Raw genomic sequence first — 121,896 nt, forward strand, 5'->3', positions numbered from 1 at the left:
TTCCCTTGCTTTCATTTTCCTTATCTATAAAATACCTGGGGACTGACGTCTCCAACTGTAAGTGTTTTCCTGGATGAAGTTATTTTGCTGATCCAATGTGACGGCCCTGGTTTCACATTTCCCAGGACTGCTCAGATTCAAATATGCTGGCCCACGCTCACAATAGCATCTATAAACTTGGCAGGCCTTGGGTCCAAAGTTTTAGTTTTTAAAATGTCATTCCCCTAGCTTTGCAAGGTCATCTCTTGTTATTCTCCATAGCGTTCCTCTGGCCTAGACAAGTCAGTGGCCTCAAGGGCTCTGAACAAACCTAAATGCTTTTATCTTCTATGCTGTGGCTCCGAGCCATTGAGCCTGCTGAAAAGCAGCCCTTGGTCCCCTATACCACCCAACAGCTTCAACTCTCAAATTAAAGCCCTTCTTATCCAGAAGGCTTCATTGACTAACTACAGCTAACAATGGCCACGCCGTCTGTCCGTCTGTCCGTGGTGAGAAGCTCAGTAGCCATGTCCTTGGTCCCAGTGGTCTTTGGCAATCTACCTATCTATTTTAAAATTCCAACCATACCTTCAAGAGTGCTCTATTCAGTAAATTTACAGTATACATATGTGCATTATTGTAGGCTTTTTTTTTTCATTCAGCATTGTATCATAGATGTTTTCTTTCATTGTTTCATAGTCTTCACAAGGTGTTACTGAATACCTTGGGACTCTATTGACTCTTTCCCTAATGTTGCATAATTGAATGTTTGGTATTTCAGTGTTATAAATATCTCAATACATATAGCTTTTTGAATATTTTGCATTATTTTCCTCATTCACTCGGATGTGCTGTTACCGTAAGACAAACCTTTTTATGGCATCGTGTGGTTCAGCAATCCTTGCATGTATCTCTAGCTGACTCTGGCACCTACCTACAACAGTTGTCTCCGACCTCCTTCTCTGCTGCTCCGCCTCCACTTCATCCCCATGGCCCTCACACTGAGCAGAAGGCCCTGCCCAGAGCACTACATCACTTTGTCTCCAAAATCCCTGCCTCTTCCACTCATCCCGAATTCAGTGTTTCTCAGACTGCAGGTGCACTGGAATCACCTGCAGGCTTGTTGAAGTACAGATTGCTGAGCCCCGGATGCTGTACACGTGCATTTCTAACAAGTTCCTGGTTTACCGATGCTGCTGGACAAGGGTTCACACTTGGTGAACACTTGCTCTCATTCTTTTCGCTGACGTCAGAGGAAATGGATTAGCTTCTCTAACTTGTACCCACCCCACTACCTGTCCTCTGGACCTCCTTCCCATTTTCTCTGGGACCGAGCTCCTACGCTTAACTGCTTTTGCCTACTGCTTCAGTATCTGTGCCATTGAAACCCCTTTCTCTGTCCGTAAACATCCTCCCATCACTGCTAAGTGAATAATAACCTTTCTCGTACCAGCATTGCCCAGTTCTACCAACACACGTCTCTCCTCCCGCTGCAAATTTTTCTGCCCTTCAACTTGTGATCCTCCCTTGCAGCTTCTACTTCCTAACCATGCATTTCCTTTTTAATTCCCAGAAATTTCCCACACTGCTCTACTGAAACTGTCTGAGAATTCTTCTCAAATTCCATAGGCTTTTTTATTATGTTCCAATATCAGTTAACAGTCAGTCATTGACTTTTAACTGTGTTCCAAGCATTGTGCTAAGCACGACAAATAGAGTTTAAATATATATAATCTCACGTGAAGGTTATCCTTATATCAATCCTATGTAGTAGGTATTATTTTACAGGTTAAAAAAAAACTAGGCTCAGAGAGGTTTAATAATTTGCCCAACAGCTCAAATGAAGGAACCAAAATCTGGCTCTGATTCCATGTATCACGTGTTTAAACATTATTCTAGAACACATGTCAGACTCCCTGAGCACCTATTAAAATACCAATTCCTGGCCCAAGTGCCAGAGGTTCCAAACCAGGTGTGGCTGAGGCCTAGGAATCTGAATTCTTAACAATCCCTCTGAGTGATTCTGATTCACACATTTTGAGAAACAGTCCCTTTGTGTTGACATAATTGGCTACTTCCTTTCTTTAAACATTTCCCTCAGTTGCTATGCTACAACATTTTTTTTTCTGATTCTGTCAGCTCTCTGGGTCTGTTGTTCTCCATCTCCTTCCCCATCTCCTGCCCATATCGATGCCCCTAGACACTGCCCTTCATATTCTCCTCCCTCTGCTATCTTTCCCCATGAGCCCATCTACTTGCAGCACTCCAATTTGGGCAGATGGTTCCCAACCTTGCCCTTCCGGTGCCAACTTCCTGCTGAGAGTCACAGAGCAGCATGAAATGATTTTGGAACAGTGATGAACTACAGCCCAGGCCCTGGACAAAACTGTGAGGCACATGACGTTGATCCTGGTACCCCATGGACCACAACACCCTTGGTCTTTCCTCTTGCTTATAAGATCCCTGTGTGTTGCAGCTCTCTAGTCAAATCAGTTCAGGAAAAGTGCTGATCATTTTACACAGTCACACTAATGTGTTAATTCTCCCACTCATTTGCATTTTTAAAGCCTTTTATCTCTTTTTGTGGTTTCAACTAATGTTCACATGTTGAAGACATTTCAGGCTTCACTTAGCAGATGGGGGAATTTAGAGAGAAACTGGGACCCAAGAGGAAGGAGGGTGAGCAGGTGTGGGAGGGGCCCTTCTCTTTCTCTTGAAATTTTGTGAAGCTTAGACTCAAAAGCAGCCAGCAACACTACTGGGAGGGCAGGACTTGGACGTACTTGTCTCCTGCACACCCCGGGCAGGGATAAGCAATAACTGCAGCTGCTGCAGACCTGTCCCCAGAAGCGACCGGGTGAGGACAGACTGTGGAGTTGGCTGCTGGCTGGCGTCCTGCCATCCCACCCCCATCCCCCACTCAGAATGGTTGGCTCCTCTTCATCTTTCAAGTCTCAGCTTAAACATTCTCTTCCGAGCAGTGGGTTCTGACCACCCTACTACATAGGCTTTTCTTGGTGACTCTCTGTGTTGGCAGTTGTTTTCCTTCATTGCATTGATCTCACTTTGTGATTATTGTATTTATTTCCTTGTTCTTCCTATCCCCATGTGGACAGCAAGACTCAAGAGGACAGAGAACAGTCTGCATCGATCCCCACTGTGCACACAGCACAATGCCTTCTCCTATAGATACTAAGTATTTGCAGCAGGAATGACTAAGCCGCTGCCCTTGCACCACCTAGCACGCAACGAATAGTCCTTGAGCTGAACCACCCGCCCCAGTGCGGAAAGCCTTGAGGCAATTGGAAAACAGCTGGTTCGCCTCGCTGCTGAGACTGGGTAAGGGAGTGCCCTTGGATGGCATCCGAAAAAGTTACGGAAGACTTTGAAATAGGCATAAAAGATAACTAGGTGTTCTGTTTAGCACCCTTCTGAGTTATCAAAACTTTCAGTGTCTTTGAGCCACTTTTAAACTCGTATAAAACTGATAGCAACACAAATGATTCTTGTTAATAGAGATGCAAGTGAATTTTGTCTGGTGGAGGTACAATTGATTATTACCCTGTGGCTATTAACCAGTTTTGAACATACTTGTAAATTCCTTTTCGCTTTCCTGATTGCCTATATGTTGTATTTAAATTCTCCTTTGAACTGGTGGTAACCTCTCTCTGGTTCCCTCATTAATTAGTTAAATAAAGTCTCCGATATGTGTTAGTTTTATATTTGTATGAGCCACAATTTTAGCCTTTTAAAAATTACCTTTTTAAATTGGACTGTTAATCAAAATCAAGAACTTTTGTGCATCAAAGAGTACTATCAAGAAAAATGAAAAAAACAACCTATAAAATGGGAGAAAATATTTGCAAATCATATATCTGATAAGAGATTAATATCTAGAATCTATTAAGAACTAAAACTCAACAACAAAAGAAGAACTCAATTAAAAAACAGGCAAAGGACTTGAATAGACAGTTCTCCAAAGAAGATATAAAAGTGGTTAATAAGCACAGGAAAAGATGCACTACATCACTAGTTATTAGGGAAATCAAATCAAAACAACAATGAGATACCACTTCACACCTACTAGAATGGCCATAATTTTTAAAAAATCCAAAGAATGGAAAATAACAAGTGTTGGTGAAGATGTAGAAAAAGTAGGAATGTAAAATGGTGGCTGCTGTGGAAAACAATTCGGTGGTTTCTCAAAAGATTAAACATAGAATTGCCATATGACCCAGCAATTATCCTCGTAGGTATGTATCAAAAGAATTGAAAGCAGGGACTCCAATAGATACTTGTACGCCCATGCTCATAGCATCATTATTCACAACAACCAAAGGTAGAAATAACCCAAGTGTCTGTCAATAGATGAAGGGATGAGCAAATGTGGTATATATACAATGAATATTATTCAGCCTCTAAAAGGATATAAGCTGGGACACATCAGCATCCAGATGACCCTCTGAGCCCTGGGAACGGCTGAGAGTGTAGGTAGACAAGGACACGCACACCCAGCTCTGCAGAACACCAGGAGCCTGAGAAGGAGTAGACACTGAGGAAAGGAAATTGAGTGTGGTGCCGGGGAAGCCAAGGAAGACGAGTGACCTTAGTCCAGATGTCCAGCAACTCACTGTCCAGTGACTTGGGATCACTGCGGCTGCTACTTCATTCTCGTCACGTGAGAGAGCAGCGTCCAATAGACTAATACTTCTGGTCATAAAGAGAGTATTTTCAACAACACACTGTACTGTCAGAAATTGTGCTAAATAGTATAGGATGCAGAAGGACATTGTCAACTAAGAAACAAAGCCGGACTTAGGAGAAATTTTATTCAAAAAGATTATTGCAAGAGGGAAAAGGAGTATTGCAACAGGGAAAACCTGCAAGTGTCTCAAGGGTCAGACAAAGGTTTTCTTTTATAGAGAGGAGGTATGAACAAGGCCAGAAAGAACCAAATGTGGGGAAATGAAATGAAAGGGTGGCATGATCAGATAGTAGATCAGAGATTATTTTATGCGGAGGCCAGTTTGTTTGCAGGAGGGACTGTATGCTGGCTCAGGCTTGGGGGGTGGGCAAAGTTCAGGGGCTTGGAAAAAAGGAAGAAGCTTAGCCAAAGTATGGTTAACAAACATGTTGCTCCAATTCATCAGTGGGGTGATGAACAGTACAGCTCATCATTTGTAAAGCAAAGAATGGGAATTTGGAGGGTCTGTGTCTAGCTTTGTCATAGGTTAAACATGAGACATCTGAGTCATATATAAGTCATACAGGAAAGAGTGGTTCTTCGCAGTAAGCCCTTTTTTTAGAACACAAAAACAGGGACATTCCTTTAGTCATCACTATTTTCCAGGAGCAAAGGGCTCAGGTAAGATTCAACATTGTCAGTGTGCTGTGGGAGTCAGTACCCCCCCACTCCTGCCCCCAGTCTACGTGACACCCTGGTCTTCTCAGCCAGTATAGGTATTTCTGCCCAGGAGCTTATAGACCACTTCTTGCTTCAGCCCAGGCCGCGACACCCCCCAAGACACCTTTCTTGAGTGTTTATTTAAGGCTTTGATTCTTCTCTTGAAGGAATCTTCACGCCTGATTTGCCAGGAGCCTGTCTTATCGCCAAGAGATACATCCAAGCCAGCCTCATAACCTTTGCTTCCAAACCACCGCCTCCAAAGCGCAGCCCGGAGGCCAATGGACTCCTGTGGACTTCTGCATCCTCTGGGTTTGAATTCAGCTCACGGAAGTGTTTTCTTCCAAGTGGTGTTTTGGTTTGATTTTTAAATTTGAATTAGATGCCAATATTAAAAATCAGAATAGTGAATCTAAAACTCCAGGACTCCAACTTCTCTGGAAAAAATGGATTGCTCTAGCAATTTTGGCCTGCATTTCTGCTGTATGCCTCCTACCCTATGTAAGAAAACTCCTGACAATAAAGTGTGTTTTTTAAAAAGTTCTATTTATGATCCAAGTATTACTCATGGTGCTGTTGCTTTGATACAGTCAAAGCAAGGAGAGGCATGAGCTCTCCATCTCCTGTTTACCACTGTTCCTCTGAATCCAGTCATTTCTGTTATTGGTATGTTTACATATTTCTTTATCCTACCACCTATTATCACCTTCAGTACCAGCACAACTAGTCAAAGGGTTTTACTTTCAGGGACTGTTAATTAAGGCATCATTTAGGAAAATTGCTTACTATTTATGTCTAATTGCCTGACCACATAGAAACGATGACTGTATCCTGATATATGGTAGGCCCACTTCACTGAACATTTCACTTGACTAAACCAGCACTCTCTCTACGTGATCAACTTGTGTTCATAAATTATAAAATCATGTGATATGGTCAGCTGCTACTTGGTACTTGCCTACACCTTCTAAGAGAGAGAGGTGAATATGGCGGGCCTGGGAGGATATACCTCCCTTTCCTTTGGAGGCCGAGTCGGTGTAATTTGTAGCACAGAGCTAAACTTGTGGTTTAAGCATTTTGAACAAAAACATGAAGTCCTCTGTCTCCCGAGCATTTCCTGTCTTCCTTCTCTCAGGGCTAAGGGACTCTCCCTGGTGATTCCATAGTCTTCTGGGACTATTCCTATCACTGCCCATAGCACCGTACTGTAATGACCTGTTTCTGCATCTGTGTCCCACCTAGAGCTTGAATGTTGATGGGGGTGGGCAGGAATTATATCGTTTCTGTGATTATAGGCCCAGGCCTAGCTAGTCCTTGAGGAAGGATCCAGAGCTACAGCACTTAACAACCTTCATTATTCTTGCGAGTCTCTCTACTTTGCACATTCCTGAGTAGGCATGAAATCTTTATACCCACAGATATAATGTGACAAAATATAAGTGCATCAGTTTTCCAGTGATATTTAGTGTTCCTGGTCTCCGCTTCTCATCTCATCTGACCCGGTAAGTGTCTCCCTTTCTCTTAATCACAAGGCTCCTTACCCACAACTGCCTCTGGAGAGATTTTCTAGACATCCTGTCTCTATTCTCGCCTCCTGGGAGCAGGCCTAAAAATGACAATTCATTTGGCTAATTGTTATATTGCTGTCTTTCCACTTTGTTTCCAAGTGTTCATCTGACCACAGTATTCACTCTCTGGCAGCCTCCTCCAGGCTCTTACACAAGCAAGTGACTGACCTTTGACCGGCTTGTAAAAGATAGTTGTTAGCCTGTGTCTCTATTCATGGACTGAGCTTTACTAAGGAGGTTGTGCAGCTGCCTTCTGACAGATTCTGGCGTATAAATGTATGGAAGTACAAGCTGACCTTGCCAAGGGTTCGAGGCCTGGGTGCATTCAGTCCTTTGAGTGCTGACTAGAGTCCTACGTGACACTCACAGAGCTCCCTGTCTGCTTCCATCTCAGTGCCTCCAGGAAATTTGTCTTTGGCTATGTAAGCATTTGTGTAGCATAATTTCTGAGGCCCCAGTAAATCCCACCTATTCACTCCCCAACTCAATCTGTTATGCCTGAAATTGCTTTAATCGCCAACGCTTCCATTTACCAATTGGAGTCAATGTTTTAAAACCTCTAGGAAGAGTTAAATTTTAAAATGTAAACTTTCTATTGAAGTATAACATACATACACAAAAAGGCACAAACCATAGGTGTAAATGAACCACTCATGTAATGAACACCAGGATTAAGAAACAGGACATTCCCATTTCCTAGAGGCAGCCCCCAACCACCACTTATGTCCACTTGTGCCTTGTGCTCAGTTCCAGTCACCTCCCCTTCACCCACCAGGGAAACCACTATCCTGACTTATAACAGATTGATTACTTTTGTTTTTGTCCTTGATGTAAATGTCTTTTTGCAAATACAGTGCTTCTTTGACTCAGCATTATATTTATGAGATTCATCCAGGCTGCTGCATATACTTGCAGTTTGTTCATTTTATTGCTGTATAGTATTTCATTGTATGACTAAAGCACAATTTATTTAACTATTCTAATGCTGATGGACATTGGGGTTGCTTCCAGTTTTTTATTTATAAACATTGCTGTTATTTACAACTAGTGATTTGTAGACCAGGCCTTTTGAGGAACACATGTACACTTTTCTCTTGAAAATACACTGAGAAGTAGAATATATGAGAAATAGGATATACACGTTCAGCATTAGTAGGCACTACTGAACACCTTTTCCAAGGTGATTATACCAATTTACACTCCCATCAGCAGCATGTAAGAGTTATAATCATGCCACAGTTTCATCAGCACTAAATCTCTTTCATTTAGCCATTCTGATGGGTGTGTAATGGTGTGCATTGTTTTCACAATTTGCATTTCTCTGATAACTAGTAAACATGAGCACTTTGATGTGCATTTGCCATTTGGATATCTTGTTTTTGTGAATTGTCCATTCAAGTCTTTGGCTAATTTTTCTATTGGGTTTCTGCGTTTTACGTAATGATTTTTAAAGTTTCTTTTTATATAATCTGATAATCTGTTGAATATGCATGCTGCAATATATTTTCCCACTCTGTGACTTAACTTTTCATTTTTTTAATTAAACATTTTAAATCAACAGAAGTCCTTAATTAATTTATTTTTTCCTTTATAGTTAGCTCTTTGTGTATCCTAAGAAAATTTTTCCTGCCCTAAGGAAGATATCAAGAAATAACATGAAGATGTTTTCCTATGGTTTCTTTGAAACTGGCTTTTGTGTATGGTGTGAGGTAGGAATCAATATTTCTTTTTTTACCATACTATTCAATTTATCCAGAACTATTTATTGAAATGTCCATACTTAAACCTATCCCATTACTCATAGGATAATATATGTGTGGATCTATTTCTAGGCCATATTCAAGAAGCAGTTAATTGTTAAACTTATTCTCAAGAAAGGATGTCTATAATTGGATTCTTTCCTCAAGTAGCATTTATTACATAGTTACTATGAATTCGGCATCATGCTAAGCATTTTAGCTGCATCATTTCATTTTAAACCTCATCAACCCCCAATGAGATAGGTACTGCTATTCTCTCCATTTTAGAAATGAGGAAATTAACACTCAGAGAATTAAATAACTTATCCATGATTTCCTAGCTAGTAAGTGGCAGAAATCTGACTTGAACGCAGGTCTGGCTGAAGTGTGGTTCTTTGAAGTATGGTTCTTTACTATACAGAGCAGCTGTTTTTGAGGGGTAGGGGGAGCAGAAGTGGGCAATAAGGGTGTGTGTGGGGGGGTAATGGAGAAGAGTGGGGACCAACTTCCCTCACGCATACATCTATCATAGTATTTTATTGCTTTATTTGAATTATACAGCATTGATGCACATTTAAATTTTCACATTCATTGAAATAACACATTTTACAGATTGGGAACCATAGGTTCATGCCATTTACTAGACACTTGGAATATGATAGAATATATTGTTGTTATTGTTCTACATATTCTTTCTTTCTTACTAGTCAACTTTCAAGAGTAAGGAATGGCTTTTACATATTTGTAACCCTGATAACTAGGACACTGCTCTGCCCAGAGCAGGCACTTAATAAATATTTGTATTTTTTATAGTTGTTGAGCTGTGATTGTTAATTTCCCAATCAGGTAGGTTTTCTATCTTGTATTAATTGTTTTTAGTTCAGATCATGTGATCTATTCCTAACATATATTTTCTATTTTTCTCTTTCAATAACTGCTGCCTCAAAGGGAAAAATGCAAATCTGTGGCTGAATGGTCTGGTAGCAACAGATCTTAAATTCTTAAAATGCTAGAATCAGGAGTCACTTCCCACACAATCGATGAGTTACAGAGAGAGAGAGAAAGACTAAAATTAACACACAGAGACACAGAGAAAACTGGGTCTTGCAGAGTGACAAGTACTCCCAGTTTTAGACCCTCACCAGGTCTGTGGCTTTCAGTTCTGTGCTTCTGTTTCTCATATGCAAAATGGGACTAATGACATAGTAGCACAGGTTTGTTGTAAGAGTAAAATGAAACAGCAGACAAAAATATACTAAGAATAATAGAAAATACTATTAAAATATCAAATATTGGTAGAAAGTAAATTGAATACAAGGTACAGGTGTGTTTTATTTTACTGATAATAAATAAAACAAATATATATTTTAGGTATTTCTTACAAAAGGAACTACTTGACAAAATAATTCAACATAGTATAAAGTTAAATTGTGAGATTTCCTATCGCTTTAAAGTTTTTGAATAAACATTTTTATTGAAGCATAATCCGATTGTATTTGAAGTGATTGAATTTACAATAATTTAACTTACAAATTTTTAAGATCACATTCACTCAATGGGTAAAGCAAGATATATCTATAATTTACTGTCAGGGATAGAAGTGAATGGAACCGATAAGGGTATTGTTATCTACCATGTGGTGCAAAAGATGTAAAATGATGAGTCTGTGTTGCGTTAAGTTTTTTCTCTGAAAAGGGCCTGTTGAAAAGTCAGTGGCCTGCCAGTGCAATTCAACAAATATTTAATTAGCACTTGTGATTTCCAAGGAACCGTGTTGGGAACGGAGGAGGAAGCAAAGATGAATAGCATCAGTCAGAGGAAGACCAGACGTGAGCCCAGTCACTAGGCTGCAAAGCAGAATGGAGCATCATAATGTAGAAAAGGGAGAGCACAGAAAGACCTGGTGGAGCTCAAAATACTTTAACTTTTCCTGACTGCGTTTCTTCTCCCCCCCAACCTCTTTTTTTTAAAGGAACTATTTTGGATCCCTTTTCACTTGGGTCAGGTGGCTTGTGTGCATGGAATCCCCAACCCTGTGAAATCTCCCCTATTCTCTAGTCTTCCTTTCCTCGCATTTTCGATGAGCTCCTCTGCCACCAGCACTGTATTTGGAATGGTATCTTTTATGTGGGCGGTGAAACGAAGGAAAGTTATTTTGTTCTAATTATGAGCACTGTTTTATGCGGAGGAAAAGTGGGCAGAGAAAAGAGGCAGATCGGAGATCGAGACGCTCGGCGAGGATGCTCCAAGGAGGCGTTACTAAGGTTACTATGAATAGAAAGAGGACGGCAGGTGATATTCAGGCAGAGATGTTTTTTCTAAAACAAAACATATTTTCAAACGAGGAGTGTGTGCTTAGGCGAGCATTACCACACAATATTAGATGAGGGGCTCCCGAGAGGGTTAGGGAAAGAGGCACAGGAAAAAAGTGAGAGGTGCGACTTCGAGAAAGCAGGCAGCCTCCGCCTTCCCCTTCGGCCAAGTTCTCCCGCCGCCTTTGTTTCCCGGGAATGTTCTGGCTGTAGCACAAAGTCAGCGCACCTCGAGACGGTGCCATTTAGGTGTGACACGATGCCGAGCCGGACCGGAAGCACTGCCCAGTCGGGACCCGTAGGGAGAGGCGGGCGGCGGGTAGCCGTGGCGGCGGCTGGGGCGAAGCTGCGCGGTCGCGGCGGACGCGGGTGGCCCTGCAGCGGCTCTCTCAGGCCGTGGCTCGTCGCTGCACCCGTAGAGAAAGGAGGAAGCGACGACGCAGCGGGCGAACTTGACAGAGCTGGGAGGAGGTAAAGGGGTGTGTGAGAAGGGCTGTGAGCGTATCGGGGGTTGGGGAGAAGGACCTCGAAACTTATTCCTAATATGCTACTAGTGTTGGTTATTCGTTTATTTTTATTTTTAAAAATAGATTCTGGAGACAGCCTCCTTTCTCGAATTTCTCTCGGCCCTTGTCGGTATATTTGTAGCCTAAAGTGAGTGAGAGCTTTTCGGTGCAACCACTCGTTGAGTTGAGATGGGTGTGGGGTGGATGGAAACCGCCCGAGAAGAAAGAAGTGGGAGCGGGGGGCAAGGGTAGGAGGTGGTGTCGCGGGGTGTGGGAAGAAGAAGAAGGAGAAGGAGATGATGATGATGATGATAGTGATAGTTAACGTTTACAGATGTGAAGAAAGGGGGGAGGACATAGACAATAAGTGAGAGGCTGGTTTGGCTTGAACAGATGTGGTAGACAGCTGGGACGAGGAGCTGACGTGATACAGGTTGTAAGCCCCAGGTGTGTCTAAGGTGAAGACAGACATTTTATATGTGTGTGTGTATATATATATATGTATATATATATATATATATATATATGCAATTATATATAGAAAAGCATATATGTTTATATATATAAATATTTATATATATTTATATATATATAAAAGCAAGGGTAGAGTTGGAAGTGTGGCCGTCTGATCTTCACCTCCAACCTCGGCTAGGGCCTTCCTTTCTAGAATTCTGTGGGACGGAAGAGACAACCGCACACCTAAGTTTGAAAATGGAATTGTAAAAAGAGAATAGACTCCTAGGATTTAAGGATTATTTGATGTAGCCACCTTATGTAGCAGATGAAGTCATTTATTCAAGGTAGCCAGGACTAGACACATATTTTTTTGTGGTAGGTAGGTCCGTGGCGATGATTTAGAGTTCTTTCCTCTGTTTCCTGCTCTACTTGCTACGGTGAATATTAAAGTTTAAAAAATGTAATGTATCGTGTGACCTGGACTGCTTCCTTGTAACCATATGAATTGAGTATTTTATGACATCAAATAGTGAAAGCATCCATCCATCCCCTATGAATGTTTCCCAAATTCAATATAATGCTGAAACTAGAAGCTTCTTACAACACAACTTAGTGACAATTGAGACCTTCCAGTATTTCTAAAAATTTCAATTAAATAAATTGAAACTAGATAAGGTTGACTAAGCCAAAGGGCCATGTGGTTTACCTTAAAAAGCAAAACAAAACAACAACAAAAAATAGGTTTAAAGGAAAAAGGAAATCACATACGTTGAAAAAAGGTAAATTTTCATCAATGGATAATGTACTGTTCACAAATACAGTAAGTCTAATGGAATATAGTAATCAAGATGTTAATGTTTTCCAGAGAGGCAATTTAGAGTTATTTAAAATCATGGTCTTAAGAATCAAGTAGATCCGCTTAGCCACTTATTTGCTCTGTGTAATTAATTTACTTAACTTCATTTGTCCTTGATTTCTTCACCTCTAAAATGGAGATAATAGTTCCTAACTTGCAGAATTAGAAGCACTGTTTGTAAAGTATGTGGTGTAACGTCTGAGTTAAATAAAAGTGAAGTATTGCTGAACCTTGTGTAGAGTCACATGCCAGCTTCTAGACCTGGTTTTCAATAGAAAGATTAAAAAATAGCCTCTCTTGGCCTAATAGTGAAATATGTTAATTCATTTTTCAGGGTAAGTTTTTTCAAGTGAATGAGTTTTAGATGTCTGAATAGCCCAGGAACAGTGATATCCCCACCACAATCCTTTAAAACTATTGTGGCTTTTAAAAATAACTAATTTTTGAACACTTCTGTTTCCTGAACTGTGGACAACTTAGGTTCTGAGTAACTGACTTTATACTTCTTTTACAGATGCATGGTCATGGAGGCTATGACTCTGATTTTAGTGATGATGAACACTGCGGAGAATCTAGCAAAAGGAAAAAAAGGTAACTTTTATTGATCTGTTTCATATCTTTTCTAGGTAGAGATGAGGCATAAATAAATACTATTGCGAGTTTTTGGATTGTCTTTGTATGTGAAGAGAACGATGTTCTATGGAATGAATTTTTGTTCATTAAACTATAATGAGTTGACTCAAAAATTTGAGAACAGTTGTGTGAAAAAGAAGAAAATGTTTATACTGTGAAGGGATTTGTGGAAGGAGAAGGGGAGGAGGAAATCAATTAAAGGTCTTAGGTTTCTCTGTTGCATGTACTTTCATTCAATTGTCAGAGACTTTTTACTTGCAAATGTTAAAACTAAGATGGGGCTGGGTTGGTGTTCCCTTTGCCTGGTAATTGACTTCAAAATGAGGTTGGTGTGGAGAATGAGATTGTGTGCAGCACAATTCTTAATGGTTTTGTGAATGAGCTAAGTGGTCAAAGAGCTGATGGAAGTTTTTATTGAATTGGAAGGGACAAGATCTGTTAGCAGATAAAGCCTGGGCTTTATATGGAGGCTACATCTTGGTGGAGTTGCTGTTTTTAGGGATGTTGTTATCAGCTTCCAGTGTTTAGAAACTTGATTTTATCCATTAATTTAGGAGTGGTTGACTGATTCATATTGGGGCTGAACGTTTTTGTCGGGTATTCATACTTCATGGACAACCAAAAGAATAGACACACTTATAATAAATTGTGTTTTATGATGCTTTACATTTTCAGGATTTTTCGTTCCTCTGCTCTAGGGTTATATCTATCTGCATAACTAGGGCTGATCATCTATAGTCTATATCACCTATAATCAGCCTTTCTTTTTGGACAGTATCAGTTACCAAAAGCTTCATTGTCTCTACTATACAAACAGGGAGATTGTGGCACAAAGAATTTAAGATTCAGATAGTGAATGACAGAGCCAGAATTTGAACCCAGGAACCTGGGCGATCGGACATTGGAACCCATAGATTTGTTAGTTTCATCTTCATTTTACAGGTATTAAATAAAGTTAAGATATTAATTAAGCTACTTAAGGAGACATAAATGTGAATTATTTAAAACATATTCCAATTGTGAAAATATAAAGAGACAGGAAATACTCTTTGAGAAAAATGAACTCTTAATTTTTCTTTTTAACAAACCAGGGCAGTTGAAGACGATTTACTGCTCAAAAAGCCATTTCAGAAAGAAAACCATGGAAAGGTGGCTCATAAACAAGTTGCAGCAGAATTGCTGGATAGGTACGGTACTTCAGTATAAATTACTTTTTTGGTTTCAGATGTTTTTGTAAACTCAGGGACTTGGTTGATTGGATTATATTAATCAGAATGTGGAGATTTGAATTTGTTTTAAATAAAATTTGTCTTAACAGGGAAGAAGCAAGAAATAGAAGGTTTCATCTCATAGCCATGGATGCTGTATCCTTTTTATATTTCTAGGTTCTTATAAGTAATAGAGTATTTTAAAATCTACTTTTTTATTTTATGAAATCTTGTAAAGTCAGACTTATATTTTATTTATTTTTATTTTTATTTTATTTTTAAAGATTTTATTGGGGAAGGGGAACAGGACTTTATTGGGGAACAGTGTGTACTTCCAGGCCTTTTTTCCAAGTCAAGTTGTTGTCCTTTCAATCTTAGTTGTGGAGGGTGCTGTTCAGCTTCAAGTTGTTGTCCTTTCAGTCTTAGTTGTGGAGGGCGCAGCTCAGCTCCAGGTCCAGTTGCCGTTGTTAGTTGCAGGGGGCGCAGCCCACCATCCCTTGTGGGAGTCGAACCAGCAACCTTGTGGTTGAGAGGACACGCTCCAACTGAGCCATCTGGGAGCTCAGCGGCAGCTCAGCTCAAGGTGCCGTGTTCAATCTTAGTTGCAGGGGGCGGAACCCACCATCCCTGGTGGGACTTGAGGAATCGAACCTGCAACCTGGTGGTTGAGAGCCCACTGGCCCATGTGGATATCAAACCGGCAGCCTTCGGAGTTAGGAGCATGGAGCTCTAACCGCCTGAGCCACCGGGCTGGCCCTATGTTTTATTTTTAAAGATAAATATTGATGTGGAATTTTGCCATTTATACTTTTGAGTATATTTCTTTTTTACTAATATATAAGAAAGGTTTAGAGATAAAAAAAACACAACATATTACTAATGTTCTATAAATAGGTTTACAGAGTCCGTGAACTTGCAAATATTTTTTTCCAACCTGTTTTTGCCAAGCTCTCAACATTTCTCATTTTTATACTACTCTTATCTTTTGTCTCATTTTAACTCTTATTCTCTTTCTACTTCTATTTAAGGTCTTTGTAAAACTTGTATTTAAAAGTAGGACTGTTCTTAGGCCTGCTATCTCGCTTCAGCTGTCAGTCATGACTTAGGGCTGTCTTTAAGCTATAACTTGCTTTCCTGTTATAGCCGTGTCTCAGCTCAACTTTTTGATAAGACTGTGGCTCATTACACTAACTGCTACCACTGGTCTTCCCTATTACTGTTAGAAATATTAGAGAGTGAAAGTCCAAGCAAGACCTGAAGTATTTCTAGGTATTGTAGTCAGGATTGATGGTCAGGATTAGGAGAAGGAGACAATGTCAATTATATATATACACCCCCATCACCACCTGTAGTCACGTGTTTCACTTTGTTATCATTCTTACTGCTTCTCTTTAAGTTATACAAGTTCTCTTGTGTCGTAACCCAAGCACTTAGCTTCTTCTTAGGGGTCTCATCTACCACTTACTCCTTTAGCATTTCAGCACCTGCTCTGCCTTCTATGATGCCACTGATTTGGGGGTGTGGGGGCATCTAGTTAAACCCTGGTGAGCATGAAAGTCTAGGTCCCCTTTTCTGTCATGGGAGTAGGTGGGGCCACAGTTTTTTCTGGAATATTTGGCTGGAGTAGAGAAGTTATTATCTAAAAGTTATCTGTCTTGTTAGACTATCTCTCTCTTGGTTATTCAGTTAGAGCAGGTTTTTGTTGGGAGTTTTTGATCTGTACTTGTTGGTATTTCCAGGTTGCCAGCTTCTTCACCTCCAAGTCTGGGATTTATAAGGCAAAGAGAAAAGCTGGGGAATTCACCACCATGTTATACCATGGGTCCTTAGGGTTCCTAGCTGGTATGCTTTTTTCTGCCCACCTTTCAGAGTCTTCCTGTTTATCTTACGTATAATTTCCAAGGTTTTTAGCTGTTCTTAGTACATTTTTGTCTATTCCATCTTCCTGGAAGCAAAGTCCCATGCACTACCTGTTTTTGTAAACAAAGCTTTAAAGTGTTATCTGTGCCTACTTTCATGCTAAAATGGCAGAGCTGAGCAGTTGGGACAGAGTCTGTATGGCCTGCATGGCTTGTGTATTTACCATTTATAGAAAAAGTTTGCTGACCCCAGCCCTAAAAGATTTAAGTGACTTGCTCTGGTCAGTAACCAGTTAGTGATGGATCAAGAGCTAGAACTCAGATCTCTAGATACCTGGCTGTTCTCTTGTTTCTTTCTGAAATGTTAACTGTTTGGTTGCCAGTTTTGGATGTTTTGGATATTTTGATTCAGTACTCGATTAGAATACATTGTGATTAAATCACTGTTTTCTTTAATAGGATGTAGTCACAGGCAGTGTTATTGATGACATCAGTTCTTATATGTGCGTGTTCAGCTTTAGAAAGAGTACAATTAAGCTTTTAAAACAAAAAGTTATAAATTCATATATCTTGTTATACTGCACTGAAAATAACCGTGACTGTGGATTCTTTATTAGAAGAAAGTATTAAAAATAACATCTGATTTCTCATATTTCGTTTTGAAAGCCTAATGTTAGGATTGAATGTTATAAAAGTTGCATCTTCTATTTTAGAGGCTTTATCATTACTGGAATAGCTAAATTGTATAATAATGAAAGGTAAATTATATTTCTCACCTTTAATTTTATAAAATATAATTTATTTTAAATATTGTGATGATTAAAGTGAGTGGTTGTGTGAGGCTGTATGTTGTTCAGCAATAGAAAAGGAAACTCTCTCCAGATAGGTATGTTTTATCACAAGTGGTATATGCTTGAAAAGTGTTCGAAACAATATAAATAGTATTCATACTACATAATGTTCACTTTTAACGTTCTTAACATAATGTTCACTCTCACTCTTTTCTATCTTGAATTAATAAGTGTGTATAGTATATATTTGCATATTAGAAACACTAGACTCACACTATGCTCTTTATTCCTACTCACTAATATATCAGCTCTTTATTCCTACTCACTAATATACAGCTCTTGAACAGCTATAACCCTTAACTTTTTGTGTTTCAGTATCAAAGGCACACAAAGTTTGTAAATGACTATATTTTGTACTATGGTGGCAAAAAAGAAGATTTCAGGCGATTGGGGTAAGTGTCACGAAGTTCACGTGGAATTGGAGAGGCCTGTGGATGTCTTTGAAGACCCACAGCTACCATGTCTTCTGATTCTGTCATCTCCCTCTGCTTTCCATTCCAGTGTCCTTGTTATATAATGAGGTGGAGAGGCCATCCATAGCTTCTAGCTAAGTAGCTTCTCATGAAGCCCATTTCTCTGGCAACAGGCCTCAGGCGGCCTGCTGAGCCAGATCTGTCCCAGCAATAACAGGACATGTGAGGAATACACATGTGCCTGGTGATGCAGGTTTGGTTTTGTTTTGTTTGCAAGGATCTTTGAAATAATGAACTTTTTAGACCTCAGTGTTTGGGACTGCTTTTTGAAAGGTAGGGCAAACAAGAAACTTCAGTCTATTATTTCCCACACATGAACTTGCTTCCTATATTTGGGGCTCTTCTGTTAGAGCCACTTGGTTTTATGTGGTGTTTTCCCTATGACTTAACCATTTTCTGAATTGATAAAGCCCTAAAAAACTTTGTACCATCTCATCTATCTCAAACTTACCTCCCCTCTCAATTTTGCCTATATTCCCCAACAATCCCTTACTCTATCTCCGGACTGTTAGCACCTAGAAAAATCATTCCCTTCAACTTTCTTCCTCCCTTACTCAGTCTTCCTAGGAAGCTGTAGTAAAATGAGGTATGGAAAACTCTTCATATGTTTTTTAAAATTAGATTTCAATAAGATAGTGTTACTGACTTTTTTTAGATTTTTGAACTTATTTTCATTCATTTTTCCTTACCTATTTAGTGTTTACTCAGCTTTCGCATCCTAGCTTTGGTTATTTACCACCATTGGTATAATTGAAACCAGTGCCAGGGATGGATGGATTTCTTACCCATTTTAGTTGCTTCTGTAGTAGCACTCTTCATGGTGCCTTTTAAAAATACTGAAATGGTTTTTATAATATGTGTACATATATACGTACCCACACATAAAATTGTCTTTATCTTTGTGTATTATATTTTTACTCCAGTGTTTAAAATTTCACAAAAATGATTAACCTCCTAATTTGACTAATTCTGTATTAATATTGAAATAGTTTTATTTTCTAGGGAAAATGACAAGACAGACATGGATGTTGTACGAGAAAATCATAGATTCCTATGGAATGAGGAGGATGAAATGGACATGAATTGGTAATATTAGCTATCTGAGGCATAATGTGTCAAAGGCGTTATTCCTGTGTCTCCTGCGCTCTCAGTGTTTTCTTACTTTGTCACATAGCGCCTACATAGGCATTCAGCCTCTGCATAGAACAGTTCTGAACTGAAGACATAAAACCATGCCTCAGATTACCGAATTTAGTTTGGTTCTTTTGGTAATTTTTAGCAGTTTGAATTGACTTTTCATTACTTGCCTTTGTTTTTAAAAAATAATTTATAACATTTTAAAAACATTATTTGTTGTCCTATAATATGTTTCTTTTTAAATTTGTAACATATTTTGGGTAAGAGTAATACCTGAAAATGGTTTTTAAAATCCATACATTACAAAGGGTAAAAAGTGAAGAATAAGTCTCTTTCTCACGTCTGTCAACCTTCTATGAGGTTAGTGCAAAAGTAATAGAAATTTAGAAGGTTAAAAAAAAAGATTGCAAAAACCGCAGTTACTTTTGCATTCCTTCCCTGAGAGAACCACTATTGATGGTGAATATGCAGATATTCTATGCACACATAAGTAATAGACCTCTTTTAAAACATTAGTATTTATATCATGTGCGTTATTCATTTGACATTCCTTCCAAGTAGCAAACTATGGTTGAATTTCTAAATGAAGATTTATGTATTTTTTATGATTCTAGGGAGAAGAGACTTGCAAAGAAATACTATGATAAATTATTCAAGGAATATTGCATAGCAGATCTCAGTAGATACAAAGAAAATAAGGTATGCCTTCCAAATACTTAAAAAACAAGGTTCTTATTCAAGTACAGTGTTACTTTTTTCCTATCATGCCCCAGATTATTCTTTTTAAGATGCTAATTTAAGTCTAAATTGTCTTGCATCTCTGAAGTATCATTTGGGCCTTTTAACCTGTACAGTTACGGAATTTATAAAGGGCCCATTAGTCAAGGGTGCTTCTTTGTGACCTTGAAACATGAAAAGTTTAAGTTTAAACACAAGTGGTTACTAGATCCTGTCTCATCTTGACTATTCTAGAGCCTCTAGTGATTTTAATGAATGATTTGACACTGCAGAATAATGTCTTGTTGCACACGTTTTTTGAAATTCATAGACTTTTTCTCCCTCAATTGATTACCATTTATAAAGAGGCTGATGCTCATCTTCTTTTGTATAAATGTCTATTCTAGTAAAATTAACTCTTCTTAGTCCTAATTAGTAATGGCAGATTCCCATTTCCACTTTACACCTTACTCTAGTTAATATTAAAGTGATTTTTATTCCTATCTCAAAGTTCACATTTGTAGCTAGAGAAAGTGACCCAGGAACAGATAATCTCGTTTTGAAATGGGGAGGGAATGTTGCATAAATCTGTATGTTTTGGATAGTGTACATTTATAGTATATTAAGAAAGACAACATATTCAAAAGGTTGACTTAGATTTAGTTATCATGAAGATTTCTTTTTCATTTATATAGTTAAACCTCAGAACCATGATTGGTTTAATTTTGTTCAGTAGTGCCTTTAGTATGTGGGTTGCTTCACATTATTCTTACGGGTAATATAATAGTAGTGTCTATTTTTATAACCCAGTTTATAAACCCATGCACTTGGTGTATCCCAAAGACTTCCTTAGTTTCTTGTGAACTAGTTCCATCTCTTTACTAGTTATTGGCCATATCGAATCCAGAAAGCACCACAGCAGTTGGAGTTGCTTGAAGTTATACTATAAGCCAAGTGTGAAATATAGATCTTTCTAGCAGTACATAACAAAGCAGCTTTTTCAACCCTGGCTCATTTGTTGATTGTTTTTCAGTATTGAGGACTAGTCTGTGTGCTATGGATTAAATCATGGTGTCTGCCCTTCAAAAATGAAAATCTATAGTTAAGGGGAGAACATAAGTGAATAATTAAATATTTGTATTCTCCATTTTAAAACACACAGTATATTATTGGAAATCATACATTAAAGAGGATAATCTTGAAGCAAATTATTTTTCCTATTAGAACATGATGAATAGTTACATATGAGGGTAAGTGCAAGTAAGAAATCAGATATGACTCACCAGTTTTGAGTATGGATACTAGAGAAATAGGAAATATGGAGGTAGGGGGATCTTTTATTTGTAGAGCAGTTTTAAGTTCACAGACAAATTGAAAGGATTTCCCATATATCCCTTACTCCACACATACCAGAGGTATCTTTTTTGTAGGGAAAGATAATGATTTTTTTGACATACCATGTTTGAGTTGTTGGAGAAAATTAAGAGTATTACCTTTGGTTTCCTTGCTAAGATGTATTTTCTCATAGATTTATTTACACAGACGGTGTTTCATTTGTTTTTAATTAATTGGCTCTACATAGTAGATACTTTGGGCATTTTTAGTGAATTCCAACCTTTGTCCCCATTCCCTTTTTGGTTGCTTCTTCCCTTACATCACTGAGAGTTTGGTTGGATCATTGCATTATTTAGGATCAGATTCAGCTTCCAGGAACAGCAAGCACTCCCAAATAACACTGGCTTACCTGAGCTAGAAGTTCATTTTTCTTTTTCTTTTACATAAGAGTCCAAGTAGATGCTCCTGGAACTTCGTGTTATCAGGTAGTTAGGATCCTTTTCTCTTATTGCTTGCACGTGTGCCTTCGTGCTGGAAGGTAGAGTGAGGAGAAGAGGCTCAGCACCAAGCTCTTTGTAACTCCACCGTTTAATCAGCAGGAAAATTTATATTTTCAGGAAAGAATATAAAAACAGATTGAGGCATAATCTCTATGCAATCTTTAACGAATAGGACATATTGTAGTTGTTTGTTATATTTCTTATCCCCTCCCTATAAGAGTATAACCTTCATGATGACAGACACTATTTTAATCACTTTTTATCCTCAGCAGAAGGCCAAGCCCAATAAGTAGTTTTTTAAGAATTATTTGTTGAACGGATTAATGAATGAAAGAAAAAGTTTGGAAATTATTGCTGTACGCATTTGACTGCTTTAGTAGACGTCCCACCGTATCTCGGATGGCAAGCAATTTTCATACGTGTATGGCTTAAAAATAAAATTAAACAGTTATTTTGAATTATTTACTTTTTCCTAGAATGGGGGAATTTTATTTTCATTGGGTTTTAATCAAAATGTTTTGAGCTCTCATTTGCGTTTACAAAATTGCCTAATTCATGTAATAGATGATTTAAAAATAATAATCAAAATTAACCAGGCATTGAACAATTCATCTGAATTATTTCTCTTAATATAACAACCTGTGAGATTAGGACTTTTATACATAAAAAGGAAATATACTGAGAAGTTAAGTAACTTTCCCAAGGTCACAGAGCTAGTTAATAAATGTTAGAGCTTGCGTTGGGTCTCTGTGATTCTGGATCTGAGCTTTTAACCATTATAAAAGTAAACTAAATAGAAAATTAAGCCATTAACTAGAATTATGGTAAATTAGCATATGAATGTGGAAGATCTTAAAAGGCAGCAGAGAAAAATCATTTTTAGTCAAAAAACAAAGTTGTGTTTTGGGATCTGGAGTTTAACAACTTTCTACTTTAGGGCTCTAGACTGGTCCCATTGCTCTTTCTGTTCATTACTCTGCTGTTGTAGCGGGAAAAGAGCCATACATGAATGAATGAGTGTGGTGTATTCCAATAAAAACAGGCAGCAGGCCTGTGAGCCATAGTTTGCTAATCCTTGATATACTATGTACCAGGTACTATTCTAAATACTCGTTAAGTACGAGTATTATCCCATTTAAACCTCTTAACCCAAAAAAGTAGGTACTCATATTACTTCTAATTTACGTATGAGAAAACAAAGACACAAATAGATTTAATAACTTGTTCATTATTATTCAGCTGTTAAGTGGTAGAGCTAAGAAGTAAACCCAAACAATCTGACTCCAAAGGCTACATTCTGTTGCACTATAATATACCTTCTCTTTACTGTACCATAACCTTTTGTTTTGTTTTCTGTCAGTGTCCTAGAACGGGATATATTTTATTAATTTAGATATCTTGGCAGCTCGGCACCTATAACTTTGAATAGGTAGTTTAAAAGTATATTGTTCCTTATGCTAATTGTTCAAACGTGTGTTTTTAAGTATCTGGAGTTCCATAAAGAGAGAAAAAGCTATCATGATGGGAATTAGGTTTATAAATGACGTCAGTTGTTGGCTCCATGTTTAGATTTATATACAACTTAAATAATGTTTAAATTTACTCTGGCATAAATGTAATTTTTTTCTCATCAGTTTGGATTTAGGTGGCGAGTAGAAAAAGAAGTAATTTCAGGAAAAGGTAATTCTGGTTTTTTTTTTATAGGATGAGGTTAGTTTATTGTATTATTGAATTGAAGTTACTGGGTAAGATTATTCCTAATGTGTACAGTGAATGATCTACAGAAGTAAAATTAAAAAAGGTATATTTGTGACATATTACTAGCAAAGGTCAAAATATAATGCTTTAATGATTTTTATCTTTAGTCCCTAAAAGGGAGAATTTTTGCTTTTAGAGCATTCAATTGATTAAAGATTGTTTAAAGATTTCATAATGAAAAAATTACCAACAGATGAATACTTGAGTTTTTCTCTTTATCAGTTTTTAGAATAATGAATTGGTATTACTGCATTTCAGTCAAATCCACATTTTGAAAGTAGAAATTAAATACAACTTTGGCATGGTAGAATTTATGGGCAGGCTAGTTCTTATTTTGGGGAGTCACTGAGATTGAGCCCAAATATTTAGTCTTACAGCAAAACACCAGACATTTGGTAGGCAATCAGTAAATGCTTTTTCTATGCATTGTTGTAATCTTATTCATAAAATTTTTTTGAAAACTTAATATCTCTATACTATCTTATGCTATGAAATAGCTCTTTATTGATAATTGCATTTCTAATTGCAATAAAAATTAATAGCTCCTGAAAAATACATAGAAGCATTTAGGAAATAATTTTTTTACTAATAACTTAAAAAAAATTTTTTAACTGAAAATAAAGGTTACATTTTGAAATAATAAAACATTTATACCATCAGTGTGGCTCATATACATCTTCAATAAATTGGATATCTATGTCAAGTGTGAAATTAGATAAGCAATAAAACAATATTAAAAAGTAGGTTATTTTTTTCTTGAAATAATAAAGGATGAGCCCTGAAGGTACTCAAGAGGAGAAGGAAAAAGTAATAAATTTAAAGCTATTTTGAACTTTTCTTAAGATTACATTTCAGTTCTTTTTTTTTTTTACCTACAACAATGAGATATATTGAAATGTCTATCACAATTTTAAAATTTTGTGTTTTTATTGAATGGAATTTTCAGTTGATGGTAAGTAATGCTGCCTTTAAAAAAAATTGATGGACATTCTCTAAATTCATGTAATTGAAAAAGGAGTTACTTGGAAAGGGGAGAGAAAGCCATGGCTATGATTTATAAAGTTATAATTTTGTTGCTATTTTAACAATGGAGCTATTACTAAACATATACAGATTTAATGAAGTATTCATTTGGAATGAATGAAAAAAATGCCAATTTATTAGGTTGGTTCAAAAGTAATAGCGGTTTTTGCAATTGTTTTTAACCCTTTAAACTGCAGTTACTTTTGTACCAGCCAATTTTTGTTTTTGTTTTTATAAATAAGTTTTATTTTGTCTTTTCCTGTCAAAGTTAAAAATTGTTGAGTAGTTTTTTTTTTTTTTTCCCTCTTGGATTTTCAATATTAGACATTTTTTGCAGAAGGTTTTAATATACAATGGACATGGCAATGTGGTTATTGATTTTAAAGTAGTTCTAAAATTTAGAGCATGGGGTTTGATTACTTATTCTACTTCATTTTAGAATGCCAGCATTTTAAAAAGTGCTTTAAATGCCATTTTAGGCTGGTACTTAGAATAAATGCCACTGTGTTAATACTAAAAAGATTAATTTTAATCAGTTTTAGTATTATCGTTAAATATTGAAAAGGACTCACCCAGGTGTAAGTACATGTACTTTGGAAAATACATTTATTCTTTTAGAGTGTTCGTGAGTACACATTTTTAGTATGGTTTTCCAAAGTGTAAGATTCCCTAAAAGGGAGTCACTAAAACTATGTCAAGTATAAATAGTCGATCTATCTATCAAGCCAGAATTCTGTAACTGATTTGTTTTAAATGCTTTATTCAGCTCTTTGATTTGATACTTGTATGTACATTTCTTGGACATACTATAATTATTGTGGTTAGTTGTTTTTTTTAATGCTGACTGCCTAGAACTAAGAATTTATGTATTATATGTTAAGAGTCAGTTTCAGAGATAACACTAGATTATATATATATAAATATTGTCACCAACTATCATAGCTAATGTTCCTTCCTTTTTTGCAGGTCAGTTTTCCTGTGGAAATAAGTATTGTGATAAAAAAGAAGGTTTAAAGAGTTGGGAAGTTAATTTTGGCTATATTGAGCATGGTGAAAAGAGAAATGCGCTTGTTAAATTAAGTAAGTTGACTTTAGGTAGGATATGACTGATTTCTTCAAAATTTATCTAATAATTTAGATTTTAAAATATAGACTAATTTAAGATTCAATTAAAAAATTTTAATATGTCTTTACTGTTAGTGCTGTTTTTCTCAGAGCTTCCCAATGTTGAAAAGAATTTTTGAGCCTAAAATTTTTATATTCTCAGCATTATGGTAACATTTAGGTGAAATAGTTCTAATGCTAAATGTAAACCAATAATTTGTAAAGTGAAGACCTCTTCCCATTAACTTGAGAGTATCACAATGCAGAGTGAGAAGCAGAGTATCAGAAAAGGCAATGTAAAATCTCATGTTAGCTGAAAGCCATATTGTTGTGTTGGGCTAATAAGTAAATACACGATCTTTGTGTCAATAAAACAAAATTTTAGGAGGGCATAACTGTTCTTGGTATCAGTCTTAAAAGCTTAGGGTTATACCCAGAATATAGTAGTTTCTCTTAATATGCATGTTTTAGAGTCTGTCATTCATTCTTTATTTTTTTTCCTAAGCTAGTATTGTGTGTCAGCTTCTGTCCATCATGGTAACAATCTTCTTTGGGTCCTAAATACATGTGCCCTTAGAGTTTTCTGCCCACTTCAGAAAGAAGTCACAAATTTCTCAACATGATATTTAGCACATACCAATACAGACTAGTGTCTTGAGTTCCTCTTTTTTTTTCTTCCTTTCATCTGCCTTCCCCCTCACTCCGGATCAAGAGGTTGTTTCTCAGTCTAGTGTGTAGGACACAGCTCCCTGGCCCACGCTGGTGTTATGAGCCTTGTGCTTTCCCAGCTGAGGCAGTTGGTCACCGGTTGTCGGTTGTCCGTTCACAGCAGCTCTCGCTAGCTGCCAGCTGCTCATGCTGGCTGCCGGCCACTCATGCTGGCCACTGGCCACTCATGGCACACAGTAGGTCACAGCAGCACAACGTGCTGCCCACGGCAGCTCACGGCAGCCCAGCTCCAGGGAGAACTGTTGTTCACAATCATAACTGTAAAGGGTGCAGCTCCTGGCCCATGTGAGACTCAAACAGGCGACCTTGGCATAAGGAACACGGAGCTCCAACCACCTGAGCCACCAGGCTGGCCCTGAGTTCCTCTGGGAAGTGCTCATGAGGAAAAATCAACTGGTGTGAACTGAGATTAAGGCAAAAGAAGAGACCACAACTGAAGAACTTTTTGAAAAGCTCTTTTCCATTTGAAAACTCTTAGAGCACTTCAGAGGAAATGACTATACCCACACTATTGTTACAGAGATCTTTGATGTGAGATACACATTAATGCTGTCTATGAAACAGTTTGCTTTTAGAATACATGGCACATTTTTCTAAAGTAATGTTGTAATTTCAATTCCTCAAGCATTCTAATATTTTTATTATATATGTGCATTTTTTGAGGTGGAAAGAATCAAATTGTTTTCTTCAGATTGTTTCCCCTCTTACAGTAAAGCAATATAAGGAAAAATGAGAATTTATGATACCAAAAGTAGAATAGAAGTACAGTTATTAAACTTCAGCAGTGTCACTTTCTTTTTTTTTTTTTTTTAGGATTATGCCAAGAATGTTCCTTGAAATTAAATTTCCATCACAGGTAATACTGTCTTTTAAAATGTTTTGTTAATGTTTAGTATTTAGTAGTCTTGGATACAGTCACTTACCTGCACTGGATGTGTAAACATAGACTTGAATGATTGATGGTTGAATTAGTTGTTTCTTTAGAATGTCTGTCATTACTGTATGACCGCATAAATGAGGGAACTGGAAGTTCACGATGCCTTACTCTAGCCAGGCAGTTTTAAATAGGAAGGCCTGTACAGGGTGGCAGATAGATGACAGAATTTTTAGTTTGGAGTCAGTGTTCAGATACATAATACTTAGTTACTGTATTATAAAGCAGTGTTTAATTGAAGTTTGTCATTCTCACAAAGGATTGTATACCTCTACTCATTTCAGATGTTAAAATCAGGCTCCATTTGAATGAGCTAGAATGTGTCTGCTTACTGAGTTGGGGAGGGCCCTGTATCAGTGTTCTGCAACATGCAGTATATATAAGATCATGGACTTTGAAGTCAGACCCCTGTGTATTCCTCTCAGCTACTCCACTTACTACTAGTCAGTCACCTTCTTGGATGAGCTGCTTAAACTCTGTAAGACTCAATATTAGCATCTCTAAAAAGGAGGGTACTGAGGTTATTGTGGGATTAAATGAAAGTGCATGACACAGTGCCTGGCAGACAGGAAGTCAAGCATAGCGGAGTCCTTCACATGGAAGATGTTCAGGCAAAATCTGTGTAACTCATGACTATGGGGGTCAGGTTTCATTCCTGAACAACAGTTGCAAGTAAGATTTTGCGACTTTATAAAATGTGTAAGTTAGTATAGAAATTTTTAAATCAGTTTTGTTATAAATGTGCCCTACCTAATATTTTAGCTATTAAAAATAAATATTAAGTAATTAATAATTTTTTAATTTTTAAAATTAGGATTTTTTGGATTTGAGTAGCCTAAACCTTTATTTCCCCTCTCCATCAGTGATACTGAACAATACCAGAGGTGTTTATTTGGCCTTGACTTTTGAGCTTCATTTTACAATTTAAATGATTCCTGTGAGAGACAAAAAGTGGTTGCTGTCTTACAATAGTACTATAGCATTTGGTGCAAGTACCTTAACTTGGAAGGCCCTTGAAAGTAATCTTCTTCATCTTCCTTCCCACTCCCAGTTTCAGCATTATCACCTTTTCCTATTTAGTATTTATTAAACCAGTTAAAATCAATTGCTTGGCAAGCATGGTAATATTGTAAACCTGGCCTAGAAGAGAGAAAACTACAGCAGTAAAAGGGTAAATGGTCTAAAGTTGACGTATGAGTTAACATTAAGCCCTCCCTCCCTCATTCCATAATATCATACCTATATTCCTGTATTCTTAAGAGAAGAATTATCTATTTACTGGTGGCTTAGAACTGTTGCAGTGGTTTCTTCAAAATGTAGGTATAATAGATATGAATTATAAGGAGGGAAGTGAGATTTGTTTATGTAATGTTTTGTATGGAAATTTTAACCGTTTTTATTTTTAATTAAATGTATTGAGATAACATTGGTTAATAACGTTATATAAATTTCAGTTGTACAACTTTATAATACAATATCTGTGTAACTCTGCTGGTGTGCTCACCGTCTGAAGTCTAATCTCTTTCTTTTCTCACCTTGTATTTGACCCTCTTTACTTTCTTTGTCCTCTCCCCGCCCCTCTTCCCCTCTGTTAACCACCATTCTGTTGTCTGTATATGTGATTTGGGGATTTTTTTGTTCGTTTGTTGATTGTAATGGCTAAATGATAGAAGATAAAAAGGAGGAAATGAGTAAAACTATGACTTATATTTGCTAAGGTTTGTATACAGGACTTATAAAAAATAATTCTTTGTCTCAGTGTTGAGGCTTCATTATTTTACAGAATTATCTTAAATAATATACTAACCTAAAATATAATATTTACAGACTCAAGGGTTCCTTATTATGTAAATTATATTTTTAAAAATAAGTGACTGATTTTATTTTTTTACTCATTGGTTTTTATTTTTTTGTAAAGATCATTTGAAAAAAGTTAACTTTAATTTTATATTGTTCAACATAAAGGAGAAAAGAAGTCAAGTCGAAAAAAACAAAGGATAAAATCAAAAAAGGCTGTGAAGAGTCATCCCACAAAAAATCCAGATTATCTTCTGCAGAAGAGACCTCTAAGAAAAAGGATAAAGGTAAAAGGGAATTAAGATATAATATCTACTCACATTTCTGCATATGAAGTGCAATATGCCGTGTTTCAAATCTAGAATTTAATTGATGAATGCATTTAGAATTCTGTTTTATACTATTTGAAAGGCATCTGGTTGGAGAATTTAGATGTGAACTTATAGTGACTTACAAGAGTTTCAAAAACAAAGTTGGCTTTGATTCATTTTTGACAGACAGTACAATATTGCAAACAGCCTTGTAATTCTGGCTTTGTCACTTAAAGACTTGTTACCTTGAGTGAGTCACTGAACTTCTTGAGTTTTACTTTCCTTATGTAAGAAGGGATGATGTGAATACTAGCCTCTGTACTGCTTGAGCTTATTGTGGAGAATCAAATAAGAATGTGAAAAACATTTTGAACACTGTAAAACAGGACATAATCTATGAACACTGATTTCAATTATCAGAGTCTGTGAGTTTTCACTAATTTATGAGCTTCTTGAAATGATCAAGATTGATATAATGTGTCCTTAGAACCTAGCATGCTTCTGTGCTCATTTACTTAGTAAATGTTTAAATCCATCTGTCAGCCACTTCTTCCTCAGCAGTCCTTAAGCTTTCTAAGCCTTCATTTCTTCATGTGTAAAATGGTCATGATAATAGTACCTAACTCATAGGATTGCTTAGAAGTTGAAATGAGAAGAATGCATGTAAACCTTTTGCATAGTACTTGCCACATAGTTAGCTATTATGAAGGTTACTGCTAGTTACTTTTTCAGTCCATAATAAAGTCAGAGTCAGATTGGCTGTAATTTAGAGTGAATCGGAATTAAATTAGGTAGATAATGGTAGATTGAATTAGATTCAGGTCAATGTTACCATAATACTTGGACAAGAGAGGGCTCCCTTGCTCCAGATATGAAGATCATTAGACAGGTTACATTCTTACGTCCATGTTTTTCTTCTTGCATATCATGATATACTTAAGCATATAGTATCTCCAAGTTTTAGAGTTGGTAAAATTGATAGATGGTGAGTGGAAAATACTATTATTTTATTGTTTATTGAGAAATGGTATTTGAAGCAGACTGCCTTTTTGTCTCTATCTTAATCTTATTTGCTAACTCCAAAATAAATTTCAGTAAGTGAAAACTCTCATTTGAGTTTTTAAAAATATTTATGCTCAAGTGCCAGTGAAATACTTAATGTATCATATTTGAGAATTTCGTTGCATTCATTATTGTATTATATAATATTGTTACATTCACATGATAGTATGATATTGTATTAATCACTACATATTTCAAATTAAAGAACTAATCTCTACCTTGTAAAAGTTTATTCGGTACCTTCAAAACAGGAAACTGGGGATGATGGGGTTAGACCCCTCAGATTATACATACATATGCATGTGATCTTCCTTACAGATATTTTTCCTTTAGTGTCCATATTTCAGTAGATCTCTGTCAACCTCATTATTTATGTTTATATATTAATATATTTCTCAAGTTCTCTCCACCCTAGTTCAAACCACCATGTTTTCTCGTCTAGGCTACTGGTTCCTTCACCACTTGACATCCTATCTTCCCTCCCCTTAATCTGTTTATCATGAAGCAATGATATCCTGTTGTTCTTAGGATAATAACCAAAATCCTGGACAAAGCCCAAAGGCTCTATATGATCTGGCATACAAGGATTGTTTCTTACCATTCTCCACCTCACTTTCACACTCTACTCACATAGTCTTTCAGTTTCCATAAATGCCAAACTTCTTTTGTTTTAGGGACGTAGATACTGCTTCCTTTCTTCCTAAAGTCCCCAGTCCTGTCCTAACGCATCCTTCAGATCTACTCCTTCAGATCTGCTTAAATGTCACTGCCTCAGGGATCCTTTCCTGACTCCGTATCTGACCATGGATCTATATTAGGGCTTCCATTTATAATACTGTCACAGCTCTGGAGCTTTCCTTTATTGCACATATGACAATTACATAACAGCCCAAGGAGGACAGGAATTCAGTCTGTTTTGTTTGTTGATATAATCCCAGCACCCCATTAGCACATTAGGTGTACATAATAAAGAATGAGAAAATGAAAGACTGAAGATTGTTTCAGGGCCACTTCTGGGATAGAAAACCAAAGCAGAGTGGAATTAAGACATCTTTTTCTTATTTACTTATTTAGAGTATTTTTGATAGTGGAGAGTACATGATATAGTTCTTTTTTTTCCAACTTTTGTGGTATAAAGCAGAAAATGACAATTTAGCAAACTTACGGGAAAATTGGGTGGAATTTTTAAATATCTTATCTGGGATCATGTGGGTTGATCTTGATATAATACTTTCTTGCTAGACCGCCTGAATTTGGCCCAAACTTCAGTATTAATTAGTGAATGCTTAATATTTCAGCTACATTTGACACTCCTTCTCAAAACAATCTACTTTGATTTTCTTCCTGTCTTTCTGGCCTCTCCTTACCTTTTTAAACCATAGTTCCTCCCCAGTCTTACTCTTAGGTTTTGGAGTTGCTCAGGCTATTGTAGGACTTTCCTTCTCTCCATTCTCCCTGTGTGATCCCATCTACTCGCATAGCTTCAGGTCACTATCATACAAAATGTTAAATAAGTGGATGGATGGATTGGATGGACGGACAGACAGATGGGTAATTGGATAGGGCTAGGTAGCTTAGCAAATGGTTGGAGGAAAAATGTAAGAAAGGCAGAGCAATAGTTTGATGCTGAGAACCCGTCTGCTTTGGCAGGTACTTAGGCATACTGATTTGACAGAAAGTTCAGGGCTTAACCCTTCTCACCACGCCCCATTCCCAAACTCAGTTCCTGGGGAAGGCCTTTTCTGACATCCTTCACCTCACTTCTCCAGGCAAGGTTAGGTCCCGTTACACGTACCAGTAGCAACCTGGACCTTTGGAAAGGCTTATCACCCTTGGAATAATTTGCTTATTTTCTGTTAAGGAAGGACTGGTGAGTTGTTTGATTGTCTCTAATTCTTAAGCACAGTGATTGCTCCACATAGTAGGCCTTCAGTAAATGTTAGATGAGTGAGTGAATCAGTAAATTTCAACCAGTTTCTCAATGTTGAAAGAACATCAGAGATGTCAGACCTGGAATCGTGATTGAAAAGATACTCTGTGGTTTTGCTTTTCAAAGCATGGTCCTCTGGCATTGTCCTCACGTGGGATCTTGTTAGAAATGCACAATTTCAGTCCCTTCCAGATCTCTTGTATTGTATTTTAATAAGTTCCTGAGATGATTCATGTGGACAATAAAGTTTGAGAAGCTCTATACTTGTTCTGCTTTTGCTTCAACACCTCCAGGGAAAAGGAGCCCATTACTATTCAAAATACGCCTTTACATTTCAGATAGTTATAATTGCTAGCAGGTTTCTCTTTACGTTTAGCTCAAACCTGCAACTTCTTGCCTTCAGTTCCATTTATGTTCTTAAGCCTCTACAATAAGCCTAACCTTTTTTTTACCTATAGACAGTTGGAAGCAGGTATCATGTTTCTCATATGACAGAGAAGAATACTTCTAAGTTTCTTTTGCCACCAGAAACTTAGCTATGTTTTTATTTGCTGTCTGATGACTAGGAAATAAGGAGGAGTGAAGAAGCAATTAACATAAAATAGTCACTGTGGTACAGGCCTAGGCTTTCTTTTTTACCCTGTAATTCTTGCACTCGCTTTGGCCTTAAAGGGGGCCATTCATGCAATGGTTTTGGTTTAGGGGACCTCCTATCCAGGGAGGTTGGAGGAATTGTTCCTCTCCATCTATTATTTGTCCTTTTTTTGTTTGTTTGTTTAGCAGCCTTCAGAAATATTTCTCCTGAGGTCCTATTGCAGGAGACTATATATAGTGATAGTTTTAAAAATTACGTTAATAGAACTTTAGTACTTTTCTCTTTCCATTTCCTTCACTGAATAACCACTGTAGAACTGAATGTTTTTGTTTTATGACATAATTGTGTGTGTGATTTTCAGTTGCTAATTACTGATTCTCACCTGTAAATCTTTGAAAAAGTATTGTGAAAAATGAGTATTTGTAAATTGCTTTCAGATGTTGAACTTCTCTTTAGATAAAGTATTGGTTATATTATACCTAATGTATGGGTTGGTTCATTGTTTGTTCCTTTTAGTAACATGAAATTATTCTACAGATATTTGTTATTTTTTAAGGTTTGTGCTAGGTATTCCAGGCCATCTGAGAGCATAAAATATCCCTGCCTAAAAGAACCTAACATTTTAGGGAGAAGTCTAAGGAACACGAAAGATTAGAAGACAGTGAAGTGCTTTTCTGTAAGACTGTAAAGTAAACTCAGCTATTGGGAACAATTCTGGTTACAGCTACAAGTGTTGCACCACTGCAAGGTGATTCTTAACAAAACAATGCTGTTTCCATTTCAGGACATTCATCCTCAAAGAAATCAGAAAACTCTGTAAACAGTAAGTATCAAGTATTTCTTTATTTAATAAAAATATATAGATTCAACTTATTTGCAATTTGGGTTTTCCATGAATTGTGACTGGCCCTGATGTAAATTATTTTGTCTTTATGCTACATAAGAAAAATCATAGAAAAAAGACCTGATATGTATGATTTCTCCCCCATTTTATTAAAAGTTTTCTTATTTTAAGTATAGAAAAACGTAAAAATGTTTTTTGGCGGATACAATTGGTACACATTTCAGTTTTACATTATAGAATATGATGGAAGAGAAACGGATCAGGTTGGAATGGAAAAATCTGAATTGGGGAGGTGGATTAAGATTTAAGAAATATTGCTTATGTTATATGTGACTGAGTTATCTGTCATTTTGGTGATTTTGATTGATTAAAGGAAGTATGTGGTTTGTACCTGGAAAGCAAATGTTGACAACTGGTTGCTACTGGTTAGTTTTTTTAATAAGTCCTGTGGTTTTCACAAGATTGGGTCAGACGAAATTTGATTTTATTGAATATTTGCTATAAATTTTATTATTTTTCCCTGCAACATTCCAAAAAGTATTCATAATGACCTACAAAAATATATACAATAAAGTAAGATTTTTTTAAAGGTAAAATTAGAATAATGGAAAAATAAAGGTAGAATAGCAAAGCAAACCTAAAGGTAAAATTAATACAGAAAAATGTTTACCAAAACATCCTGCATAATTGCAAAGGTAGATCACAAATTTGTCACTGTTCTTCCTAACAACCAAACTGAAGAAGGAAACTACCAGTAGAATGATTAATTATACCCATATGATAATAAAGAGAACTCACAGGGTGTTTAGCTTTTTCCAGGCAGAGCTTTGAGAACAGAATCTCCTATGGGTTCATAAAAGGGGCCATCCAGTTGTGATACAACAAACAGTAATACAGGGTTGAATTTCTTAAAGACTTTGCTTAGGGCCTGACAATAAAGTGTAATTCAACAGCATACCTAACTCATTTTATAATATCTGGACTTATTTTATTAGAAATTTAGAAGTTTAAGACTTCTAGGCTTACTTGGAAATTTATAAACAATTTTTTTTTCAAATTTTACTGTAATATATATTTACTGTGGCAAACTCAAGAAAAATTTTAGTAATTACTCCATATCTCTCCATTCCAGTATAAACATTATTAGCATTTTAGTATGATTCTTGAGAATTTTTAAGTGTTCCATAATCATAAATTTTGTACTAAGAGAATAGTAAAATATAAATTTTAAGATATTTACTGTTTAAAAATTTAATGAAGAGGGAATTATCAGTGGAGGCATTCATCTAGTTAAGGAATGTAACATATTCCTTATAAATTATTTTGCTCATATCAGTTTTGTTTTCAGCATGTTTGAAGTGTCTTAAAGCACTGACACTTCCTTTTTCCCATGTCAATCCTAATTTATCAGCAAGCAAGTCCTAAATTAGGTGAAGTGTAGTGCAGGCATGAGACTGATAGACTTATGCTATCTGGGGTAGTAAAGCAGTAAAGTAAAAGCATACACAGGTTAAAGTGGGAAATTCTGTTTTAGTTGTACCCATTTCCAACAGTACATGGCAATGAGCAGTGTGAAGGCCTATTTAATATAGAGGGGAAAAAATTGCCCTTTCCAGTTCCAAATTTTTCATTATTAAAAAGTGTTTGGGGCAAAGGTCTTAACTTACTCATTTGTAGTCATTCTTTCATTTATTCTTCCTTCTCCCCTCCACTGCCCTCCCTGCAGGTCAGACTTCTAGTAGTAGGGAGGGAAGAATGTGGTACCCAGACTGAAGAACCTTTAGCTTAGTTTGTTTTCTTGCTTTTTATTTTATTTTTTAAATTATTACTAGTTTCAGGTGTACAAAACAACATCATAATTAGACATTTACAAACCTCACAAAGTGATAACCCCAACAAGTCTCCCACTCCTCTGACACTACCATGCTATTGCAATACTGTTGACCATATTCCCTGTCCTTTTCATCCAGTGATTATATATATATATTTTTTATTCTAGTTGACATTAATTAATATTATTTTATATTAGTTTCAGGTGTATAACACAGTGGTTAAACATTTATATAATTTATGAGGTGATCCCCCCAATAAGTCTAGTACCCATCTGACACCATACATAGTTTTTATAACATTATTGACTATATTCCTCATGCGGTATTTCACATCCCTGTGACTATTTTGTGACTATGAATTGGTACTTCCGAATCCCTTCACCTTTCTCACCCATCCCCCAAGTCCCCCTTTCTGTACTGTGCTTTACATCCCTGTGACTTATTTATTTTATAACTGGAAACTTGTACCTCTTATTGTCTTTCACCTATCACTCTTCCTTTTAGCAACCATCAGTTTATTCTCTGTATCTATGAGTCTATTTCTGTTTTGTTTGTTCATTTATTCTGTTCCTTAGTTTCTACATGTAAGTGAGATTATGTGATATTTTGTCTTTCTCAGTCTGACTTATTTCACTTAGCATAATATCTAGGTCCATCCATGTTGTTGCAAATATTAAGATTTCATTCTTTTTTATGGCAGAGTAATATTCCATTGTATAAATGTACCACAATTTCTTTATCCAATCAACTATTGATGGGCATTTCAGTTGTTTCCATATCTTGGCTATTTTGAATAGTGCTGCAGTAAACACAGGGGTGCATATATTTTTTTCGAATTATTGTTTTAGATTTCTTTGGGTAAATACCCAGGAGTGGAATTATTAAGTCATAAGGTGGTTCTATTTTTAACTTTTTGAGGAATCTCCATACTGTTTTCCATAGCAGTTGCACTAATTTGCAGTCCCACCAACAGTGCACAAGGGTTCCCTTTTCTCCACATCCTTGCCAACAGTTGTTTGTTGATTTATTGATGTTGGCCATTCTAAGGAGTGAGATGGTATCTCATTGTGGTTTTTCTTGGCATTTCTCTGATTAGTGACATTGAACATCTTTCCATATGCCTATTGGCTATCTGTATGTCCTTTTTGGAGAAATGTCTATTCATGTCCTGCTCATTTTGTAGTTAGATTGTTTGTTTTTTGTTGTTGAGTTGTGTGAGCTTTATATATATATAAATTTCAAATATTAACCTGTTATCAGATCTATCATTGGCAAATACATTTTCCCAGTCAGTAAGATGTCTTTTCGTTTGGTTGATGGTTTCCTTTGCTGTGAGAAAACTTTTTAGTTCGATGTGGTCCCATTTGTTTATTTTTCTTTCATTTTCTGTGCTTGAGGAGATAGATTAGAAAAAATATTACTGAGAGTTTACTTCTTCCCATGTTTTCTTCTAGGAGTTTTATGGCTTCATGTTTTGCATTTGTCTTTAATTTTGAGTTTATTCTTGTGTACAGCATAAGAAGGTGATCCAGTTTCATTTTTTTGCATGTATCTGTCCAGTTTTCCCAGCACCATTTATTGAATAGACTGTCTTTACCCAACTGTAAATTGTTGCTTTGTTCTTTAGAACTGGTCAGATCAAAAATTAAGTCTATAAAATCTGACCTGTCAATTTGTTATTGTAATTGAAACTTGCTACTTCTACAGTAGACCAAATTATTTAGGTATCATATAATATCCAGAAAAATCAAGATGATAGACCTGCTTTTATTATTCCAAACATGTAGAGAAAATTATATGCGATTTGAATCACATGCTAAAAAGAACATCGCAAACTTAAAGCACATCAAGAATAGAAAAACCAAGGTGTTGACAGAACTTGAAATTGTGTCATAAAAAAAAGGTTGAAGGAACTGTTGATGTTTAAAAAGTGAAGGGGTGGGAGGGATAGGGTAAGGAGATTAAGGAGCTTTTTAGCCGGACAGAGAGATCAGAGTGTTCTTCTTTCAATGGCAGTTTCCTAAGTAACTGTAATTCAAAATTATCAGTATTCCATTGTGACATATTTTGGGGCGACCTGCCCTGGGCCCTTTCAGGTGCCTGGTTGGCAGAACTAGAGTCTATGAATAAGAATTGCCTGAGGACAGATTTTTGGCCTAATTTAAGGAAAAACTTTTCAATTGGGAGTATCTGAAGAAAACAATGAGGGGAATGGACTACTTTAGCAAGTAGTGAGATGTCCAAGCATAGATTGGACAGCTACTTGTTATCCCGGGTGTTGCAATAAGAGCTTCATTCATTGGATAAGTGTTCAATTAAAGACCTCCATGACCCCCTTCCATCAGCGAGAGTCAGTGACTTAAAATCTGATCTCCACTTGCCAATAATCAGTACATAGATGTGAAACTGATGCAAGAGCATCTCTTGGTATTGCCCGTTCTACTAACTGTTATTTCTTTAGCAGCACCCCGCCCGCCTCTGGCGGGTTGTAGCAGTTATCATAAAAATCAGGGAACTAGAATATTATAGATTCGTAGGGTTGTTAAGGACCATAAAGGTCATGTAGTCCAGGCTTGGAGATGTGATTCTCTAAGGATATTTGGCCACTTTTTCAGCATGTGCTCTTTCAAAGAGAGTTATTTTATAATGTTGTCACAAACTGGTTTGATTTTTTTAGAAAAACTTGATTGTCTGGTATCCAAAAACTGAGGTAGGCAAACTGGCATGTGCGAAGTACTCGAGAGGAAACAAGAGAGCAGCTGGTTTTAAGGCCTTTTGAAATTAGCTTCCCACTTCCAAAGGCGTTGTAGGTTTTGTTCTCTGACGTCATTAACAAGGTGACACCATAGGGGTAACTTTAGTAGGCCTAACTATTTTTGTGTGCTTTGTTTTTCATAAAAATAAGAGTAGAAGACTTATTTATTCTTTTTTCTCACATACTCAGTTTGGGACACTGGCTGCCATTGAGTGGGAATGTTATTCCCAAGGTTTTATATTTTTATCATCTTTGTATGTAGATCATTAGAAATACAACCCCCCCTCCCTTTTTTGGCCACTTTTTGTTAGCATTTGTGCCAAAATAGAATCAGTACCAAAGTTCATGCATCTTGATTCAAGGATCCAAGTCCAACAGGTAAAAAGCTAGAACCATTGTGACAAATCAGTGCTGTGTTATTTTTGTGTTGAGTTTAACCAAGGGATATTCTTTTACTGACATTCTGTATTGACTGGCCAAATTTGTGTCATTTTTTTTTAGACAAATGGCCATTATTGGAATGGAATTATTTGCTAATATAATTACTTTGTGGCATATAATTTTATTGCCTCATGATTTGTTTTTCAGTATTTGATAATTTTTAGTTGACTAATATAGGGTGATTCATTGGAAACATGTCTATATTGTTATATTTTTAAAATAGAAGTATCTATTTTTTATGGATTTTTAAAGATAATACATGATCATTGTTTAAAATAGAAAGAAAAAAAAAGAAATTCTTAAAGTAAAAGTATCCCAGGACCACAAGTAATATAATCACTATTAAGTTTGGTTGGTCCTTACAAACTTATAATATATGTATACATACATATATAATACTATATAGATATATGTAATGTTTTAACCATAAATCAGTTTATCCTGTGCATGCTTTCTGTAACGTTTTAAAAATTTGATATAGCATAGATATTTCCCCATGATAATACATACAGATATGCTAAGGTTTTCTTAAACAGCTGTATAGTATTTATTTAACCAATCCTTAATCCCTAATTGGTAGGAATTTAGCTTTTCATTTGTTATTGTTATACAATGAACATCTTTGTACATATATCTGAGGTGTTCATTTATTTTAAGTAAACAATTAAATTCCTAAAAACAGCATTGCTAGTCAAACGGTATGTAAATTCTAAACTGGTCTATATTGCCAGATTTTCCTCAAGAAAGAGTTTACAGAATTTTTACTCCTAAAACTGTGTGTATGACAAGGCCCGTTTCTTCACTGCAATAGGCCTCTTCTAATTAATGGAATCAATATTAATTTTTTTAAATGTCTGGCATTTTTTCATAACTAGCTGTTCCTACCCACTACTTCAGTTCTTGAGGTCTTGATCCTAATGTAAATATATTCTCTTCCGAAATCTTAACCAGAATGTCTTTTGTATGACTAATAAAAATAAGAAAGTAAATCAAAGACAATCACATATATTGCAAGAGATATTCCTTTATTAGTTAATACTATTGGAATTGCTACTTTAACTCAGTGTAACTTAGAGAAGTTTTCCATGAGACTTTATGGTCTTTTTCCTGAGACTTTTTGGTATATCTCAGCTTATTTATTTACTTTTAGAAAGAACTTATTGGTCTGATAGAGTGAATTTTAAATTTCGAGAGAGCCATAAAAGTTGAAGTTAAACTGCAGTTAAATCTGAAGTTAATTTAATTGCATTGGTGGGTAGTTCAAAATATGTTTTAACTATAATACTCACTTTTTAAAAAATCTGTTAAATGAACAGGAAACTCTGATGAGGAAGAAAGTACTTCAGAATCTGAGCTTTGGAAAGGCCCAGTACCAGAAACCGATGAAAAATCACAGTAAGTCCTTATATAAATAGATAATACATACCCATTACGTCAGTTTAGGAAGCTGTGACGACAGCCATTCTTGATAAGAGTTAATGAAGAAACTTACCGTCATGAATGTGTGTTTAATGCCAAGGACCACCTAGCATGATAAGATCAGAGTGTATTCCCAGCCATTGTTTGTGACCATAAACATCCAGCTTGTCCAGTTTCTTGGTGAGTAAATCTCTCCTCAGCTCACCTTAACAAATGACCTTCTGGTTTTTGCTTAGATTCCTTCAGAGAAGGGTTGTTTACTAGCTTCCAGAGCAGTCCATCCATGATACTCTGATTATTATAAACCTATACAGGGGACCCCCTTGAAGATATATATATAGGGGTATATATAGGGGTAAAAGTTTACTTACCAACACCCACTTTAGCCCCCAAAGACAGATAACTCAGTACATGCGTTGTTCTCTGTTATGGGTTGGAAGAGCTGTCTGGATATGGGCTGGAATGTTAACAGTTCTTGTCACATACTGGCATGTTCACCACTTGAACTTTATCTGTTAAAAGACGATAAAATAATACCTACTGCATAGAGTTTATGAAAGTTTAATGAAATAAAGATTATAAAGCACCTGATACAATACCTACAACTATAGTAAGTGTTCAAATAAATTTTAGTCCCATTATGCTGGTCCCTAGTCATGTTGGTTCATAATAGAAAGAGACCTATTAAATCAGTTATACTACACTAATTTAAAAGCTGATTATATAACATATTGCTAATTATATGATATATTCTGAATACAATAGAATTCAAGTGTGTTGGAAAGAGGTCTTTTTAACAAGATTACTTTTTCTGTGATCTTTAACCTTTTATTTATTTATTTTAGCCAAAGAATTCCTAAATGTGTGGTCACTATACATCACATTATTAAAAAGTTATTGTTGTAAATAAAATATTGCTATCTTAGTTAAATTATTGACTAAATTTTCAACCATATAACTTCCCCTTGAATAGCTTTACAGCTGAAAATGACAGAATAGGTCTTAGAGACAACTCACCTTTTTATGCCATAAAGATAACATCAGTAAATCCCAAGAAGGCTGTCATAATCCAAAACTCTTTGTGACCTTATAAAAACTTGACATTGATCAGGTACTGAACATCTGAGTCCACACAGAGATTCAGCTAATTTATATATTTAAGTTCTTAATACAAATTTTAAAATTCTACTACGTTTTGCTGTCATGCTAAGGAAAAGGGACCGTAGCATGGAGAATACCAAATTGCAAATAATTCTTAAATCAACTTTATTTGATTCTGTAATTAATTTTTTTGCAATTTGAACATGGTTGTGATGACTTTGTGTATTCACAATTATTTAAAACCAAGTTATGGAATCCCATTGTGAATTTCTGACCTAAAAGAGCATTTTCTAAAGATACTGGTAGACTGAATTTGACTGTCCAGCTTGGTTCCCTGTTCCCAGAAGGAAGAAAAGCAGTTGTACATACATTTAATCCTTACAGCAACGCTATGAAGAAGTGTAATATTCTCCATTTAACAGAAAAAGAAACCCCTGAGCCCAGAGAAGTTAAGTAACTTGGTCACCCAGCTAACAAGTGACAGAGCTAAGACTTAAACACTGTCTGACTTGAAAACCTGTGCCATTTCCACTGTACCACTCTGGCTCTTAGCATTAATTTTTATTTAATACTTAGTAATTTTCATAGTATTTTCATACATTATGTTATAAATTAATATCTTCTTTCAGAGTTCTATTCTTTGTTCTAGACATAATCTTTACTGCTACAGTTATATATTTACTATTCTCTTAGTAATAAAAACTTGCAGCCTAAGCAGATTTTCCCTATTCCTAAGAATAAGTCTTTTATTTTTCCTTAAAATAGTTCCTTTTTCATTCATTTCTTGATCAGACTGGAATTTGATGAGATGGAACAGAGACATTATAAAGTAAACGCAAAAAGTAAAGAGAAGCAATAACATTTTACAAAATACTTTAAAGTAAAATCTTAGGTAATAAATACATTTAGGGAAAGGTTCCAGTGTACAAAACATTTTAATTATAATCAATTTGGGTATAGTTATTTTAGAAGCTAAGAATCATTTGATAGCTGGCTGAATCATGAAATATGTTGATATATAGAAGAATCAGCAACTATATTGAATTAAAATATTTTTATTAATCTCGTGATATGTCACCTTGTAATTTTTTTCTCTAATTGTTGATATAATCAATATATATGCCTTTTATTTTAAATAGGGAAGAAGAATTTGATGAGTATTTTCAAGATTTATTTTTGTGACATGGAAGAAAGGAGTCTATATTCCTTAATGTGCAAGTACACTGTGAAACTTCAAAAAGTTTTATCTACAAGTTGCAGCTTGAGTGGTTTGTCTTTGGAAATAAAAATTCAGCTACTCTCAAGACATCAGATGCTCTGGAAATTCGGTAGTTCTGTTGAAAACACTTTCCCCCATCCTTTGCATATCTCTTTATCTATAACTCTGTTCCATCTGTAGCTCCTAGAGGATTGAGCTAGTATACTGTACAGAGACTCCATTGCTCCTTTATTTTGTACAGTTTTTTTCACTGATTTATATTTATTTTTCTTTGCTTCAATTAGTTGAAAATTATTAGGATTGTTGGAGCCTGACAAAAATTATAAAGTAGGTTAAGTATATCTTCAACGTCTTTCCTTTGATACATTAGCATCCCTCTTTTGGGCACCTGTTTTCCCATTACCACCTATTTCCAGCTGCTTTTTCTTTTTTCTTTCTCTTGCTTTGCTTTCTTCTCACCTCTACAACATAAGGAAGTTTGTTATAATCAAATTTGACTTTCCAGTGTGTGGATAATTTATTACAAAATAAGTTAATACCACAGGAAACCAAATGAGGCCCCAGTAGTCTAAAACAGAGGATATGTTCACAAAAGTTATCTGCAACGGAGCTTACACAGTAAGATAATTTATCTGAATAATACTGTGTGCATAGAACTTATCTCAGATACGGTCATGCAAATATGGATTTACTTATATGCAGGGATATATTATAAAATACGACTTCTTAATTCAGAGTCCATATCCCCAAGAGTCAATGGCTATGCGTCAGGAGTTCTAAGTAATCCTATAATCTGTGTAAATTTCTGTGTCTGTGTGTGTTTTTTGGGGAAAGGGTTCATACTTTTCATCCAATTTTCAAAAGGATTTATTGATACATTTCGTTTTTTTAATTTATTTATTTTTAATTGGGGAATATTAGGGAACAGTGTGTTTCTCCAGGGCCCACCAGCTCCAAGTCATTGTCCTTCAATCTAGTTGTGAAGGGCGCAGCTCAGTTCCAAGTCCAGTCACCATTTTCAATCTTAGTTGCAGGGGGCGCAGCCCACCATCCCATGTGGGAATTGAACCGGCAACCTTGTTGTTGAGAGCTCACACTCTAACCAACTGAGCCATCCGGCTGCCCCAAATGTATACTATTATTAATGACAAGTGTGGGATAATTGGCATTAAATTGCAAAATAAGTAATTTAGTGTCTTATTTTTAAATGGTTAGTATCAGACTTTTTTTTTTATTAGATAGTTATTAATTCAGTAAATATTTTTCAGACTTCTATTATGTGTGAGGCATTATGTTGGACAGTGCTACAAAGGAACTATCTAGGAAATAATAATGTTAAACATTGTTTGAAAGTCCCTTCATGTTTTAAAGAAATTATGTCTTTTTTTATCCAACTACTTAAATAGTGAATAAAAAGGAATCTTGATTTCTGAGGAAAAGTTATTCCAATGTTCAGCAACAAAACTGATAATGGAATATATGAAGCTAGACATTTTAATAATAAAATGTATTCATAGTTTAATAGTCATTAGAAAATAACTGTAAAATTAAATATTAACTTGGGAAGATATCTACCATGTTTCTCCGAAAATAAGATGTAGCTGGACTGTCAGCTCTAATGCGTCTGTTGGAGCAAAAATTATAAGACTCGGTCTTATTTTAATATAATATAAAACTGGGTCTTATATAATATCAGACCGGGTCTTATATTAATTTTTGCTCCGAAAGATGCATTAGAGCTGGTGGTCCAGCTACTTCTTATTTTTGGGGAAACATGGCAAGACCCTTTCAAAATAGATTCATGTATTTGGAATTACAAGTACAGTTTATGTACATCAAGTTCATTTCTAAATTTCATCATTATATGAATACCTAATTCCTTCATACAGTGACAGGTCATATTTTTAAGGAGTCTTTGAAAAGACCTCAGAGATGTTGAACTGAGAGATTAATAGTCCAACAGAACTGTTTCAAACTTGCAGTGCATTCAGTGATATTCAGTGGAACACTGGTTTGGGATATGAAGCTGTACTTTCCTATAGTTGCTCTTAAGCACAGTTCCTATTTTTGCAGACCTTCAGTGGTGGCACATCTCTCCCCCATACTAATTTGTTTCCTTGTGAATGAGGAGGGGAAGTTGTTTGAGCTGACTGATTATTTTGGGGTCAAAAATTACATAAATTAGAGATTTTTTATGCAGTTTCTAAAATAATGCTAGAAGTGAGTTTCAAAATTATTTTAAGCAATAGAAATAAGGTGTATATACAAGTACCACTTCCCCATGGTGATGACATAAACAGACAACACTCATTTGGGTGTATATATCGAGTGAGGTTTTTTTCTTCCTAAAAATATTTTATTAACTTTCAGGTACTCCTCATTTATACCTGTTTGATATGACATTTATTCAAAGTATTATTCATTAATATTTACCAGGCACCTACCTTATACCAGGCATGTCTCTAGGTGCCAGGATGGAGCTATGAACCAAACAGACAAAAACAGACAAAACCTTTCCTCTCATGGACCTCACCTTCTAATGTGAGAGTAACAGTTGGGATCCTAAGTACCTAACTTGTGAAAATATAACATATGGTGACTGGCTTCTTGACTGCTTAAAATTATCTCTAGAACAAAACATTTGAAGTTCATAGATCATCAATTCGATTCATAATACTTCAGGTATCTTTTGACAGAATCTGTGGTGTGATTATTATTATTTGGCCTGTTTTCCAATTTGGTCTATGATTATAGATATTAAAAGAAGAAATCTTAAATTTTTCTGATGTCCAGATATACACCATGTAGTAGCAGTAGTTGATTGTCCTTAGTTTCTCTTGATAAGTCAGTGTACAGAATGCCTGCTATATAGTTCTAGTAATCTTTTTTTTAAAGTAACTTCTGTTGAAGTCCTTCCAAATGACTTTTAATAAGTAAAATTCTTACATAATCAACTCACATGCTTTTTAATGCATAATAATTGTTAGCCGATTTAACGTACATTGGGATTATCCAGGTAATGTCTTATAAATTGATAATTCTTTCAGTTAGAAGAATAGTTCTGAACATAAAATATTAGCTACACATAAAATAATTGATTTCAGACTTGCAGAGAGGGATGGGCAAAGGACCAAGACATAGTTTATAAACTTACAAAAGTAGTAAAAATAGAGGAAAGATGATAAGCATTTCAGATGGAATAACATTTGACATCTTTTTTCTTTGATACATTCTATACTGTATTTACTCTTACATTGAGACGTAATGTCTTTTAGTTTAGGAAGGGATTTGAGGTATAAATTGCAAGTATTAATGTTATGGGTGTCATATGTTGACATTCAGAGTCATACGTTGAAATTCAAATCCCCATACCTCACAATGTGACTGTATTTTGGAGATAGGGTGGGTAAAGAGGTAGTTAAGGTAAAATGAGGTCATATGAGTCCAATATGTGTCCTCATAAGAAGTGATCAAGATATAGACACACAGGGAAAACCATGTAAAGACACGGAGAAGACGTCCCTCTACAAACCAAAGAAAGAGGCCTCACAAGAAAGCAGCCCTGCCAACATCTTGATCTTAGACTTCCAGCCTCCAGAACTGTGAGAATAAAATTTTCTGTTGTTTAAGCCACTCGGTCTGTGATATTTTGTTATGGTAGCCCCAGCAAATGAATATAATTAATAAGAACTCTTAAAGAATTGGTGACTAGTATCAGGATTATTTAATTTTTAATTCTTTTTTAATTTAAAACAAATTGGCACCAAAAATGCACTCATTTTCCTCTTATTTTACACTTCTGTTGAACTTTATTTTACCCTCTAGTGTTTTCAGGTTAGCAGTATATTTTCTCTTGATAGTCACAAGAGAAAGGGGTGCCACCACCAAAGCTCCTCTTTTTCTGTCACTTGATGATTTGCTGAATGAAATTTGCTGAAGTTATTTTGAATATTTTGTTTTTCTTGAAAAGTAGAAACAATATTTGAAATTTAGATCAGTTGTATTATATTACAACATTAGACATGTTTTGGACTTTCTGTCATCACCACCACCTGAATTTTCTGCAACTACAGTAAAAAGGAGAAAAGCAGTATTAGTGAGAGTCAGTGGAAATACAATGTTTTTATTCTAACACTCATATTAGTATTAACTTTATAGCCTAATTAATAGTTCTAACTTATTGCAAATACTAAGGGTTTGACCATTGAAAAACCTGAATTCATATTCAGAAGAGGTCCGTTTGAAAAATGGAATCTAATAAATGATGCCAGTTATAACATCTGTTTCTCAAGAGAACCACTGAACTACACAATCTGGGAATCTGAGTTGTTGCTTTGTGCCAGGGACAAAGCTTGTTGCCTGGAGACACAAAATAATGTTCCTAGTTCCCAGAGGCCTCAGTATAGTAGGAAAAAAATTCAGAAGTAATTTTTTATATACGTAAAGTATAGAAAGTCTATGTCCAATATACTGAATACTACTGTGTTTCTCCAAAAATAAGAACTAGCCGGACAATCAACTCTAATCCGTCTTTTGGAGCAAAAATTAATATAAGGCCCAGTCTTATATTTTATAAGACCGGGTCTTATTTTATTATAAGCAGTATAAGCAGTATTAGTGAGAGTCTTAATTTTGCTCCAAAAGACGCATTAGAGCTGATTGTCCAGCTAGGTCTTATTTTCGGGGAAACACGGTAAAAGAAAATGTCAGGAGCCACTTAAAGGACCTGATCCCCGTTCATCATAAAATTGAGATAAAGATTTAATTGTACTAAGAAATACCTTTGCTTTCACTTGCTCAAGAAAATGACATTTGTTATCTTTTTGAAGTGCAAATCAGATCTTACGCTCTCCTGTTTAAATCCCTTTAAAGATTTCCCATTAGTCTCCTGGAGGTCAAATCCTCAGAGAGGCCTTGAAGACAACCCACTACCTGGCAGAGCTGCCTACATTACCAACTTCCTCTGGTACTTTGCCCTGTTGCTCTCTAGAGCCCCATCTACACCACTTCTTAAGTTCTTCAGTTGCACCAAGCTTATTGCCAACTTCAAGGCCTTTGCACATATTCTGTTATTTCCCTTCCTCCCCAACCTCTGCCTTTGCTTAGCCAAAGCCTCAGTGTTTAGCAGAGGCATCCTTCTTCAGTAAAGCCTTCCAGGATCCCTCAGGAGCACGGGATGCCCATGCTTTCTCTGATAGTTACAGTTACCGTGTTTCCCCGAAAATAAGACTGGGTCAGATTAATTTTTGCTCCAAAAGACGCATTATATTCAGAGTATGTCATCCTGAAAAATCATGCTAGGGCTTATTTTCCAATTGGGTCTTATTTTTGGAGAAACATGGTAGATAATCAGTTGTTCATTTATCGGTTTCATATCCAGCTCTCCCACCAGGAAACCCCTCTTTCCCCAGGGCCTGCCTAACACAGGGCCTTGTATAGAATAGACACCCATCAAGTGGGTAAGTGAATGGATATCAAGGAGTCAGAAACTTTTTATTCTGTTGAATAACCTTAACCTTTTAAGCAAAATTCTTCCTCCTCCTCTGAAGTGTTTAAAATACCACTACACACAATAGAATCTTCTGAAAGGAATGTTGTATCTCCTGTTTTATAAGGCCTTTCCAGATAGAGGTGATTTCATTGTTAAACAAGAATTTCTTGGAAAACTTTGAGTGCTGAGCTTTCAAGACAAAATGTGAAATCATCACGTTAGCATTCCACTTTAAAGATGACATTTTGAGACATCTGATGTATTAATAGTTGATCCTAAGCATCTTAACAGGCTTTCTGAAGACGTTAAACCTAACAGAGTGACTTCAGGAGTCGAAATTTCATCAGGGAGAACAGCATCGTGTGGAGACATTTGAAGCGCAGGCCAAGTCTTAAAGAGTACCTGTGAAGTCACCTCATTCAGCTGGCCAGCTTTGCTTTACATGTAGGGCTTCCTTAAGTCTTCCGAGATCTGTAAAACCTCCTCGGTATATAGAAAGGAATATTAAGCTCAGAGAGGTTACTCAAGTTGCTCACAATCTCACAGCTAATGCACAATGTTGGGACTGAAACTGTTTGCTCACCGAACCCTGATCCCACTGATTTCTGTGGTTTTCATGTTTCTAAAAACTCAGTGTTCTGCAGAGGTACCTCAGCAGCCACCTTCTAGGTGGATTAAGCAAGAAGGAAAAAAATTCCATCTAACCTTTTTCAATCATGTTTTGTTCTTCCTGCTTTTTCACGTCTTCTTCAGTTACCCTCATCTTTGCCTCATACGCATCAGCTAGGGATTTCCATTCCATCCTGTTATTCTGAAGACCATTCAGCATAGGTGTGACTTCTGTGTGAAACCGTGAGAACTCCTACAGAGAATTTTAGGTCAAAACCTACTTAAATTATATGGTTGATATTCAGTACTTTTATATGCAAGGGAATTGTAAAGCATTGTAGTGCTCAGAGCTGCTAGGATGAGCTTAATTCAGTGCTTTGGAAACAGGAAAAGGCAGGTGCTGTCTTTCCTGCCTGCATAAATCAGTCTGTTCACATCTGAGGTTTCGCCTTTTATTCCACCCGTGAACGAGAGGTCAGGATACTACCTAAACTACTTTGGAGAAATAAGGACACCCCTAATGTCTTTCCATGTGGGTGCCTTTTTAACTTTGGTTACAGTTTGAAAGAAAGAATCTCATCCAGATGATGTATTTAACTCAATTAATTTGTTTACTTACCTTATATACAAAAGTACAAACAAAATCAATAAATCCAACTTGAAGTTTAGGTAGTTCATCTTTTTTGTTTCTGTCCATCATAGGCTAGAAAGAGAAATAAATATCTTTAGAAATATAGTGTTCTAAAGTTCAGTGAACAAAATAGACTGATTTGTATCAATTTTTAATAAGTAGTACATTTTTATGACAAGGTCCTTACAATAGGTTGTTGCTGCAGCACTGTTCTCTCCAGATCTCCTTGTTCCCAAAATTCATTTGCAACCAGAAGTGCTACCTGCAAATAAGAAACCCTGAGTTCATGAAAACAACTTACTAATAGAGAAAAAGCATTGAATTGGCATGTTGACATTTAAGGACGGGTTTATAGTTAATGTTTGGAGTACTGTAACATTATGCTCTTTGGTTTTAAAAAGATCTCATTTACAGATGATATTGAAATGGGAAAGGGGAATTTCCTCTGTTTCCACGTTCCACACTCATTCTGGGAGTGCCTGTGTCCTATTTGCTGTCGCCACCACCTCTCAACAATAAAAAGACGAGATGAGAAGATGTTTCATTCCATTCCATTCCACTTCAGGCTCTAAAGCTTCCCAGGTCCTCCTCTTGTCCTGCTTACCTGTTAGCATGGAGCGTCTATCTGCATGTGTGCATGTGCACACGCCCTCATACCTGCACACAGCTTTATTTGTTACAGTTTGCGGATATTTCAGAGTTAATATAGTTTTAAAAAAAAACCAATATCAAGTTCATTGAACACCTACTAGCTGCCTTACATTGGCATGAACCAGGCTTGCCAAGACGTAAACTTTTTCTTTAAGTTGCTCATAATCTAGTGAAGAGAGTCATGTGAACAGTGTGCTTAGTGCTATAATAGTCATCGTGTGAAATGCTATGGATCAACGAAAAGGGAGTAAAGATATGTTTCATTGAGGGGGAGGTTACATTTATGCTCTGTCATCAAGGATGAATAGTAGTTAGCCAGGATAAGAGGAGGGGGAGACTGTGCAGAGATCAAATTAAACGTCCATAGCTTATGTGAGTAGGAACTTAGAGTGTGCGATGACGACAAGGGAGAGAGTGATGGGAAGTGAACTGGGGGGTGTAAGTTAAGGACAGGTAGTGACTGGCCATGTAAGCTTTGCTGGGAAGTTTGAATTTGATTCTCTAGGCCAGTGATTCTTATTCCTTGAGCCCTAAGGATCTTCCAAAGTGCTCTAGTGGCCCAAGAAGGTGGAGGCCAAGAGAGATTTAAGCTGAAGTAGGGTTGCTTTTATTCTCTTTTATAAGGTGATTTGTGTGTGTGTGTGGAGGAAATAGACTTCTTTTTTTTAAAAAAGTTGAGAATCTCTGGCAGTGGGGAATTTAAATAGCTTTTTAAGCAGTGGAATGGCTGAGCAGAACTGTTTATAAAGGAAGCCAGCAGCAGCTCAGAGGAAGGCTGGGGACTTAATGATGAGACAGGATCACTGAGGAGGCTATCGCCGTAGTTCTGATGAAATTCTGAATGGAGGTTGTACCACTGGTGATAGACAGCAGTGGTTTTGAAATGGAGAAGATGGAGTCAAGCAAGACGCTAGTTTGCTGGCTTGGGTGGCTGGGTGGATGAAGGATAACAGGAGGAAGAGCAGGCACATCGGGGCAGAAGGAGCACCTGTGTTTGGTTTTGCACTTGATGTTCTAATTATTCTATTTTTACAAATACAATAGTTGTATTTGTATTTATAGTTGAACCCAGTGAATTTTGGCTTCTCTTCTGCTTAAGGTTTTCCCTAGAAATTACTGAGGGAAAAAGAAGCTTCTTTTATCCAATTACTAGTAAGAAATCCAGGGGTAAACTAGTGGCTCCCCACTCTCAACTCCCCAAGGTTGAGGAGAACTCCCGTGGAAGGAGTTCATCCTTGAGCATGAGCTCAGTGCCTTCTCATAGTTTACAGCATGTTGACGCAGAGGTTGTAGGAGCAAAACCACCCTTGATGGAGGAAAGCACTGATGATTCTTCCTTGTCTTGTGCTGATTTATCACCTCTATTGAAAAAAGTCAGACAATCCCTGAATAATTGTATATAAACATTTCGCAGCCTGTTCAATGATAAGGAATTCTTTCAAGAAAGCATTTTCTTTCAATATTCCCTCTGCTTGTCTTGTTCTGGGGCCTGATCAAAAAGACATTGTCCTACTGACATCTGTGAGCTCTTGAAGGCTGTTTGCCTTTCTCGATTAACAGAAACCCAACAGGGAACATTTTATCAAGTTCCTCTTTTTCTTCTTTTTCAAATTATAAACTGAGAGGACAAGTTCAGGGTAATGAAAGATAATTGCTTATAAAATATATAGTCATATAACTGATAGCTATAATAAAGTTCTGAGGTAAATAAAGTTGCCAGGTATCTTCATGTTCGCTTTGACATGGGACCTAGGCAGTGCCTGGGAGTGTGGCAGCAAAGAAAACATAACTGGACTTGCCTGGCTTTGCACCTCCCAGGGCTTGGTTATAGCTGACAAGTCACATGCAGTCATCATCATTGCCCTTTGGAAGAAAACAAAAATTGTTAAAATAGACATACAAAATAAGTTATTTTTGCCAAAAGAGGAATAAAATTCTGACCACTCACATGATAATCTCTTTTTTGGTTGGATCAACGGTTATGTATTTGATAGCCTCTTCTTCAGTTTCCATTTTTTCACAGACATCAACAATTTTTTGAAACATGGTTCTCTTCCTAAGGAAAAAAAAAAGATACAGCTGTGCAACATTTTTTAGCATATCAGACCAGAGATAAAAAGCACTTTAATATGTGCCTTTTCAGATTTCATGTTCCGACTTTGCATCATATGTCTACATTGTGGATCTAAGGGCCAAGGGAAAGGAGAAAAGGGAGTAGCTGTGTAGCCTTAGCATAGCAAGGGTTTAAGACAAAAAGCACAAGTCATAAAAAATGTTGATAAGCTTGAAAACATTTAAGTTACATGTAACAAAAGAGATCATAACATAAAGGCCGCAGGCTGTCATGAGATAATATGTAAAAACAACGAAAAACTTGGAACCCCAAATATGCGAAAAGATGTCCAAGCTCACTGGTAAACAAGAAAACACAAATCTGAACAATAAGATACCGTCTTACACTCAGCTTAACAAAATAAATAGATTTAAATGTGCTCAGATCAACAGTAATCCAGATAAGGGATAACAGAAGCTCTCGTGCACAGCTGGTGGAAGTTTAAATTGGTACGACTCGAGTGCAGTTATGCAATGTCAAATGTAAGATACGCAAACCCTACAGCAATCCCATTTCTGGGTATGTACTTTAGAGAAACTCCCACACATATACAAGGACATACAATGCAGTATTGTAGGTAATGATGAAAAATTGACAGTCTAAATGTCCATAAATAGAAGAATGGCTGAACTAATTATGGTATGTTCATACAGTTGAATATGCAGTTAAAACAAATGAATTGGATCTCCATTTACCACCAAGGTAAATCTTTAAAAAAAAATGCACGAAGAAAGCAAGTTGCAGAATGGAAAATTTAAAAACACGCTTTGCAATACCATATAAGAACATGGAGGAAAGGACGCATATACATCAGGATTAGTGATGTCTGCAAGGCAGGGAGGAGGGGTGCTTCATGGTGCAGTAGGGGTGGGAGGCCTCACTTGTTTCACCTTTTTTCTCCTTTAAAAAAAAAGAGATCTAAAGTGTGGCAAAACATTTGTTGAATCTGGGTTATGGATATGTGGATATCAATTATATTATTCTAAGTATCTGTCTTCATGTTTGAACTATTTAATAACTAAATCTTTTCCCCTTCTCCGCCTCCCCCCTCCTTCACTCCAGTTCAAGCCGTTGTTTCTCAGTCTAGTTGTGTAGGACACAGCTCCCTGGCCCATGCTGGTATTATGAGCCTTGCCCACGGCTCAGCTCCAGGGAGAGCTATCGTTCACAATCTTAGCTGCGGAGGGCGCAGCTCACTGGCCCATGTGGGAATCGAACCGGCGACTTGGGTGTTAGGAGCATGGTGCTCCAACCACCTGAGCCACTGGGCCAGCCCAATAATTACATTTTTAATTAAGAAAGATCAGAGAGGTACAGTTTGATACTTCCCATCCAAGTCATTAAATATTTTGATTCTATCTCTGATTCACCTTTTTCTAATCCACTTTCACCAAGCAACTTTATGGTTCACTGACAAGAAAATATGCAGAAGCTTGCAGTATCTAGTCTCCTTGGGAGCTATTATTATAAATTATAGGCTGGTATTCTGCTGTGTATAACTCAGAATTCTGTGAGCTTGGTTAATAGGTGTCAGTATCAACTCCCTGACTGACAGGATCAAATGTCAGACTCCAGACCATGGTGAATTCGCCAGAACAAAACTACCTTGTCAGGTTTTGTGGCATCACTCTTCTGATCATGCACCAACCTTGCTGAATATTCTTCAGACTTCTTCAGATAACAAACTACTTAATATCAGGGGCTTAGATTTTAAAAATACTTTTCTAGATGTCTAGTAAATTCACTGTCAGGCATCTTATTCTATTGATAATCCAAAAGGAAAAAGAATAAATGTGTGTGTGAATAAATGCCTTTCAACTTCAATGCAATGGATCGTTAATGGGAAGCAGAAGCACACAGTATAAAGAAGTTCTGTACTTACTTGAAATATAAAGCCAGGTCAGTTGCTATTATTGCAACTTCAAACAAATGAATAACTGTTTCAAACTGGCGTTTATTTAGGTTCTGGAAGATGTTTAAACTCTGTAAGATGAAAATTCACAATCAAGTGTAATCATTAATTTGCCTTAGATTCAACAAACAAACCAAACTATGCTTAACAAAAATAAAAATTATTCTGCTATAGAGAAGAGAAACACTAAGTCTTTCACTATTTTGCTTTCAATTTTTATTTTTTGGATTAAGTAAACTTCTCTACTTTGAGTAAGATTAATTTAAACTATAAAAATAAATATTAGCAAATGTTCATGTAATCAATATATGAGTTTTTGGAGTAAATAAGTGTTTTCTTCCAGGACCATTGAAAAAATAATAAATGATTAAAAAATTGATTGTGTTAATTGAAGAGCTTTATTAAAGAAGATCTGGCAGGTATTCAATTGTTAGACACGTTGAATTATCCACCAGGTAATTTCAGAATGATCATAGAAACCACTGGAAAACTTTCAGAAACTACAAATTACATTGTACTCTTGTGTATGTAGGAAAAATAATGAAATCCTTCCAAGTTGTTCTTAAAATGTTTTCTTGAAGTTATGTTTTACGAAGACAACTCCTTCAAAGAGTTTCCGACTAATAATCTCTTCACATATGGATCTGCTTCATTTCTTAGTATTCTAGAAAACCAGAGCAAGTTGGTCTAAATAGACCATTTTAGGTATACAGGCCAAAGGACAGATGTATAGTGGTTTGGCCAAATGAAATTGACAGTTATGAAAAACAGAAAAATTATGAAAAACTGGAAAAAAAGAGGAAATAGTCTAAACCTATGGAGAGATAGGGGCAGCATAAGAATACTGAACTAAAGCACCAAATAATAATAGCAAACACTCACATAATAGTACTTAACACGCACTGTTTGGAGTGTTTTATGAATACTCTTAATCTCAACAAACCACAGCACAGAAAGGTTAAGTAACTTGCTCAAGATTAAACAGTGAGTACGTCAGAACTGGTATCTAAATCAATGCAGCATGGCATGACACTGCCTCTCAACAAGAACCCCGAGCTCAGTTCCCAGATTCACCACTTGGTAATTGTATAATCCTGGACACGTCACTTAACATCTGCTGAGTGTTTGCTTTCTCCAATGGGTATAATAACAGCTGCCCCGTGTAACTGCCTAGCACTTAGTCTATGATCAATAAATATTTGTGGAGTGAGACTGTAACTGGGAATGCATTTTAAAACTGTAAATTGCTACAAAGGCTGTATCATTATTATTACGTAAAGTTTTGAGGCAAGCTCCAGGTTAAAATAGAATTGCAAATCCAAGACCAAATATGGCTGTGTGTCATTCCAGGAGATTGAAATATTAGAGAGCAAGAAATGTATAAAATCTCATTTTAGATACATACTACACTATATATTATGTAAATCTTCACTAAAGTCATCTTTTTATAACTACTTCCGGGGCAAGAAAAAAATATTTTTACACAGCAGATATAAGCTGTGATATTTTTTGTTAAAATAATGAGTTCGTAATAGCAACTATAGTCTTTTTAAATCGACAGAGTGAAGAAATGGCTGTCGAACACACCAAAGTACAATAAAAAGAAAGCTTGTCTAGATGAAACTGAGCTTCTTACTCTAGACAGTTCACAGAGCCCTTGGACATATCAATCCAGAATCTCTGAACCAAATCTTCGGGATACAGGCTATTTTCAACCCGGTCTGGATTAGCCAGGAAGAGTAAGTGGGTCTTTTGTCATTTTAATCCCACTTAATCTGCCCCTGATTTTGGTACCATGGTGGCCTTCCTTTGGACTGGTGGTGACACAATGGCATGTTTATGTCAGCAAGTCACTGCCTTTATTTGTTCATCAATGTGTATTTTTGTGTTTCAAAAGTAATGTGCATTATGTGATTCCAACATATACTTTGTAAATCCAGTGACACTTAAAGTCATCCTTGATTGCAGTACTGGGGGGAAGTGGGGAGCATGTGTGGAAATGCCTTAAACTTTTAAGTAAGTTAATGTTAAAAGCACATGAAGTCATTTTAATACTTAAAATATTTGTATACTGAAAATTTGCTAGAGAGTAGATCTCGGGAGTTCTCACCACACACACGTAAATATGTGAGGAAATGGATACGTTAATTGGCTTGATTAGTAATTATTTCACTGTGTATCTATCTGTATATCAAAGCATACACACCTTAAATATATGTAATTTTAAAAAATAAAGTTAAAAAGTTATTAAAAAGATCAAAATAAAAACATTATAGAATGGGGGTGGGTGGGAAGCAAAACAGGCTGTTGAGTTTAAATGATCCCTTAGGATAGAACTTCCTGTCTCTACCAAGTGTCAGATTGTACAGAGTACATAATCTATAACCATTGACCAAATAAATCAATATTTATTTTTTATGCACCAATTATTTTAATACATATTTGTAAACCTGGATACCTGTTGCTATTTGCTGAATATACGTGTGTGAGAGAAAAAGCTATATATGAAGAGAAATATAAAAATAAATATGACATCTTTTTGTAGTCCATTTAAGCCATTCCTTTTTCCAATCCAAAATAATAAAACAGCTGTATTAAAGCTGACAGACTGTCAAAAGGTCTTTCACTTTACAACGTAAATCAGTATTTGATTTTTAAAAAAAGATGAATAATGACATACTTTTAAAATTAGTATAATCAGGGAAAAGAGGTATACATTCAACTTTTGGTACTTTTTTTGTAGATAGCACAATATATCTGAATTTCACTCTTACCTTTCTTTCTCACTCATTTTCACTTTCATCTAAAAACATGTACAAGTCTACTAATTCCAAAACCCTTTCTTAATTCTATATTCTTTTATATATTCTCTTCCTTTCACTGCTAAGGTTTTTAAATGAAGTGCTTCTAAGTGGTTTCTCTTTAAGCTATAGCTATAGATTCATATAAAAGATCCTGCTTATGTTTTTGTGTTAGTTGTTGGAAAGCTCTTGACCAAATGTATGGCCCATGTGTAGTAAGTGTTTATACCTCCTGTATACATTTTGGGCACATTTTGGGCCTTTACCATACTTCACCTTATTTTCCCATTAGCCTTCGTTTGCTTTTTCTCTAATGTTAAATGCATTTTTGGAAGCACCATTAAATTTTGGAAAAAACTTAGGATTAAACACATACGCACACATGCGATGGTTTTTTCACTTTTAAATAAACCTAGAGCCAGTGATCCTTTAATTAGAGCAAGGGGTCTCCGGATGTGGACAGGAGAAACAGATACATCCCCAGACCCAGTTTGACACTACAGAACAGCAACAGAGGAGAAGTTGATGGAAAAGTTATGCTGATATACATTTGTATTGACTCCAACTACTTAATCTCCTAGGACAAAGAGTAAGCCATAGGTAACAAGAAGTGAAGGGAGACAGACAGCAATGGCCAGATCATAACACAGAGAGCCTATAACTCATCAGCTTTGCTCAATATGAGTCTCACCAACTTCTGGAAAGCCACAATCAAAGAAGTGCGTTTCCCAGACAAAAGAAATAGAATTGAGAGAGTGTTTGAGACAATAAACAGGAAGCCGAAGATTTCTTCAACTAATTTCTGCCCTTCTCCCACAGTATTCTTCAGCAGACAGCTGGTTCCATTAAGGGATGAGTAATTTTCAAAAGAAAACAGCATAAAACCTCTGCATAACTACCACAAGAAACAAAAAAGAATCTATAGAATCAGTGCAGCTCCAACCAAAATACCAACAGGTTTGTGTATGTCTGTGCATTTGTAAGTTGACAAACTGACTTTAATTATATGGAAATGCAAAGGGTTAATAAAAGCCAAGGCAATCTTGAAGAACAAAGCTGGAGAATTTACAGTGTAAGAAATTAAAAACTTACTATAAAGGTACAGTAAATAATATAGTATTTGACAAAGGAGAAACAAATTGGCCAGTGGAACAACAGAGAGTGCAGACACAGTCAAACCCATAAAGTTACCTGATTTATGACAAAGGTGGCTCTGAAGTATAGTGAGAAAAGGGTGACCTTTTTAATAAATGGTGCTATGTCAACTGGATTTCCACATAGAAAGAAAAATCTTTACCTCCTCTTAATCTTTACCACACATCATGTATAAAGTTAATTTGTCAAAGCATTGTGAATCTAAATGAGAAAAATAGAACAATACCACTTTTAGAGAAAAATATTTCCATGGTCTTGAGTAGGCAAAGATTTTTTAAAAGAAAAATGGAGCCCATTTTTAAAAATTGACCAAATTGAACTACATTAAAATTAAGTCTGGTCCTCGAAATCCATCATTCAGAGAGTAAAAAGGCAGCTCACAGACAAGAAGATATTTACAATACACATATCCAACAAAAGACATGTAAACCAGAATATGTAAAGAATTCCTCCAAATCAAGTTAAAAGCAACGCCAAGCAAACCAAAAAAGAGAACATGAAAAGGCCAATAAACACATGAAACGGTAGCTCATATGAGTGTTACCCATAGTCAGGAAAAACCCCGATGCAAAGTGATTAACATCAAGACATTCAGGTAAAGTTATCAAAAAATGAAGAATAAAGAGTCATAAGAGCATCTATGCAGAAAAAGCAATTCACATGCTAGGGAGAAAATCAGACTGGCCATGTATACCTCTTCAAGGCAATGCTTTAAAGCCAAAAGTCATTGGAGCAATGTCCTCTAATTTTTACAATTATTAAATCAATTTTAAAAATATGTAAGTGTGTAATATTCCATTTATTCTCCTGAGGACTGCTGAAAACATGATGTTGACACAGGTGCACCAGAACAAGAGGCGACGCCTATCTTCCAGATTCATTCCAGCTAGGCCCCATGCGCTCACAGAAAGAGTCTATTTTTGTTCTCCCCCTACTATTAACATGGCAACAAAAATATAAATTCTGTGTAGCACACCAAAATAGGTAAAAATGGCTCTAATTCAATCCAGAGGAGGTGAGGCCACAGAAAGTACAGGCAATTCTAGTCTTCAAGGTGGTACCAGCAATACCCATGAGAAGATCGCCAACATGTCCATGGTAATCATACACAAGATATTTAATTTTTTCTTCATAAGATGGGGTTGGTACAAAAAAAGCACAAATAGAATTATCATACACTTTGTAACGAAGAGTTTTGAGTAATGGTTCTGTTACTTATGCTGAGAAATTTTATCATTTCTACAATACATTGTAGTATTAACATTTATACTCTTACAAATTTGACTAACCAGGTTTTTCCAGCTAGCCACTCAGGTTAAAGGGTGGATTTCTGTCTGGTTAGAACACAGGTGGTTCTAATCCTCAAAGCAGTGAATGCTACTCTACTGGGATATAAGGACATTTTAGATCAAAGCCTTATAATATGCAAAGCAAAATCTGTGAGTCATGCCCATAAAATGCCAAATTTGCTAGATAAATCTTAAGCATTTCCCTTATTTAAAAAAAAATAAGGTTTTTAATGTAAATATTTTCTTTATGCAAAAAAAGTAAATAAGAAAACTACATTGTCCCCCAAAAATATATAAAGAACATCTGATAGCTAAAAATTTTATTTTTTTTTTCAGCATTCAATTTGCCTGCTTATAAAAAGCTCTGAGATTGCATTGCCTAGCGACTCTATTTACAGTCCTTAAAAGTCTGCAATTAGCAGGTTGAATAGCATTGTAGACAGGTCCTTACCAAGAAGGTCAAGATTACCGAGATGCAATATTCCTTTTTAGAAAGAATAATAAGCCTTTATATAGCTATCAAAACCAGTTCAGACTGCTGAGTAAACAACATTAAAACAAGATGGAAACCCACGACTCTATTATAAACTGTGAAATCCCAGAAGGAAAAAACATATGAAACATAAGAAGCCTTCCGATGTTAAGCATTTAAATATTAGGCTATAGTTTTTAAACATATTCTCCTGTAGTAAGTAAATGTAAAATTAAATAATAAATTACATTTGATACGATGTGCCTGTGGTATCACATAATCAGTGGGATGTGTAGAAAATTCTTACCCCCAAATATAAGATTGTCCCAACCAGTAAAACAGAGACTCGTAACAAATTGGATACTAACAATTTACCCTCCCTTTCTGAATTACTTTCAATTCTATGCCTTTTAATTTTCACAGATCAGATACGACCATCATTTTTATGGCATAAATCCTACTGCACGGAGAAGTTCCGACTGTACATCAGAATTATTAAAGTACTTACTGAAAAATGCAGATTCCTGGGCCTCCACCCCAGAGAGCCCCATCAGCATGAAAAGAAGCCCAGGATCTGTTTTTAACAGTCTGCCCACCCCTGCCCTGCTAAATCAATAATTCTGACGCAGTTGGTCTGGGTCCCTATGTCTGGGCGCTGCATTAATCATACGTTATTAAAAACACTCAAGTCATTTTTTTTTTCTTTTTCCATTTTTTTTTTTTTTGCCTGGTCACTCTGCCTTATAAGTTTTCCCATCTGGCTTTTCATTACCTAGAAGAATGTAGTGTTATATCTAAACTTGGACGTATTTCTGTGTTTTCTTTCCCCTGAGCCTTTAATGAAAAGATCATTATTGAAACAGAGAAAAGCTTCACTCTCCAGAGGGCTTATTTAGCCTATCGAGCAGGTGTGACTCTAAACAAGTTCTTTGCCATGACAAAACAGTGTTTCCTTCTGTCTAATAAATGACTCATTTTAATTGTTTTGGGTTTGGAACTTTCTCGAGATTTTTTTTTAAGTATAAGTATAGATTATATCCACAACTTTTCCACAGCCTATATACTCCTTAAATAAAATTGAAAAAGGGAAGAAGAATAATGACCTCCCATGGAATGTTAGTAGTGCATAATATTTACAAATCAAAGTGAATTCCAGATGAAGCTCAAAGCCATTTCCTGCATTAAGCCACCCTGATTTCCCTTAGGCCCTGCCCACTCCTGAATGTGATGTCTTCCTCTGGAACTCGTTGTGCCTCCCTAATGGCATTTGTCTGATTCTCGCCTATATCTCGATTTAATGCCTCCCTCCACTACCAAAGCTTGACTTTCTCAAAGGTACAGACCATGCCCTACAGTGAGTGAGGGCTCATGAATGAATAAGAAAATCAGTGGCTGTGTAACCATTTATACATACATTTACATTTTACATTTATACATATTTTAGGATGCCTGGAGCCCTTTTACATCCACCGTAAGCTTTTTCTTCTTCACAGACCCATAGAGATTCTATGACTTTCCATGGCTTTTTCTCCTTTATCTCAGCTACTTCCATCTTGGTTGTTCAAAAACTGTTGCACTATAGGAACTTCTGTCAAGTGACTTCAGTAAAGGTATACACTGTCGGCCTCCATAACTCAAAGCCTCCCTCTTTCCAAAGATTTCCTATGGGTTACTGTTTTGATGCAGAGCCTGTGAGCTGCCCTACAGAAAGGCTCACGTACCTCGTCCTGCAGGAGAGTCTTACTATACTCCAGGTGGTGCCTTTCCAAAATAGAAGATCCGTGAAGCTTGGCTAACGGAGATGTGGATCTAGGACAACAAGGATATGCCATCATTTTAACTGTTTGAAGATTACACCTGAGTCCATACAATATAGAATCTTGACTGTCTGAGGATTTTTTTTTTTCATTTCTTCCCTCTCCTTCTCCCCTAATGCCTGTGAAATGGTCAAAAGCAGCATATTGGAAAATATTTTTTTTAGATTTAGAAGATGAGAATATGCTCTTTTTTTAAAAAAAAATCCTTTAGAAAAAAAAACACCCTGATTTTGTTGAACAAATAAAATGATCAAATTGTTTAAACTAGGAAGTTTGGTTCATCCCCTGCATGTAAGATTTTCAACTTCCCAGGAGTTTACAGTCGTGGACTGTGACTTACGTCACATGCAGCAACCCTGTTGAAGCCCATACAGTTTTTGCATAGAAAATGTTCATTAAGAATTTCCTGGAACCAAAATGAAAATCACCATAACACGTCTTTCCTCTTCCAAGACAGTGAGATAAATTTAAACTTAAATTTGCCATTCGTTAATGGTTGGGTCACAGCTTTGGGTAAGTGGGGACCTCAGTCTTTGGTATCCTATCTTTGTTCAGTTCTTCCTGTTCGAGAAGGGGAAGTGACATCAAAAATAAAAAAGTGAAAAGAAGAAAAGATGGAGAGAGGCTAAGGCCAAAGGTCTATATAGATAATGTGGCGACTTTGTTATGGAAATTTGGAATAAATAACTCTCAGGAAGGAAGAAATCAGAAATAAGGGTGGCAGCCTTAGTAGAGAAGTTTCATTTTATTTCAGAAAGAACAGAATTTTAAGGCAGGAAGAAGTCATTAACAGGTCACTCACAGGTCTGGCAAACCAAATACTCTAGATAGGGAACAATTAGATTATGTCTGATTAATATCATAATTGATCATAACTTTAACATATATTCAAATACCTATTCCGTGTCAGCACCGAAGATTTTTAAAAAATTAATAAAGCTCAATTCAAGTCAAAAAGAGTAGTATCTTTAACTCCTTTGGGTTTAAAAACATCAGTCAAGAAATGTTACCAGGGAGCTAGATATTCACCCAGTCTGAAAGTAACAACAGATTAGTTATTAATACAAAGGAGAAATGAACCTTTGCATAAAAAAGATCAACTAGACATTATTTCCAAATAGTTTAACTTAACCTCATAGATAACAGCATAATTTGATATCACAAGTCTCTGGATGCAATGCACTGAGAAGGACACAACATCATCTATGCAAATTCCTGCCCAAAATGTTTCCCCTGAATCTAGTAATTTGGAAACAATCAGCTAAATCCAAACTGAGGCATATTCTACAAAACAACTGGCCTGGACTTTTCAAAAATATCAACATCTTAAAAGACACAAAAAGGTTGAGGAATGATTCCAGATTAAAGGAGATTAAAGATACTGAAAACTAAACCTGCTCACAAAGTGCTTTTCATTCATTCTCCCCTTAGACATCTTCAAACGTCATCAGTACATGTTGATCTTGCCACGTGTGTTCACTTACTTCATCTGATACAAATTGTTGGTGCCTCTGTGGTCAATGTCATGGCAGAAAGCAGCAGCAAGCATGGCAAAGGCTTCAAGGTCTGTATAGTATTTCTTTAGTCTTCCTGTCTGAAAAACATATACGTTGTACTTAGATTAATACATCTCTGCAGCACATGCAGTCAGGCCAGCCTGCAACAAAGGGGACCTGCTGAGTTTTTAGAGCAAGTTGGCTTTATTTCTTGTTGAGTATGGTAATTCATTCTGGCCAATTACAAAACCCAGTAGGACGGGAGGGTTGTTGGGGAGAGTAAGAGACAAGCAGAAGGGATTAAGAAGTACAAATTGGCAGTTATAAAAACAGTCATGGGGATGTAAAGTACAGCAGGGGGAATATAGTCAATAACACTGTAATAGCTATATATAGTGTCAGATGTATGGTGGGTTCTAGGTTTATCAGGGTGATCACTTGGTAAATTATATAAATCTCTAATCACTATGTTGTACACTTGAAACTAATATAATATTGTATGCCAACTGTAATTGAAAGAAAAACAGCAGGTAACTGAAATTTCCTTTAAGTGTGTTAGTATATAAGTAAGTACGTTATTATCAGTGATAATCCAGTCAAGTGCCCCAGGATACCCACACTGTCTGGCATCATCTACAGGAGAGTTTAGCTTTTATAGAATTATGTCCATGAATTCGAAAATTACTGATCTAAACTGATGGACCGTCTCCAGTTCTCGCCATGCTCAGAAGGGAAATGTGCAGGTTTACAGTGATTGACACAGCTCTGTACTTACCATCAGCAAAGTGAACATGGTCTGCCCCACATTGAACCCGTGCCGCCAATTGTGGTAGGTGACGGAACGGTACCCCTTTCTCACCGTGTACATCCATCTGGTAAGAACCTGTTACCAAAAGAAGACAACACCGGTCAGACTTTGGAACAGAATGCTAAAGGTTAGGAGGTCTGTGACAATCTTATCTAAAAAGATCAGTTGGTCTTGTTTACAGGGGTTAAGCTGATATATTTACAAAGTTAATAATAATTTAAAATCCAAACTAAAGTTAATCTTTTGAACCATGGGAAACATTAGTGAAGTACAGCAGCAGAATCACTCAGTATTTTACATTAAAGACCATCTTACCTCTACGGGCACTTTGAATTTCTCCACCACATTTATTTCAAAAAACAGCCGTAGCCCACACTTAATCAGTTTGTGTTCTGTAATGGGAAAGTCACTGAAGCAGAAGTCGTACAGACCTACTGCCTTTGGATCTGGCAACTCCTCCTTCTGTTGAAATAAGGACAAACTGTGTCAAATTGCATTCATCTTTTTTCTTTTTAGTCTCACATGTTCAGCATTAGGTGTAAAACAAAATTACAGTAAAAAGATACCACATCCGATCATGGAGCCTTCTCAGGCCTGGCACTGGTTTATGCACTTTGCGTATATTATCCTCACAACAAACCTGCACAATGGTCCCCAGTTTCCAGATGGTGAAACTGAGACTCAACTATAGTAAGAAATTGTTTTAAATTAGTTTCAGGTGTACAAAGCAACATAATAGTTAGACACTTATACCCCTCACAAAGTGATGTAACCCCCTCCTCCAAACTACTACCCCGCTGACATCCTACATGTTACAGTACCATTGAGTATTTTCCTTATGCTATACTCCACCTCCCATGACATATATATATGTGTGTATATATATATATATTTTTTCTTATAGTTGACAGACAATATTATTCTACTTCAGCTTCAGTTGTACAGCGCATTGGTCAGGCATCTACAGTCAATGAAGTGATCCCCTTGATAAATCCAGTTCCTATCAAGAAACTTTCTAAGTCATGGGATTCAATTCTAAATTCGACTCTAAGTGGCTATTTTTTCCCTCTATGATTCAAAATAAAATGTTTAGTTACCTCAGCTTTACACATTTTTAATACTCAACTTCTCATTTTTCCTATTCAAGAAATATTCAGTAAATAGTAAATGATAACTTAATTCAATTCTATTGTATTTTCTTTACACGTTCAGTAACACTTTCCCATGAGACTGGGAGCTGAGCAAGGGTGGGATCATGTCTTTCGTATTGCTGTGGTCTGTCCCAGAACCATGAGATGTCCCGTGGAGGTGCTCAGTAAATGTTTGTTGAATGAGTGCCCTGCAGGGTATTGGTACACTTGCAGACATCTCATTTAACCCACATCTTGTTAGGACTTAGGACTATGTGAAAAAACACTGAACTGGGCACATGAATATTGACATGGCTTGGGAAATAAAAATATGGATGTTACCGTTAAGGAACTTAACTTAGTGAAAAAATTATACAACACAGACTAGGGGAAGTGAAAGCTTAGAATACTGACAGAGCACAGTATCAAGTGCCTGGGACTGTGGGAGAAACTGAATACCGGAGGGCAGGCCTTCCCTGAACCCAGAAGTAAAGTGCACACCTATAGAAAGAATCATGGTAAGTAGAGATGCACAAATAATTATGCAGCTGGGAAATTATGCCAAGATAATTTTGAAGAATTCCTCTGAAATACTTCTGTGTTTGTTTCTCAAGTTTCTAAGTTTTATGCAGCAATGATTTGGAACAAGCCTAGAGCAGATTTTACATTAAAATAGGGTGTTTTTGATAAAGCTACTGGTTCTTTACCCATTTCATTTCTTCTCCAACATAAACTTCTTTCTCCTGTACATAGAGAACTAGAGAATTTCTAAAGTGTCATGGATGTCAATTATGATTTTTTAATAAGACGATACATGCTGTTGAGGGCAGGTGAGGAGAAGGAAGTGTCGTCTTTGGGCCGAGTGTAAGAGGAAAGTGTTCAGAGGTGGTGCCAAGGAGAATGGGCAAGGAGAAAGAGCGTTGGTGACATGAAAATATGCAGGGTGGGAATGAAGCTCTCAAAAAGGGTTCAAAGGCCAAGGGCCAGATGGTAGGACAGAGGCCATAAAAGACGGGAAAGGGGAAGGTGAGATATTCAGTATTTCTTAGTTTAGAAAGAGGAACACTTACATCATAGATTGGAAAGGGGCTGTGGAAAACAGGATAAGGTTGTTAGTGGGGAAAATAAATGTGATGTTAGTTCCATTTCAATCAGATTGTATTCAAGCCTCTGGTCTTGGGGCCTTGGGAAATATCCCAAACTTTCAGCTGGGATCTCAGAAGGGCCACACTCTAGAAATAATGGCTCTAACCCTTGTTGTAAGGGGAAAACCAATAGACCATTCCTAAAATCAAAATCTGAAACCAACTCTATTCATCTGCTAGAAGAAAATCTAACCGTCTTTGCAGAAAGATAGTATCACTTAGAGCCCCTACAAGTTTTCATCCACAATGTCCAGTTTTCAATGAAACAAAAATATGAAGCATGCTTTAAAATGATCAAATGACTGAAAGCTAAGTATAAAAATAAATGGTAGAACCAGACTTATAGGTGACACAGGTATTGATATGGAGAATTTAGACAAAGGAGACAACACTGTTTAAAAGTTTTAAGACAGAGTTGGAATCTTCTTTTAAAAAGGTATTAAATGAGCCTTCTAGAACTGAAAAACATAATCTCTGAAATTAAAAATTTATTGGATGGGTCTAATAGTAAATAGTAGAAAATGGGTTTGGATGGGTTTAGTAGGCACAAAATAATAGGATTAATGAACTGGGAGAGAAATTCATTTCAACCAGAAATAATAGGGGTGGCCCAATAAGTGGACAGTAGGAAAACACTGAATTACTGCAGGCTTCAGAAGAGAAACTAGAGATGGCAGATGATAATTGTGCCCAGAAGGGTCTATGTTCTGTAATTCTGTCGTGTTTTCTGGGGTGGCCGTGGTGTAATCCAAAGCTATTGAAATCAACCAGTCCATACTGCCTGTAGAGTCTATGCCTGTAAGAGTCTATGCCATAAGACTGTAGACTCTACAGTCTTATTTCGTAGTCTAGTTTAGCTGAGATTCTAAATTACCTATGTGGATTGGACTGTAGGAAACGAAGAGGAAGACAGCAGGAAGCCAGAATATCTCTTTAGAAGAAACCTCCTTTCTTTTTAGCTTTGAAAGGTGTCAGGGAAGCGGTATCTCATTTACTTGAAAAATGAGAAAGCATGTCCTAATAAGTTTTATTAAAAATGCATTAAGGATAGAAAACACTTACCAAAATTGTGACAAGTTGTTTTTCTTCACAGTCTTCAATTACATCTATATTTAACTTCTCTTTAAAATTCTAAAATGTAAAAGCAATTGAGGTGAAATTCCTATAAAGGAGAAGATTTCTCTCTGATTCCTTTGCTTTTAAAATCAATTAAAACACATTTAAAATATGCTGTAATGAGTTCCATGACAAAGATGCATTCTGGCTACAAAGAAAACCTAAAGCACATGAATATGAAGAGTTTCCTCCAAGAAATAACCTAACCAAATTAATTTTTCTATTCCTCCCAAAATGTAACAACAGCTGTCTTGAGAGTAAGAAGAGAGAGAGAGAGAGAGAGAGAGAGAGAGAGAGAGAGAGAGAGAGAGAGAGAGATTGTTTGTACATAGGTTGTTTGTACATAGGAAAGAAAGAAAGAAGGAAGGAAGGAAGGAAGGAAGGAAGGAAGGAAGGAAGGAAGGAAGGAAGGAAGGAAGGAAGGAAGGAAGGAAGGAAGGGCTTACATCTGCTTTTTAATTAGTATATAACAATTTCCCTTTATTCTCCCCATCTTCAACGTCTCATCTTCAACATATCAAACTCTCAAGTCAAATTTTCTTACCTCTCAAATCACACAGCAAAACCAAAACCAAAACAACAACAACAACAACAACAAAAAACAACACTGCAGCAAAACTATACCTTGCACACACTCTAAACGCTAGGGAAATAGAAGGAATAGAAATAGTGGGTATGTGATATTTTCCCTTCGTTTGGTGGTAATTAGAATACTGTTAGTAAATATCTACTCGCTCCCCCATCATCCATGATGTTGGTTTTGATCATGTTTGGCCCATGAGAATTTCAGCGAATGTGGTATGAGTAAAGACTTGAAATGTGCTTGCACAGGAGGCTTGCTCTGTTGCACTTCTGTCATCATCATGAAAAGAACATCTATCAGGTAGCTGCTGATCAAGAAAAATGAGAGAGACACATAGAGCAATCCGAACTCACAGCTCGGAGCCAAACCCAATCAAGAACAACTGAAGCCTGGCCAACCCACAAATGCATGAGTGAGAAATAGAAGCTTATTGTTGTATACCACTGAGATGTTATAGTTGCTATGCAGCTTTACATGGTAATAGCTGACTGATATGTTTTCCTTCCTGAAATATTTTTCCCTTGCTAACACACTTGAATCTAGACATCACTACTTCAGTTCCTACAGACCCATAAGCTGTTTCTAACAAAGGGTCATTCCAACCAGGCAGCCTGGAAGTCCAGTAAGGGTCCATGTACACTGGGCCACCCAGGACCTCCCTAAAACCCCCTTCTTTGTCTGCCCTCCTTAGCTCAGGACTAAACCTATTCTCATTTGTCAGACCTTTGGGTAATTAGGTGAATTCCAGAAGCCCTGGTTAGATACCACCCGATGCCACAGGACTGAATTCCCCACTTACCAAGATAGACTTGATTTCATCAGGAGTAGCTTTGGTCTGATTCATGAGCATTTCCCGAGCTATGTCCTTTCTGTTTTCTAGCTTGTTCATTTTCTCATAGGTGTCAGTATTTAAAAGAGACCATCCAAGAAATTGTGTGAGAGTCTGAAATGAATAACATGTGATTCAATTCTCTAAAATCAAAGCAAAACTGATTTGGAGGCAGCAATCTGCATGCTTTCCTATCACTTAATCTCCCTTCCACCATCAACAACCTAGTTCCTTGTTTTAATCTAAGAAAAATATACTAATAATGCCCCAGACAAGAAAATAGGCTACGCCCTTGATTTTCAAAGTGCACCATGCATCCCGAATACTTTATTAGAAAAGAGAAATTACAAGAATCCAATAAAATAAACGTGACCTAAAAATCAGAGAGAGGGCTGGGGTGAGAGCGAGAATAGAGAGAACAGAAGTGGGGTGAAGAGAAAGGAGATACAAACCTTCCTTCCCAATTTCCTAGTATTGTAGAGAATTTTTATTAGACCAGAAGTTCATACTTTGGTAGAAAATGGTGCTGTTTATAGAAGTCAATAAACAGAAATGACACAACAACCTACTGACTGCAACCATGTGTGACTCATGTCTTAATTGCCCTTCAAAAATATTATTCCAGAAAAAAATCATTATGCATTTTCTGTTATTTCATGAATTTCGTTTACCTCCATTATTTTACAATTGCTCTTACCTCAGTAATGTGTTCATCATACTCATCAAAAGGTTTTCCATCCTTCCTGTTGTAAAACGTAGCTACTCCCACAATATCTTCTTTCTTGTTGACAATAGGCAGGGACAAGACATTTTTAATGACCCAGCCAGTTTCATCTACAGGTCCTTTCTACAAATAATAAACACTTATGTTACTTTTTTAAACTTTTTATTTTGAAATAATTATAGATTCACAGGATGTTGTAAAACAAACGTACAGAGAGGTCCCCAGTACCCTTCATCCAGTTTTCTCAGTGGTAACATCTTATGTATAGCACACTATCAAAACCACGGAATAGACATTGGTCCAATCCATGAAGCTTATTCAAATTTCACCAGATCTGTATGTATTTATTTGTGTGTGTGTGTGTGTGTGTGTGTGTCTGGGTGGGTGACTGCATGTGTGTGAGGCTCTATGCAGATTCATTACTTACGTAGATAAGTGCACCCTCCACTAGAATCGAGCTCCTTTGCCCCAGCCCTTTATAGCCATCCCCCCCACATACATTTGGGTTCTTTTTAATTTGAAGAAAGAATAATCTTTGGGTATTAGACACACAATTCCTATGCCATGTCAGAACAGTCTAGGATGATAGAGCCATAAAAGTATACTAGTACATTCAATTAAGTGTACTAGAACACAAGGGTCGGTATTGTGACAACCTAACCCTTCTCTTTGCCTCTCCAGCCCTAGGGATGAGAAGCATTTACCTCTGTGTCACCTCAGTGTTTCCTATTCACTTTTTCTGTCCTCTAACACCTGTTTAGCTCATTTCTTATACAAAATTCTCTCTGTTGAAATACCTAGTGTCATTTCTGTTTTCCTGACTGATCTATCGAGATAGTCTTTTGTTCTGTGGTGTGGTTCCATTTAGTAAATATCTGTCTAGCCCCAGTGATGTGCCAGGACCTTGGCTAGCTGCTGGGGATACTAAGATGAATAAGTCACAGGCCTTTACCTCTCGTTAGACAGCAGTCTAATGAGAGACATAGACACAGAAGATTAGGAGTGTTCCTCAAAGTGTGGCCCAAGGACTACGTGCAACAGATTTTTTTAAAAAGCTTGTTTCATGGGCATGTATTTTGAATAAGCTCCCTAGGTAATTCTGATGCCCTCTGATGTTTGAGAACCACGGTGTGGCCACCTGCACAGTAGGCAACAGAGCAAAGGTAGCCGAGCACTGACCACACCACATTGTTCATGCTTTAGCCTCCTGTTGGCTTATTTAGTCACCTTTAGAGACTCCGATTAAGTCTCAACTCTGAAGCCTTCTCTCACTTTTTTGGCCATATGGAAGTTTACTTTTTCAGAATTACAAAAGCACTTATAGCCTTTTATAGGCCATAGAATTTAGCATTTAGATGTTTTCCCAAAGCTTCAGAATGATTATTATTCTTTTTTGTCTCTGAGTCTAACATAGACCCTGGGGATAGGAGGGATGGGAGAAGAGTGCTGTTCCCCTCCTCCCTGGTACTGGGGTGAGAGCTGGCAGAGGGCAAGGTTACCTGGAATGTGAAGTACTCATCTGCAGGGGCATTCAGCATGTTACAAATCTGTAACGCAAGAGGGAACAAAAGTCCTGAAACATCATATAGTGGAGTCATTAAACCCACAACACAGAACAAGAAAAATGCATCAGGTATGAGGGTTTCTTCCATAGCTTTCAACGGCTTGCGGGCAGATTATTCACACTGGACCTTGGTTAGGCCAAATTTGCTACCAACACATTGAAGTTACCTTATCATCTGCTAATTAAGTCATTGGATGACATTTAGCACCGTCTCTACTCCTTCCTACTCTCCTAGCCTCTAAGGATTCTTCTTCCAAATTCAAAGCAACTAGATGAATGAACCCTGCCAAAAACACAAGGACCATGCTAAAGAAAAAAACAAATATGCAAATAAATGCTGTAAATATATTTCAGCAACTTGGATCTGAAGGGGGAATAAAGAAAAATGCTGGCATAAATGTTGAAAGCTTCAAACATTCTTATAGGACAGAATCTTGATCCAAAAAATGACAGAGATGGTGGAGAAGCCCAATTCAGGAGAAAAGTCAGCCATGAGAAGGAAAGTATTATTGAGGCCAAGTGGAAAAGCTGTGGTGACCCTACCTTCTGGCCTTTAGACCTATGGGACCTACCAGAGATCACTTATTTGTTGTCTTTCTACACCTGACCTCTCTTAGCCAGGCCTGGCCTACTGTTCACCTCACTCCACCTGACAAGCCAGGGCAAAAATCTTCACTTTCTGTATCAATTCACTACATCTTTTTATTGCAAATTTCAGTGGCAAAGTTCTCTCTTTATATATTTTTCTTTTTTGTCAGTAATCTTCCATGCTTCAAAAATTTTGACCAAGGGAACTGTCCCTTGAGATCAAACGAAATCCAGCATGAATCATGGACTTCCAAAAGACTCTGACATGTGTTGGCTGCAGAATAAGAAGCTGGGGAATGGATCAACCTTTCTCGTGTCAACAAAATATTTTCTTGTAGGGTTTAGGGGTCTCTAGTGAACTTACATTCAACTGCCAAGTTTCCTCTCTCCTATATCCTGAGCCAAAGGAAGGGGCCAGCTCACCTTTCCCTGATACATTCTTGCTTTCACATTTGTTTCTATCACTTAGCTAATACGAGTTCCATCCATTATTATTTGAATGTGTTTAATAACTTACAAATCCATTTTCAGCAACATAAGTTGGCAACCCACTAATGAGAGTCCAGTGGTCTGCAGGAGGTGTCCTTGGGGAAGAACAGAAGAAAGAAAACCATTGCTATACAGAGAAAAGCACTGTGTACAAAAAGAAAATGGCTGCTGTACGACAATACTCACGGAATCACTTTGATCTCTTCTTTTCCATGTAAAATGTAATCAATGACTTTATAAAAGATGATTTCCTAAAAAGAAAGAGATGGTGAGAAAAATCTTGTCCCCCTCAAAAAAAATACTTTTCATCGACGAACTTATACTTTAAAACTCATTTAAATAGTACCTATTTCCCCACCCTATTTCTCTGCATAATGTAAATTACCAAAATACTCATGTCCTGATTAAAAATGTGTAATAAAACTAGAAATATTATTGTTATATATTGGAAATATTACAAGAACAAGCCCATTGAACTAAATTTAAAAAGTTGAATTCACCCAAACAATTTTTAGGGGAAACTTCTTTTGCTTTGAACTCATCCCTTTCTATCGTCCAGAAATATCTGCCTGATAACTTCAGTGGAACAAATCATGTAATTTCTCAACCTCAGTCAATGTTTTCCCTTCCCAGCTACACAGAGAGCATGCCCCCCATTCAGTACCGGCTTATCTGAACAGGTGCCTCACAAACAGGAGTCTGTGGATATGTTGTCAAAGCTCCCAGAGACCTGAGAACTAATCTCTCTACTTCTTTAGACAGATGAAGAACCTGAGGTCTGGACATATTCCATTCCATTACCTTCCCTTTCAGTGGTGAAACACGGTTCCTGCCCTGTGAAGCTTGCAGTCAAGTGGGGAAGTAAATCTAACCCAACCCTTCCCAGGAGATTCCAATCCAGCATGTCAGAAGGACTTGGGCACAATGTATTTCAAAAGCTGTGCAGGTGGCTCTGATGGATCGCTCTCCATGGAACACTACTGATCTATCCACCAAGTCCTAGCTTTACAGAAAAGGAAACTAAGAAGTTAAATAGTGAGTTAAGGCAAAGACCACTCAGCTCGCTTGGGGTAGAGCTAGGACTGGAATTTCAAATTCCTTGTGCAGTATTCTTTCTACGCCAAGTTCCCACATAAAGTTACAGGATTAGAACCCAGGCCTTCTCAGGCCCATGCTCTTTCCTCTCTGCATGGCTGTCTCTCGTTTTAGCACTTTGCACTATATCACCAAAGATGTTTACACTTACTCTGCCATCTGGTGTCTTTGGACCTTTATAAGGCTCAGCTTCACCAAGCTTGACTGGCCATTCATCATAGAATTCCTGGAGGTGATTATAATTAAACATTATTAAACAAACTGTTCCATTATCTACCATATGCTATATGAATTTCATGTGTTTGCATGTTTTATGTTAATTTATAATTCTAAAATTTTAGAGCTGGAAAGACCTGCAATTCCCAGCAATACTGCTTATATGAACTTGTGATCGTGAACCAGTCACTTAATCTTAACCTTTTCCATCTGTAAAATGGGAATAATAATAGAATTCATACTACAGGGTTATTGTGAGGATTCAATGAATAATACAGAGCACTACTCTAACACATAATTAAAAGTACTTGGTATATAAGCAGCTCTTTTATAGGTAGTTAAAATAAATCTAGATAGGTTAAGAGGCTTAGCCAAGGTCATATGGAGTAGCCAAAGTGTTGATTGCCTTACGTAACATCCATTCTCCCCTTCTTCCTTGCTAACAGAACCTGATTTTATTTGGGTATCAGGTGGTAATTTGTTCAGGGAGTATGGGCCCTGCCCAGTCCATAGGTGGTCTATATAAGGTGCCTGAGATTAGTCTGAGGGCAGGCAAAAGGCCCAGTTGTGAACAATGAAGAAGGAGGAGGAATCTACCACGAGGCTTTTGGGGAAAAGTGTTCCTTAGATAAAAGGTGATGAAAGTGGCATTTGCAGGAAATGCCTCACAATTTTGTCATGTCTACATGTCATGCCTTGAGCTGCAACAGCCACCTTGCCACCATAATATTGTAGGAGACCTCATCAACATACTGAAGGTAGCAGAGACCTGGCCAGGAGACAATGGAAAGCCCCTGGGACTTTGATGATTGTATGGAGCACTGAATTAACCAGCCTTAGAACTGCCCCACTGTGGGACTTCTTGTTAAATGAGATAATAACTATCTGTGGGGATACAGCCCTGGAGAGCAGTTTCCAGGCTTTCGGCCTCACGTGGAGGGGTGCTGGCTCGGGTAGTAGATGGCCGTCAGCTGTGACTAGTTGGCCATCAGCTGTAGCCAGTTAGCCAATTGGCCACTGATATAACTGCCACGGCTGCGCTGGGGAGTGAGAGTCGGTCGGTTAGCAGAAAAGTGGACAGCAGATCGCACGTCGTGTGAATCCAGCCTCCAGTGATACTATAGTAGTATGAATCCCCTACCTATTGCTCCATGGGTGTTCCTTTTGGCCTAGCCACATCCTGCGTTCTTATGTGGGGAGCAGGAGCAGAGACCCAGCAGGCTGCCCCACACGACACATGGCGCAGTGAGCAGGGTCTCTCGCATTACACTATCTTATTGTTAAAGATATTCTTACCTGGGTCTGATGTTACTGGCAGTGAAAAACATCCTAACCAAGATAATCAACTAGGAACTCACAGAGCTAGAATCAGAACCCAGCTCTCCTAACATCTGGTCCTATATTTAGCCACTGAGAACAATTACTCTGAAAAAATAACTTCAAATTACAAGGGTAGTAAGAAATGTAAATGATATGGTATTCATTAGTTATGTTGAACTAAGAGAGCTCCAACAGAATTAATAAAACAAGATGAGAAATGAGCATTATATTGTCTGTGAATAAAATTACATATTTCATTATTTCTACTTTAAAATAATTTTAGCTTTTCAGAATACAAAACTTTGAATTGGCGATAATATTGTTTATTATTCCCCTGCTCTACTAGATTGTGTGTGTGTATACATACACATATACAGTCTCTAATCCTCGCAACTGATAAGAGAAATGTCCTCATTTTACAGATGAGAAAACCAAGAATCAAGGAGCTTAAAAGACTTGCTGAAAAAAAGAACAAGAACATAGAACTGATACTGTCTAATCTCAAGGCTTACTACAAAACTACAATAATCAAGATGGTGTGGTATTGGTGAAAACATAGACAAATCAATGGAACAGAAAAGGAAGTCCAGAAATAAACCCAAACAAATATAGTCAACTGATCTTTGGCAAAGGAGCAAAGACAACAGAGAAAGGACAGTTTTTTTGAACAATTGTCTGGAACAACTGAATATCCACATGTAAGACAAAAAATGAACTGAATCTAGACTCAGACTTACTACCTTTCACACACACACGCACACACACACACACACACACACACACACACACACAAACCCTCAAAATGAATCACAAACCGAAATGTAAAACACAAAACTATAAAACTTTAAGAAGATGACATAGGTTATCTTGGTAAACGGGTTTGGTGGGACTTTTTAGATACATCATCAAAAGCACAATCTATGAACTAAAAAAAATGTATAAAATTTGATTTCATTAAAATTTTCTGTTCTGCAAAAGACACAGAAAAGAGTGAAAAGATAAGCCATAGTTTGGGAGAGAATATTTGCAAAATATATATCTGATTAAGGACTTGTATCCAAAATACAAAGAGCTCTTAAAACTGAAAAACAAGATAAACAACCCAATTAAAAAGTTGGCAAAAACCTGAACAGATGTCTCACCAAAGAAGTATACAGATGGCGAATAAGCACATGAAAAGATGCCTTACATCACATGTCATTAGGGGAATGTAAATTAAACTAAGGAGATACCATTACATACCTATTAAAATAGCTAAAATCCAAAATACTGACATCACCAACTGCCAGGGAAGATGTGGAACAACAGAAACTCTAATTTATTTCCAGTGGGAATGCAAAATGGCACAGCCATTTCAGAAGATTGTTTGGTGGTTTTTTTTACAAAGCTAAACATAGTCTTACCATATGATCCAGCAGTAGCCCTCCTTGGTATTTACCCAAAGGAGTGGATAACTATGTCTACAGAAAAATCTACACTTTATTCATAATTAGCAAAATTCAGAAGCAACCAAGATATCCTACAGTAGGTGAATGAATAAACTGTGATTTATCCAGACAATGGAATATCATGCAGCACTAAAAAGAAATGAACTACTGAGCCATGAAAATGTATGGAGGAAACTTACATGCATATTGCTAAGAGAAATAATCCAATAGGAAAAATCTACATACTGTCTGATTCCAACTATACGGCATTATGGAAAAGGCAAAATTATAGAGGCAATAAAATAAAAAATCAGTGGTTGCCAGGTGCTTGGGGCCAGGAGAGGAAATGATGAGTAGGTGGCACACAGGATTTTTCAGGCAGGGGAACTATTCTGTATAACACTGTAATAGCAGAAAAATGACATTATGCATTTGTCAAAACCCATAGAATTGTACAACACAAAGAGGGAAGCCTAATGTAAACTGTGGACTTTAGTTAATAATTATATATCAATATTGATTTATCAAATGTACCACACCAATGCAAGATGTTATGATAGAAATAGGTAATAAAGGAAACTGGGCATGGAGGGAAAAAGGACATATATAGGAAGTTGCTGAACTTTCTGCGCACTTTTTCTGTAAACCTAAAATTTCTCTTTAAAAAATGTCTATTAATATTTTTAAAAAGAAAAAAGACCATTGAAGACACATATACAACTAGGAAGTAGAAAAGCCAAGATTCAAGCCTAGACCTTTTTTGTTCCAAAATGCACACTTTTAATTACTTCTGTACTGTATTTTCTTGGAACTGGTTCTTAGGATCTATCATGACTGATTATTTACATAGTATATCGATGTTTTAACGGATCACATTTCATGTGATGTGTATTTTACAGACGATTTTAGGCAAGACAAAATGTATGGAACAATGAGGACCTTCTCCTTGGTCATGTCCAGCAGTCCAATGGAATATCGTTCACAGTTCAGATATGTCCTAACCGTGTAGAGTGCTTTGTGAAACTGTCGCTCAACGTCTGTGAGCTCTTCAAATACTTTATTGGCTGACCACATAAGGATCTGAAAGTAGGTATTAAAAAGAAAGCAGTTAGAAAAAAATACACTACGAAAATATAAAACAGGAGGCGCATCAGATTATATAAATACATATCACTAGACAACACAGTTCTATTTATGAACATGTACACATCCAACAAACTACTGATTCTCCGTGTGGGATGATGACTGGAAGTTTGCTGGGCTGTGGCTTTTTGAAGGGAGAGAAGCAAATGTTTTGGTTTCAAAGGGAGGTGACCTATAGTTGAATACAGGGTCATTCCCTGGAGAGAGGGTGCAGTGTTAGTAGCCCACTGGTCCTGCTGGCCCTTGTGGGGAGACAGCCACATGGCTCCTTCCATGTATTCTGAGCTAATCGGTGGTAACCCTAGCTGGACAGTTAGAATGGGAAGAGACATTGAAAGCCTTCCCTCCCAACCTTCCTCCCACCATTGTACTGATGAGGAAACTGAGGTCCAGAGAATGGTCCAGACTCAGGTAACCTGGTGTGGGGACAGAGCCAGGAGTGCAGTTTCCAGGCTCTGGGCCTCACGTGGAAAGATGCTGGCTCAGGTAGTAAATGGCCATCAACTGTGACTGGATGGCCGTCAGCTGTGGCTAGTTGGCCGTTAGCTGTAACCAGTGAGCCATTGGCCACTAATATAACTGCTGTGGCTACGCTAGCAGCAAATGGGGGCCTAGCAAGAAGATGGTGGCTGAGCTAGCAAGCGCGGATTGCAGTTAGCTCGGTGGATTGCAGTTAGCAAGTGAGGTTGGTTGGCAGAGAAGTGGACGGCAGGTTGCGGGTAGTGTGGCTCCTGCTTCCTGTTCCTCCAACCCAGCCGCCAGTGAGACTATAGTGATATGACTCCCCTATCCATGGCTCGTGGATGTTCCTTTTCGCCCACACCATATCCTGTGTTCTTATGTGGGGAGCAGGAGTTGAGACCCCGCATGACACCCTGCATGACACCTGGTTACCAATGTTTTTCTTTATAGTTCTGGCTCAAGGAGGCAACAGACTTCAGAGGAGTGATTTCCTCCTGAAATGACTAGCTTTACTGTATACCAGGAACTGCTAAGAGCTTTATGTGAACAAACTCATCTAATGAACGTTCAATAGTCACAATAACCATGTGGGGCAGGTACTATAATTATCATCACTATCTCATAGGTGAAGAGACCATGGCTACCCAGGATGAAGATGGAAGAAAAGCACAACAATTGTACATATGGATGGAGGGGCAGGCTTTGGGGATGGAAGACAGAGTGGACCGTGAGAAGACACCTGGGACTTCACATTGGGGGTTTGCTCCATGTGGCTTAAACCCCATGAGGGAAAGGAGGGATCTGGGCTCGTTGCCTCTCTCTCTGGGTCTCTTTGTCAGAACAAGTCAGCATGAAGTGAATAATATCACCTTCCCTTTACCTGGCTTCTTCGGGATTCAACACTGTACAGGTAGTTGGTATGATGAAGCTTTAGGATGATAGAAACAAAGGTGAGGTATTTGGAAAAAACCTACAAATGACAGAGAAAAACAAATTAGATGTGGCATGTTTCTGTCCGATATATAATACAAGAAGTAAGTTTCCTAAACCTCCGACTGGATACCCAGCATTACCTTCTCATCCTGTTTGGAAAATGCAGGTGCATTTACTTTGTTAACTGCCATCACCACAGCGAGAACCTCCTTGCCCATCACGATCGGGGTTGCCAGCAGATTCCTAGTGACATACCCTGTTTGTTTGTCCATGAAGTCAGAAAAATGGCTGTTCTGAAAGACACATTCACACATTTGCCAAAGCAGCACAAGAGCATGGAGTGCAACTCTAGAAATGGCAACAAGTCATTCTGTCTAGTCCAAACGGTATTGACACAGGGGTCGTGAGCAAACATCCCCCCATCCTATGATTGCTTAGCATGACATGGCCCGTTTCAGAATGAGCATTTTCCAGCTGAGCTGTGGCCTATCATGGCGAGGCTGAGGTTGGGCAGGAGAAAAACAGGTGATGTCATGGCCAAATGGAAAGAAGGTGCGAATAGGAAGGGAGGGCAAGACAGAGGGTTACGATGAACAAAAGGTGTGTGTGGGGAAGGAGAGCAGAGCGGGGGGTACAGGTATACAAGCTTACCCATTAACCTCTTACCCATTATACATCATGATCACTTGCGTTTACACAGCAATCCTAGGCACTAAAGGAATAATCAACATGCCAGCAACATGCCCCATCTCTTAGCTAACACACTTCATTCTGCAGCTTCAACTACTTGATGCTATTTTATTCCCGATTCTAGACACAAGGAAATGTTCTCAAGTTCAGTTGGCTGCTTTGAGAATTTGGCTTATGAGTTTCGAAATAGAATGCTTACTTATTGTTGTCTCTGAAAGTCCTGGATAAAATCATCCATCAAATTTCAAGGTAGGCGAAATGAGGCTTTCTGTTTTTTTATTTTCACTAGCTCAAACAATCCTTACTGATGTTTGTTTGAGTAAATCCTGTGTTTCTCATATTTGCAAATTCTCCCTGATGGTCCTTTTTCAAGGAAGCTACTGAAGGCACCTAGAGAGAACACTGCTTAGAGCAAGGTCACCTGAATCCCTCATCCAAGCTTAGCATTGTAAATTCTGATTAAATACCATTATCTCGGGGGAGGCCAGTTAGCTCAGTTGGTTAGAGCACAATGCTCAACACCAGGGTTACCAGTTCGATCCCCACTTTAAAAAGGTTAAAAAAAATACCACTATCTCCTGAGATCAGGAGTCAGAAAGAGAGGAAAAAAGAGAGAGGAGGGAGAAAAGGGATCTATAAGCACTCTGTTAATCATTGGAAACTTCGGACTTCTCCATGCCTTACTTTTAACCACAGTCAGAATGAGAACCGCCCATGCACAGAGTTAATCAACAGCTTTTTCTTTGTCCCAATAGAAAAAGAAATGATTAACTTGAAAAGACTATTTCTCAGTTTCCAGTTATCCAAACTTTTCCTTGCCTTTCACCTATTTTAAAAACAGGCAATAAACGTTGACCCAGTTTTGGCCATCCACACCCAGCCCCAGTACCTCTTCTGGCATAAAGATAATCTTATCATAGCTGTCATTTATTGAGAACCTATCAGGAATCAGGTAGGTTTAATCTCTACATTTGGTTACCTACGTTTCTCGGGTGCAGAAACTCAATCCATTACACAGTTACCTAGTCTCAGACCTGGATCTGCTCTCAGGTCTGTCTGATGTCAAAGCTCTCATCCTACACGACATGGCTTCCCTGTTACCACCTTCGGGGACCCAAGGTTGGGAGTATCCGCTTCTGCCTTTGTCGAGGTGTGAAAAGTCCTTGCCCTCACTTGTACCCACATGGCCAACCAGCAAGACGTCACGTGTGATCAGCGGTGTGGTAAGAGGGAGGCCTCCAAAGACTTGACTTATGGACCCACCACTCCCTGCCTGATTGACCTTGAGAAGATTCTTACACTGACAGGATGGAGATTAAAATGTGTCTTCCACACAGGTAATTGCTAGGATCAAGTGAGACTAAGAAAATAGGAAATCTTTATAAAATGTCAAATGCAATGAAAAGGTGAAGCAGTAATAAAAATTTCATGTGAAATATTGGTTTCCATCACCTTTCTCTTTGCAGACTAAAGTGTGGCGAAACTGCAGAGAGATATGGAGTTTGGTGAAGGTGGAGGGAGAACTGGACTCAGAGCCTTGATTCTATTTCAGCCCTTTTCATTCACTGACCAGACTATGGACTCTGGGAGAGATAAAGCTCCCATGACCTCAACTTCCTGTCTGCCCAAGGAAACAGTTGGACTAACGACACCAGGAGCCCTTTCCATCTAATATTCTATAGTTGATTTGAAATTCACTTCCTTCTCTTGCATCTGCTCCCTCAAAAGACAAGTGGTTTTCAACATTGGCTGCATATTAGAATCACCTGGGGAGCTTTTTAAAACTACTAATGCCTGTGTCCAGACCTCTCAGAGTCTGGTATAAGTGGTCTATTGAGAGTCTCAAACATCAGTATTTTATTTATTTATGTATTTATTTATTAAGGAGGGCACAGCTCACAGTGGCCCATGTGGGGATCGAACCAGCAACCTTGGTGTTTTCAGCACCACGCTCTAACCAACTGAGCTAACCTGCTACCCCAACATCACTATTTTTTAAAGAGTCTCGATTTGATTTTAATGTGCATCCGAAGTTGAAAAGTACCACTCTCAGAGAAAAAATAATGCTTAGAAGCAGTAGAAATGGAGAACAAATAAAGCCCTTGTCTCTCCTCTGAGCTCAGGAAAGTGTCTGTCTTCAATCCATGTCTCTGTCCCACCTGTAACAGCCAGGAGTCCTCAGGAAAAGGAAGAATGGAGAGACATGACCCCCCCACCTCATTTACTGTCCATGCAGGGGTTAATCATGGACAGCAGCAGACCAAGGCCACCTGATCTTTAAAGCAACTCTATTCTGTCATTTTCCTTTTAACATGCAGAACTGGGCTTATTAATAAAGTATTACAGTAGAAGGCATTTTATCCATCTCTTCTTTAAAAAACAAAATTTCGGGGGAAAAATATTGTGTGTCACTTTCTTAAGTTTGATGTCCTAGTAATTTTGGAGATGTCCTCAGTTGGAGAGGAGCATATTCCCATGAGAACACGTCAGGGTGTGTGGGGACAGCCTCCAAAGTGATGTCCAGAGAACTTTGCCATAGGACGCACCTCGGCTTAGTCACCTAAAGCAGCTGCCATAGGACTCAAAAAGCTACTTCAGCTAGCTTAAACTCACTGAAGGGAGGATTGGAAAAGGCCTGAGGGCTCCACGTGCCCAAGGGCAACCCTTGCACCTGAGAACTGTCCTGTGGTTGTTTGCGGAGTGTTGCTAATGTTTGACAACTTCTGCGCCTTCTGGATCGCGACCCTCCTCCTGTAATCAGCTTCAGGAGGCATGTGGAGGATTATCCTCCTGTCTCCAGCTGCCCCTTTCACAAGCTGGCAATAAACGTCTATACAGAAAGCATATCGGGGGCAGCTCCCAATCAATTTCGAGCCAACATAATCCACCTTTCTTCTTTTGTTAATAGCAAAGCAAAATAAGGGGACATGTTTGTAAAAAAAGAAGGGCTGGCAGGAGAAACTTCAAACTAGCGCCTATGGTTATTGCTGAGTAGAGGAATTATGGGTCATTTGTATTTCCTCCTTTTCACTTGTATTTCATAATTCTCCTAAAATGAACGAGCATTGTGGTGGTAAGGAGAATGAGTTAAATGTTATGTTTTTAAATAAGCATAACTATTTGTGCAATATGCTATTGGGTCCCACGAAGGTCCAAATGTCTCATTTACCTGATTGGAACTCATTCTTGATAGATCTGAGTTATGGGGGGTTGGGATGGCCAATAGCAGTTAACCATCACCTCAATTCACATTTTTAATGATCTAAATGGGAACATTTAAGCTTTCAGGTAATCTCATTTTTCTTTGTGCGCATGTAGTCGATAGATGAAAGGAGCCACTTATGAGCCAGTCCAAGAACTGAGTGTCTTCAAAGGGGTGTGGGTGAGAGGCATGGCAAGTGGCTCAAGAGCCTTGGTACCTGGCATTTTGGCCGATCTCACCAGTGGGCGGCCGGTTCTGCTCTCTTATTCAGAAGGATAGTGCCCAGAGCACGGAGGAGAAGGTGTGGGCTGTACCAGGCCCAGGGATAAATGCCTGATAAAATGCCAAACTTATAATACACTAAAACATTGTTCATTGTTTATATGAAGTTCAGATTGAACTGGGCATCTGGTATTTTTATTTGCTAAATCTGGCAGCCCTGGACTGGGTGCCCCTCTTCCCGGCTGCCCCCACTCTCCAGATTAGAGCCAAACCAATGCCACAAGGATGGTCCTCTGGACTCCTGCTCTCTTTCCTATTGTCCCTCCAGGACCCCTCATCTCTGCCCCACTGTCATGGGGCTACCTACCTTTTTCACATCTGGGACATTAAGGGCTTTCTTCGTGTGAGCAACCCAACCCACTATCCCGATGTCCAGTGGAAACACAACTTCTCTGTCGGGGAGCACCAGGTTGTCCTCAAACTTGGAGGTCGGGGTGACATTCAGCAGCCTGGAGGCCGCCTCGGGCGTGCCGTTGCGGGCCCGGCACAGGAACAGGCTGCAGCGGTCCGCGCTTAGCAGCCGCGCCAGCGTTTGCAGGGCCCGGTGCGCCCCCAGCTCGGCGCTGCCCGCCTCCTCCCGCACGGCCCGCAGCAGCTCCAGGCACAGAGCCGCCTCCTCCTCCGGAGACAGTCCTGGCAAGGACGCGCTGGCTGCGCCCGGCTCCCCACTGAGCTCTGAGGCTTCTCCCAGCGCCGCCGTCTGCAGCTTCTTGTCGAAGTACTCTTTGGCAAACCGAGGGTGGTCTTCCAAGTATCTCTCCACGGCCTCTTGGCTGATCTCACCCATGGCGTGGCTTGCTTTGCTGCTCTTGTTCAGAAAGGAAGACCCTCAGAGCACCTGAGGCAGAGTGCCAAGAAGGAACTACATCCTGGTCAAGGTTTCTGAAGAAATCCTAAGTGGCACCTCATAGGATGCCCACAGGTCCAGCAGAATGGTTCCTTAGCAGAGCTTTCAAACTGCCTGTGACTCTTGAGGTGTGACAGCCGGTCCTGGCTTAGAGGGGGACTCAGGAAGCACAGGATTACAGAGTTCTTCAGGACATGAAATCCCCAAGCGTCGTTAGCTCAATTTAAGTCCTCAGAGAATCCTCAGAGCATCTTAGATCAGCCAGGCAAGTGGCAAGTCAAAAGTGACCATTCCAGAAAAATAACCGTAAATGGGCGGCTGTCTGCAGCTAGGAAGAATCATCGGTATATCCATGAGTTATAAGTAAACAGCATCAATTGACAGCTTGAATCACTTTTTTCATGACAGCAATATGAAGTGAAAACACTTAGACCTCGGATGTGTCTATTTATTTGTTTATATGTTAAATAATTACTTAATAGCAGCTTTAATAAACACTGGGGGAGAAGCAAGAGTTTAGCATCAATGCAACATAGAATTGAATATTAATCTTTCCTTTTCTTAAAAATCCTTTGATTGCCCAGGTTGCTTGGCCTACTCCTTCTCTAAAATCCTCAACTCTCAATTCCCCTCACTTTAGAAAGCTAGACCTTGGAAGCATATTTTAAAGGAACAAACCTTGGGCTTATTTCTTAGAGAGGTGAACATGGCAAAACATTTGCCTATGATCCAAGCCTAATCAAGCCACAACATAAATAATAATCCTTGTCAAGAGACATGATCACAAAAAGCAACCCATGCAGCTGCTAAGCATATTAGTTTTTCCTGCTAAGCATATTAGTTTAGATTTTGTTTTCAGTAGTAATAGCCAGATCTCATGCATTTTTGTTCCAAGGTACAGCCTGTTAAATCTACTGGATAAAACCTGTCTTGTCTGTTGCTAGGATCTTTAACGTCTCAGGGGCTTCTGGCCTGGAAAGAACACTTACCACTACTTAGTTTTGTTTAATGTTCAATTTATTAAGCTTTTACATTGATTAAGCACATTTTCCCAAATATTTAAACACTATTATGTAGCTAATAAGTCAAACTACACATTTCATGAGCCAATTTCCTTGTATATTTAAATGCAAGTTTTAACCTTAGTCAAGTCTTTTAAGCATTTCAATAAAGCTGTAAACTTTATATGACAAATTCTCTTGAACAGAAACACACATAATATATTACAGTGACTCTAAAAGTTATTGTTACGCCCACATTTAAGTCCATTTCAAAATAGCAACCCTATGGGTTTCATTTACTTCTTCAAACTTAAAGCTTTACCTCTCTAGAGTGATAATAGTCTTATTAGATAGAAAAGAAAAAGAGATCCATTGAGGTTGCAGATTCTAGGTCCTGAAATGAGAGCTTCTTGGTCAAAACTTGATTTTTCTAGGGGAACAGAACTCAAACTGACATTTGTTGAGCTATGTCACTTCTTATGGTTGAGTTCACTTGCTACCTCAAAGGACCTTGTCAAGCACACACCTTTTCTTGTAAGTCTTTCTGTGATACCCAAGTCTAGTCTCAGGACGGTCCTCCTTAGATTATTATTTACTTCATTACATCCTGTTAGCATTTCATTATAATGAGAATAATGCAGAAATTTATCTCCTAAGAGAAAGGAGTTGAGTCAGCTGAATCACCCCTGCTGTGGGATCATCATTTCTTCTTACACAGCTTTGGACATTCTTTCTACCTGGCAATTCTGTGTGACTGGTGCAATTTCTACTTCTCCCAAAAGCATGTGGTGTGATCACAAATCCCATGCCATTCTTCCCTCTTTAAACAGAGAGAGAAAAACACATATCTGTATTCTATGTACAGATTTACATTTAATAGGAAAAACAAAATACCCATGTATGATAACATCCACTACTTACAAAAATGAAAATTAATTAAAAAATTAAACATATTCTATTATAGTCCGCATTCTTCTGTGTTTATAACTACTTCCAGATTCATTCGTTTGCTTGTTCTTTCAACACATGTCTGTTGATTGTCCATTATAAGCAAGACACCACACTAGCTCCTGTGGACTTCATGATCCCTGTTATCTGATTCTCTTCTCCTAGTTACATGGGAAGATTATTCTTCTCTGCCCACCCCCTCACCCCTGAGCCCACCCCTGCAGAGCCATGTGACTAATTTTGGCCTGTGGGTTGTGGCATAAATGTCTCTTCTTGGTAGGAGCAACTTACTGCCCGTATGAGCCCCACCAGCTCTCTATTCTCCTTGTTGCCACATCAGTTCCAGATGGAGGGGCCTCCTGAATCCCAGAGTGAGGATGCCATGGAACAGAGTCCTGGCTGACTTGAAATGGACACATAGCATGAGTAAGAAATAAACCTTTTTTTTATTTTTAGCCTCTGAGATATGAGAATTGTCTGTTGCCACAGCATAACTGAGTCAATCCTGACTGTTACACTTCTACTGCAGGGGATACAGGGAATGAATAAGCTTTGGTCCCAGCTTTACAAACTTTTGTGGTGTAGTAAGAGAAATACATAAACATTCATGAAGCATAGAACACAGTATGATAAATGCCAGAAGACTGGTACATACATATGACTATGAGAAATCATATCTAGAGTGGATGGAGATGGAGCAGAAATTGAATGTGATCCAGGTGGTGGTAATAGTAGAAGCAATACCATGGAGTGTAATAACAGGGGGAATAGAGAGAGATGAAGCTGGAGAAGTAGGTTGGACTTAGATTGTAGGGGTCTCAGAGGCTAGCCTGAGGATACGAACCCTGGGAAGTTTTGGGGAGGAACAAAGGACATTGTTAGGGTTCTATTCGACAAACTTAATTTGGTAGTGCTTGGAAGGATAGATTGGAGAAAAGAAATCCTGCACATTGGGATACAGGTTAAGAGAATATATTGCATTTGGTTCATTATCAAATACACTAAAAATGTGTATAGGCCTTTGCCCCTGCAATTCTGCCTTTATGAATTTATCTTACCAAAATAATTATGAACTTATGCAATTAATGTAGTTACAGGTATGTCCATCAAATCACAATTATAAACATCACATATTAGAAATAGCCTAAACATTTAACAATAGGAGATGGAGTAAATACATGGCATTATAGCCATACAATAGGAAACTGTACATTTATCAATAATCCTATTGTAAAAGTCTATTGATATTATATTATGATATTCAGTAAATTGCAAGATAGTATTATGATTCTACATACATACACACACACACACACACACACAGCCACCCACAGAGGTATATATACTAAAATGTTAACAGTGATTATTTCAACGTGGTGGGATTCAACACATTAATGTTTTTCTTCTTTTTTGCTTACCCTATTTTTCTGAAGTATCTACAACAAACACATATAATTTATGTAATGAAGAAATTCATTCCTTCATAAACAAAGTTTTTAAGGCTATTTTCATAGGGGATGGTTAAGGCTGCTTGGGAATGAACAAGGGACAAATGTGAAACATAATTCCAGGCAAAACTTGACAGGACAGATAATCGATTAGTTAAAAAAGCAAGCAAGAAAAAGGGAACAGTGGTGGCTACTTTGAGTATTGAATAATAATTTCTAAAGACAACGATCTTCTTTTAAGAGAAATAATGGAAGCCCTCCTTTTCGCGCACACACACAATACCCTTCCTTCTCTCCTGTCCTTGACAGTCCCATGGGCTCCACTGCTCTTCTTCCTCAGGGTAGTCCTTGCAGAGTCTCTGGCCTCTGCTGACAAGACATTTGTGTCTCTTATTGTCTGTTCAGTCTTAGGCACTGGAAAAGCAAAATTTTTTTTAACTATGATTTTTTTTTTTAGTTTTTTTGTTTCATAGTTAAACTATGAAGTTTTTTAAACTATGATTTAACTAGTAGGGAGAATGAGGGAAAAGGTCAATATCTTAGATGTTATAAACATTAACAATCATTTCTTTAGATAAAACATATCTGAAACAATAAGTCAATGTGAAAACTCCAATCCATTTACACACGGAATATTTTTTAGAAATATAAGCCACAAGGTAATGATAAAAAAGTGATCGTAAGAATAGCTAACATTATAATATGTAATCTGTGTCAGGCACTCTTCTAAGACCCTTACATGCATTATTTCATTTAATTCATACAATGACTTTATGAGGTAGGTACTATTATTATCTATATTTTACAGGTGAGAAATTGGAGCACAGAGAAACTAAGTAACTTGCTCAAGGTCACACAGCTAATAAATGATAATGACCTACCTCAAAACTACTAGTTTAAGTAGGATTAAATTAAAAAGTGAACCCATGAAGTGTACAAGACATCATACTAGCTGCTTAAAGGGGAATTTGTAAAGACCTTTCCTTTAAGGAATTTAAAATCTACATATATATCATAAAATTTTAAACACCAACACAAGAGTTAAATAAAAATTCCAGGAACTCTTTTTTTTTTAATTTATTGGGGTGACATTTGTTAGTAAAATTACATAGATTTCAGGTGTACAATTCTGTAATACATCATCTATAAATCCCATTGTGTGTTCACCACCCAGAATCAGTTCTCCTTCCATCACCATATACAGGAACTCTTTTTAAAAACCTACAGCCATACCAAAGAATGGCTTAACTTCCCTAAACTTTCTGCTTAACAAGTTTACATTTTTTAGTAGTATACTATATTAATAAACATACATAATATTTAATTCCAATAGTGCTAAAATTTTCCACTGCAGTTAAATATTTCTACAGGAAGTAATGCTTATATAACAGCTGAAAAATATGCACATGAGGTTGAAGCACAAAACTAACAACAATATCCTGGATTAACTGAGTGCCTTTCGGATTATGATATTGAACCCACTTTTCAGCTCCACCTTAGCCAAATTCTTTGTTCCTACCATTATTCATCACCAAAAGGCACCCCCTAAAGCCTAGGATGTCAGCTACATCCTGGCAGCTAAACGCAAAGGGCCCTTTCACCTTGTTCATTTGCTAGAGAGTCTCTGCTTGCACCTAATTGATGGGTATGACTGAGTATCTCAGAGATAATTCGGTTAGTGGGATCCATGTTATTTTCAACTAAATTGATAAAACTCACTGATGGTTTTATAACCACTCAAAAAAACCTTATTGAAAAAATTAGTTTGACTCTTTGTACCTGAACATATTGGCTGAATAACTAAACTTTTCATTTTTCCACCAATTATTTTAGCATCTTTTAAGTGCAGTCAGAAGATAAATGCTACCCAATTTCCCTGTTTCTCAATTTTCTTGGCCTCTCTGGCAGGATGTGGATGTAAATGTCAGTTTGCACAAAATGGAGCTGGTTGGAAATGCTTAATTTTTATAATGGTACGGATATACATTTCTTGTATCAGCTCTTCTTTAAATTATGGTAAAACATTTTTCAGTATTTCCTAGGAATTAGTGACTTGTTTGCTGCTGCATTAGTTAAGGTAACACTAACTTCCATTACGACAGGTAACCCCCAAATCTCAGCAGCTTAATCCAATAGGTTTATTTTTCATTCACATAAAGTGAATCACCTATGGCGTCCCCGGCTGATGGAGGCTCCACTAGCAGGGAGATGAGGAAGGAGACAAAGCAAGGACAATTAGGTGGGCAAATTAGCTCTTTCTGGGAGTGACATACAGCACTTTTGTTCATATCCCATTGACCAGAATTGGGTAGATGTCCTTATGGAGCTGCGGGAAGTGGGGAGGTACCCTTCTACATGATGGAAAAAGAGTGCAAATTTTTTGGTGGAAGGACGCTCAGACACCTTTGCTTCAAGGGCTAAATCATGAGAAATTATATTTTAGAAAAAAATTACATCTGACCAGGATTAAAAAAAAAAAACATTGTATTAAGCTTACCTAAAATTATTAATATCAATAAAATAATTAAATCAATATCTATTGATTGAGCACCTACAGATACTATGTGCAGGTCTCTAGATAAATCCTGTGGAAAAGTTGGTGGAGGTGGATACCAAGATAAGTGAAACACGGTCTGTCTCTCCACAAAATATGGCAAGGAAATGAACTTTTGTGTATATTATATACAATCCATAAGATATAATTGAAAACATAATTTTACATCTAGAAAAAAGAAAACTACTTGCAAAGAGAATATTTGTTTTATTTTCTGATTAAACATTTTCACTGTAGGAAAATTTGGGAAATACAAAAAGATCTAAGTCAAAGCAAAAACAAAAAAACCTTTAAATGGCCCTATTCCTATCACACAGAGATAATCACTGTGAACATTTTTTTCCATTGATAGTATATTTGTATATGCATATTTGAAATTTTATTTTATGACGCTACGTTTCAAAGCACTGAAGTTAAAAACATCAGTTGACCTGTACTCATGTATTTGTAATCTGAAGAAATTTGTAATTTGAAGAAATTCGAGAGAGAATGCCAAAATAAACTGTTTTTCTTTGCTGGTATCTGGGATACCAAGGTTCATGATTTATTATTAAAAGAGAGAGAGAGGAGAAGGAGGAGGAGCAGTTACATTAAATTTTAAGCATCTAACAAATAAATAAAAACATGTTACTGCAAAAAACACCACCATAAAAAAGCACTAAAATCCCCTACATTTATTCAACGTATAGTATGTGCAAGGATCACCAGAATGTTGTAGGAGAAATGGTTGAAAGGGACTTAGGGGTATTAGGAGAACTTTTCTGGCATAACTGTCCAAACGCAGTTGGGCTAAGCCAAGAGCTGCCCATCACTGAAGGTGTTGGGGGAGGAGCTGGAAGACCTCTACTCTGAAATGTCTTAGAAGGGACCCAAGTATTGGACAGGAGATTGAGAGATGCCCTAAAGTCCTTTCCCACCTACGGTGCATAGATACTAACACATGTATGGCCACACACATGGTCCCTGTAGGAGCGGCTCTGGAGCAGACCTTATTTGAGCTATTTGGGATTATACATCCTGTGATAAAAGTGGCCTAACCAGAAGATCTTCTAGTTAGCTGGTTGGCCAGAAACAGAGCTTTCCGAGTTCTGTGGCCGTAAGGAGTTAAATGCATCATCATTGGCACTCCAGAGACTCAAATGGGGAGCAGGAGTAGAGCGGAAGATGGAAAGTGGAAGCAGAGAACGGGTAGGTAGATGTCCAAAGAGTTACAGGAAGGTGACAGAAACCACAAGTGTCTTTTCAGCAGGCTTAGAAGTAACCCCAATGCCCCATAAAGGGCCAGTCCAAGGACCATCAACTCCTTATTTCTCTGTTGGGCAGCCACTCCCCTCTCCCCCATCCCTTTCTTATTTCGTGTCAACAAAATGGTCCAAATTCATCTCGATTTTTTTCAAATTTGGACCATGGAGACACAACTGATTCTGTATGGAAGGAATCTTACAAAAAGATTTTTTTTTTTGTCGTATTACTAGTTCTCATTTAGTCAAGAGCTGCACCTTCTGACTGATTGCTTTGATCAAATTAGGGCAAATCTTTAACTCTGAATGGAAAGAGAAAACTATGGTCAGTAAATTGTGCCATCACAAAAGCAAAATTACATAATTAGTCACGGCATTGTCATTTAATTGACCGTTGACTGTAATTTTGTTTACCTCTTCCCTCTCTTGTCCACTCTTCAGCCAACTTAGCTGTTTTGAAAACAAAACAAAAGTCAACTATGGCTTTGAAATATAATTATACCATAAACAATTGGTAGGCATGTTTCCAAGTAGTTTGAGCAAAGTATCACAAAGTAGGCGACCAACGAGGTTGCTAAAATATTCCCTGCCCTGACCAGGGTTGCGTTTCTGGAGAATATTTAACAGGGAGGGTTTTAATGCTTCTAAAGATGTTGAAACTAAAGAACAAATATTGACCCAGAGAGCACCACGAGTCTCCTGAAAGAGAGTAAAATGCATCCTTTATAACATGAAAAACTGCTTGGCTGAAATATTCCCAAACCCCTGCACAGTTGGCCCTCAGAGGGCAGAGGGGCCAATTTGGCACGGCCAGAGCCCAGGCACTGACGCACCAGGCAGCGGCATCGTAGGTCCTCTCGATCTGGGAGGCCACGGTTTTCCCGCCAGGCCGACCTGGGCCCCCAGCCAGAGGAACTGGGTCCTGAGGCCACCCCAGGCCGCAGCTGGCGGCCGCTGGCACAAGTGTTGGGTAACTGGGCCAGGTCTTGTTCCCGCGGCTCGTCGCCGCTGGAGAGTTTGGGCTCCATCGAGGCCACCCCGCGCGGCGGCTCCAACAAGCCCCAGGCGGCCCTGGAGGTGAGGTTCTGGCCAAAAAGACCCTCCCTGTGCGCGGGCGCCGGTGACTCAGGGCGCGTTATGCAAGTGCTGGCCCACGGGCCCGGCGCCTCCCCCCTCGGTCTTTCACCCGGCGCGGTTGCGACAGCACGACCCCCTCCCCCCGGAGTTATAAAGCCGCCCGGTGGCCCCCAGGGCGCGCTCATCTCCCTCGCTCTGCGTGCGCCGGGACACCCAGACCAGGTCCGCGCTCGTCTCCCGGTGGTGAGCGGCGCCCGGGCGGGGACGGGCGGGGACGCGCAGGGACAGGCGCGAGGGTGGCGGCGCCCGCGGGCCGTAGCAAGCCGGGTGGCCCGGCGGCCCTGCGCTCACAGCGCGCGTTTCCCGCAGGGCAGATTTCTGGGCGAGATGGAGTGGGTGTGGGCGCTCGTGCTGCTGGCTGTGCTGGGCAGCGCCCGCGCGGAGCGCAACTGCCGGGTGAGCAGCTTCCGAGTCAAGGAGAACTTCGACAAGGCTCGAGTAGGTATCTGCCCGGGGGTCCCGGGGCCCGGTCCCCGCGTGGCGCCTGCCCCACGGCCGGCCGTGCACTGCCGGCCCACACCAAACCTGCTTCCATCTCTTCCACAGTTCGCTGGGACCTGGTATGCAATGGCCAAGAAGGACCCTGAGGGCCTCTTTCTGCAGGACAACATCATCGCTGAGTTCTCAGTGGACGAGAGCGGCCAGATGAGCGCCACCGCCAAGGGCCGAGTCCGTCTTTTGAAGTCAGTGGCCTCTGGGTGGCAGAGCTCTTTGCGCTCCAGGGTCCCCCGGGCTGAGGGCCAAACCCTGACCCGGGAGGGATGGAGGGAGGAAGCCCTTTGCCCAGCCTGGCTCACGATCCCCTTGGCTTTTGCAGCAACTGGGACGTGTGTGCAGACATGGTGGGCACCTTCACAGACACGGAGGACCCTGCCAAGTTCAAGATGAAGTACTGGGGTGTAGCGTCCTTTCTCCAGAAAGGAAGTGAGTAATAAGCTCCGTGGGACTGTCTTGGGGGTAGGGAAGGAGGGGGGCATACCTGGCTACATCGCTGTATGTCTTCTGCAGTGGCGCCCTTGGGAAAAATGGTCTGTAAGTTACAGGAATACTCAGCTGCGCCTGACGTTAAGGTCATGAGACTGGGCGTAGCTAAACATCCTCCCCACTTCCCATACCCCCACCCACCAGCTCAAAAAACCTGGTCAAAGCTCAAAGGATCTTTGGGCTTGTAAGGTGACCTCCTCCTGCCATTTTCCTGTTCAGCCACTGTGCCAGGGTGTGTAACCTTCTCCATACTTATCCCTCCCACCTCCCCAAGACCCAGACCACATCACCATTCAACCTAGCTTTGCATTTCCTCCATCTCTTTGGGCCAATCCCTGAGACAGCTTAACTACTTTGGGGCCTCAGCAGGGGCTGGGAGACCCTCATCCAAGGATGTAGGAGGTGTGGTGCATAGGGTTGGCCCCCTGCCTGCTGCCCTGCCTGCTAACGCTGAGATTCTGAGCCAGACACAGTGTGCTGGGTGGCAGTGACCTCTTCCCTTTCTCCCATGCACCAAAACTCATATGAGGAGTTTGGAGGCCTGAGCTCATTCTTTCTAGCAACTCTTGAGCAGTTGTCTTAGGAGGGAGAGTCAGGGAAAGATTGTTACAATTTAAATTCTTCATCTCTGCACTATTTAGCCAAAAAGAGCTTGGAGATAAACCAAACCAACTTAGGCCTTTTTTAAAAGTGAGGGACTGTAGTCAATTTTCCTAAAACTAAGCACTGAAAGTTACTTAGTTCCTATGTCAGAATTCACATTCTGGCAACAATTCTGGGGGAAAAATTAAGCTGCAGATTTGCTGAGCTGTCTAGATCATGAATCAGGGTCACATTTCAAAGGACAGTGCTTTTGTGTCTGAGGGGTAGGCTGCTGGGGCGCCTGTGACTGACACAGTGAGCCCCATAACTGGGGAAGAAATGACTTCATTCGGAGAAGAGGAAAGCTCTGCCCAGATGCTCAAAGCCTATAAGGGGAGCTGGTGGTTAGGGTGGGGCTTATGGCTTCTGTTCCTGACCAGCCTGCTGAATAACTGCATGGCCACCACTGAGGAGTCACATGTCTGGGTACTCCCACCCTGCCTCTGACACTCTCTGTGGGAAAGCCTGCAAGGTACAGGGGTGACTCATTCTTCTTCCTGGCCGGCCTGGAGTGAGCTGAAGAGGGGGTTCCACCTCACACTCCTGTGCAGCCCTCCTGCAGGGCCTGGGTTAGGGCTGAACTGCTACTAGGCTGGCACTCCAGGGATTCTCAGAGCCACGAGGCACACCCAGAGCCGGCATAGGGAGAGTGTTAGAGATCTTCCTTATGCCCTTTAGTGCTAGGGGATCCAGGTACTTCTGCATTCCTCCAGTGTGGAGCACAACATAGGGCAGAGAAGATCACATGCTTCACAACCTGTGTGTGAGATGGAGACGCAAAGCCTTTTTGTTCCTTGCTTTTTGTCCCCTCTGCCACCAATTTATTTAGTGCCTATAGACAATGTGGCATAGAGGTCAGGCACGTGGGCTCCAGAATCAGATTGAATACCAGTTCTACCCTGCTCTTTGGGATTCTGGGTGAAATATTTAGTTTCTCTGCCTCGGTTTCCTCATCTATAAAATAGGAATGATAGTGTGCACTTGTGGGTCGATGTGAGAAATAACTGAGAAAACATGGAAAATATCTACACAATGATTGATGGAATTAAGTGCTCAGAAAGTCCTAATCGTGGCTATATGTCAACAAAAATATTAGATTAAGTAGAGATGTGACACTTTTGACCAAACATAAGGTATTTGGATAGACCTGAACATTGTTGTTTCTCCACGGCAGATCTCTCATAAACATTCTTATATTATTTCCCATACGGTCTTCGTTGGCATTTTTCCCCCCTTCGTTTATACTTATGCTTCATGGCTTACGTTCCACCCATAGGAATAAATATAATCTAAATTCTTCAAGGGGTCAATTCTGCCTCTATCAGGGGAGTTCTGAAGAGTACAAACTCTAAAAAAGAATATCTGATATCAGATGGTGGGCATCTGTTCCCCCAAGCCAAAAACTACTCTTTTGCCAGCATGGAGAGGTGAATAGGGTTACTAAACCAGAATTAGGATGGAGCCAGAAAAGCTGTGAGCCAGATCATCAGAATGGTGTCCACCCATGGATGGAAGGGCAGGAGGACACCATGGTTACCGAGATGACTGGGAACTGGCCGTTACAGACCATCGCAAGAGATACATCCTGCAGTGGGAGCTAACATAAGTTGGTAGCCATCAGACATCAACCACAAAGGCACCGATATTGTTGGAGGGTAGATGGCAAAGACACCGTAGTAAGGTCTATTCTGTGTGTGTTGATGGGCCCACATTCTCACTTGTTCTTTGGGAAGATGCTATCACATTTATCATCAGGGAGAGCGACAATCATTAAGGTGAAGAAGGTCCCCCCTGGCCACGACCCTTTATCTGTAAAAAGAACAAAACCCTTTCTCATTTTCCCAGTTTTTAAAAAACTGCCCGAATTCTCTGTGGTCACCTGCTTCCGAACAAAATGAAACCAGTTTCAGGAAGCTGCTGGCTTCTCAGGCTTGGTGGGGAGTTTCCCTGACATCTGAACCTGCTGAGGGAGAGGCATTGGCTCTGACTTTCTGGCTTGCAGACGATGACCACTGGATCATTGACACGGACTACGACACCTACGCTGTGCAGTACTCCTGTCGCCTCCTGAACCTCGACGGCACCTGTGCGGACAGCTACTCCTTTGTGTTTGCCCGCAACCCCAACGGCCTGCCCCCAGAAGTGCAGAGAATTGTGAGGCGGAGGCAGGAGGAGCTGTGCCTGGCCAGGCAGTACAGGCTGATTGTGCACAATGGTGAGTGGGCAGGCGGGAGGACGTGGGGCGCCAGCTGGCTCTCCTGAGGGGGAGTGAGCAGTGAATTTGGCCCCACCTGCCAGTGAGATGCGTTTCATCTGCATGCAAGAGAAAAAAGGGAGCCTTGGGAGACACTCTGAGCCCAAGTTTTGGTCCTTCTAGAGCAGATCCTCTACTGACCTTATGGGGCTGATGCAGGAGTGGGCAGACATTTTTCCAAAGCCTTGGCACTTTTAATGAAGGAAAACCACAGGGGACATGCTCTTCCTTTTTCCTGCTACCTTTGGCCCAGTCTTTGGTCACATGGCTACAATGCCCCCAAAAAACATTTTGACTGAATTAATATTACTTGGGGATTGAGTGTCCCCAGTGAAGATCTGAGCACCAAATGTTGCCACTGGTGTAAAAACTTATAGTGAGACATCACCATAGCAAGTTCAAACAAGAAAGATGTCAACAAATGCTCTTTCTCTACCATGGAACCAAATAACCATTAAATTGACTAGCTAATTTTCCTTACATTTTTTTGAGATTCCCTGGGACGACCATCAGATCTTTTTATAGATCTTACCCTCCTCTAAGCTTGATTTAAAAACCCAGGACATTCTGGAGGAAAGTGTGCTGTCTATTTTGAATTGACACTCACCCCCATGGGAAACTGGGTTTCAAAATCCAGATAGGGTAATGCTAAGATGTAGAAGGAAAGAGAACAAAACCAAACTTTTCTGTTGGTTCTCTAACTTACTGACCCACACTACACCAAACAGATATGAACCAAAACCAAAAACATAAATCAGTAAGATTTTGTTGTTTCACTCTGGGGCAGCCTAAATGAAGGGCCAGTAAAGGGTTTCACCACAGCCACACTCTAGGCCAAGCCCTTTATCGACATTATCTCATTTAATTCTCAGAGATACCTTATGGAATAGATACTCTTATTATCCACATTCTACAGATGAGAAAACGGAAGCAAAGAAAGATTATGAAAGTTGCCCAAGATCTGCAATAAGTATCTGAGTTGGGTGCACACCAAGGTTTTTTGGTGGCACTGAAGCCCCTTGTGACACCACTTGATACATGGTACAGGACACGGTGAACATTCTATCAAACCACTGAGTGTCTGAGATCAGGCTGACTTGGCTTCTACTTTCTGAAATAGGAGAATGTGTCCCAACCCTTTGAAGTGCAAGTTTCAGGCAAATTTAAGACAAATAAAAAGAACACGATTTCTTACAGCAGAGCCCATTCTCTGCGCCCGGCAGAGAAATTCAAAGGGTTGCAGAAACAGCCTTGAGGATGTTTATGAATTACAGCCACATCTAGCTATATAACCTTACTTGTTAAGCACTTAAGGAAAGCCAAGCCCTGAGGCCATTATGACATTCATTAAACCCTGGGTCCACCTTTCTGTTTTTAATGGCTTGTTTTTTTTTTTATATTTCAGGTTACTGTGACCGCAATTCAGAAAGAAACCTTTTGTAGCAATATCAAGGATGTCAAGTTTCATTTGAAAACTTCCCACTAACTCTCACTCAGCCTTCAACTCTATTTATCTTAGTTTAGTTTGGTCCTCTCTCCTCCGTTTCCCTCAGGAAACATAAAACCTTCAGTACACATAAAAATATATGTGGGAATAAGTGAATCTGTTTGCAGTCAGATGTATGTCTTTACTGGGGTTTCCCAAGGAATCATTTGAGGCTTAGGATGCCAGACTTTGATTTATTAAAGTATAATCACCTGTTTCCTATGATTTGGGTTTTTATTTGTGTTCACATGTGTGTCAAAGTGAGCAGTCTTGCAGATGGTTGGGTAGGGTACACTTTTATATCCCAGGAGGCGGTCTTCCCTCCCTGGGTCTTGATGACCTTTGGTCTGTTCTAGTGCCTAATCTCCATTCTTAATGACTATGGCTTCTCCCAACTTCCTGAAAAAGGGTGTTCCCCATTAACCCAGGAAGGCCTTTACTGCTGGCCTGCACAAGACAGCAAGGCCAAAGAGCAGGTGAGTGTAGGCTAGGCCAGGCCAGGCCAGTGAGCCCAAGGCCTCAGTCAGCCCTGGGCCCATGAGGGGGGCAGGACAGCCAGCTCACTCAGCTGGGTTTGAGAGGATGAGAGGCGTGGGTCTGGGTGACCTCTAGTAAGCACCCCCCAGTCTTTCATTGTTTCTAGTACTTAATTCACTTCTTAGACCAGGTGTGGCCAAAATGATGAAGGGAGGAGGCCTCAGGCTTCCATGGGGGAGTTGGAACAGGTGGCCTTTGGAAGCCAGGTCTGGGGGAAAATCAAGGTGTGCCCCCTGCCACCCACCTGGAGTGTGCAGGAAATGGGATGGGATAGTAGCCGGGACTGGAGCAAACACCAGTGTCCCATTCTATCGGCAGCACTTGTGACAATTAGTGTATAATTGAATGCAAAAGCCCTGTGCCTCAGTTTCTCATCTTGAAAAGGAATAAGGCTTTGGTACCAGAGAGTCTTGGTTTTAAGTCAAACTCCAACTTAGATATATACCAGGGGTGCCAAAAAAATATACACATATGACTTGTATTCATCTTTTGTTATCAGTATATATTGAGTGTTATAATTTTAATACAGTTTTTTCCTTCTTAAAATATGTGTGCATTTTTTTGGCACCCTCTATATTAGCTATGTGATTTGAGGCTGATTACATTGCTTCTCTGAGCCTCACTCTTGTAAAATATGGGGAAACAGTATCTGTTTGATGGGATCCAGTGAGGATCCAATTAGAGAGCCTTTCGGCGTTGTGTAAACACTGGCGATAGCTATGAAATATGTCGGGAGGCTGGGAAGGGCACCTCTCTCCCGTGAGTGTGGAGATGTCTGCCTAGGTGCTGGAATATCAAGGGCCGATGGGAGGTTCCTGGGTCCCCCACCCCAATGTGCTTGTTCTCCCACCAAAGAGGGAGGTGACCATGTATGGGAAAGCCCTGCCTGTCATCACACAGAACAGCAGACTGTCAGAGCCAGGATGGCTATTCAGCTTCAGTTTGACAAGCCCAGAGATTCATAAGATAGCCACACATCACTTCAAAATACAGCTTTAATTCACCAAATCTATTAACTAAAGATGAACCAAAACATCTGCTCTCGAGCTTGTGAACACCATGAATCTTCAGAAGGAAGCAACTCATGAAATTCTATGAGCAATGGTGACTACTGGTTGGTGCTGATATACTCAGCAACAAAGACTTGTTGAGCACCTACTATGTGCCAGGCCCTGAGCTACTATACATTCCAGCCATGGGCCCAACTTCCATGTGATGGCATGTCCCTGGGTTCTCTTTAGCTCTGGTTTCTTCTCTCTCTTCTCTCCCAATGATAGGCCTATAAACACTATCTGATGACTCCCAACATTTAACCTCAGGTCCACACGCCACATCCCAGTATCCAACTGCATACTCTCCATTTGTATCTCCCTGAGAATTCAAATTTTACAAGCCCCAAATGAAACTCTTAGCTCGCCCAGCCCCCGTCTTCCCCTATTTTTGTGGCCTGTACCACCATCCAGACAGTGTCAGACTATAAATCTAAAATCACCCTTGAAGTTTTTTTTCCTCACATTCTACATCCTGTCCATCAACAAATTGTGTTTGCCCCACCTTCCCAAAGTATGTCCCAAGATCATTTCGCACAACCCCCCCACATTTTACAGTAATCCTATTTTCTCTCTGAGTTCATGACACTGCTTCTCTTAACGGGGTCCATAGCATTTCTTCTAAAAGGAAACAAAAAGTCACCTTTAATTGTTCCTTGGAAATTCCTCAAGCGTTCTTGAAAATTAATGAATGATCCTTTAGGCCTTGTAAGTCCATGGCGGGGACCTAGTGTAGCCAGTGACCCTTCAGCAGAGAGATCTGAGTCCTAGATCAGTCCTAAGACTTACTTCAGAAACCAGCAAGGTATGGCTTTATATGTAGCTGTGATTGCTGAACAATTATAAATAAAAATTTTATTCAATCATATTACAAACACACTGAAAAAGTTCATATTTAAAGGAACCCATAACAAATCCTTTTATAAAGGATAAAATTCTTATACTGAATGATCACCCCTTAATTTACCGGTACTGTAAATGTATAATTTGCATAGGTTACATTTTCTTAGGGTACAGTGGTGCGATGGTCCTGGAAATTAACTCCCTTTGAAAACACACCATGGCTTGTTAAGAGAGTGACAAACTCTGCCTACAGAGAAAAATTAATTAGCTGGAAATAATAGACAGGTCATTTCTTCTGAGAGACGTGTCTGTAAACATGGCTCCCTTCTCCGGGAAGAAGCAGCAGCGGAAAACTTTCCTCCATTCGTTCCTGAACAGCGACATGTTGTAGAGAATGGGGTTTAAGGCCGAATTGGCGAACGTGAAGGCCACGACCCAGAAGAAGAGGGACGGCCAGATGACCAGGTCTCGCTTGAAGTTCTGAATCAAGATGAGGAGGATGGTGATGATGATGGGGCTCCACATGATGAAGAAGGAGATCATGAGCAGGAAGAGGGTGCGGAAGAGGCGGAAGTCCTGCTGGGACACGCGGATCTGGTGGCTCTCCGAGTAAGCCAGGTTCACCGTCAGCCTTCTCCTCGATGCCTTTGTGATCTGCAGGTACACAAAACAGAACCGGAGCCATGATTTAGTGCGGGGAGGTCAGGGGGTTTTGATTTAGGAGGAGCAGAGGGCCCCAGAGTTGAAATCTACTGTCACCGCTGCACTGGGACTGTTTTGTGCAGAGAGCTTCCTTCTTAAAGCCTGGAAGCGCTGTGGCCGCTTAGGGTGGACTGGGGAAATGGGCACCTGGCTTGCCCCCTGAGAAATGAGGCAGAAAATTGTGCACCTTGTAAATATAGTTGATGAGGGGAAGTGAACAGCCTGAATTGGATGGTCTTGGAGAGGGGTATGTGGATAGAAGCACATTGCTATGGTCTGAACGTGCCCCCCCATTCTATGTAGAAACCTAACCCCCAAGGTGGTGCTATTAGGAGGTGGGGCCTTGTGGGGTTGGTGATTAGGTTCTGGGGACAAAGCCCTCTTGAATGGGATTCATGCCCTAAAGAAAGAGGCTAGAGAACTCCCTGGGGCACTTCCACCACAGAAAGACACAGTGAGAAGTTGGCAGTCTGCAACCCAGGAGAAGGCTCTCACAAAAACCCTACCATGCTGGTTCCCTGATCTTGGACTTCCAGCCTTCAGAACTGTGAGAAATAAATCTCTTGTTTATAAGCCACCCAGTCTATGGTATATTGTCATGGTAGTCCAAACAGACTAAGACACGCAGCTGCCCTGTTACTTCTGCTTTGAAAGACGTAAGTAATTAATTGTATAAAAGCAATATGTGCTTCAAACTCAATTGTGATACTGAAGGAGATAGGAGATCAAAAGAAAAATATAAAGCCTCTAGCCTGCGTATTCTCCATGTCCACTGCCTGGAGGTGACCAAAGTGAATGGTTTCCTCTGTGTACTTCTGGAACGCTCTACCTCCACACACACCTGGCTGTGGACCACCCACTACTGCACTTTTGCTCTGTACACACGTGGGACCATGCCAGGCACCCCACTTGGAACCTTGCTTCGATTTTACTTAGAAGGATAGCTTGGTGCTCATCTCATATCAGCCCAGAGAGAAGGCACCTCATTCTTGTTATCTTCTTAGCATAGACTCCATAATGTGGCTGTACCACAGCTTATCCAGGCCCCTATTCGTGAGTATTTTTTTTTTTTTAGCCTTTTGCGTGCGTAGGGGGAGGGGGTAGGTACTGGTTGAAGTGGCAGCACATATGTGTGTCCCTCTCCTCTCTCCTCCAGGTTGTTGGGTGGAGGAGAGGGCAATGGGAGATGGCGTAAGGGTGTGGCCATGCCTGAACCCCGACACTAGGTTCCTTTCCTTTTGTGAGGGCAATTGAAAATGGATCCTAGTATTGCCATAGGCCCCTGAGTTGGGGGCTGTGGAAGGTGATGAGATTGGAGGCTGCTCATTTGCTAGGACAGCTGCTGCCAGGACTCAGTCTGAAAACAAAGATGGGTCTTGGAAGGGCCCCCACCAATGCCTGGTGGGGGGAGTGGTTGTTTGGGAATGATGCCCTGCTCAGCAGGGTTTGTTGGCACCACCACTGGCTACATGGAGACCAGAGGCAGTAACCAACAGAAGGGGACAATCACTTCGCATTAGCAACCATACAAGTTCCTTGTCCGTAAGGGAGATCAGCAGCACTGACACCTTCTCCCCACCTCACTCCCACCCTGTCCTGTGGGTGGGGAAGCTTTAGATTGACCATAGATTGATGGTTTAAAATAAACAAGCATAACCAAAATGCTACTGGAAAGTTCTGGAATCAGACTTAGGTGTCATTAAAGGTTCCCCTCCCTAGTAAGAAAGAGGAGTTGGTCAGAGCACTGCGGGTGACATGTGTTGAAAAATCAAAACCGTTTCATATTTATGCCCCCAGTTGAGAGGTGACGACTGGTGGGATAAACATCTGCATGCATATCTTTGTGCACCCAGGTGAGTGCACCAGTAGAATAAATTCCCAACAGTGGAACTGCTGGCACTTCTAATGTTTTGTACGAATGAGCAAGACCAGAATCATAGCAGAAGGATTGCAGGAAAAGAAGGCAACCCTGGTTATATGGGTTTAGAAGGAGGTTCTGGACTCTTCTCTCAGGAGATCTTGCAGGTGTTGCTTCCCACATCTGCCATCAATCTGTTCAGTTAGAGGGTCTTGTTTCAGTGCCTATCAGAGAGGCTGGTTACTAGTTGGCCGTGGGCAGCCTTGGATATGGAAATGGCCCCTCAATTAAGACAGGTTGATCAGATTAAAACAAATTCTTACATGTCCTCTCATCCCACTGTCCCACATGAAAACAGTATGTGTGGAACCCACAAACATTCATCACATCTTAGAACAACAGTGTTGGAGCTACATGGAACCCAAGCATCATTTGAGCTGCACTTCTCAGACTACTGTTTCTGGGAGGCATGCAGCAGAGTCCCAGAGGGCAGTTTCCAGGCTCTCGGCCTCACATGGAAAGGTGGTGGGTTGGGTAGTGGATGGCCATTAGCTGTAACTAGTTGGCCATCAGCTGTAACCAGTTAGCCATTAGCCACTCATATAACTGCAGTGGATTGCAGCTAGCAAGTGGGGTTGGTTGGCAGAGAAGCTGATGCCAGATTGTGGATCATGTTGCTCCTGCTTCCTGTGTTTCCAACCTAGCCGCCAGTGAGAATACAGCGGTATGACTCCCCCATCCATGGTTCCGTGGGTGTTCCTGTTTGGACTCACCATATCCTGCATTCTTGTGCAGCGAGCAGAGACCCCACATGATACCCAGCATGACAGCACAATCTTGTTTAAATGCAGACTGATTCAGCAGGTGTGGGGTGGGTCGAAGATTCAGCATTTCCCACAAGCTCCCAGGGGCTGCTGCGGTTGCTGATCTGAGAACCATGCTTTGAGTCGCTAGGCCTATTCCACCCCTTCATCGTACAGGTGAAGAATTAAGCCTCTGAGAGAGGGTTTAGCCAAGCTGCTTTGAAAAAAGGAGTCTTGGAAGGATTCACTGTAGAGCAAAAGCCCCACGGAAGCTGAGTCTGTGAGAGAAAAGGTGGGGCTGCCTTTTAAGTGTCTCCCCAGGCACAGGGTGGTGGGCTGGCTGGGTCTGACCTCCTTGGTGGCTAGAAAGAGTCCAGTGCTCAGGTGCACCCTGCCCTTCTGCCTAATTCTAATTGTCCTTTAAGCACAGCCACAGGGCAGAGGCCTGCTGTCCCCTATTACTTGCTCAGCTTCAGTGGTGCCAAGAGATTGGGGTGGGGGACAGGAGCAGGAGATGGATGAGGAGGACAAACCCAGGATGTGAGGGGGCACCATATCTGTTAGCCTGACATGCTTTGTTCCAGCCTGAGACCTTTGTCCCCAGGGAAGAGATTCAGTTCAGAATGTCTTGGCCACATTCATGGTCCTTGCGAACAAGCAGTTGGGTAGTCTGGCCCTGTGTCCTTCTGCTCTGGCCACACAGTAGGTGCTTACATGTCTGGAGATTTTAATGGCCACAAATCTCATCATTAGCGGGCCTTCCTAGGCCCATTCCCTTAAGATTTTTGAATCTCAGGAGGGGAAGTAATTAGAAGGCAATTAGCATCATTCACAATTTGGGCAAATTTAACTCCCAGATCAGAACAGCTTAAAATAGTCTTCTTAGAATACACCTAATTAGCTGATTGAAGGACAGCTGTTTAATTGTTTTATGATTAAATACAATTGCTTGCTTGCTTCTGTGCATCAGCTCTTGGTGTTGGAGACCAGGGCAACATTAATGAGTGAGCAGAGCCCCTTCCTCCTCATTGGTTCCCCAACAACAGCAACAGTAGGAATTTGAATTGCTGAGCTTTAGGGAGGGCTCCCTGAATGCCACTCACTGTGCTAAGCATTTGTCTCATAAATTGTCACATTTCATCTTTACAACTACTCTTTAGATCAGTACTATTATTATTCCCACTTCAGAGATGAGGAAATTGAATCATGGGAAATTTGAGTAACTTGTTAAAGGTCACTCCATTGATAATACGTGGTCAAAGCCCCTCTCTGCAAACCCAGCTCAAGATGAGCCATGGCATAACAGGATCCAAAGGGGCTGCCATCTTAAGCCCTTCCCACCACTGTGTGCTCTGCAGGGTGGGGCTGCTCAGGAGACATAACCACCATCTCAGACTCACATGCCTGACCTCTGGCCTTGGCACTTTCAAGTCTGGAAGCTGCTGTGTAGAATCAAAGTTATAAAATGTGTTCGGGTGAGAGCTGGTTAATCTGAGACTATCTTGGCCGATAGACCTGGGAGAGTAACAGCTGGGCAGGGTGGCAGGTGGGCAGGCGACAGGGGCAATGCCACCACCTCTGAGCAGGGGTGTCACTCTAGGCCTCAGTGCAGCCTGGTGGACACATAAGGGATGATTCCAAAAGCAGCCTCATTTCTTGTACTTCCCTCATTGCCCTGCCAAGAAGGATGGAGTCCCTGGGACAGTCTGTAAATATTTTTTGAATGAATGATGTTGATGGAAGTTAGTATTTGTTGAGCACTTATTATATGCAGGCCCTGTACATCTCATTTAGTGCATCCCTTTAAATTCTCCCAGCAATTATGTGACATATGTACTTTCAGGACCCCCATTTTACAGATGACGAAACTGAGGCTCAGAGGTTAAACAACTTGCCCAACAGTACCCAGCAGTTGGCAGAGCTGGCTTCAAACCTTGGCAGTCTGACTCCAGCCCTTGCTCTTAATCTTAAACTAGTTCCTTCCCACCCTGTACTATCTCCATCAATGGAAAGGCTTCTGCCCAGCCTATAACTCCAATCTCTAATGCCAGGAACCCCTAGAAGGCTTTATCTCCTGAGTGGCCTCCTGCAGTGCTTTGTTTTAGGGCGTCACATTGCCACATATGCTATGTAGCAGATGTTGAAGCCTCATTCTTACCTCTGAACCCCCAGACTGCAGACTCCCTGGGGACTGGGTAGCCGTGTGGCTTCTGTGCCTGACAATGACAGTGAGCAAACAGATGACAAAACGGGCTGACTCATGAGCCAAGGGAATAAGTACCTGGGTCTTTTTTTATCACTTACTGCTGCTACCGTTTCCTTCTGTCCACCCACAACTTTCGGGAGAAGGAAAATGGGCCCATTATAATCAAATGTGGCTCCTCCCCTGCTCCCTGTTCATTAGATGACAAGACTAGTCAGCTTTTATCCAAGGTTTTAAATGTCTCTGGCATTGTGCAGAATGCTTGATATTTTAGATTAAACTCAATGTTCAACTAACTTTTTTTCTTTTAATTTTTATTGGGGAATATTGCAGAGCAGTGTGCCTCTCCAGGGCCCATCCGCTCCAAGTTGCTGTCCCTCAGTCCAGTTGTGGAGGGCACAGCTCAGCTCGAAGTCGAGTCGCCGTTTTCAATTTTTAGTTGCAGGGGGCGCAGCCCACCATCCCATGTGGGAACTGAACCGGCAACCTTGTTGTTGAGAGCTCAGGCTCTAACCAACTGAGCCATCCGGCTGCCAAGCTCAATTAAGTTTTGAGGATTAACTTTAATCCTTAAAACAAGCGAATGGAGTAGCTTCTGTCACTACCTCATTTGGGAGACAAGAGATGGAATCTTTGTAGGGTGAAGTGACTTTCTCAAGGCCTTAAGGTCAAGTAGGGGACATGTATCTCAGGGAGAGGCACCCAAGCTCTTCACTGGGTACCCTGCTGCAGGGAGAGAGGGCAGTGCTCCACGAATGTGGTCTCCGGCCACCTGCCTCAGTCACCTGGCACTCGATAAAAGGCACCTGCTTGGGCCGACCTTTGGATACTCTGATTCTGTGGGGCTGAGTGGGGCCCAGAAGTCTGCACTTTTCATAAACTCCCCAGGTGATTCTTACTAAAGTATGAGAACTAATCTAGGACAAAAGACTTGGCGTTTGTCCCCAGACCTTTGAAGATAGTCACTTTTTAAACTGACCGAGACTCACTGCCTTCACATGAGCATGTGAAGGGCGTGAGGGAACCTTCTCCGCACCTCACACCCTTTGCCACGCCATGCCACCAGGCCATGGTTGCCGATAGGTGGGTGCAGAGAGAGGCCGCTCCCCACTGACCTTGGGCATAGGGTCTCCTTTGGGAGCTCCTTGGTCAACCACTACCTTCCTGATTAGAATCATCAGACAACAGACTCCATCTTTCCGGAGGGCCCACGTCCTCTCCCTTTCCAAACAGGCCCCAAAGCTGGGAAATGAGAGTCAGAGCTGTTTGTTCACTACCTAACACCTTCATGTTTAGCTGAAACAGACTGTGTTTCTTAGTTAAACTCTGAAATAGGCAAGGGTTTTCCAATGTCAAGCCGCAGACTAACTCCCATTCAAGAAATATTTATTGAGCCCGTCCTATGTGCTAAGCATTATTACAGGAGCTGGACATACAGCAATAAGCAAGGAAGCCCTGCTCATCCTGCACTTCCACTCTGGTGTGTAGGGGGAATAGAGAGAGGGAACAAGAAACATACAAACTGTCACGAAGGGTAGAAGCATCTCATTTTGCCATGACAACAGTTGCTGGGTGACAGTGTAAACCAAAGCCCAACAGTTAGCATTGACAGCCTAATTGAAGGCACTTGGGAGTGGCTAGGAGACTATATCCCTGATTGGAAAAGGCCACTGAAAATGTATAGCATGGCTGAGTCATGAGGAAAGAGGAAGCAGGGAAGACAGAAGGGTGGATAAGGCCACTGCCCTGAGCACATGAAGTGGCTCTGGAAGGGAAGAATCCAAAGGAGATTCCGTGGAACACCAGTCTAGAAAAGATTTGACAATGCTTCCTACTCTATTCCTGTGTTGGAGATTCCCAAAATACATTAGCATAATAAAAGCTCTGAGAAGGCCCACAGTAAAGAAACCCATTTAAATTAGATTAACCCAGCATTTCCCAAACTCACTTGATCACGGAACTCTTTCTAACTTCTAACATCCCTTGGAGTTCTAGAAAATGCCCTAGAGACTGCTTTAGAGGAATAAACGATCAAGGTGATTTGAAAGAGGCACTTCTCAGGCCTAGAGATGGAACCTGAGTTAGAAGCAGTATTGACAGGCTGGTGGGAAATGGGTGGGTGGCTTAGTTCTGTGTCCCATGGCTTCAAATGATTTGCTAATTGTGTCTCTACGAATATGGCTGATTAATATTGATGTTCAATTGATTTTACAGAGTTATGTTCTTGACAGAAAAAAACAGCAGAAAAGCTGATTCAGTGTCTCTGAATATGAATATCTTCAGAGGGGGAGACATGCACACTGTATGGGCCTACCCAGGCCCTCCATTCGCCTGGCAGCAACTTACCTGCCCCCAAGCTACTGGCCTGGCAAACCCACAGGTGTAAAGTGAGGACAAATGTCATAGTCCTCCTGGGAAATGGGCAATAGTTTTGCTAGTGGGATGGGAAGTAATTTTTGTAAAGCCTTATATTTGCATTAACACTGTGATTTTCAAAACATTATCATATCTGCACTCTCATTTTGTTGTGTTAAATAATCCACTGAGGTTCATTTAGCTCCAGAGAAAACTGAAGCCCATATTCGTTAAGTGACTTGCCTAAGGTCACACAGTAATAAAGCTTGGATTAGAACCCAGGTCTATGACTCTGTCCAGTGACTTTCCCACTGCCCAAGAGGAGAAGGCACTGTTGGCCTTTCAGTGTGATCCAAGACTTTTGCCTTACTCATTCAATGAGTGTTTATCGAGCACTTACAGTGGGTAAACCAGGCCCTAGTCTAGGCATGGAGCTATAACAGTAAACAAAGTCTCTGCCCTCACGGAGTTTGCATTCTGGTGGGGAAGACAGATGATATACAAACAAATACACATAACTGCAATATGACAGGGCTTGGAAGTGCTTGGTTGGAAGAGAAATAAATTGGGGTAACTAGAGAATGATGTGGAGTCTTTCTGGAGAACAGCCTTCTGAGTAGAGACCTAAATGAAGTAGGGGGATGGCCCAGACAGAAATCTGGTGATGAGAGATCCAGGAGAGGAAACGGCAGGTCCCGAAGGCCCTGAGGCAGCAGTTTGTTGGCATATGTGAGGAACGGCTCAGAGGCCAACATGGATACAAGAGAGGGAAGATGAGGTGAGAGGGGCAAGCAGGGGACAGGTCACATAGGGCTTTAAGGTAAGGGCTTTGGATTTTGTTCTATGCATGAGGGAAGTGTCCCCAGGTGGACCCTGTCCTGAGAAAACAATAAAGGGGTGAGTGGGAAACCCTTCCATGGAAGAAGTCAGTCCTCTCTCAGCAGGCAGCTGAGAAGTCTGAGACATGAGTGAAAGGAGAAGACAAAAGCCCTCTTGGCCTCTAAAGGACTTGGGCCAGATGATACTGGGTTTCAATTTTTATTTATTTATTTATTTATTTATTTATTTATTTATTTATTTATTTGAATTTATTGTGGTGACATTTGTTGGTAAAATTACATAGATTTCAGGTGTACAATTCTGTATTACATCATCTATAAATCCCATTGTGTGTTCACCACCCAGTGGGTTTCAATTTTGACACTGCTGCTTATGAGCTGTGTGACATTGGGCAAGTTACTTTAATCTCTCTGTGCCTTGGTTTCCTCATATGTCGTTCTTTTTAGGATTAAATGAGTTAGTTCCTGACATATTGTAAACATTACATAAATATTTCTTAAGTAATTTTTTAAAAATTCATTCTACATTTCTTTTCTTTTCCCCTCGCTTCTTTTCTTTTAACATAACGATAATAGGTAACACTTACATAGCACTTATACATGCCAGACTCCATTACAAGCATTTTACAGACCTTAGCTCCAGGCCTGAACCAGCCTCATACCCTTAAACAATCCCCAGATACAGAGATCACTTAAGGGGCGGGAGAGGGAGGGTGATCGCAAGTCAACTGGTCGGAAAAAGTCATAGGAATAACATGGGGGGCTATCTCCCACAGGGGCCAGCGATTAGCAGACCAGGATGGAGCATGGCCTGGTTTTGAGTTCTGAGCATTTAAGAAGGTTACAGATCCTCAGCTACAAAGCAAGGGCCATAAAAGTGGCCAGACAGCAAGCAGGACCTACAGGGCCCCACTCCAATATCCTTGTTTGTCAGATGACCCATAATATGCTATGAAACCAAGATTCAACAACATAAACCTCTGAAAGGACTCAAAGGCTTTGTACTTACCTTCTCAAAGAAGCATGAGCACATGTACACACTATTTGCTTGGACTGGCACTGTACATGTAAACGGGCAGCCTCCAGAGCTTGGAAATAAGCTGGCCAGTCATTTTCTTTTTTCAATTTAAAAAAAAAATTTTTTTTTTTTTAAGGAGGGTGCAGCTCAGTGACCCATACGGGGTATCGAACCGACAACCTTGGTGTTAGTAGCATCACGCTCTAACCAACTGAGCCAACCGACCACCCCCTGGCAGGTCTTTTTTTTTTTTTTTATGCCCCTGTACATGCTTTCTCCAAAGCTAGAGACCCTGTCCTGTTTCAGCCCACACTTGAAAAGCACGTTTCCTGGAGGTGGGGGCAGCAGTCGCAAGGTGCAGGAGGGGCTTCCAGTACGGTTCTGTTTCTCGTTCTGTTTCTGGGAGCTGCTTTGGGAGTGTGGTCAGTTTCTGAGCTGGGCATATATGCTGGGTGTGCTTTTCTGTATGTATACTACACTCAATAAAAAGTTTTTAAAAGTGTACATTCTCTATTGCTACATTGCTGTGTGCGGCAGGGAAACAATGGACACAATCCAAAAGCCCATAAAATAAATTATGTCACAGCTGCATGATAGACGACCATGAAGCCATCAAAAACAATGAGGCAGCGAGAGATAAAGGAACTGATATGGGAAGATGTTACCATACAGTGTTAAGTGAGAAAAGGAAGAGAAGGGGTGGGTCGTATTATCTCAAATCTGAAAAAAAAAATTGGGTTGAATCATGACAAGTAGTATATATCATTTTTTATGGATATATATATATATATATATATATGGCATAAAAGTATGTATATATGTACATTTTTAAGAAAAATAACCTAAAAAACATACTTTGAATTGTTAACAATGGGGGTACAGATTTTTAATTTCTGTGTTACACATTTCTATATGTCCTCAATTTTTTATAATAAGCTTGTATTTAGTGATCAGTGAAAAAGAATAATAACAGTCACAGATATAAGTTTTCTTTTTGTTTTTTTTTGCAGAGGGGGTGGATCTGGGTAGTGAGGCGGCATTGTTGTGGTGTGAACACGAGGTAACTCCTGACATGGAAATGCCAAGAATCCACCTGAGATACCCTGAGCCTGAGTGTAGTTCAGCTGCAGTCAGGAAGCAAACATACCTGTAAAATTTTGGAGTAACTGATCACAATGAGCATTCCTGGCACCAAGAAGTTCAAAGTAACAAATGACACATCCCAGGAGATTTCTCCGGCAAGGCTGGGCCAAACCAGTGTGCAAATCGGAATTTCCTAGTTACAAAAAGGAAGAGAAGGTCATTTAAATGCTGGCTTCTTATTTGGCCTTTAGCTCAGTCTCAGCTGGGGGTTACCTGGTACTGTTACACTGCTTTGTTACACTGCTACACAACTGGCATGACAAGAAATCCCAGAATCTTGTCCACTGCCCACACAACCCCACTTACAAATCATTTCCTCAGAATAACCATAATTATTATTCCCATTCTTTAGAGGAGGCAACAGAGCCTCAGGATCACAGGCTGGTAAGATCTAAGAGTCAGTTCCCAGGCATGACTCCAGGGTCCGTATTCTTTCCACTTCCTTGGACGGAGCTGTAAAGAGCCTTTGAGCCTTTTCCAAGTCCTTCCTTTTACAGGTGAAAAACCTGACCCCAGAAAGTTTCTGAAGCTGGAAGTGATGTGCACATAGAAGCATATCAAAACAGGAACAACGTTTCAGTGCGATCGCACTGTATGCCGAAGGCAACAGGGTCTAGGTTCAGGCATTCAGTGTTCATCTGGAGGATGTTCAAATGTCTACAAAGTGCCAAGCTGCGTCAGAGAAGGCCAGGGCTTACTCCAAGACAATACTGGAGCCCAGACACAGGAGCTCTGTCCTCGTGTGCCTCTCCTCCAGAGGAGCATACTGCAACCCCAGAGCAAGATGCAACCACAATTCTCTGTCAGTTCCAGATGTAAAACCACTGGAATGTGGCAGAAGAGCATGAAGGTTTGTGGCCTTGTTGCCTTCACTATGTTGTGCTAAATTCAAATGTTTGACACTAATACAAACCCCGAAATAGTGGGGACCTTACGAAATAGTAAGAGCTGCTGCAACGTGTTCTTCCAGTAAATAGGTCAATGAAAAGAGTCCAGTCTACCTACCTACCTATCTATCCACCCTCCCAAACACAAACTTCCTGTGCCTGTGTGACTATAGGAACAAAACTATTCAGAAAACAAGTTGCCTTAAACACTACCAAACACGCACAATAGACTTTTAAAGACCACATTATTGATTTCTGGTGGACAAAAATGTCCAGAAGTACTATTATCATCCATAGTACCATTCATTCATTCATTCAACCAATACTCATTGAATGCTACACTAGGCAAAGACAAATAATTTTTATCATTTCCCAACAAGTATCACAAGTGAGTAGTTGAACTGAAAATACAAATAGTTACTTCTTCTCCTATTCAGTATCAACAGAAAATATTCTAATATTCATTGAGAATTTATTTTGTGCCGGGCAGCATTTTATACACAGTATCTCATTGAATGTTCACAAAAACCTTACTGAAATACATTATTATTTTTTTCCCCCAACACAGAGGAGGAAACTGAAGCTTAGAAACATTCTCCTAAAATAATAGACTATAACATTAATGATGTCGTCCTTTTAATCACACAGTATTTTCCCTAAAGAGCTACGTGTTTACAAGGGATATCCAAGGACCTGCCAGGAAAAGTCTAACGCAAGTCAAGCAGGGAAGAATGACTTAATAGTATGTGTACCTTGTAAAGAGGGGTGAGAATGTTGCTTCCTTTTCCTATTTTGTTTGAATGGCTCATACTGGGCATTCCAAAAACTTGTTCCTCCATCCCAATCCCCACTGTCCAGACCTGATGGGAGAAAGTTTATTAGATCTTTCTACATTTTGGTGACTGGAAAGAAACTGTGTCTCTCAAGGATCTTCTGAATATTGGCAGTGTGTGACCATGGCTCTTTAGATAATCCACACAGCCTTCGCTTGTACTGAGCTCTCTGCCCACCATGGGAGCCTCATTACGTACCAGCAGATATGCTGAAGCAGTAATCAGAAGAAACAGATTCTAGCCCTGAATGGGACTTGGTCTATAATCCTTATACTTGTACAGGGAGGGCGGAAAAACAGATGACCCCAGAAGCATTTCTTAAAACCCCCAAGAGGCCCCAACTCTTTCCAAAAGCCTTCTCCAGAATGTCTGCCAAAACCTCTCCAGGCTTGATAAGATGATATAGAAGAATGTGTAATGATAGAGCAAGGTGTTCTCCCTACATCAGGGGCAAAAAAATAGATCCCTAAACAATATGCCTGTCTTAGCCCAGTGTTGCTGAAGAAAATGTGTAGGTGTGAATGAATAGATATGCATGTACACACACACACACACACACACACACACACACAAAACACTGGAAGGATACACTCCAGAAAATGAACAGTGTCTGTTTCTAGGTGGGACTCCTAAGTTATTTTTATTCTTTTGGTTTATCTGAACTTTCTAAATTTTCTATAATGTGCCTAAATGACTTTTATAAGAGAAAAAAAATGGCAGTTAAATTTCATTCTTAAGATAAATGATGATCAAATATGAAACACAGATGACCATAACAGTTTAGCAGACCTAATCAGCTATTTTTTCAACAGACAATGAACGTATCCCAGAAAGCCTCCCAAATTCCATGCCTCTAATGAAGATGCTCTTTCACCTTTGATTTGTGGCACCCACTCCAGGCACAGAGTGTGATGAGGAAGTAAGATAAGAACTTTTCACAGCACCCCATGCATGAACTAAGAGACAGTGTGGCTGGCCTGCATAAACTAAATGACTGATTCATATGCTCTTTACAAAGCTTTATATGGAATCATTAGTTAAATGCAATGTTTGTTCTCATTAAAAAACCAAAACAAAACAAAACAGGCACCAGGCTCAGAGTCAGAGATCTCACTTGGTGTTACAATTTTGTTTCTGTGGGAAAATCTACTTAAGACACTTTGATTCTAGGTATTCTCCCAGGCTGGGACTTACAGAAGTTTGGCAGTGCGTCAAACCTGGAAGGTGGTGGCATGAATGTTATAATATTCTCTGTACTTTTTCTGCACATTTGAAATGTTTCCTGGTTTTAAAAAAGAAATTTGAAAACCAAAAGCGCTAGGCCTGCTTTGTTACTTAAATATAGAAACAGAGCTAGCTGAGTCAATGAGTATTCTTTAATCCTTGTGTTCAGCCACTCATTGACCCAACCCATGGAGGCTGAGCCCCTATGAGGCCACACTGAGGATGGGCTTGGTGCAGTCAAGGAGGAAAAGGCACTGGGAAACTTCATATATGGCAGCAAGCTGGAAACACCCAGAGAGTTCCAGGTGACAGGAGAGTGGTGACACCCGGGGGACCCGCAACCGAGAAGGGTTTGCGTCAGCTGTACATGGAAGGATGGGGCTTCATCCAGGGGAAATAATGGAGCAGGGAGCTCAATGTCAAGACCAGAAGGGATGGAGGCGGGACGCCATGTACATCAGAGCTAAGTGTGGTTAAGTGTGACTTGTATCCTCCCAACCTCCCAGCTCTCCCTGACAATCTCATCCGTTTCCATGGCTTTTTCTTTGCAGATGATGCTGCAATCTATTCTTTTCAGCCCAGTCTTCTCCTGAAGCCCAGATTCACCCCACTGCCCTGAGGACATCTCTACAGGATACCTCAAAGGTGGGTCAAGCCTCCAGTGTCTCTCTCCTAAAAGGTTCCATCTCCCGTAGTCACTGACTCAGGGCCTGGTGCCACCATTCCCCAAGCTGCCAAAAACCTGCGTACTAACCAGCCTTCTGCCTCCCTCTTTCTCCCTCCTCACTCAGATGGAACTTCTAAGTTCTGCCTTAATAGCTATGTGACCCTTGCACATATCTCATTCTCAAAGGCCCACCCCATCCCAGACTAGGCCACCTAAGTCCAAATTCCCCAACTGCAGGTAACTGTGAGGACCAAATTGTGTCTGAGACCATCTGAGTGCTCGATAAATGCACCCCCTTGAAGAGAAAGACAGTGTCCCGGTCATGTGACTTGTGGTGCGGGCAGGAGGGCGGGGTGCTTAGTAAATGTTTATAGAAGAAATGGGCAGCACATTCTGGCCAGGGTGGACAGTCCTCCCCACCTGCCAGTGAGGGTCACCGCCGCTCCGCCTGGGCCACAGCACACACAGGCAGGAATCCCGTTGGAACAGGCTGAGCAGACCTAGCTGAGATGTCTAAGTTGCTAGGATGTGTGTATCCTCTTAAAATGGCAGTCTATTATTTTACAGCAATCAGAAGAATTACACTGTTTGAAGAATGTTTAAAATATTTATAACCAAAGATAAGGATGCTAATAATAGCTGGCCATTCTTGAGCACTTAACGGTGTAGGTGCCAGATGTTGGCCCACTTACTGAGTATTAGTCCCCACGACAATCCTGTAAGGTTAATGCTGTTACCATGCCCATTGTGCAAATGAGGAAAGTGAGGTATAGATAGGCAGGACCACTTGCCTTTGTCACACAGCTCCAAAATGGCAGAGATGGGAGTCAAACTCAGAATGTTTGACTCCAAAGCTCACACACTCCAAATACCAAACGAGCTAGCATTTTCTGAAATGTCTATCATGTCATCCACCCTTCAGGGAAGTTTAGTCCACCCTGGCCTACGGGCACCCACTACCCAAAAGGACAAAGATAATCATGTTCCTGGTGGGGGGTGGGGAGTCCAGATAAGCAGAAAGCTCAGAGAGGCAGTTTCCCTGGCAAGTGCTTGAGGTTAGTTAGCTCTTTCAGCCAGTGGTTTGAATAGGAAAATGTCCCCCATCCAAAACCTCCATATTTCATGTCCAAGTGGGTGGGGGCAGGCCGAACCTGCAGCCAGGAAGTTGGGAATAGAGGACTGAGAAAACAAGCCTTTGCTAATTTTAACGTGAGACTCAGTTCAGTCTAGACTAGATCCTTCTGTCTCTTTTATTAAATGGCTACATTCCTTTTTATTCTATTTCTCATTCTTTTCAACATATTTCTTAAACCACTGAGCCTTTTTGCTCACCTGTAAGATGAGTTTCCTGCTTGCTCAGGTGACAGCCTTTGAGGTGCTGGGGAGTTTTTCTGTTTGTTGGGTTACTGGCAGGTGTATGTGTGTGAGGCTGGGGTGGGGTGGGGGGCATGCACAACACAAAGGGAGAAAGACAAAGAGAGTGGGGAGCTGGAAAGGACTGTAGAGTTTTCATTACGAGCTCCCTCTCCCTACCTCTACTAATTTCAGGGAGCAGGGCTCCTGTAGCCAGTTCACCCCCCCCCCCCATCTTCTGAGGTCCTATGCAGGCCCATGCTCTCCCTGTGGCTTTGCCCAAATTGCTCTCCTAAGGTTCTGAAGACCAAGGAGGTGTTTCTGCATTAAAACAAGAGGGATCTGTGTGCCCAGTTCCGAGGGGAATGGCGGGAAGGCCACCATAGCATACATCTCCATGGAAGCACCTTGCAGTACAGCTCTGGTCCTTCCAGAAGTGAATGTAGAGGGCTCTGACCACACACAGATGCCCAACCAGAGGTAAAATACAGAGCAGCATGACACAGATGGGCCCCATCTGTGCAAAGGCCTTCTCGCTCAAACAACCACCTGTGTCCATGTCAGCAAGCAGTTTTAGTCTGAGCTTTTGGCCTGGAGGTGACATGAGCCTCATTTTTTAGTGTTATTTGCCAATTAAGAAAAGTGTACTTAAAACAATTGTACAAGGAAGAGGCACAAGATACAAAACCAGGAAACATAAGATACTATTACAATATATTGTATTAGATCATGAATTTCCTGAGTGTCAATTTTTCTGTAAGAAAATAAAATGGGGGTGAAATCCCTCAAGTTCTGTGAAAAACACAGAAACACTGTAATTCAGTGAGAATAACTTTTAAAAAATCAAGACTGGTGGCGGAATCCCAGCTCCCAACGGTCCAATTGGTCTGGGATGAGGCCTGGTCTTCCACTTATGTGAGAGGCATCTGTGACCCACCTTAATTCTCAGGTGTATCTGAGCTGAGAAAGACAAGCCTGCCCACTAAGCTAGAGTCCTTGGTCTGCCCATGCCCATGGCACCCACCAGTTTAACTAGTGCCAGCTTTCCTGGCCCCCTCTTAAGGGGACATGGCACAGGCTTCCATAACTTTGATCAAGTGACACAGACCTAGGACAGTTCCTGCCTGCTAGTCACAAAACAAAACAAACCAACAAGCAAAACCCCACAAATGTATTTATTCCATATAAGAAATAAACTATTAGGAAATGGACATTTAGACTTGATATGTGTTTTTTAAAAAAAGAAAGTTTTTCTTTTTTCCGCCCACCCCGGCCTCACACACATACACTGCTTACACAGGATGCAGACTTCTCCGCACCCCACCCCACCCCAATAAAGGCCTGTGTGGCAGACTGGTCTGGGGAAACCCCCAGAAAACCCTACCTGTGTGTCCAGGCTCTGGACAATGGGGGGGGGGGTGTCACCTTTACAGCTTGCAGCCTTCCACACGTGACTTCTCATTCCCCACCCTGACTACCTCCCCTCCCAGCCCCTTCCGGCCTCTGCCCAGCCTCTCTTTGGGACTGTGGTTCGCACGCGCACACGCCCTCCTAGTGCCAGGGTTGAGTTTTCGTGGCCTTGTGACCTCTGTAGGGAAAAGGAGGAATGAAGAGCTCTGCCTAGAGCGAGGACTCGCACCTTCCCGCAGGGTCCACACACCTGTCTTTTCTCTGCCCCTAATACACTGGATGACAGCCAAAACCACCCGCCACTGTCCTCCACCCTGAGCCCAGGGTGAATCTCAGCACTCAAACCCTATAGCAGGCCAACAACTCAGACCAGCGCGGGTGGTTCTGGAGCGCAGGAGTGGAGTGGCCCCCAGCCAATGTCATGAGCTGTCCGCAGAACATTTTGCAGATCGTGGACCCCCTCCCAATTCCCCTCATCTGCCCCATGATCCCAATGACAACTCTGGGAGCGCTGCCCAGAATAAAGCTCACGGGTCTAGCCTCTGAAATGTGTGGAACATTTCGGGCGCCCAAGATATCCTGAAACCACCCATCCACCAAATCTCTCAGGGTAAGATCCTGTGGTCTAGTCTAATCCTTGTCTTGCAGTTGGAAAAATTGAGGCTCCGGAGAGGGGAAGTCACAACCCCCTAGAGGCGGCGCTGGGTCTGCGGTCCCTGGGTCTCTAACGGGCCTTTCTCCCAGGCCCATCCATACGCTCCTGCCCGTGGGCGCGCGGGTTCTCAAAGCAGGACCCTTGCCCAGCCCACCCATAATCTGCTGAGCGCAATCTCCGCTCCCCCTCGCACTGAGGGGGACATACCGCGAGCAAGCTATTCCTCTGTGTGCCTCGGCTTCCCATCTGTGCAGGAGGTGATAATAACAGTGCAGCCGCACCCGGTGAGAAAGCAGAATTCAACGTAATGGGATCAGCCACTCCGGACCCACGAAGTTGTGTCTGGCTGGCTGTTAAACCCACCGTTATTTCATTAAATGTGCAATAGTCAGTGCACTTTACAGGCACTTGGGGGACTTAACAGAGCTTTGGAGGGCGTTTATACGACCTACGTCGCAGGGTTGATGTGAAATTTAAGAGAGAAAACTTCCCAGCGCCCGAGAAACAGTGTCTGGCACCACGGGTAGGTGCAATAAATGGCCTATTATCGTTGTTGTTCATCCTCCCCCCGGGTGACCGTTCCCATCTGATCCCCGCCTGCCAGCCCGCCCCGGACGCCCGCCCGGCGCTCACCTGGTCGGCGCCGGGAAGACGCTGCTGGACCACGTGGAAGAAGACGAAGAGGGGCCCGGCGGCGAGCGCCGAGTAGCCCCAGATGAGCGCCAGCAGCGCCCCCCGCGCTCTCCCGCCCGGGCCGCGCACGCCGCGCTGCAGGCGCACGATGCACACCACGCGCTCCAGGCTGACCGCCGCCAGCGTAAGGATGGTGACACTGCCGCTCAGGCTCATCACGTAGAAGAGCAGGTGGCAGGCGACCCTGCCCAGCCTCCAGGCCTCCGTCCATCGCACGGCCAGCACGGGAGGGATGGCGCTGGTGAAGAGCAGGTCCGCGCAGAAAAGGTTGAGCACCAGGCAGGTGCTGGTGCCGCGGCGCCGTCGGCGCGCCACCAACACCAAGGCGCCCACGTTGCCCAGCAGCGACACCACAAAGATGAGCGACAGTACGACGGTCTCCACGGCGCTCAGCACCAGCCGGTGGTCGCCCTTGACTTCGGAGAAGAAGGGGAAGCGGGTCCGGTTGGCCTCCTCCAGGCTGCGCGGCGGCCCAGTGCCCGCCGCCTGCGCGCACTCCAGGGACATGCCCGACGGCCGGCGGCCCGCAGCTGTCTGCGACCGCGCTCCTCTGGGAGGTGGCGGAGCGCCGAGGCAGGCAAAGAGGGAGGGGGGCGGTTGCGACATCTCCCCTTTGGCCCCCTCCCGCCTGAGGAGCGCGCGCTGGGCGTAGCGAGCTGAGTCCCGGACGCGCGGGAACGAGGAAGTGCCAGGCGACGCCCGCTGCAAACACCGGGCTGGGCGGGAGGCGGGGGCGGAGGCAGAGGCGTCAGGCCCTCCATTGGGGAGCGCTCGAGAGGTCGGGCGGCCTCACCTAGTGACCCCTCGGGACCCCCAGCCTCTTTCTTCCTCCAGTGGCACCTCCGGTGTAAGAAGCCTTTAATCCGTCGATTTAGCTAACATTGATTTAGGAGTGTCAGAGCTGGACTTTGGAGATCATTATGGCTTGTGCTGTTCAGGCCTCGGCAAAGAAGCCCCTGAAGTCTCTTGCAATGAGCCCAGATAATGGGGGAGGCAGGGACGGTGTGGTAGTAGGTAGGGAGAATCTTTGGTTTCACCGTTGCTTCATAACATGTGACTTTGGATGGATTGTTGCAGCTCTTTGTGCCCCAGAGTTTTTTTTTTTGTTTTTCGCTTGTGTTTGTTTGGTTGGTTTTTTTAATCTATAAAACGGGAATAACTAGGTAATTATGAGGGTCATATAAAGAGATTAACACAACATTTGACACACAGGATTTGGCTTTAAAGTGTCATCAATTGCTAGTTACTGTCATTGAAATGCATGTAAATGTTGCATCTTTTTATGTAAAAAGAGAGGGCCCCCCCCCAAAAGTCTTTGTTTTTGAATCTTCTAAACTGTATTTGGAACTGACAAAACATTTGGAATTGAAAGAAAATCTTCCTAGAGACAGGCCCTGAGCACAGTCTGTCCCCAACCATAAAGTTTTATATCAATTGTACAGAACAAAATTGGCAATGAGTGATCTTTCACATTAGAATGGGTAATTTCTTAGCTGTCACTCAATATCCAAACTGCACCGCATGACATTTGACTGCTGGTTAACAGTTGAAATCTTTATTAAACTTGACACCCCAGAAAGTCAGACATTCCAAGGCTTTCAGGAGCACACACAGGCTGTAAATGTACCTCAGGCACCCCAGTTTGATGAGCAATGGGCAATCAAACCCCTTTACAGGTGAGCAAACTGAGGCACAGCAAGAAGTGAATTGTCCAAAGTGGCCCCTGGTTAATAATAAAAAGCCAGTTATGCTGCCCCTGCCCACACGTCCCTACCACTCTTCTGCTGTCTAGTTTTCTGTTATAGTAAACTAAGTAGTTAGAGAATGTAAAGTGTGCTGGTGGCTCTAGAGCCAGTGACCACATCCCTGAGTAAACACCGTCCCACCCCCCAAGCCCTCTCCCCTTTGCCATACTACCAGGCTTCTTCCAGTTGTCCATCTGCTTAATGATTGTCTTTGTGTGTATATGAAGGTCCAGTGTGGAAGTTTGAGTGCTCTCTGGGGAGGGGGTGCATTCATGTGTCTGCTTATCATGGTGTCAAGTGGGTCTGAGTTGACAGTGTGACCTCTGACCTGAGGGGCAGATTGCATGTCAGTGGGAGATGCTCAGCTTGAACCTTGACTAAGTTTAAGTCGTAAAACAACCAGTTTCCTTCCTAACATAGTTGAAAAAGGACAAGAGATTACAATAAAGGGAACTCATATGAAATTCGGCACTCTTATTGAGGTCAGGGGACATTAGCTTTTGTGTGAGGGAAAGGAGAACTGTGTGTATGTGTGAGAAAGAGAATGAAAGAGAGAGGGAGGGGGATTGCATTATCCCAGGCTGATGTGCCATGGGGACAGGAAGAGGTTTCCCCAGAGTGGACAGGCAGGGTGAGGTCTCTGGGGGCTAGAAGGCCTTCTCCATCATTCCCTTCCTGGATTCTCCCAATGGCAAAATGGTGAGTGCAGAGGTTCCCAAACTTTCTCCTTTCCATCACCTTCATGGCACTCCTAGGCCAAAAGGAATACCTAACAGTTTCATTTATTAAGTAACTGGGTCCAAAAGACTAAATAAGACTTTATGTCCTAACAACTTAATGGCCATCTGGGAAAACAATAAATTATGAATTGAAAAATAAAATTCTTGTTTCTATATTACGTAACCACAGTGACTTCCTAATGGGCTGGTACGCCTGTTGAGCTCTACAAAACTGGGAGTCAGATTGGGCACTGCCACTCACATTTCCTGCTCCACATATATTTTTAATGTGTCTATTTTTTCACCACAATAAACCCTGAAAACCAAGCATTGTAAATGGTCTAATGTTGAAACTGTGAATGACCTATAGCTGGTGGAGTACCAAGATGTTGAGCAGCGCTGTGTTTCCTGGGGCACTGAACACACCTGGGCACAGTGGTTGAAAACACAGGCTTGGAAAGCCAATTGCCCGAATCCAAATCCTGCCTCTACAACTCACTGTGTGACCTTGGGCAAGTTACTTTAGCTTCTATTTCTTCAGTCTTCCCATATACAAAAAGTGTATAATAATAGTACCGACCTCATAAGGTTTTGGTGAGGAGAGTGGGATTAAATGATCTAAAGCACTTAGCACAATAGTCATTGAGCGGACACTGACTGGGTCAGGTCCAGCTCTCGACACTCTATGTGGACTGAAGGACCTACCACATGTCCCCATTTGCAGAGACAGTCTCAGTTCACGAAATTATCGTTAGAACCCTCCTTCGCTCTCAAATTGCCCTGGGTTGCAGGATAAATTATATGGTCAACCTACCTTTGTGTTTATTGGCTCATTCAGTGCTCCTACAAGTTGCAGGCACAGGGATTCAAACCCAGGCATGCTCTCCCCAATGCCCCTGCTCTTAACCACCAGAGCAGTGCTGCGTAACTGGGGGAGACTTTGCACATCACACACACACACCGCCACAGAGACATTTGGTAATGACTGGAGATATTTTGGTTGTCACAACTGGGGGATTGCTACCGGCATCCAGTGGGTAGGGGAGAGGCAGGGATGCTCCTGAACATCCTACATGCACAGGACAGCCCCCCAACAAAGAGTTGTCAAGCCCAACATGCTGATAGGACTGAGCTTGAGAAATCTTGTCCTAGAGGCTATGCCTTCTTGGGATCCCACGAGACTTTACCTCTTACTATCATTCTTTGTTGGGAATTCCCATCAAGTGGCAAAAGTCAGAAATGTTATTT

The 121,896-nt window shown here is 40.0% G+C and overlaps 4 protein-coding genes and 1 long non-coding RNA gene across 13 annotated transcripts; 3 read left to right on the plus strand and 2 right to left on the minus strand.

The window, feature by feature from the left end:
• Positions 1 to 11,289: 11,289 nt before the first annotated feature.
• On the plus strand, positions 11,290 to 46,015 carry LOC308507832 (protein FRA10AC1). 3 transcript variants are annotated; one of them, XM_081073545.1, is made up of 14 exons: positions 11,290 to 11,473; positions 13,335 to 13,411; positions 14,545 to 14,640; positions 14,772 to 14,817; positions 17,687 to 17,763; positions 18,847 to 18,930; positions 19,596 to 19,680; positions 23,168 to 23,213; positions 25,281 to 25,394; positions 26,961 to 27,003; positions 29,047 to 29,165; positions 33,561 to 33,599; positions 39,965 to 40,043; positions 42,308 to 46,015. In XM_081073545.1, exons 2-14 carry the CDS (start codon positions 13,335 to 13,337, stop codon positions 42,348 to 42,350), a joined length of 948 nt encoding a protein of 315 aa, XP_080929671.1. In that variant the 5' UTR covers positions 11,290 to 11,473; the 3' UTR covers positions 42,351 to 46,015. The 3 variants fall into 3 exon arrangements, with proteins under 3 accessions (XP_080929671.1, XP_080929672.1, XP_080929673.1); XM_081073546.1 differs by having other exon boundaries at positions 11,304 to 11,481; XM_081073547.1 differs by lacking the exon at positions 11,290 to 11,473 and adding an exon at positions 11,615 to 11,656.
• Positions 46,016 to 46,357: 342 nt separating this feature from the next.
• On the minus strand, positions 46,358 to 83,357 carry PDE6C (phosphodiesterase 6C; the record flags this gene model as incomplete). Of its 2 annotated transcripts, XM_081073543.1 has the most annotated exons (22): positions 46,358 to 46,454; positions 48,584 to 48,740; positions 49,107 to 49,190; positions 49,306 to 49,380; positions 51,569 to 51,632; positions 51,718 to 51,825; positions 53,765 to 53,865; positions 61,233 to 61,320; positions 62,813 to 62,922; positions 63,600 to 63,707; positions 63,948 to 64,094; positions 66,970 to 67,038; positions 68,406 to 68,549; positions 69,133 to 69,282; positions 70,659 to 70,706; positions 71,829 to 71,895; positions 71,987 to 72,051; positions 73,047 to 73,121; positions 76,798 to 76,938; positions 78,344 to 78,433; positions 78,537 to 78,689; positions 82,878 to 83,357. In XM_081073543.1, 22 exons carry the CDS (start codon positions 83,355 to 83,357, stop codon positions 46,396 to 46,398), a joined length of 2,583 nt encoding a protein of 860 aa, XP_080929669.1. The 2 variants fall into 2 exon arrangements, with proteins under 2 accessions (XP_080929669.1, XP_080929670.1); XM_081073544.1 differs by lacking the exons at positions 46,358 to 46,454; positions 49,306 to 49,380 and having other exon boundaries at positions 48,579 to 48,740.
• Positions 48,735 to 81,180, plus strand: LOC308507833. Its single transcript, XR_013994941.1, has 5 exons — positions 48,735 to 55,533; positions 57,415 to 57,552; positions 62,760 to 62,892; positions 76,758 to 76,944; positions 78,089 to 81,180. It is a non-coding gene; the product is annotated as an uncharacterized lncRNA (long non-coding RNA).
• Positions 83,358 to 91,560: 8,203 nt separating the features above from the next.
• On the plus strand, positions 91,561 to 97,337 carry RBP4 (retinol binding protein 4). Of its 4 annotated transcripts, none has more exons than XM_081075076.1 (6): positions 91,561 to 91,686; positions 92,056 to 92,184; positions 92,293 to 92,429; positions 92,564 to 92,670; positions 95,375 to 95,587; positions 97,032 to 97,337. In XM_081075076.1, exons 2-6 carry the CDS (start codon positions 92,074 to 92,076, stop codon positions 97,067 to 97,069), a joined length of 606 nt encoding a protein of 201 aa, XP_080931202.1. In that variant the 5' UTR covers positions 91,561 to 91,686; positions 92,056 to 92,073; the 3' UTR covers positions 97,070 to 97,337. The 4 variants fall into 4 exon arrangements, with proteins under 4 accessions (XP_080931202.1, XP_080931204.1, XP_080931203.1 ...); XM_081075078.1 differs by lacking the exon at positions 91,561 to 91,686 and adding an exon at positions 91,811 to 91,929 and having other exon boundaries at positions 92,061 to 92,184; XM_081075077.1 differs by lacking the exon at positions 91,561 to 91,686 and adding an exon at positions 91,812 to 91,908.
• A 1,290-nt stretch (positions 97,338 to 98,627) lies between these two features.
• On the minus strand, positions 98,628 to 118,919 carry FFAR4 (free fatty acid receptor 4). 3 transcript variants are annotated; one of them, XM_081074775.1, is made up of 4 exons: positions 118,125 to 118,919; positions 112,102 to 112,209; positions 110,467 to 110,595; positions 98,635 to 100,195 (listed from the first exon to the last, which is right to left on the minus strand). In XM_081074775.1, exons 1-4 carry the CDS (start codon positions 118,788 to 118,790, stop codon positions 99,806 to 99,808), a joined length of 1,293 nt encoding a protein of 430 aa, XP_080930901.1. In that variant the 5' UTR covers positions 118,791 to 118,919; the 3' UTR covers positions 98,635 to 99,805. The 3 variants fall into 3 exon arrangements, with proteins under 3 accessions (XP_080930902.1, XP_080930901.1, XP_080930903.1); XM_081074776.1 differs by lacking the exon at positions 112,102 to 112,209 and having other exon boundaries at positions 98,628 to 100,195; XM_081074777.1 differs by lacking the exons at positions 110,467 to 110,595; positions 112,102 to 112,209.
• Between the last annotated feature and the right edge of the window lie 2,977 nt (positions 118,920 to 121,896).

Source organism: Rhinolophus hipposideros, assembly GCF_964194185.1.
Source record: "Rhinolophus hipposideros genome assembly, chromosome: 15".
NCBI classification, from domain to species: domain Eukaryota; kingdom Metazoa; phylum Chordata; class Mammalia; order Chiroptera; family Rhinolophidae; genus Rhinolophus; species Rhinolophus hipposideros.

Bases quoted from the DNA above. Each gene is read 5' to 3' on its own strand.
- LOC308507832 (XM_081073545.1), top strand. From the start codon at position 13,335: ATGCATGGTCATGGAGGCTATGACTCTGATTTTAGTGATGATGAACAC. The intron at 25,395-26,960 runs GTAAGTTGACTT...TTTTTTTTTTAG, and splicing joins AAATGCGCTTGTTAAATTAA to GATTATGCCAAGAATGTTCC. The intron at 29,166-33,560 runs GTAAAAGGGAAT...TTTCCATTTCAG, and splicing joins CTCTAAGAAAAAGGATAAAG to GACATTCATCCTCAAAGAAA.
- RBP4 (XM_081075076.1), top strand. From the start codon at position 92,074: ATGGAGTGGGTGTGGGCGCTCGTGCTGCTGGCTGTGCTGGGCAGCGCC. The intron at 92,185-92,292 runs GTAGGTATCTGC...TCTCTTCCACAG, and splicing joins AGAACTTCGACAAGGCTCGA to TTCGCTGGGACCTGGTATGC. The intron at 92,430-92,563 runs GTCAGTGGCCTC...TGGCTTTTGCAG, and splicing joins GGCCGAGTCCGTCTTTTGAA to CAACTGGGACGTGTGTGCAG.
- FFAR4 (XM_081074775.1), bottom strand. From the start codon at position 118,790: ATGTCGCAACCGCCCCCCTCCCTCTTTGCCTGCCTCGGCGCTCCGCCA. The intron at 110,596-112,101 runs GTACACATACTA...TTTTGTAACTAG, and splicing joins TTCTCACCCCTCTTTACAAG to GAAATTCCGATTTGCACACT. The intron at 100,196-110,466 runs GTATGTTTGCTT...GTGTACCTGCAG, and splicing joins GTTACTCCAAAATTTTACAG to ATCACAAAGGCATCGAGGAG.